The 144,179-nt window shown below is 41.9% G+C and overlaps 3 protein-coding genes across 25 annotated transcripts; 2 read left to right on the top strand and 1 right to left on the bottom strand.

Moving 5' to 3' along the window:
- The first annotated feature begins 2,845 nt into the window (after positions 1-2,845).
- Positions 2,846-26,197, top strand: MOSPD1 (motile sperm domain containing 1). The gene is made up of 6 exons (XM_002720314.5): positions 2,846-3,003; positions 16,510-16,764; positions 16,877-16,952; positions 18,351-18,568; positions 23,238-23,399; positions 24,575-26,197. Exons 2-6 carry the CDS (start codon positions 16,611-16,613, stop codon positions 24,604-24,606), a joined length of 642 nt encoding a protein of 213 aa, XP_002720360.1. The 5' UTR covers positions 2,846-3,003; positions 16,510-16,610; the 3' UTR covers positions 24,607-26,197.
- An 8,205-nt stretch (positions 26,198-34,402) lies between these two features.
- On the bottom strand, positions 34,403-108,263 carry PABIR3 (PABIR family member 3). 2 transcript variants are annotated; one of them, XM_008273232.4, is made up of 11 exons: positions 108,087-108,263; positions 105,277-105,466; positions 93,605-93,683; positions 82,595-82,651; positions 73,245-73,288; positions 73,087-73,141; positions 70,713-70,805; positions 70,270-70,358; positions 69,617-69,678; positions 58,201-58,294; positions 34,403-34,519 (listed from the first exon to the last, which is right to left on the bottom strand). In XM_008273232.4, exons 1-11 carry the CDS (start codon positions 108,133-108,135, stop codon positions 34,507-34,509), a joined length of 825 nt encoding a protein of 274 aa, XP_008271454.1. In that variant the 5' UTR covers positions 108,136-108,263; the 3' UTR covers positions 34,403-34,506. The 2 variants fall into 2 exon arrangements, with proteins under 2 accessions (XP_008271454.1, XP_051683527.1); XM_051827567.2 differs by having other exon boundaries at positions 69,617-69,675.
- Positions 108,264-109,612: 1,349 nt separating this feature from the next.
- Positions 109,613-133,971, top strand: PABIR2 (PABIR family member 2). Of its 22 annotated transcripts, none has more exons than XM_070066738.1 (10): positions 109,613-110,668; positions 113,448-113,526; positions 117,456-117,512; positions 117,803-117,846; positions 117,930-117,984; positions 118,228-118,329; positions 118,641-118,726; positions 120,617-120,681; positions 124,082-124,178; positions 132,233-133,971. In XM_070066738.1, the coding sequence occupies exons 1-10, from the start codon at positions 110,571-110,573 to the stop codon at positions 132,300-132,302; spliced, it is 753 nt and encodes a 250-aa protein (XP_069922839.1). In that variant the 5' UTR covers positions 109,613-110,570; the 3' UTR covers positions 132,303-133,971. The 22 variants fall into 22 exon arrangements, with proteins under 22 accessions (XP_069922839.1, XP_051683514.1, XP_069922841.1 ...); XM_051827554.2 differs by having other exon boundaries at positions 131,317-133,971; XM_070066737.1 differs by having other exon boundaries at positions 109,629-110,668; positions 120,620-120,681; positions 131,317-133,971.
- Positions 133,972-144,179: the final 10,208 nt, after the last annotated feature.

Below are 144,179 nucleotides of genomic sequence, written 5' to 3'. Positions count from 1 at the left end.
AAGAAGTCTGCCCAGGAAGCTGGGAGAACTCTGCAAAGAGAGATCTAATGCGAGCGTTGGTTGATCAAAGTCATTGTGGCACTGAGAAAGTTCTGGAACATCACCAAATAGACTGAGACAGTAAAGGTCCTGTTTTACACTTTGGCTTCAGTTGGTAAGCCAGATTAGCTGCAAATCACATAACCTGTCAAGCCAGGTGCTAAGAGTTTGGGGAAGGGACATGGGAATTTGAGGGGAAAGTTTTGGCTGTACTAACCACAGGAGCAGTTTTACCAGACTTTGTCGGCTATGCTGGAGCCTCTGCCCAAGATTCCCACAGGTTTTATCTCTGTTTATCAGAAAGGCCTTTCCCAGAAAGGACCCTAAACTAATTCAGCCTGATGTTGCACCAACTGGTAATAGCAGGGTTTTGTAGAGCTGACTGAGGCTAAGAATCACCTAGTGTCATTCCTAATTGTATGAGAGTACCTTTAAAAGCTCATGGGAAAATGAAATTGAACGATGCCTCCTTTTGTAAAAGGCAATAGTCCATGCAGTTTGTGTGTTAATATTTTTTCATGATCTTTTTAAAGACTCCTGTATGCATGAATTCCAAAATTTTTCACAACAAAATAAACATATATTTTTATTCTGTTTTCATGATTGTTTGAAGTTCCCTCATACTACCAGTCTTGTATTTCTCCTGGAAATTTGTGGTCAATAGATTCGGGATATGGCCTGGGAATCTGTTTTTAACAAGGGCTCTAGGTGATTTTTATCCCAAGGAAAAACTGGAAGAACAAGGTATAAAGCATGATCCCTAGGATTTTTTCAATAAAGCCTTCTATTTCTAAACTGGAAACTCAAACATGTATGTCTAGGCAGTACTGTGTCAAGGTTTTTAAAAAAAATGTAATAATAAAATAGATATTATGTTTGAAGAGCATCCTATAACTTCCATTATATATACCACATACCTTACCTCCGTTAGAACCTCATAAGAGCCTGGTAAACTGGCTAAATGGGTAGGGCAACAATCCTTGTGCCCACTTTAGCGACGAGGAAAATCAACAACAGTGTGCTTGTAATGTAATTGAAGAGAAAGCTAATGTACCTTAAATGATGCTGGATCCACATAAAGATGCCCACTTTCACAGAAGAATACTTTACAACACAGACAATGGACAAAGTATGAAGAGATGCAGAGCCCAAGGGTACCTTGAAGTAAACTGGAGTCAAACACCTCTCAAAGCTAGGAGCTATGTCTGTGTCTGAAAACTCAGTTAATTCCTATGGCATCATGCAATTTTTCTGCACTGAATTCTCATGAGATCAGTACCAGTTACATTTTTCACAAGTGCATATTTTACCTCAAACCAGTCTGACCAGCATGGGAAGTACCAGCTTTGGTCCTTTTGCAATACCCTGCTACCTAACCAGTTTCTGTTTGCCAAAGTGACACATTGGGCCAGGTGAAGATGGAGATGTTGTTCTCTGAGGCCTTGCCTAAGATCCTCTCCAAGCCTACGGAAGGTCTCAGATGAAGCAGACGTGAAAGATTTCATTTCTTTGAATTGCATTCATTTCTTTTGGGGATCAGACATTACAGTGGCAGGTGTGAGCTGGCTAAAAGGAATTCATGGTATAGGTAGGAAAGAACAGAAGACATAACCATGACTAGTGAGTACCTAGGCCAGAAGAATGACAAAGCAAAAGAAGCAACATTCTATGGTGATAAAGCAGCCAGAGAAGGGTATTATGAACTGAGACAATCAGCGAGTAACAATATCAGCGGCCAGAGCCTAAGGCAGGTCTACTGGTAGCCCATTGCTGGGGTAGCAAATCAGAGACTTTTTTGAGATTTACACTTGTGGAGAGGGGAGCTGTGGATGCTGCCCGTTACTCTGCCTTTCTGAAGGTCATTAAGACTTAATTTTGAAAATTCCATCTTTAATAATACTCCAAGGTGGACCAGCGCCATGGCTAACTTGGTTAATCCTCTGCCTGCGGCGCCGGCATCCCATATGGACGCCGGTTCTAGTCCTGGTTGCTCCTCTTCCAGTCCAGCTCTCTGCTGTGCCCTGGGAAAGCAGTAGAAGATGGCCCAGGTGCTTGGGCCCTGCACCCACATGGGAGCACCTGGCTCCTGGCTTCAGATCACTGTAGCTCCAGCTGTAGTGGCCATTGGGGGAGTGAACCAACGGAAGAAAGATCTTTCTCTCTGTCTCTCTCACTGTCTATAACTCTACCTGTCAAATAAATTTAAAAAAATAGTAATAATAATACTCCAAGGTGCCTATGGAAGTTACTGACTGTGGGACCTCCTTTCAAGGGGGTGCATTTGAGGCAACTGGTGCTGGCTGAGTTGTCTCAGGATCTGCTGCTGTCTTGCAGGAATTACCAAGTGTATTGAGCACATCGGAGGAGGATTGCAGAGGCACTTGTATAGGGTGATGAGGTTTGAAGCAGAAGAGTAACAGTCAGAGCCACACTTCAGACAGAGCTTCTGGCTACTACCTGGAAAACGGTTTAGACAGCAAAGAGTGGCAGGCAGAGTTCAAACGGGAAGCTAAAAAGTCCTGGAGCCCACGGCCACTGAGACAAGTCACAGAGATACAATCCACAAACCTCGAGCACTCATGGTGGCATGAGGGAGCGGTTTGGGGATGTGAGGGAAGAAATCAACTGCAAAATAAGAGCTCTGTGTGACACTCCAGTTTCCCCCAGGGGGCTGCAGGAGGGAAAGGGCAAATCAGAGGACGGAGAAGGAAGAGATTTGGAGCCCAGAGAAGAAAGAAACCAGGCAGCAACACCGAGGCCCCGCCCCCAGACCTGGCCCCGCCCTGGCTCCGCCTCTTCTTCCTTCCTCTTCCCACCCACCTTTCAGCCACAGCTCATCCTCGAGGGCGGGGAGAGGTGGCATTTGAGTCCTCCGGTATCCCAGCAGGCAGTGCAGCCTGGAGACGCTGACAAAGGAGCGGAGGAGCAGTCGCAGCTGCTTTCCGAGGAGCTAGTGTTGCCGAGGTGAGAGTCCCCCACCGTCCCGTCACCCACTTCCTCCGTCTTCGGGAAGACGTGGAAGTTACGTGGCCGAGAACCCCCGCGGCAAGAATGACCCATACCCAAGCGGGAGCTTGGCTGTGTGACTGACAGCTGGGCTGCGAGGCGCCGGACTGCGGTGGGCGGTGGGGAGGAGGCGCTGGGTTGCTTTTCTGCCCCATCTCCGACTGTCAGCGGCCCTGCCGCCAGTGGCTGCCCGCCGCAGGCTCTGATCAGCTAGTGTGTGGCTCGTTCTTGCCCGAACGAAGGCAGGCTCGGGAGCTTCCCGGTGCCTGCCCCGCGGAGCTCGGTTGCCCCGGGGATGCGGCTCCTGGGACAACTCTTCCGCGGACTTGAGAGGAGGGCTTGGGGCGGGAGATTGATTCCCAGTCCAGGGTGACACCGTCCTCGCCCTTCCTCCAGCCTAACAGCCCGCCACAGACATACACTCACACACATCCCCCCCTCCCGCGAGCAACTGGAAGGAAATCGCCGGGGCTGGGAGCGAGGCGTCCCGGGATGGCTTCAGCTCTGCTCTCCGCCTGGAGGGAGATTAGAGTAGGTTGGACAGGCGGGAGGCGGGAGGGGGGAGGGGGGAAGCGAATGCCTTCTCGGAATAATGAGGGGGAGGTGTGGGGGGTACGTGGCCTGTTCTTCCCCTCCCTGGACCTCCGCACGGATCCTGATGGTTGCACCAGCTGCTCGGCTGTAAACAGGCTCACATGACCGGTTTCACATGGAGTGAGCCGCCGGAGTGGGGACGAGGGCTGAACGGCTGGGCCCCAGTCAGATGGAGCAGAAGTCCTGGGACGGACCGTTTTAGACTTCCTCCCCGATCCTCCAGGCCCTGATCAGTGTTCTGCGATTTCTCCTTCGGGGAAAGTTACTGTTATCTCTGTCCTGCCCGGACTGCAGGAGCCTTTCCACCCTCGTGGAATCGAAGGAGGCTAACGTCGAGGGGAGAGCAAATAGTGAATGAAAATGGTCCTGGCTTTTTGACCTTTGGGGGAGATCAGAAAAGAACAGAAACCTGCAAAATTGGGCCCTTTGGGTCTTGCCTAAAGAGCAGTCCTGTCGGAATTCACTGCACTCCAAATGAGAATTCCAGACAAAAGGGGAAAAGTGTGCTTTTTTCAGGCAAGGCACACATGGGGCTTAAAATATTCTCGCTGATGAAGATCTTGTCCACACTTCCTCTAAGTACTGGGAAATCTTTTTGCCTATAAAGTATTATATTCAGGTTGTTGAATAGGCGGTGAACACCAGCTTTTAGATGATATGTATATTTGAGTGTACAGCAGTGGAAAGTTTGGAAAACAGGAAACAGGGCCAAATGTGACTTTCAACTTGTTCATATCTACATATCCAAACAGGATGCAAGATTAAACTAGTTTCTGAAACATTTCTGGAACCGTTAAAACAACAGTGGTTTACTCCAATGCCAGGATATGTGAAATTTGGGGTTTTTTTAAATCCATGAGGAGTAGTTGTGATAGATTCCCTTCACATTATAAGCAAATGTTAACAGGCAGTATAAAGCTATCCCTTTGCAGACAAGGATAGGATATGGAACACATAGCTTACAAAATAATGTGTTTTTTCCTTGAATTGTCTATGCACATTTTCTCAGAATTGTTATTAAATATTTTTTTTCTCACAGGGCTTTTACATTTAAGTTCATTTTCTGAAAACATAAAACAAGTAACTGCAAGAAAAAAGTTACCCCATTCCTTAACAGCCAATTAAGTAATGTGCTACTATTCTTTTTCTGTTTTTTTTTTTTTTTTAAGTTTAAGGTGAAGAATAGAGATACTTTAAATCTGGCCTAAAACTTAACAGAGGGCAGATTAGTAGTATGGCTGTAAATTTTGTTTTGCCACCTTGAGACATTCTGGAGAATCTTGCCCTACAATAAATATACTAAAAACTTATTCTTGGAGACCCCCAATTTCTTCCTACTGTGAAGATTTTGTTTTAAATCTCCAAGGTCCCCTATTGCTCTAAAATTGCATAAGAGTACCATTTTTGATTAAGAATTGTTCTTGGACAAAATAAGTTGGTAAATAAGCCAAGATACGGATATCAGTCAAAAGAAGATGCAGTCACAAGAGGCATGCAGAGTTGTAAAGAAATAGGACTCTCACCCTACAAAATTCTCATGAGGTAAATTAGCCATTCAGAAATTGAAGATGGCCTCAGCTAAATTCCTGCCTCCAAAATTAGAAATAACAGCTCCACTCGACTCTCTTGACCTTCAGGGCATAGTACAAATCTGATTCTTTCACTCAATTCCAGCTTCCTGAATTAAGCAGGCTCTGCGATGAGTGATAAAGGTAGACTAAAAAGAAGGGCTTAGTAGGGTCTCACTTTGGCAGGACCCTGGTTGGATCACCAGAACCAATGTCTGGGTTTTAGCTTTGAGGGGTTCAGATTTTAATTTTGTCAGCACTTCCAGAAATGATCAGTCCCGGGGATTGGTTGATACCAAACTCAGAAAAGATTTCTGTTAATATGCCAGTCTACTAAGTTAGAGAGAAGTACAGTTGCCAAGCAGACAGGAGACTTGTACACACCACAGCACCCTTTGATCTTCACTCTATGGAAACCCATAGAGATTGTTCTTCACCTCCCCTTTGAATTAGGGCCTACGCAGACTACTTCATTCAAACTTAGCAATTGACGTATTCAGCAAGATTGCAGCTGTCCTTTCTACAAAAACCATTTCAGTCACACCGTTGTAGCAATATATCCTAGGCGCCGGATTGAACCTGGGTCACCTCTGAAACATCTCTAAAGTCTGTGTCCTCTGCATTCCTGCTGCTTTAACCTAGGCCCTCATGGTCTCTTCATGCCACTTTGATTTAACAGTTACTTATTTTTTAATTACACCTGCTCTGGAGTTAGGGGCTGTGCTTGGTTGGTCAATGACAAGCATTCTCCCCCAGTGTTATCAGGTCACTCCTGTTTAAAATCCTCTCAGAGCTTTCACATCGCCTGCAGGGGTGGCTCTCAGCACTGAGCAGTACACTAGAGAGGGGTGTATTAAGACACTGATGGCTAGGCCTCAATCCCGCAATTTCTGATTCAGTAGGTCTAGGGTAGGAACCAAGAATTTGCAAGGTGAAGCAACAACTTTGCTGGGCACCACGGTTTGAGACCCACTGGCCCAGAAGATCAAGTCTAAACTCCCAAACTTGGCTGACAAGATCTTTCACAACCTGGCCTTCAGTTTATTTTCCCAGCCTTATCTCTTGTCACCCTACTCCCACCCCACCCCTCACCCAGGCATGCTATTTTTTTTAACAAATGCAATGCCAAAGCCCATTTTAAGTGTCCCTTTCCTGCCTCTATACATATGAAGGAACTTACAAAAGTTCGTGGAAAATGGGATTAAAAGAGAAATTTGAGAACGGGTGTTCAGTTTAGCAGTAAAAATGCCTGTGTCCCACATTGGAGTGCCTGGGTTTAGTTCTAGGCGGTGGCTCCTGACTCCAGCTTCCTGCTAGTGTAGACCCTGGTACATAGCAGTGTTGGCTCAAGTAATTGAGCCGGCCACCCATGTCGGAGACCTGATCTGGTCTGAGCTCTTGGTTTCAGCTCAGCCCTGGTATTTGTGGGCATTTGGGGAACTGCATTAATAGAGGAGAATCTTGTCTGTCAGTTTCTCAAATGAATCTTTTTTTAATATTAAAAAAATTATTTTAGTGCAGAAATGTTGAAGTCCATACATAGTTTTCTCATAATATCCATTTCTTTTAAAAAAAAAAGATTTATTTATTTATTTGAAAGGCAGAGTTACACAGAGAGAAAGGAGAGGCAGAGAGAGAGAGAGGTCTTTCATCCACTGGTTCACTCTCCAATTGGCTGCGACAGCCGGAGCTGTGCTGATCCGAAGCCAGGAGCCAGGAGCTTCCTCCAGGTCTTCCCATACAGGTGCAGGGGACCAAGGCCTTGGGCCATCTTCTACTGCCCTCCCAGGCCATAGCAGGGAGCTAGATGGGAAGTGGAGCAGCCGGATCTCAAACCGGCACCCATATGGGATGCCGGTGCTTCAGGCCAGGGCGTTAACCTGCTGCGCCACAGCGCCGGCCCCCATAATATCCACTTCTGTGAACATTTTGAAGTACCCGTGTATTCTTCTTGGAATATACTCTCCCCACACTCCTACTGCAAACTGCTAAAGACGGTTGTCACTTTCTTTATGTTCCCAAAGCACGTGGTATCTACCAGCATTTTAACTTGTCACATCATCTCCTAATTACTGCTGTGTATTTATTTCTTCTGCTAGACTGAGTATCGGAGAACTGAAACAGGGTTTCCATTTTTCCCCTTCATATTTCTTAGCGCTGTGCCTAAATACACTTGTTACAGGTGCTCAGTAAATGTTTGTTGAACAAATTTGCAATTCTAAAACGTCTGAGAGTGCTATATATGCTTTATATAATGGGTTAATGTACGTTTGGCTTTGACAATTGCACATCTTTTTTTTTTTTCTAAAGATTTATTTATTTGAAAGGCAGAGTTACAGAAAGAAAGGTCTTCCATCCACTGGTTTGCTCCCCAAAGGGCCACAATGAGCGGAGCTGGGCCAATCCGAAGCTGAGAGCAAGGAGCTTCTTCCAAGTCTCCCACGTGGGTCCTGGGGCCCAAGAACTTGGGCCATCTTCTACTGCTTCCCCAGGCCATAAGAGGGAGCTGGGTTGGAAGTGGAGCAGCCGGGACTCCAACAGGCGCCCATATGGTGGCCAGTACCGCTGGCAGCACCTTTACCCCCTATGCCACAGCATGGGCTCCAACATACATCCTGAAATAACTGAACACATACTGGGATGTTGTAAATAACATTTATTTTAATAGGATCAGAGTTGGAAATTAACACATTTGGAAAAAAAATAATTTTTAGAAGATGTTACTGTAGTATATTCATTTTTTAAATCCTCAGATATACACTGCGGAATTTTTACATCTTGAATATGGAAAAAAATAAGGGCCGGGACTGTGGTATAGAAGGTTAAGCCACTGTCTGCAGTGCCAGCCTCCATATGGGCACCTGTTCGAGTCCTGGCTGCTCCACTTCCAATCCAGCTCTTTGTTAACGTACCTGGGAAAGCAGTAGAAGATGCCCAAGTCCCTAGGCCCCTGCACTCATGTGGGAGACCTGGAAGAAGCTCCTGGCTCCAGGCTTCTGCCTGGCCCAGCCCTGGCTGTTGCAGCCATTTGGGGGATGAACCAGAGGATGGAAGCTCTTTCTATCTCCTTTCTCGCTCTCTATTTATAACTCTGACTTTCAAATAAATAAATATCTTTTTTAAAAAAAGAAAGTATGTAAAAATAAAATTGCCTAATACTGAACAATGATCATTAAGATGTAAAACGAACATCATAGAGTGAAAGAGTTGACTTTAAGTATGTATGTACCAGCTGTTGGAAATCCTAGTACACAATACTGGGAGTACACAAAGAGGAAGAGAGCTGAGTTTATGAAGTGGGAGGGAGAGTTGTTTTTTTTTTTTAGATTTATTTATTTATTTGAAAGTCAGAGTTAGAGAGAGAAGGAGAGGCGGAGAGAGAGGTCTTCCATCTGCTGGTTCATTCCCCATCTGGCTGCAACGGCTGGAGCTGCGCTGATCTGAATCCAGGAGCCAGGAGCTTCTTCCTGGTCTCCCACATGGGTGCAGGGGCCCAAGGACTTGGACCATCTTCCACTGCTTTCCCAGGCCATAGCAGAGAGCTGGATCGGAAGAGGAGCAGCTGGGACTCGAACCGGCACTCATATGGGATACTGGCGCCTCAGGCATCAGCTTTAACAGCTAAGCCACAGGGCCAGCCCCAGAGAAAGAGGTTTTAATACTAGTGATACTAAAGCAACAAAAATTGCTGCTCTTAACTGTTTAGTATTACGTTGGCTATTGGCAAGGACTGCAGCAAGTGTGGAGGAAGGTGATAGCTCCCGGGCCCAGATAAAAAGGAGCCAACCTGAAGGTGGAGCTGGGACCCCTAATCAGAATAAACAGCAAGAACCAGGGACGGTAGTTTCAGTGGCTGGGACGCCGGCCAAGCAGAGGGTCACTAGTCTCTGGGAAAGGTTGTATTTCTAAAAAAAAAAAAAAAAAAAAAAAGATTTATTTATTTATTTATTGGAAAGTCAGAGTTACAGAGAGAGAGGAGAGGCAGAGAGAGAGAGGTCTCCCATCCGCTGGTTCACTACCCAATTGGCAGCAACAGCCAGGAGCCAGGAGCTTCTTCCAGGTCTCTCACGCGGGTGCAGGGGCCCAAGGATTCGGGCCGTCTTCTACTGCTTTCCCAGGCCACGGCAGAGAGCTGGATCAGAAGTGGAGCAGCTGGGACTCAAACCGGCAATCATATGGGTTGCCGGCACTGCAGGTGGCGGCTTTACCCACTACACCACAGCGCCGGCCCCGAAAGGGTGTATTTTTCATCATCCTTAACTGTTTCCAAACTTTGAACCGTTTCAGTACAAGAATCCCCTAGGATCACTTATTTCATTTGACTCTTCTTGTAGCCCTCTCTTGCCAAAGAAAGGGGGAGAGAGGGAAAATATGAGAATAAGTTTTTAAAGTGGTCTCTGTGTTCTTTAGCAAGCTCCAAGTTTTGAATTTATGGTGGTAAAATATATTGAAACTCCTTGTCTATCTCTAAGTCCTCTCTTTTCCCTACTCTGGTCAATGCATTGAGGAAAGCCATATTCACGCTTTAGGGTACTGGTCTCTCTGAATGGATAGTGGAAAGTATATAAAACTCTGAGAGTGTTTACATTGCTTTCTGTGGGAGAGTAGTTTGCAAACTGGTCACAAGGTGGTGTTCACACATAAGGTTTTCTTTCAGATTTCACCCAGGATTGCTTTTCTGTGCCATTAGTACAGAGGACAAGGACAGAGCCCTCTGCTATATCACTAGTTCCCGGTTGCACTGTCTACCTGTAATGTTGGGGGTATATTGGAACTCAGATTTCTTTTTAAGATTTATTTGAAAGGCAGAGCTGGTGCTGTGGCCTAGTGGGCTAAAGCCTCTTCCTGTGGTGCCAGCACCCCAGTGGGCACCAGTTTGAGTTCTGGCTGCTCCACTCCGATCCAGCTCTCTGCTATGGCCTGGGAAAGCAGTAGAAGATGGCCCGAGCACTTGAGCCCCTGCACCCACATGGGAGACCCACATGGGAGACCTGGAAGAGGCTTCTGGCTCCTGGCTTCAGATCCGTGCAGCTCCAGCCGTTGCAGCCATCTGGGGAGTGAACCACCAGATGGAAGACCTCTCTCTCTCTCTCTCTCTCTGCCTCTCTGTACCTCTGCTTTTCAAATAAATAAAATAAAAGGCAGAGAGAGAGAGAGATCTTCCATCCACTGTTTCATTCCCCCAAATGGCTGCAACCTCCAGGACTGAGCCAGGCCGGAGTCAGGAGTTTCATCTGGGTCTCCCACATGGGTGTAGGGGACCAAGCACCTGGACTATCCTCTGCCGCTTTCCCAGGAGCATTAGCAGGGAGCTGGATCTGAAGTGGAATAGCCAGGACTCGGCTATATGGAATGCTGGTGCTGCAGGCCAGGGCTTTAACCCACTGGGCCACAGCACCAGCCCCTGAGCCTCACATTTCTCATCACTGCCGGCTCAGTTAGGCCCAAAGGAGCCAGGGGAGCCGAGAGGGAAACAAGAGGAAGAGCGTGGAGGCAGCTGGAAAGGCTGATTCTCTCTGCTCTCCTTTTACTCCAGCCCAAACTTGAGCTGCCTCTTAGAGTTTACTCTTCCTCTAATTAGGATCTCTTGCCTGACTTTTATGGACAAAGAGTGCTCAGCTATGGGGAGGGGAGAGTTATTTGTAGACACCTGTAGCATCATGGATAACCTCAGTCGGCTAAGTGCCCAACACTGATCTTGGGTCTATGAGAGTTACAGAACACCCCCACGCACACAAAATCCAGTATGGTATAATGCCTAAAATCTGATTGAGATGTCAAAGTCAATTCACACAAAACCAATGTCAAAATGTTCAGTCTATATAATAAGCACGTTAAAATATGTAATTAATAAGAACTGTGTAGATGAGTAGTAGAGGGACTCCACAAGGAGAGGGGATTTGAACAAGGCTTTGAAGAATGAGCAAAAGTTGGCTGTCTGCAGAAGAATAGGGAAAACCGTGGTTATTAGTACCCTAATAAATAGAGCGTGACAAACACAGCTACTGTTCCATAACCAGGAAAAGAACGTGTGTGGAGGCTAGTGCTGTGGCCTAGTGGGCTAAAGCCTCTGCCTGTGGTGCCAGCACCCCGTATGGGCGCTGGTTCGAGTCCCGACTGCTTCACTTCCCATCCAGCTCTCTGCTATGGCCTGGAAAAGCAGAAGATGGCCCAAGTCCTTGGGCCCCAGCACCCACATGGGAGACCTGGAAGAAGTTCCTGGCTCCTGGCTTCGGATCCTGGCTCCAACCACTGTGGCCATTTGGGGAGTGAATCAGCGGATGGAAGACCTCTGTCTGTCTCTCCCTCTCCCTGTCTATAACTCTACCTGTCAAAATAATTTTTTAAAATATTTTTAAAAGTCCATTAGTATCCTCATTTTTAAAAAAGAAGAATGTTTGTGCAACTCAGTAGTTGTCTCTTGATTTAAGGCAACATGAACAGAGACAATGCAGACTTGGTTGTGACTTGAATTTTGGATTATTCTCTGAGAAGTCTGCTGTTGAAGAGCAGGGAGATTTGCTAGAGATGAGGGCACGCGTGGAAGTCTGCGTCAGGGAGGCAGAACAGTCGAATTGAGACACAGAGATGATGACCATAGAAGAAGGTACGAGTCAGACCAGAGCTCTGCCTATGCGGTCCTGGATTAAGTCTCTTAACCATCCTGGGCCTCCTGGCCTCATCTGTCGAGTGAGAAAGATTCTTTGACTTAGTGTGCACTTGAACTTCTGGAAAGCAACCTCCTAAACCGATTTGCAGGAAGGTCTTACCAGCTTCGTATATAAGCTCTCCCCAGGATTTTTGCACTTTCTCAGTTTGGAATATGGAGTGCAGTGAAGGGAAAGTGTTAGGCTCCAGAAAACCCATCAGGCAGGTGTTGGGCTTCATTATGCTTGTTGGCAGGGTTGCTGATATGGCTCTGGTGACCTGGTGCTAATGCTTTCCTAATTTCCACAGGTTGGGATGTCGCAGACAATTTATATCTTAGCCAAGATAAGTGAGAACTGGAAGCAGGGGTAGGAAAAGACATACAGTAAATTGCTCAGACGTCATTCAGCATTTCTTTACCACTGACGGGGAGCTAAACAGCCTAGTCACGATTCTTGGGAAAATATGTACATTTTCAACTCACCAAGAGAAAGCTTGAAACTTGAAAGAACTTCTACTAAGCCACTATTCAAAGCTAGTAAAATTTCTCCTCTGAGCTGTGTCAACTAGCTTCTCCTGCTCCTTAAAGTTAGAACCACGAATTTAGTATGTGTCTGTGTGGTTAATTTTTTTAAAAAGATTTATTTATTTATTTGAAAGGCAGAGTTACACAGAGAGAGAAGGAGAGGCAGACAGAGAGAGAGGTCTTCCATCCACTGGTTCACTCCCCAATTGGCCACAATGGCCAGAGCTGCACTGATCCGAAGCCAGGAGCCAGGAGCTTCCTCCAGGTCTTCCCATACAGGTACAGGGGACCAAGGCCTTGGGCCATCTTCCACTGCTTTCCCAGGCCATAGCAGAGAGCTGGATCGGAAGTGGAGCAGCCAGGACTTGAATCGACACCCATGTGGGATGCCGGCTTTACCTGCCACACCACAGCACTGCCCCATGTTTTGATTAATTTTGACTTCCCAGATGAAGCATCTCCCTCTCATTTATAACAAAAAGGTTTACATTAGAGTTACCCATTTTCTCAAGTTTGCAACTCATCTCTACTAAACCTTTGTTTTCCTCATTCTGATGAGTTTCTGTCGCATGTCAAGTTATTTAAAATAATTGAAATCATTATTATTAGCACGTAGTTAAGGTTTCCAATATCCTAAATTGAAAAATGCAGTTAACAGTTTTTACACCTTGTTTCTAAATTCCCTCTTGTGGTTCAAAACTGACATTTTTTTTAAGATTTTAATTATTTATTTGAAAGGCAGAATTATATATATGTAGAGAGAGATCTTCCATTTGGTGGTTTACCTAAAATGGCCAGAGCAGCCAGGGCTGGGCCAGGCTGAAGCCAGGAGCCAGGAGCTTCATCTTGGTCTCCTTGTGTGGGTGACGAGGGCTCAAATATTTGGGCCATCTTCTGCTGCTTTTCCAAGTGCATTAGCAGGGAGCCACATCCTAAGTGGAGCAGCCAGGACTCAAACTGGTGTTGCAGGTGGGGCTTTATTTGCTATGTCACAACCCCAGCCCCATCGCTTATTAATTTGCAGATCTTCTATATAATAGGGAAATTAGACATTGCCTATGATATTGATTGCAAAGTTCTTTTAACTTTGCTTTTAAATTTTTTGCCACATGGAAGTTATGTAGTTTAATTTATTTTAATTTTTTGTTTCTTGTTTTATGTCATCATTAGAGAGCCTAAGATTATATTTTAGAAATCTCATGGGTTCTGCTAGTGCTTTTATAACTATTTATTTTGTTACATTCACAGCTTTGATTCGTTTGGAATTTACCCTGGTAGATAGAGTGAAGAATAGCCGGCACCGCGGCTCACTAGGCTAATCCTCCACCTTGCGGCGCTGGCACCCCGGGTTCTAGTCCCAGTCGGGGCACCGGATTCTGTCCTGGTTGCCCCTCTTCCAGGCCAGCTCTCTGCTGTGGCCAGGGAAGTGCAGTGGAGGATGGCCCAAGTGCTTGAGCCCTGCACCCCATGGGAGACCAGGAGAAGCACCTGGCTCCTGCCATCGGATCAGCGCGGTGCGCCAGCTGCAGCACGCCAGCCACGGCGGCCATTGGAGGGTGAACCAACAGTAAAGGAAGACCTTTCTCTGTCTCTCTCACACTGTCCACTCTGCCTGTAAAAAAATAAAAAAAAAGATAGAGTGAAGAATAAATTCAACTTTGTTTTCTAGTTGGGAAGAAGAATGGTGAATATTATCTAATGGTTTCAAATTCGAATGTCTCTTCCTAATAGACAAGCTTCCTTAGAATGTATAGAGGTTATTATTTTCTTTCTTTCTTTTTAAAATTTTTTTAATTGGGGCCAGTGCTGTGGTGTAGTGGGTAAAGTCATTGCCTGCAGTGCCAGCATCCCATAATGGGTGCTGGTTGGAGTCCTGGCTGCTCCTCTTCTGATCCAGCTCTCTGCTATGACCTGGGTAAGCAGTAGAAGCAGCCCAAGTCCTTGGGCCCCTGCACTCCCATGGGAGACCCAGAAGAAGCTCCTGGCTCCTGATTTCAGATAGGCACAGCTCTGGCCATTGCAGCCATTTGGGGAGTGAACCAGCGGATGGAAGACCTCTTTCTCTCTGCCTCTCCTCTCTCTGTGTAACTCTGAATTTCAAATAAATAAATCTTTTTTTTTTTTAAGTAGAGTGTCAGAGAGATGAGAGAATGAGCTGTTTTACTCCCCAAGTGGTCACAACAGCTAGGGCTGGGTAAGGCAGAATCCAGAAGCCTGGAAACCTTGGGTATCCCATGTAGGTGTCAGGGGCACCAGCTGCTTTGGCCATGTTCTGCTGCCTTCCCAGGTGCATTAGCAGGAAGTTGGATCAGAAGTGGAGCAGCCGGGAAGGACTCAAGCCAGTGCCCGTATGGGATGCCGGCTTCATAGGTGGTGGCTTAACCTGCTGCACCACAACACTGACCCCATATAGCCTATTTTTGAAAGATGTAGTCTACAGGGTGAAAACCAAACATTTTCTGTAAGTGTATGTTTTAGCTTTTGTATTTTACTAATATTGACTTTTCAAAAGATTTATTTTGTTTATTTGAAAGGCAGAATGACAGAGAGAGAGAGAGAGAGAGAGAGAGAGAGAGAGGAGTATTTTACTTTTAAGGGCCACATTTAACCGTGCTTGCTAAACAAGAATATTGATAGAAATGAGATTAGGAAATAAATACAGAAATATCACGCTTATCCGACAGTCAGACTTTTGCCAGCTACAACTATCTGGAACATATTCAAGAACCCCAGAAGGAATCCAAAAAGGCCTCTGCCGTTGGGAGAAAATAGCTCTCACAAAGGCTGTGTACTTGATGTGGGAGGGGAGGCACAGTGCCACTTGCATGCCAAAGCCCACTTACTGACTTTGAATTTCTAGAGAAAACTCCAAGGATTGTTTAGCAAGTGTGAGTATTCAGTTTCCTTTCAAGACATTTTAGCTTGTCTTGGGTTTTGATAGAAAAAAGATGAAAATGAACTGTCCCACCCATGCTGCCAAAAAGACAGTAAATAAAGCACTCCTGACATGTTTTCTCCCACACATCATGGAAACTTACTTTAATTTAATTCTGATTGGTTCACATACAATCAGCTATGATAAAACTTACTCTCCTTTTTAAAAATGTGAGGTTTAAAACAAGTAATATACCTGTTATCTCTCTTCTTTGAAAGGGGATGAAGAATTTGAGACATCTTTATTCAAGTATTTGTTTTTGTTGTTGTTTAAATATTTATTTTATTTATTTGAAAGACAGGGTTGCAGAGAGAGGTAAAGACAGAGAGGGAGGTCTTCCATCCGCCAGTTCACTCCCCAAATGGCTGCAATGGCCAGAGCTGCACCGATCCGAAACCAAGAGCCAGGAGCTTCCTCCGCGTCTCCCATGTGGGTGCAGAGGCCCAGGGACTTGGGCCATCTTCTACTGCTTTCCCAGGCCATAGCAGAGAGCTGGATTGGTAAAAGCTGTATAAGTGAGATGAAAAGTTAAAAGGCATGTTTAAAAGGTTTAAAGACCAGGGGGCTGGTGTTGTGGCAGAGCTGTTAAAGCCACGGCCTGCAGTGCCAGCATCCCATATGGGTGTGGGTTCAAGTCCCAGCTGCTCCATTTCCAATCCAACTACCTACTAATGTACCTGGGAGAGCTGCAGAGGATGGCCCAAGTCTCTCTGTAACGCTACCTTTCAAATAAAGAAAAGGGTTGAAGACATATTTTTTAAAAAAGATTTATTTATTTGAAAAGCAGTGTTATAGAGAGGCAGAGAGAGAGAGAGAGAGGGAGAGAGAGAGGTCTTCCATCAGATGGTTAACTCCCCAGATGGCCGCAGTGGCTGGAGCTGTGTCAATCCGAAGCCAGGAGCCAGGAGCTTCCTCCAGGTCTCCCACGTGGGTGCAGGGGCCCAAGGATTTGAGCCATCTTCTGCTACTTTCCCAGGCCATAGCAGAGAGCTGGTTTGGAATTGGAGCAGCCGGGACTCGAACCGGTGCCCACATGGGATGCCGGCACTGCAGGCGGTGGCTTTACCCACTATGCCACAGTGCCAGCCCCGAAGACCTATTTTGATGTATGACAAGCATGCTGTTTGTGGAGGGACTGTGGGTTAATGAAAATCAGTTCAGTTTTATTTTTTTTTCTCTCCTTCTATTTCTAGATTGCCAAAATGCTTTGGAGTTTTTAACTGAATCTCAGAGAAGTCCAAAATAAACTTGAGACTGTAAAAACAGAAGCTGCAGCAAGGGGGATTCAGTGCCAATGCATCAACAAAAAAGACAACCAGAGTTAGTGGAAGGGAATCTTCCTGTTTTTGTGTTTCCCACGGAGCTCATATTTTATGCTGATGATCAGTCAACACATAAGCAAGTGTTGACTCTATACAATCCCTATGAGTTTGCCTTAAAGTTCAAAGGTGAGTCTCGTAGGGTTAGTTTATGAATTTGTAACTAAGTCCCTACTAATTTTTTACTTGTAGAAACTAATTTTAAAAAAATACTAATGGCCATTGTGACTTTTTCTTGCAGTTTTGTGTACTACTCCAAATAAGTATGTTGTCGTTGATGCTGCAGGTGCAGTAAAGCCTCAGTGTTGTGTGGATATGTAAGTCAAAATCGCTTCTTGGTAACACATTTTAAGTGTATTAATCTGTATGTTTTTAACTTGAAAGAGGTCTTTTCTTGAAGTTGTTCCCACAAGGGCATTTATTGTATTTGGAATTTTCGCTGAAAGTTTGAGTCTATTAAAATTCTTTTTAAGAAGTCTAAGTCAACACAAGTTGACCCAATATTTAATATTTCATTGTGGTTGGAGCTAATGGTGTGTTAATGTTTCCACGAACATTTCCCCATTGTGGTTTTAGTCACAGCAGGGATGCTCTAATAGGGAATTAAGCTTTCTTTGGGACATCCTGCCATTATAGTGACATTTGGGAAATTAATAATACTAAAGGCTAAGAACAATGGTAATATAGGTTCATCTGAAATGATTCAGCTCAAAACCGTGGAAGTTAATCTATATAAACAGGAAGCAAGTGTGTAACTACTCATCTGTAAAAGGTTATCCGAGCCCTTCCAGGTAATTTCGTCTTAGAGTGTCAGATAAATGATTGTTTGTTCAAGCTGTTCATATTTAATTTTCACTTTAGAACTAGTGGTGACCAGATGGATCCACTGACCGCCCTTCAGCTACTGAGTAAACTGTATTTGTTTAAATCTTCTGCAAGAAAGAGAAACAGAATTCTTTCCTTGTGAATATATTTTCATCATTCCAAAGCAATAAGATGATGTATCTTTGAGAATGTGTTTTTGCACATTTCTTTTGATTTTCATTCAGTACATAATAAGCAAGGACCATTCCAAAGAAATATAGACTCTTACCAAATAAATGTGTTACCTCTGGCCTAATTGTTTTGTGCTCCCTAGTAAGAATGAACTACGATAAATGGATTTGCGGAAAACTCATAAAATTTCCAGTGCTTTATACTCTCTTCTCTTTAGAGAAACAGAGGTGTATTGTTAACCTTCTTGTGAATTGGTCATACCGGATTGCTTACTTATTTAATTGCTTACTTTTATTTGTGTGCATGGAGTTGTAATTTAAGTTTAGAGTGAGCTTTGTTACTTCAACAATAAGTAAGTGTCAGTAAAATTTTATGAAATGCTTGTGGGGGATAAATGGTCTCATATTAGTAAATATTGCTACACACAGATATCCAGAAAAAAGGTCATTGCTAAAGGGAATCTACTTTATCTATTTTTTTTTCTTTTTTACATAAGATTTATTCTACATTTGAGAGCGTGCTTTCATCAACTATTTCAGAATTACCCATTTCTTTTGGGGTTATGCTACGATTGTTTTAGCATCTTAGCAAATGTTTGTTGTTGAGTGTGTGGTTACAGTTAGCGAATATTGTTCTGCTGTATTGAAATCTCTTGCTGCATTCTGTTGGAAAGGCCCGCAGAAACCTAAACAGCACTTGTTTTTCTTTGCTGCTTTCAGTGTGATCCGTCACAGAGATGTTCGATCCTGTCACTATGGTGTGATAGACAAGTTCCGCCTCCAAGTTTCTGAGCAAAGCCAGAGGAAGGCTTTAGGAAGGAAAGAGGTTGTTGCTACTCTCCTGCCATCCGCAAAAGAACAACAAAAGGAAGAAGAGGAAAAAAGAATAAAGGAGCATTTAACTGAAAGTTTATTTTTTGAGCAGTCATTTCAACCAGGTAGTTTTGGCTTGGTTTTGAAGCCTTTTCGATGTCTTATACATTTTTAGCTTTAAGTAAACAGGGAGCTGTGGCTAATTTCTAGGCAAATGATTTGACGATGGAAAAACCTAGTCAACTACTTCAAAACTGGACCCACAGAATCAGGGACCTGCAGCAGAACAAGACTCTCAGAGGACAGAATACCCCTCACTGGACTAGACTATGAGGAGAGGGAGAATGTTGCCATAGCCTTTCAAATTCAAATATATATAAAATCTGAGACTGCAGGTCCCACACTTAATGATGCTAGGACAATTTGGCAATTGTATACTTTTGTTTCTATGACTTTCCTATATCCTTTCTCATTTAATTAGTTCAAAGGAGAAGAGAGATTGTGTTTGGCAACAGGCCAAGCTTAGTGCACTGTTCATATTATTTTGAAGAAAAAATCTCATTAAAGTTGAAGTTAATTAAACTAAGTAGATTATAATATCCCCTGTGGGCTATTAATTGAATCCCTCTCTATTCCTCATTTCCTTCCAGCTTAGATATTCAGAAGTGTTATGATATATTCTTTCAACATTGACACTATCCTCATATTCACCTCTTTGGACGTCATTCTGCCTCCCTCTTAACTTCTCATTATCGCCTACCAAACCTATTATAAAAGGAGGATGATAAAATTTTCCATAGAAAAACAGGAAACTTTTTGATGGTGATATATAAATGTGATAACAGCTGGCCTTAACTGCAACAGTAAACTTGTATAGTCGTATAAGGGATTTTTTTTTTATAAATCTATTTGTCATTACATGAACTCATAGATCCATATCCGTTTGTTCATCCTAGGATGTTTAGTTCAATAAGACAGAGAGTAGTGCCTCTTTGACTAACTGAAGCCAAGTGTCTTCTTACTTCATGTAGGAAGTGTCCAGATTTCCTACTGGTACTCAGGGTTAAGGTTTAGGGGTGTGGGTGTGTACCTATGTGTATATGGAGAATTTTATTCCTTTAGGTTTTGAATTTATTAGAGTTCAAGTGAAAGTCATCGCAATCCTAAACAATTACATGTACTGTTTTAGTCTTATTTTTATGAAGAACCTTGGAATCAAAAGTGCATTAGAGAATTCTGACTGTGAAATTAGAGTAGGTCGATGAATGAGGATCGGTGGCACTGGCATAACATGCAGTGGTCTCTGTTTTTGTGGGAAAATGTCTCTTAAGCCTTTCACATCAGAAAGTTCAGTTAAGGCAGGCAAGCAGGCACCTTGTTGGTCTTGTTCACCATTATGTCCTCAGCACCACCTGGCACAGCAGCTGGCACGGTTGTAGTCACACAGGAAATGTGTAAATGAGCTAAGTTCAGAAGGCTGTACTTCACATCTGGCAAAGGCCCATGGGGTTGGTCTTTTTTGGCTCTCAAGGCTTCCCTGGCGATTGCCACAGTAGAGGAAGGATGGTGACTTCAGAGTGGAGTCCTGTTCACTGTCCTGGTCTACGTCTCCCATTGATAGGTAGTTACCTTAGTGTGTCTGATAATCTGGCAGTAAGTTGAGTCAGGTTTCCCTCTTTAATAGGCTATAAACTGATTTGGTCTAGGTTGACAAAGTGATATTTTTAACTTCTCCCATCTGTTAAATTGACAGTAATTTGTATGTGGCTTTCTGGTATGCAGAATTCCCAGGTTTTTCGTTATGTGTCTCTGAACTAAAATGTTGAAATCAGTTGAGAATGCGTTCTGGAAAGATTTTTAATGTTCTTTTTGCAGGTCTTTAGCTTAGAAAACATTTCAACAAAAGCATATTATTAGAAGTATTAGAAATACAGCAGTGTTGTGAGATTTCATTATTAGCTAGAAAATGGTTGAAGACTACATCATGGAAAATTTGCATTTGAAAATGTATTGAAATCGGTAAAAATGAGAAATTCTTTCTTAACTTTATTGTATAAAACACACAGCAGTAACAAGTTTTAAAAAGAAAAAGCCTTTATAATGCCACACATTTAACAAATTTGCTTATACTCATGTAAGTGGTCCCCGTTACTTTCCAGATCTTGCCTGTGTGCATAAATACAATTTATATCTTGTGAATGTTTTCATTTAGCAGAAATGCTAACTGTTGAATTAGGAGAAACTCACAAAGTATACTTTCACAAAATGGCAAGCCCAGGTTATTAAAAAGGTTTTAAAAGATACTGCTGGCCGGCGCCACAGCTCAATAGGCTAATCCTCCGCCTACGGCGCCGGCACACTGGGTTCTAGTCCCGGTCGGGGCACCAGATTCTGTCCCGGTTGCCCCTCTTCCAGGCCAGCTCTCTGCTGTGGCCCTGGAGTGCAGTGGAGGATGGTCCAAGTCCTTGGGCCCTGCACCCCATGGGAGACCAGGAGAAGCACCTGGCTCCTGCCATCGGATCAGCGCGGTGCGCTGGTGCAGTGCGCCGGCCGTGGCGGCCATTGGAGGGTGAATCAACGGCAAAAAGGAAGACCTTTCTCTCTGTTTCTCTCTCTCACTGTCCACTCTGCCTGTCAAAAAAAAAAAAAAAAGATACTGCTGAATCTGTTGGGTTTGTCTTAATTACGTTATTAATGAACTGCTGTGTCTATGCTATGTTTGCCTCTGTACCCTCTGGCTTAAGAAAATTACATTCTTTATTATTGTTTATAATAAAAAATTGAAAATGACCTATCAGCACATCAATTGGGAATTTATTAAATTATGAATATTCATAAGATGGGATGCCAGGCAAGCATTTACAGGAATCTGATAGAATAATAGATGTTTATATATTGACATAGGAAGAGTTTCAAATAGATTTCTAAGTGAGGGAAAAAAACAGTTATATAACAGTATGTATAATGTAGTTTCATTTATGTAGAAATTATTCTTTTACATGTTTATTAAGTCTGAAAGGCTGTATATCAAGTTGTTAACAGTGTTAGCTGTAAGAAGATGAGATTATAGGGGAAGCTTTTTTTTATATCTTTATAACATTTTTGACAATCAGGTGGCAGGAACAAAAGATATTTCCATTTTGAAAAAATTCAAGTACTTTTGCAAATGTTTTTAGAATTTCTCTAAATATTAAAAATTCTGGCCAGCACCGCGGCTCACTTGGCTAATCCTTCACCTGTGGCGCTAGCACCCGGGGTTCTAGTCCCAGTCGGGACACCAAATTCTGTCCCGGTTGCTCCTCTTCCAGTCCAGCTCTCTGCTGTGGCCCGGGAAGGCAATGGAGGATGGCCCAAGTGCTTGGGCCCTGCACCCCATGGGAGACCAGGAGGAAGCACCTGGCTCCTGGCTTCAATTGTCGCAGCGCTAGCCGTAGCGGCCATTTGGGGAGTGAACCAACAGAAGGAAGACCTTTCTCTCTCTCTCTCTCTCTCTCTCTCTCTCTCTCACTGTCTAACTCTGCCTGTCAAAAATAAATAAACAAATAAAAATTCTTTGAAATTTATTGAGGGCTTACCCTGAGCAGTGTAGTTGTCATAAAGAAATGTTTTCCCTGAAAATTTATCCGTGTAACACATATAGTTATATTACTTATTAACTAAAATAAGACCTTTTTTTTTGTATTTATGCTATGGTTTCATCCCAAGCAAGAATCACTATTAAATTTGAATTTGTTTTCTAGCTTTGGTGAGGTTCAATCAAACGTCACACAACAGCTAGAGTATTAATAATTTAGGAAAACTCATTTAATAATAAAATGAACAGTTATTTCATTAATAAAACACAAAGATCGTGTTGCTCTTGGCTATTCCTTTTAATGAAAGGAAAGACAGTGGGGAAAGCCACATAACACAATGCTGTTGGGTTTCTTAGGAATACGAGTATGTGTGAAAGTCATCAAAAAGTTCATGGAGCATGCATATTATGAAAAAACTATTCATGAACTTCAACATTTTTGCACTAACATAAGCTTGCCTTTTAATTTAATTGTCCCCAAAGCTTTTAAAGTCCTCTCACATATAGCCAAAACTGTAGAACATCAGATCCAATAGGAAATTTTTTTAAATTGTGTTTTATCTTAAGAAAACTTAACGTGAGATCTACCATCTTAACTATTTTTAGTGTACCATACAGTATTGTTAACTATGGGGACAGTGTTGCTGAGCAGATGTCTGAAACTTATTCATCTTGCGTAATGGAGACTTATGCTTATTGATTAGCAATTTGCATTATCCTCTTCCCCCAGTCTCTGGCAAACCACCATTCTGCTCTCTGATTCTATGAGTTTGACTACTTGAAATTTCTCATCTAATTGGAATAATTTAGTATTTGGCCTTCTGTGACTGGCTTATTTCACTTAGCATAATATTTGCCAGATACTATTTCTGCAGCTTTCTCCTTTGCTGTTAATGGGGTAGAGCAGAGGGCAAGAACTTTCACAGGCAGATTGATAATATTCAGGGAGTGTCTTTGTGGTACCTTAGCATTATCAAAGGGTTCAGATGGAGTGCAGGTGCTGCTCGACTTAGCACAAGAGGTGCCTCCTGCTAAACCCATTGTGGAAAGAAAATATTAAGTCAAGAAGGGAGTACATGCACCTGTCCGACCAAACATCATAGGAAGGAGTAGGAGAAGTTAGCCCAAACCAGAGTCTTGGCGAATGGCAGCTGATATATGTGACGAAAGTTTTGTCTTGTTTTTAGAAGCAAGCTCAGAGATGTTTTGTCTTTTTACAGAAAACAAAAGTGTCTCCTCAGGACCTAGTTTACTAACTGTTTTCCTGGGAGTGGTGTGCATTGCAGCTCTGATGCTACCTACGCTGGGGGATGTGGAATCGCTGGTGCCTCTCTACCTCCACTTAAGTGTGAATCAAAAATTAGTGGCTGCTTATATCTTAGGTAAGGCTTTTAAAGATGCCTTTGGACTGTAATATCAATTAAAAATATGTTATCTCAAAAACGAAAGCGAGGGAGCGGGAGGGAAGAAGGGAATAGTGTTGTATCTGTGAATTAAATTGAGTCTGTTAAAAACTAAAACTAAATAAAAAATACAGATGCACTTGGCATACATGTAGCGTTTCATATGTATACAGCTGGTGGTGTTTCGATTTTTTTTCTTTTAAAAAGTGATGAGGATTATTTTAAAAGCATTCCTGAGGTTAGGTACATTTGAAAATGTAACTTTTGACTCACCTTGAATTCTTTTCAGCTTGTTTATCTAGTACCTAAAATTGCATTGATCCACTTAGTTTCCTTTTGGCTGACTTAACAATGGCCTAAAACATGTATAAAATGTAAAATGAGCACATCCCATGACACTAGGGAAACACTCTGACAAAATGCATACAGTGATACGGATGATAAATTTAATATTACGATCCTTCCTCTTTAAACCAGTTCCCTCATTTGCTGTGCTGCTCACTCACTCTTTCAGTCATCTGGCTTGAAAAACGCAACAGCTAAATTATCTCGGTTGAACATTTATTCAATTCAAGCTCCCATGTGCCAAGAACAGAGTTCTGGTGACGAACAACTCTTTGCTCATATTCTCTTCGCACGCCTACCCAGATGCCACCTCTTTTTCAGTATTCTCAGCATTCCCTCTCTCGTTTGTAGTTGAACGTTGTCTTCTTCTTTCTGGGGGGGAGGGGCGGTTATTTATGGAGTCTCTTCCAGAGACTAGCAAACCAGCAGCACTATGCTTCTGCCTGGGATACAAAAAGGCTCTCATTGTTTCTGTTGATGAAGTCTGCTGGATTTACTGACACTTTAAAATGGCATGCCTGCTATTATTATAGCTGATGTGACTGAATAAAGTCGGAGGTATGTTTGATGGTTAAACTAGCTATGGCCAGACATTAGTGATTTTATTAAATCTATCCAGCGACTGCCCATTGCTGTCAATTGGACTCCTTCTGTATAATATCAACTAAATTCAAATTGACTTTGAGTTCTTGGTAGAATGCCTGCCTATCTGTTCTATTTTATGTGCTCATTGAGGTCCACAATCTCTTACTGAATGAAAGATTCAGTAAAACGCATGTCTTTAACCATTCTCCATTTTTTTCTTTCAGGTCTTATTACAATGGCTATACTTAGAACATGAGCAAGGATTTCAATTGACTTCCGAAGTAAATTTATCTTGAAAATATGAATGTGGACTGCCTTTTATCTCTGTTTCACTCCATTAACATGCTATAAACTATTGAATTATTTCAAATAATAGCAAATGTATAATATATATTTTAAACTGCTCTATAATTTTATTTGAAGGACTCCAGCACATTATGTTACAGACAGCAATGATGCTTCTGAGTGATATCTAGAAAATTATTGGGAGAAATTCTGTTTATATCTATACTTATTGTGCAAAAGACTTTAACACATTTGTTATTTTCCCTTTTCCCGATTCACTTTCATTGTAAAGGGTCATGTGTCCTTCAAAGTTAAAAGCCTAGAAAAGCAAATTGACCAGCCTAAAAATAGAATCCACATGTATTTCCTAGCTTCAAAGACCGCCATTACTATGTAAATTATGCCATGCCCTCTTATCATTGTGTACAGTTGTCATGGTGTTTCTAAAATACAAGTTTTACAGTTACTGTGTGGGGGGTAAAAGTAAGAAGTGTAAGGTACCAGGGGAGCATGCTGATCCTGGGGTCTCACAGAAGACAGGGCATATTCCATTCATCTTGTGAACTACAGAATGGCTTGTGGTCCAGATACCAAGCATATGGCTTGTTTTATGTCTTTTGTTTTTGTTTGTTTGTTGTTGTTGTTGTTAAACCTAATAGCAGTAGAGTGACCTCTCTATTTGTCTGAGTTTTAGAGCAAGACAGGCATTTGTTTACTTATTTGGCCCACCCTTGGCTTTTCCTGTAGTTAACGCTTTGTGGCGTTTCTCCCCCAGCCCCTTGCCTGCCTGATGTAAGTGACATGCCCAGACTGGGATTATCAACTAGCAGGTGGTTTATGTGGAGATGACTCTTCATCCTTAAACTCTAAGCCAAGTATAGGAAATCTTTGGTACCTGTGTCTATTTAATAGCAGTCACTGAGACATTTTTTAAGTTTTTATTTATTTTTTAAAAAACTTTACCAAAAAAAAATCCCCTAAGCACAACTATTTCCATTTCTTTATAACCTCTTCTGATCTCTGACATATATATATAAATATATATATGCAGTTTTAACTGTTATTATCATAGTAAATGATGTTGTTTCTTAGGATTTTTATCTGAAAGCACAATGCATTAAAGAGTCTCTTGACAATTCTCTTTCAGATCTTTTTACAGAATGAATTTATGCACTGCTACTGTAGCATTCTCAAGGAATGTACATGAACACAAGTGTATGCTGGAGGGTGATTTTAGCAGGAAACAGTACTCTGCTTCTAAAAGCTTTGATGTCTAGTCTTTCATAGAAAATTCTCATTGTTTAACCATTTGGGGAGCCTGAATTGTTAAATGCATTATGTCTGTACATTGTGTAATGACTGAAAAGCACATAAATGTTAATCTACTTTGAACTTTGTAAAAAAAAAAAACCTTATGTTTGGAGGCTGTCCTTGTTTATCCATCTCAAATCCTCTGTGTGTGCGTGCCCACACAGGTGCACGCATGTGTATGTACGTGTGTGATAACACATTGTAAAGAACAGAGATTACTTTAAAAAAAATAAAAGAAAATGGAGACCTAAGTTTTGCATTGATGTAAGTATTTCTTGGGAGGGGGGTTACCAAAGTTGCTTCATACTTTTGTGAGTTAAATTAAAAAAATAGGAATGGTAAAATATGTGAGCATTTAGAAATGTCTCCAGTTCAACTTAGCCAAGGGAGTTAATTCATGTTTAATTTAACTTTTTGAACAGTTAATAGGCACATGCTTCTAAGAAGATACACAGTGACAAGGCAGCCCTCCCCAGTCCCTTAAAAAGTGATCGCTTTTATTAGCTGATGTGTATTTCTAGTGTTATGCATAAACATCATGTTGTCTTTCAAAATGTCTTCTGAGTAGTCCAAGACCTGGGATGGGACCGAGCTGGCCCTGGGAGGGTCACTTTGATTCACGTTGAGAGGAGTGGGTTCACAAGGAAAGGTAAGGATGAGTGTGCCACGCGATGAGGAGGGTTCTTTTAGAAGAGTATACAGGGAGATATTTGACACTGTGATGTGTGCGCTATTAATTTCTTGCCAACCCCGAAGAAGACTTTATTGCCATGATTCAAGGGGATGAACGTAGGCTAATGAGGAAAGAAGGAAGCTAGTCCAGGGGCTGTGGGTATTATAGTTTAATCAGGGAAGAGGTAAAGAAGTGGTTGTCACTGTGAAAACAAGTGTGATTCATGCTGAAAGCAGCCAGCAAACAGGAAGCGCACAGCAAGAGACACGGCAATCATTGTAATTATCTGTCACCGCAGGTGTTTCTGCCACCTCCAAATCGTTAGGCCAGCACAATTCTGCCACCTGAGTTCACTTCCAAAGAAGTCGTATAAAGTCATCATGTTAAGTTTTAGGTTTCTAGAAGGGATTCGGGCAACAAATGAAACGACTCCTAGATATTTTCATTTGCCAAGCCATTAAGTAGAGAGACTATATAGCAGCTGCCTGTGGAGATGCCTACAGGGTTTCCACATGCACACGGAAGTAGATGTTAAGGTTTCAAAACTTTGCTATTATGAAAGAGTTTGACGATTTCAAGTGGCATCTAAAGCCTTGACATTTACAGGGTACATGCCCGCAAGGAACAATTTAGACCTAAAGGAAGTTGGGGGCGAAACTGGGACCCTGTGACTTCATTAGATGATTCAAATAGAGGAGCCCAGCAGAGCTTCCCTGTAGTATCTCAGCAGCAGAATGTCAAGTTAGTGATTATTTCATTAGGAAAATATTTGCTACACCTATAATCTGGAAGTGATAAACAACATACCAGAGCAGAACATTAGGCTCCAGGATTAAATACCGAACAGAATAACAAAGAGTTGACCCAGCTACCAGGCATCAGCATGAGGCCTTGTTCAGTGACCACATCAAAGACCCTTTAAGTAAGCCACAGGCAGGAAAAGGAGGAATAAATTAGGATACAGGTTTAGAGAGGCTTCATACAACGAAGAGAACAAAAGTGCAAGTGGACTAAACCCGAGCTGGCTGTTTCGTTTGGGTACATTTTGCTGTTTTCCGATTTGCCTGAAACACGGGTAATCAGAAAATGTTCATGCAATTAAACTGACACCTGCTCTAGGCTATGACATCTTCAGTGCCTAATAAGAAATGGGCCCAGGGGTAGGCACTGTGGTGCAATGGGTTAAGCCATAGCTTGTGACATCCACATCCCAAATCAGAGTGCCAGTTCAAATCCCAATACTCTTCTGATCCAGCTCCCTGCTAATGCATCTGGAAAAGCAGCTGAAGATGGCAAGTACTTGGGCTCCTGCCACTCATATGGGAGACCAGAATGGAGTTACTGGCTCCTGGCTTGATCCTGGCCCAGCCCCAGCTGTTGTGGGCATTTGGGGAGTTACAGAGTTACAGAAAGAGAGGGAGAGACAAAGAGAGAGATCTTCCATCAGCTGGTTCACTCCCCCAAATGACTGCAATGGCTGGAGCTGGGCCAGGCTGAAGCCAGGAGCCAGGAGATTTTCCAGAACTCTCATAAGGGTAGCAGGGGCCCAAGCACTTGGATCATCTTCTGCTGCTTTCCCCAGGCCATTAGCAGAGAGCTGGATTGGAAGTGGAGCAGCTGGGACTCCAACCAGCACCGATACGAGATGCTGGTGCTGCAGGCAGTGGCTTTACCCACTATGTCAGAATGCCAGACCCTGGTTTGATTTCTTAACTCAAAAATTTATGGGGCCGGCACTGTGGCGTAGCAGGTAAAGCCACCACCTGCAGTGCCAGCATCCCATATGGGCGCCAGTTCAAGTCCTGACTGCCCCACTTCCAATCTAGCTCTCTGCTATGGCCTGGGAAAGCAGTAGAAGATGGCCCAAGTCCTTGGGCCCCGGAACCCACATGAGAGACCTGGAAGAAGCTCCTGGCTCCTAGCTAGCTTTGGATCAGCCCAGCTCTGGCCATTGCAGCCATTTGGGGAGTTAACCAGCAGATGGAAGACTTCTGTCTCTCTGCCTCTGCCTCTCTGTAACTCTGCCTTTCAAATAAATAAATAAATCTTTAAAAAAATTATTACAGAAAATTTTAAACATTTATAAAAGTGGAGGAAATAGTATAATAAATTGGCCAATCTTTTTTTTTTTTTTTTTGACAGGCAGAGTGGACAGTGAGAGAGAGAGAGACAGATCTTCCTTTTGCCGTTGGTTCACCCTCCAATGGCCGGCGCACCGCACTGATCCGAAGGCAGGAGCGAGGTGCTTCTCCTGGTCTCCCATGGGGTGCAGGGCCCAAGGACTTGGGCCATCCTCCACTGCACTCCCGGGCCGCAGCAGAGAGCTGGCCTGGAAGAGGGGCAACCGGGACAGAATCCGGTGCCCCAACCGGGACTAGAACCCCGGGGTGCCAGCGCTGCAAGGCGGAGGATTAGCCTATTGAGCCACGGCGCTGGCCTAATTGGCCAATCTTGAGAGATTTTGTCAAAGCTAAGGAAATACAACTATTGGCAGACTGGTATTACTTTTGTGGGAAAAGGTTTCTTCTCATTTTTACCTTTTTAAAAAAGATTTATTTATGTGAAAACAAAGGGACAGAGAGAAACAGAGACCTTCCATCTGCTGGTTCACTCCCCAAATGCCTGCAACAGCTAGGGCTGAGCCACACTGAAGCCAGCAGCCAGAAACCCCATCCAAGTCTCCCATATGGGTGACAGGGGTCCAACTACTTGAGCCACCTTCTGCTGCTTTTCCGGGTGCATCAATAGGGAGCTAGATCAGAAGCAGAGCAGCCAGGATTCAGACATCACAGGCGGCTGCTTCTCATTTTTCAATGAGTGATTAAACTATTCCAAGGTGATCATGCATGAGGGGACTTCAAAAAGCTCATGGAAAATGGAATTAAATACATAGATAATTGTGCTGGTTGCTTAGCAAATGCTATCTAAACCCTTGCTGCCCCAAGTATGGGCCTTTGGCCCAGAAAGCAGCCTGGGAATCCCCTGCAAGCTTACCAACAAAGGACAGCAATGAGACTCCACCCCCGCCCGACTGAATCAGGGTAGGCTGGTAACAAGATCCCCAGGTGATCTGTGCGTGCATGCAAGGTTAAAGAAGCACTGACCGCTTGGCACAGGGTAGACACACAATAACCTCCTATCCATCTTGCAACAATACTGCAAGGTAGATATTATCATGCCCAGTTTACAGATGAGATAACTGCAGCCGAGAGAGATTATTTGACTTTTCAAAGATCCCACAGCTAATGAACATAGGTCTAGCTGGCTTCAGAGTCTATGACTTATAGCATGCTTCTTCCCATACAGAGGGTTCAATTTGGGGGCAACTCGGTGAAAGAAGAAAGTGAGACAGTATGTGTAGACACAACACAAAACCAACCAGTCTTCTGAGCAACAACCACCGCCGAAGGCAGAAAACCAAAGGGTTTGCTATCAGGCTCACAATTGCTGGCTCCAGCGAAAGGCCTTTTCACTTTCAACCAGCTATTACAGCATTGTGCACCCAGCTCAGTACTTACAGTGGTCAGAAAACAAGAACTGGAGCAACCATCAAAGTTACTCCCTCTTGACAGTGACTGTTGACCCAAATATGAAGCAAGTTGCAGGCCACAAGCTCTCCCGGAGCACAGAGAAGATTTGCTATAGACTCAAATAATCAGTAAAAATCTGTTTGTCGTCATCACACAGGCAGGAAGGGACAGTGGTTAACTGACACCTATTAACCACCTATTTCACTGTGTGACCCGTTGGGTGGCCTTAGCCTGTGGCTCTGCTGGAGTACTGAGTTGCCTACACCAAAAGGTAGCTTTATATGCTTAAGCATTGCTGGGCAATACAATAGGCCCTTTTGTTTGTGGCTAACTCTTTGAAAGGGATATTACTGGAAGAGGGAGCAAAAGCATATGCCTAGAGCATACCCCCAGGTTAGCTGGAACTCATCGGATCTGGGGAACTTCTCTCCTCTAATCCTGTGAGGACATCAGGCCACTTCCTTCTCTTTTGCTGCCCTAATGACTCCTGGGACTTGCATTAATGGATCAGCATGGCTACTTGGTTTTGCAACCAAGTAGCTGATGTGATGATTAATTAGTCTCTAGCAGGAACCTGATGAAGTTCTCAGCTCAAAACCCCAGGGATCCAGTACAGGGCAATCTGCCCTCACATAAAAAGACCAGGTGCGGAGGGTAGGCACACTGGCCTGGTGCTAGGCCTCCACAGGGTTATGATTGACTTTCTACTACAGAACCAAATGAGCTGGACACAACTTGCTATTGTGAGACAGTATACCTGCTGAAAAACTGGTAAGCCTACTGGCTTAACAAAACTACTTGTCTTAGCCGGCGCCGCGGCTCACTAGGCTAATCCTCCACCTTGTGGCGCCGGCACACTGGGTTCTAGTCCCTGTCGGGGCGCCGGATTCTGTCCCGGTTGCCCCTCTTCCAGGCCAGCTCTCTGCTGTGGCCAGGGAGTGCAGTGGAGGATGGCCCAAGTCCTTGGGCCCTGCACCACATGGGAGACCAGGATAAGTACCTGGCTCCTGGCTTAGGATCAGCTCAGTGCGCCGGACACAGCGCGCCAGCTGGGGCGGCCATTGGAGGGTGAACCAACGGCAAAGGAAGACCTTTCTCTCTGTCTCTTTCTCTCACTGTCCACTCTGCCTGGCAAAAAAAAAAAAAAAAAAAAAAAAAAAAAACAAAAAAAAAAACTACTTGTCTTTATGCATGAAATCGAATTCTAAGTGCATGTCCTCTGCCATGTAAATAACTATTTGGATCACCTTGTCTCTCTCAAGTTCAGGTGGATGAAATGATATCGTATGGTCAAGTTTGTCCATGTACTAAATATATATATATATATGCATATACATATAGAGAGACAAACGTGTGTGTGTATATATATAAAATGAACAATGCTGAGAATTGAAGCAAAATAAACAAAAGTGAAAAAAATCAATAAAAACACCTAAGGTAAAATAGATAAGACTTTAAGAGTTATTTTAAAAGCGTTTTTCTTTTTTTTTTTTTAACATTTATTTATTTGAAAGGCAAAGTGATGGAGAGCGAGCGAGAGTGAGAGAGAAATATCTTCCATCTGCTAGTTCACTCCCCAAATGCCTGCAATTGCTGGAGCTGTGCCAATCCAAAGCCACGAGCCAGGAGCTTCTTCCAGGTCTCCCACGTGGGTGCAGGGGCCCAAGGACTTGGCCATCTTCTGCTACTTTCCCAGGCCATAGCAGAGAGCTGGATTGGAAGTGGAACTAGAACTGGTGCTCTGATACAAGATGCTGGTGTCTCAAGCAGTGGCTTAACCGGCTGCACCACAATGCTGGCCCCTTAAGTGTGTTTTTCTAAACATGAAAGCACACGTTGAGAACAGTGCATTTTGAATATTGTATTTTAATTATGCATGAATAACTGTGTGTTCCTTCCAAAACCTCCACAAGGACTTCCCTAAGGTCTCTTTTTATTTCAACTCCCATTTCTGTAAGGTTAGTAACAAGGGTAGTTGTTAGCCCACTTTTTCAGATGAGAAAACTGAGGCTCTGAGAGTTGAACTTCCTTGTCTTCCACAAGAAGGCCTCCCAGTAAGTGCCAGGCAGAGCCAAGACCTGCTCCCAGGCCACCTGCTAGCTCTGTGTTCTTTCCACTTCCCAGAGGCTGGAAAAAAAAAAAAAACCACAAGAATAGCCACAAAGATTATATATATAAAAAAAAAAGAAAGCTGAGAACATGTCAGGATTATTTAATTAGTTGTAAATATCTTTTCACTTTGGAAATTACAAATAATAGCAATGGGTTCTCTGGTGAGGGGTCAGGGTAGGGGTGGAGGGGACCTTGTGATGTAAGTGGCTGCACTCATCATCTTATCACGCATACTCAGAGTCTGGTTGTGGGCTGTGATGTGGACCCAGAGCTGCGTTCTCTCCTTCTGTCCTTCGCTGCTCCTATTCACCTCACCTAAGGGGAAGTGAAGAGTGTTCTCGAAGGCAAAAGTCTCAGAAAGTAAGGAACTGGGGGGTCTGTTTCCTGGACCACAGTGTCTCCTGGCTCAAAGGCAGGTGCTCACCCCCACCTCTACCTCTGGGGCTGGCTGTGAAGGGAGCCATTAGTCTAAAGTCATTTCTTTTAAAGGGAACCACATCCTAATGGGTCTGACCTTGGCTTTTCATATGTGCTGCTGTTCAGTTGAAGAGAGCACAGTGTTCTTTGTGAAGTGAAGAACAAGTCAAATTTGTGCTAAATGGGAAGATGTCAAAATAGTCCAGGGCAGAGGAGGTGAGGGATCCAAAGTGATTGGAGCCATAAAATTCCTGCGGCTTCACTTCTGCTAACTCCTTCTCATCTTAGCATGACTTTGGCTGATTATTCTGTGGTGTTCTTATCACAGACTACACAGTGGCTTGCATTGCTCTTGTACCCATAAAAGAGTCCCAGGGACTTCGACTCTAGCTTGTATGATCTTGCGGAATGATCATTGTAGAGATCATGTACATAACACATCAGCTGAGGGACCCAGTTCCACACATGAACCACTTTCCTTTGAAAGGTCCAAATTGCTGGAGGCCAGAGTTTTAATCTGTAGTTAATGGATTTCTGGAATTTTCTATGGGCCTTCCAGGATCCCCATACCTCATCCCTCTCACTAGGTAAAAGGAACAGAAAAAGGAGCTGCTGGTTTGGGACAGCACAGTGTGTGACAGCTAAATCAGCACAAGAGGGCATTATTGTAATAGTTAATCTAAAGCCAAGAGTTTCACGGTGTGAAGGCATTTATGGAAGGAAACCGTGCCCTAGCTCTAAAGGTTTATATCAAAGTTTTCAACACTCCTAAAAACTCAATAAAGTTCTGGTTTTTGTTTGCCAGGGACTGGACAGACATTTGACAGGTACATTGTAGAGGGAATCTGAGTCTGGGCTTGGAGAAGCCATTTTTTGAGCCTGAAGTTTTATGAAAACTAAAAGTGCCAGAAACTGACATTTTTAAAGTGCAAAATTTTAGAGATGGAGAAAAATATTAATGAATTAGAAATTACCAGAGCTTAGAGATGGTGGGGGTGTGACAAAAAAAGGGTCCACAAGGGAGCTCTTTGTGGAGATGGAATTGTTTTGTATCTTGATTGCAGTGATGGTTCCATGAATCTAACCATGTTGTAAAATGGCTAGAACTGCACACACACATTGTACCTCTGTCAAATTTTCTGGCCTTTATATTATACTATAATCACTTGATGTGCGATTATTTGGGAATACTGGGTGAAAGGCAACTTCTTGTGGATCTATAATTATTTCAAAATTTTAAGAAACTTCCAGCACAATCCTGTATTTTTTTAATTTGATTTTTGAATTATTTTTTTAAATTAATGTTTAGTTTTTTAGTTTTTAACAGATGTGAAAGCAGGGGAGAGAGAGAGTGAGAAAAAGAGGGGGGGGGGAGAACTCCAATCTGGTGGTGTACTTCATAAATGCCTGTGAGAGTGACAACTGGGCCAGGTTGAATCTGGGAGCAAGGAGCCCAATTCAGGCTTCCCACATGGGTGGCAGGGGCCCAATCACCTGAGCCATCACCTGCTACCTCCCAGGGTGTGCATTAGCAGGAAGCTGGTGCCAGGAGCTAGAGTTGGGACTCAAACCCAGGTACTCCAATGTGGGATGTGGGCATCCTGCAAAACCTTTCATTTATCCCATTTTTCTTGGGAGAGAACCCCATCCCCCAGCCTATTCATTGTAACTCCTTAACTTTTCCTCCCATCTTAGTTTCTTGGCTAGGGAAAAACATCAGAGAATGCATGTGCCCTTCTTTTATTCTAATTGACAGAAATGATGTTTCAGCTGGAGTTGTCCATTGGTTGTGCCTTGAACAAATGGGAAGATTGTGCAGCCAACTGAATCATCTCTTCTCCCTGACATGGAAAAAAAGCAGAAACCTGTTAAATTCTTCTCATCGCTTCTATGTGAATAGAAGCATAAGGGTAGGAAAGAGAGAGAGGTCAGGCCAGGGTGTGTGTCTGGAGTCTTGGAGTTCTGGGATGAGAGGCACCAGGCACCACACACAGCCAAGAGGCCCGTCTCCGCTCAGAGGAGAAATTGCCCCAGGCGATCAGGCACTTGGAAGAACAAGAGTTCAACTAGCCTCAGAGAAGGGCAGCTTGAGCTGAATGTAGAAATCCAAACCAGTTTCCCTCTACTTCCCTGAGCAAACCTGGAGATGCACAAAGCCTGAGCTCTTGGGTGGGAACAGGCAGTTGTAACCAACAGGTTATAGGAGGATTTGGGATGGGAGCACTTGCCACAGGCTGTCAGATTCCTGGCACACCCTGTCTCCTAGAGGTTCCATCTTGTCTTTCACATACTCCGTGCATCTCCCTGAAACTTCAGTACATCTGGCCCATGCTTCCTACCACAACCATAAGCTGGTTTACGTTATTCTCCTAGTTTGAGTCAGAGAGGTCTGGGTTCAAATCCCAGTTGCACCACCTAAAAGCTATGTGACCTTGGGCAAGTTGTCTAAGTCTCTCTACCACTCAGTTTGCTCATCTGTTAAACGGGGGTAATAACTTGCCTTTCAGGGTTTGTGAAGCATCTGTCACCTACCAGGTATTTAGCAATTGCCATATTCATTGCTTCCCACGTGGCTGCCATAGCACTCTTTCTCCCACAGTATCTAGTCCAGGGTCGCAGGGCACACAAGAGCTTATTAATGAGTCCTTATTGGCTGGCTAAATGGAGGCTCCTGGATGTCTCCCCCATGCCAATGGAGACTCAAAGTGGGAATAAAGGGAAGCCAACCACCCATTTCCAAGATACTAAGCTAACATGCTGAATTCTTTACTTCCTTGATACATTGTTATAGCAAAACCCTTGATGTGATAAAGCCTGCCTTCCATGCACACATATTTTTAGACAAACGGTAGGATCAGCTAAAATTGGAAGCCAGTAGTTTAAGTATGTTGACAAATGACTTCTTCATCAGTTTATCAGGTGTGGAGCCGGAGTAAGAATGCTTGTTGCCACAGAATTTGGAAGGTTATCAAATACAGCAGGAGAATCTGAAGTTGACCCACTTCTATCTATACCCCCAATCTCTGTCTTGTGACCACACTACAGGCTGCAGTCTGTAAGTTATTCATGGAGTACAATGAAAAGAGTAATCGATCAGCAAATGAAGACCAGAGATGTAGTCTCAGATTTCATAATCCATTCACTGATTCAGCCAACAAATATTCACTGCCTGCCTACCATGGGAGTGGGCTCTGTGCTTCACAGACGTGATCCTGCCTTACATGGAATTTACTGGGCTGTGTGACCTGCAGGGAGTTACTTCATCTCTCTGGGTCTCGTGCTCCCAATCTGTTAAATGGTGACAAATGTATTTATATCACAAAGCAATTGTGAGAATGATACGAGGGAATGTAAGGGCAAGAGCTATGCAGATTGTAATTGCTCTCTATTATTGTCCGCTATGTAATGGTTACATGAATAGCTTGTGATCACTTGCAAATTGTGTTGTAAGTCTATTTCGAGGGTCAGAGCATGTTCTGCTCATCTCATTTTTCTTCTTTACATGTTGGCAAGCCAGTAAAACCAGAGCAAGTAGGAGAGACAGAGAGTTCTGCTTATACTGGGCTAAGCAGTAGAGAGAATAGCACTCCACTTCGTGTTCTCAGATGGGTTACACTTCAGACAGGGTCCATGGACAGACTGAGTTATGTCCCCCCAAAAGATATCCTCAGTACCTGTGAATGTGACCTTATTTGGAAGTAGGGCCTTTGCCAATGTAATAACATTAAGATGAAGTCACATTATCACGAGGGCCCTAATCCGATGTGACTGATGTTTTTGTAACAAGAGGTAAACGGACAAAGATACAGAGAGGGAACACCATGTGAAGCTACAAAGAGAGAAGAACACCATATGAAGACAGAGGCAGAGACTACAGTTGTGCAGCCACGAGTCAAGGAAGCTACCAGAAGCTGGAAGAGAATCATTCCTGTTGCTTTAAGCCACTCCGTTTGTGATACTACATCACAGATGCCCCAGGAAAGTAACGGATTCCCCAAACAGATAGCCCTCCCACACACTTCCTTCTGCCCTCCATGGAGTCACGGCCCGCTTTCCTTCTCTGTATATCAATCCACAGAAAATAGTGCCCTGATGCAAGTGGTTCAAAATATGGATCTGCAGAACGGCAGAAGAGCTTGTGTGGAATACTGAATTCCACTTCATATTTTTCAGAGAGGTCGAAATGCAGGCAAGAATTCCCCCCTTGACCCTTTCTGCTCTCACATTTGAGGCCAAGTAGCGAGGGTAGGCAGGCAGTGAATCCAAAGGCATGGGGCCTACTGAGCAGACAGCTGCTATTACCAGCCTTCGCATGGACACTATCTTGGGGAAGTCTAGGAGTCCATTCTGGGGCCCCATTAAGACCAAAGGCTTATAGGAGGTCTTCATCTAAGGCTCCCAAGTGCTATGAAGGATCATGTGGTTTGGAGCCAGCTGCCAGCTTGTGTTTGCCTAGACTCCATCCTTGGAACCAACCAGAGGCTGCTAGCAAGAGAGGCATCCCTTCTTTAGGACACATAGGTGCATATGTATTATTACATACCTACTATTATGAAAAGGTGCATATGTATAGAAAATTACTATTTGACAGCTGCCAAAGGGTCATCAATGGATTCTAAAACTGGTGAGAGAAATCTTCCTGGAAAACATGATACTTGTGTACTTTCAAGGTATCATCCCATACTTTAGTTACTAAGTAAAAAAAGAAAATAGTCTCCTTACAGCGGAAAAATCTGGAAAACATCATCTTGACCAAGAAATCAAAATTAATATTACAAAGAATAGTCATGTGCCTTTTCATGTTTCACTCCTGCCAAAAATGTGTAACCTGACTCTCATCATGAGAACACATCAGACAAACCCATACTGGACAACATTCTACAATGACCCGCACACTTCCAAAACGTCAATGCCATAAAAGAAAAAGAAAGGTTGAGGACGGTTCCAGATTTGAAAACTAAGAGATACGACTGCTAAATACAACATGTGATCCTACATGGGATTATGGTTGAGGGAAAACAATAGCTATATAGGGCAATTTTGGGGTGATTAGAATTTGAATATGAGCTGTAGATTACATGAGGGTACCTCAAAAAGTTCATGGAAGATGAAATTAAAAGCTAAGTTGATTTTGGTATTAATATATTTGCATAGTTTTAGTATGAATATATTGCATAGGTTTTTTCATAATACACATTTTCCATGAATGTTTTGAAGATCCACATGTAACAATATACTGAGTCAGTGTTATACTTCCTGAATTTGAGAACTCCACTGTGTTTATGTAACATAATGTCCTTGTTCTTAGGAAACACGCTGAAGGATTAAGGAGCAAAGGGACATGATGTCTGTAGCTTACTCTCAAGTGTTTCAGGAAAAAAAATCTTGTGTGTGTGTGTGTGTGTGTGTATCTGAGTGTGTATGTGGAGAGATAGAACAAATGTAATAGGATGTTTACAACAGATGAATCTGGAAAAAGTAATGTGAACGTTCTATTCTAGGCGGTTTTCTGTAAGTTTTAAGTATTTAAAATTAACGATTTAAAATATGTATGCTATTTTGAGCATTTAACCATGTACCCAATGCCGAGGTGTGTGAAATTCAAGGGAGAACAAGACCTGGTGTCTATCTTTAGCCTGCAGTTTTTGGCAGGAGGGACAATAAGAGGCAAGCTCCATTCCATGTTATAAAGGATGCCAGGAGAGCACAGAGGAGGTATAATCAACACAGACTTCCTGGGAAAGGGGGCAGAGGAGCTCTGTAGGGAAGGGGTAAAGGAGACATGTAAAGTTGGGAGAATGAAGTTTGGGGTCCCATTGAGACATGCAAGCAGAGGTGACTGACGGACTGTGGGATGTGGGGAAGGAATCTGCGCCTGTGGGCAGCCAGAGGAAGCCACGTGCCTCCTGAGGACAGATGCCAAGGCATAGATTAGCAGGTGTCAGGGGTCAGGCTGAGGGGGCCATAGGCCCTGAGGTAACATAAGCAGCGCAGGGAGAAGCCAAACAATTTGAGGCTGAAAGGTTGGACGCAAGTGTGCCTATTGATGACCTTCCCACTGATGTAGATCGAATGTCCAAGAGATCTCAGCCCCAGATTGATGAATATAAGTAACTTGCATAAGGGCGTGGCCCCAAATTAGTTAGAGTTGCTAATAATACACTGTAAGGCAGGAAGAGAAAGTCAAGTGAGTGTAAGAAACTAAAGAAGTGATTTTTTGAGAACAGGATGAACTTTCCCTGTAATAAGGATAAGGCAGTAGCCAATTAACACACAACAGGATGGGGAAAGATTGTTGTTAATAGGAAAAATCCGGAGAACAGTACCGGGTCCCATAATAAAGGGAAGTCAGTGAGGCAGTACTGCTGTTTCTGAAGCCATTGGGAGAATGGGAATTTCCACTCAATTATGAGATACAAGAGCCAGGATGAGAAAGTACATGAATGTTCTTAGCAAGGGCCTAGTGAGAGGTTTTTTTTTTTTTTTTTCTATTTCAACTTCTGTATTCTGAAAAATTTACCAAAATACTGAGAACAGCATTTGCTTAATTCACTGCCAAACTTTAACTGTTTTTGAGTTATAAAGATGCCACTTTTATGTTTCAAATAAAAATGAACCCCCATATACCCATCACCCATCTGCTACAGCTATCAGCTTGATTACTTGATCAATTTCATTTCCTCCAAGTTCCCACCTATTACACCTAGCAAACTGACTGGTCTCAAGCAAATCTCTGATGGAAGCTGTCCTTGTGCTTTTAATGATTTAATAAAAAGAGATTGGAGTTATTGATTATGCATGTTCAAATTCATAGATTCAAGTTATGTAGAAAATCATATTGTAAATAAATATTTAAATTATATATAATTTTAAGTTAATTATTGTATTTTCTCAGGGAGTAATATATTCACATGTCTCAAATACAAAAGGTACAGAAAAAGAAAGAAGTGAAAAGTCCCCTTTTAACCTTTAACTTCTAGCCAATAGCTTCCAACCCCCGTGCACTTGCCAACAATCCCCCCTCTTTGGAGGCAACAGCTTTTTATGTATCCTTATGGCAATGTTTTATGCATATGTTTGTAAACACATTGCAAAACTGCTCACACTGTTGTAAACCTTGCTTCTTCCAGTTAACGATATAATCTGGAGATCATTCCATATCAATACATAACACATTACAGCCACCTAGCAGTCCATTTTATGAAGCATAATTTACTGAACTAATCAAATCACTATCAAAAGATCTTTAGGCTCTTGCCAATCTGTTGCTGCAGTGACTCATCTTACACAATCATTGTGCACACAGTCAAGTAAGTGTATCTTCGGGAGAAATTCCTCAAAGAGCCCTCGCTGGATGGAAAGAGTGGGCAGCTGTAATTCTGGCCAGTATTGCCAGCTGCCCTCCATCAGGTAAGAGGTGTTCGAGTGCTGCCTGTGCCCTTTCATCCTGTGCTGTTTCCTTGCTGCTCCTTGCCACCAAACCCCAGGATCCCATTCGAGACTCCTTCAACACCTTAAACTCAGAAAGCCCTCTGACCCTAGCCTCCTATCGGTGATCTTGTGTGGCTCTTTGGTCCCCATGGCAACCAGTATGCCCGTCCTTCCCTTTCCTTTCCTAAGGGCCAACAGTAGCCTGCTGGCTTCCTCTCCGCCTTCCAAATCAGCCTGATGACCAGCCACTTTAGCTCTGCTAGTGTGGATCCTCTGAACTCACTCTCCCCGTGACCTTCGGCGGCACCTGCTCTGCCAGTCCCCAGGGCCTGTGAAAACCCCACCCTGCATTCCCTGCACTGCCTGCTCCCAGGCTGATAGCTATTGCTGGAGAAGGTCATGAAGCTGGCTGCACTACAAAGCCAGACCAGCCAGCCTCAGAGGGGCCCCAAGGCAGTCCTTTTATATATCTGTATCGAATTTCTCTCAGTGATTGTTCCAAATCCTCTCCCTCTCTCCTCACATCCTGTACCTCACCCTTGCTCCAGACCCCCCTAGTGCAGAGCCCAGCTGTGGATTTCTATGATAGAGGCCCCCAGATCATCAAGCAGGAGCTCTGAGTATTTCCCATCTCACCTCGCCTCTCCACTTCTCTGCATGGTGGCCCAAACCTGTCCATCCCCTCACTCTCAGCCTCATGGGAAGGAGGCACTTTCTCCTCAAGGTCACCCCTCCCACTAGTACCCTGGGCATTAGGTTCTCTTGCCTTTTCCTGCAAGAAAAGGAGCCCTAGGAGCCATCCTTTTTCCCTTTGGCCAGCTCTCCCTCCCCACTGATTTTTTCCTCTCAGCCTAAAAACACTTCCTTCCTATCTGGGTCATTGTTCCACATTACCAGCAGATTTCTAAAGCTTAGTAACCTTTACAATTACACAGGTAATTGTGCCTTCTGCCTTTACTTCCTCCTTCTGTGTCAGCCCCCAAATTTAACAGAAAAATCAGAAAACGCTAAGTAAAAAGAAGAAAATTAAAAGCATACACAATGCCACTATCCAACTATTAACACTTTGACATATTTCTTTATGATCTTTTTACACGCACACATATAAATTTTTCTCTGTACTTTTTTTTAACAGAATTGAGTCATAGTATATATAGTGTTTTATCATAATATATTTTGGACATCTCAGCTTTGCTCCTTATTAGTTGTCTGACCTTGCTTAAGTAAATGAATTTCTCTGATGAGTCCATTTGCTCCTGTGTAAAATAAGGACTATTATAGTAACTACCTCACATAGTTGTTATGAGGGCTAAATGAGATAAAAATACATAAACACTTATCACTGCCTGACATATAGCAAGTTGAATTAATGTTAGTTATTATGATCCTCCCACACCAATAAATATAGCTCTACATAATAATTTAATGAATTCTGTCACTGCTGTGTCTAATAGGAGTGACGAAAGCACCACAGTGACTCACCAACACATATTCATTGGGCACACGAGTAAGTATATCTGCGGAATAAAGTCCAAAAAGCAGAGTTTTTGACTCAAAAGCCATGTGCATTTGTCATTTTGAGGCATATCACCAAATTTGCCTCCATGAAGTTTAGGTTGCATGAGTTATTTAACTTATGAATGATTGATGGACATTAAAGCTCTTTTTTACATTTTTCACAGATACAAATCCTGATAGAACAAAGGCATAAGCCTCAGCTATTCTCACTCATAATATGGGAATTTATTTCTTGCCCTTGAATCTCAATTCTGTCTCACACACTATTGTCTTTATACTCCACCCCATTCTTCCCCAGGTTCAGAGGCCCAGTGGCCACGTGGAAGACCAGTTTCCAGGAATTCACCTCCCCCTGCTGCCCCTTACCCCCACCGCCACTCCTAGCCCCACCTAAGATGTAAAAAGGCCTGGCCCCTAGGGTCAGGGCCTCCTGTGTGTGTTCCATCAGTGTGCAGGCCTACAGTTGGTCACCCACCTCTGCGGATCTATTTTCTCTGAACAAATTCAGCCTGACTGTAAATTTGTATTCTTGCTCCTCTCTGTTCTGCACCTCTTTTCCTAACAGTTTGGTGCCCCGTGTGAGGAGGCACCAATCTGAACCTCCATTCCTAACAAACCCACACTGAAGAATGTTCTTCTAATTAAATCTTAGCTTAGACTCGGGATTATTTATCCAGAGCAGGGGAAAGACTGCGAGTAAATGCAGTGATGGGGATGCCAGGGGTGTGCATGGCAAAACTGCTAATAGTGGTGACACGCAGAGAAGAGCAGCGGCAAAGGTGACCCTGTAAGATAGAGTGGACCCCATTACAAAGGACTGTGAATGTCAAGGTGATTCAGCCAGTCACTAAGTATCGGTTGACCACCTCCCCGCCGTTGTTTTAGATACTTTGCTCACTTAACAAAACCAGAAAAAGATTCCCGCCCGAATGAGCTTATATTTTAGCAAAGAGAGGCAAACAATAAAAATAAGTGGCTGCCCATTAGAGACTCTGAGTTGGTGGTACCAGGAGGAATCCCATCCACATACCAATCTGATACCAAATGATTTTCTTCAAATCAACTTACTTCTGAACTTAAATTTAATTTAAAGAGAGTCTAACTCTGGCATCAGTGGAAACTCAGCAGCACATGCCATAAGGCCTAGAAAGGGAGAGTAGAGGATACATATGAATGACATCTTCCCTTCCTTGTGGAGAGCAATTCATGGATGAGAACAACAAGAACTTTCTAAATTGTGCACTTTTTTTCCAGGCAGCTTGATGTTGTACATACAGCAGATAGTTCATCTTCACAACAACGCTATGAGGTATTGTTTCCATGTGTTCAGGTGGAAATTTGGGTACAGCGACTAACCTTCCCAAGCTTCAGTTTCCTCCTGAATAAACGCAGCACAGGAGCATAGGAGCCAAAGGTGCATTGATTTCTGCCCGCTTCATGGCGTGCTCTGGAGAAAACTTCGAGAGGGGGAAGGCCCAGGGCAGACGCTCCCAGTCCTTATCATTCCCTGATCACCCCCCGAATGCCAAAGATTCAAATTAAAACTAAATTACTGATTTAAAACACAAGTGCCTCTCCAGCGCCTCCCTCCAGGAGTTCAATTTATTGGTCACTTTAACTTGCCTATGAAGAACTTCAATCAGATTGTTCAACTTCATTTCACACTTGCTAGGATGGAGGGTGGTTAGAAGAGAAGAAAATGGTATGCCTCTGGGGCACTGGCTCCTTTTTGAAGAGGGCAAACCAAGGTAGACACCAGTGGGGTAGGAGGTGGACAGCTGACAGGAGAGAAGGAGCAGAAAGCAAGGTGACAGAAAACTTAACTATCAACTTTAGTTGTCTCTAATTCAAGTCCTTTGGGGAAAAGCAGCATAATATAACTAAGAATAAATAATACATCAGTAGACAGACAGTACTTAGGTCCCGGTAAGCTATTTAGTCTCTCAAAGCATACTACTGCTATTCAACCTTGTAAGAAGTCAGCTTTATTCCTTAAAAAAATAATACTAAAAGTCATTTAAAGGAAATAATATTGGGCTTCAACTTACTCAAATAATTTGAACCACAGATATATCTTTCCCTGGTTTCAGGTAGCATTGAAAAATAAGAACTCCACAGAGTCACACAAATTGAACCCAGGTTCCCCGAAAGGCCTGCCCCCAAGAAAAGCTCAATAAGGTTCGAATGTGAGCATACATACAATCCTTCAATATTCAGTTTATTAATGGGTAATGAACTCTTGCATAGAGAAATATTTTTCAATGGCTTAGAGACTAAAGGAAAGTTTCTCTTAGAAACAAAAAGCTAAGAGCAGAAGGGTACAAAGCAGACATTACCCAATAACCTCAAACCATCTACAGATGTCAAGTGTTGAACAGGTCCTATGTCACAGAGGAAAATAATGTCGCATCTGTTTGGGGCAGAAAAGGCAAGCACACCACCTCTGCTTTCACAATGCAGGAACGGAGACATCACATTTCTTTAGTCAACAGCCTGGTGAATGTGGGGCTACATTATCTAGTATACAAATGGATTCCCTCTACTGCCTAACATTTGGGGACTCTCAGATAAAACTAGCACTTTATCCTGGAATAATACCATGCTTCTTATCTTTTTACATACTCATAGTCCCAACCCTACATGATACTAGCAAGTATCTGTGAAATCATTATTTCCCTGTCAGTACACAGAGGAGTTCAAGGGACCACACACACACACACACACACACACACAAATAGTATGGCACTGGGATTTTAATAAGTCATCGTCTCTCTTTAACTGAGTATAACTTACATTGCGTTTCTAAGTTGGATACAACAAGTGGGAAGTAATATGAAGCAACTCAAGAATTTTAGGAGAGGCTGGTGCTATGGCGTAGTGGGTTAAGCTACCGCCTGTAATGCCAAAATTCCATATGGGTGTCAAGACTTGGCTGTTCGAGATCTGGCTGCTTCCACTTCCAATCCACCTCCCTGCTAATGCACCTGGGAAAGCAGCAGAGGACGGCCCAAGTGCTTGCATCCTTGCACCCAGATGAAGCTCCTGGCTTCAGCCTGGCCCAGCCCAGCTATTGCTACCATTTGGAGAGTGAACCAGCAGATAGAAGATCTCTCTCTCTCTCTGTCTCTCCCTCTCTCTTTCTCTAACTCTGCCTCTCAAATAATTTTTTTAAAAAATTTTTATTTTATTTTATTTATTTGAGAGGCAGAGTTACAGACAGTGAGAGGGAGAGACAGAAAGGTCGTCTATCTGTTGGTTCACTCCCCAAATGGCCACAACGGCTGGAGCTGTGCCGATCTGAAGCCAGGAGCCAGGTGCCTCTTCCCAGTCTCCCAAGGACTTGGGCCATCTTCTACTGCTTTTCCAGGCCATAGCAGAGAGCTGGATTGGAAGAGGGGCAGCTGAGACTAGAACCGGCACCCATATGGGATGCCAGCACCGCAGGTGGAGGATTAACCTACTATACCATGGTGCCAGCCCCAATAAATCTTTTTAAAAAATAAATGAATATGCCTTGCCAATGGGAACGTGAAGTGGTAAAATCACTTGGAAAATAGGCTGACAATTTCTTACAAAGTTAAACACGAATTCACCACACTATATTGCAGTTCTACAAAGTATTTACCCTAAAGAAAGTAAAACATACATCTGCACAAAGGCTTAAACACAAATATTCATTACAGTTTTATTAGTAACAGCCATCGATTGGAAACAATCCAAATATTCATCAACATGCTGAAATTCATATGGAGACACAGGAGACCTCAAATAGCTAAAACAATCTTGTACAACAAAAACAAAGCCAGAGGCATCACAATACCAGATTTCAGGACATACTACAGGACAGTTGTAATCAAAACAGCATGGTACTGGTACAGAAACAGATGGATAGACCAATGGAACAGAACAGAAACACCAGAAATCAATCCAAACATCTACAGCCAACTTATATTTGATCAAGGATCTAAAACTAATTCCTGGAGCAAGGACAGTCTATTCGATAAATGGTGCTGGGAAAACTGGATTTCCACGTGCAGAAGCATGAAGCAAGACCCCTACCTTACACCTTACACAAAAATCCACTCAACATGGATTAAAGATCTAAATCTACGACCTGACACCATCAAGTTATTAGAGAACATTGGAGAAACCCTTCAAGATATTGGCACAGGCAAAGAGTTTCTGGAAAAGACCCGGGAGGCACAGGCAGTCAAAGCCAAAATCAACTATTGGGATTGCATCAAATTGAGAAGTTTCTGTATTGCAAAAGAAACAGTCAGGAGAGTGAAGAGACAACCGAGAGAATGGGAAAAAATATTTGCAAACTATGCAACAGATAAAGGGTTAATAACCAGAATCTACAAAGAAGTCAAGAAACTCCACAAAAGCAAAACCAACAACCCACTTAAGAGATGGGCCAAGGACCTCAATAGACATTTTTCAAGAGAGGAAATCCAAATGGCCAACAGACACATGAAAAAATGTTCAGGATCAAAACCACAATGAGGTTTCACCTCACCCCAGTTAGAATGGCGCACATACAGAAATCTACCAACAACAGATGCTGGTGAGGATGTGGGGAAAAAGGGACACTAACCCACTGTTGGTGGGAATGCAAACTGGTAAAGCCACTATGGAAGTCAGTTTGGAGATTCCTCAGAAACCTGAATATAACCCTACCACACAACCCAGCCATCCCACTCCTTGGAATTTACCCAAAGGAAATTAAATTGGCAAATAAAAGAGCTGCCTGCACCTTAATGTTTATTGCAGCTCAATTCACAATAGCTAAGACATGGAATCAACCTAAATGCTCATCAACAGAAGACTGGATAAAGAATTATGGGGTATGTACTCTATAGAATACTATACAGCAGTAAAAAAAATGAAATCCGGTCATCTGCAACAAAATGCAGGAATCTGGAGCACATCATGCTGAGTGAAATAAGCCAGTCCCAAAGGGACAAATATCATATATTCTCCCTGATCGGGGACAACTAACAGCACCTTAAAGGAAACCTGTTGAAGTGAAATGGACACCATGAGAAACAATGACTTGATCAGCCCTTGTCCTGACTGTCGAGGAACAACTTACTACTTTATTCCTTTTAGTATGTTTTTGTTCTACTTAATACCATTGGTTGAACCCTTTAATTAACACACAATTATTCTTAGGTATTTAAAATTAAACTGAAAAGTGATCGCTGTTAAATATAAGAGTGGGAATAAGAGAGGAAAGAGATATACAATTTGGGACATGCTCAGTCGGACTTGCCCCTAATGGTAGAGTTAGAAACATGCCAGGGGATTCCAATTCAATCCCATCAAGGTGGCATGTACCAATGCCATCTCACTAGTCAAAGCTATGAGTTTCAGTTCATAATTGATCATAATGATAGGATTAAGAGTCAAAGAGATCACATAAACAAGACTAGTGTCTACTAATACTAACTGATAGAATTAAAAAGGAGAGAACAATCCAACATGGGAAGCAGGATATACAGCAGACTCATAGAATGGCAGATGTCCTAAACAGCACTCTGGCCTCAGAATCAGCCCTTAAGGCATTTGCATCTGGCTAAGAAGCCCATGAGAGTATTTCAGGCATGGAAAACCAAGACACTGTGGCAAAAAAAAAAAACAAAAAAAAAAAACAAAAAAAAAACAAACCCAAACACCTAAATGAAAGATCTCTGTGAGTGAGATCCCAGCGGAAAGTATGGGCCATCAAAGAAGGAGGTACCTTTCTCTGAAGGGAGGAGAGAACTTCCACTTTGACTATGGCCTTGTCTAAATAAGATCAGAGTTGGCAAACTCAAGAAGCTTCCATAGCCTTGGAAGCTCATGACAAGAGCCTCGGGTGATTACTGACATCATAAATAAGAGTGTCAATTGTTAAATCAACAAGAGAAGTCACTGTGCACTTACTCCCCATGTAGGATCTCCCCATGTACTGTGTGAATTAATGCCATAACTAGTACTCAAGCAGTACTTTATACTTTGTGTTTCTGTGTGGGTGTAAACTGTTGAAATCTTTACATAGTATATACTAAATTGATCTTCTGTATATAAAGATAATTGAAAATGAATCTTGATGTGAATGAGGTAGGAGAGGGAGCGGGAGATGGGAAGGTTGCAGGTGGGAGGGAGGTTATGGGGGGAAAAAGCCACTATAATCCAAAAGCTGTACTTTGGAAATGTATATTTATTAAATAAAAGTTAAAAAAAGCAAATATTCATCAACAGGTGAATGCATAAATAAGTCACACCATACACAGACAGTACAATGATGATTCTGCAATAAATAATAATGAACTACTGATACAGGAAGCAATACAGATGGATGTTAAAGACACTATTCCAAGCAAAAATAGTCATACACAAAAAAGAGCATACCATATGACCACATATGCATGAAATTCTAAGCAAGAGCAATCTACTCTACAGTGCTAAAAAGGAGATTCGTGGGCAATCAGTGTAGACAGGAGTAGGAGTGGAGGCAGATTAATTGTAAAGAGGCAGTGGACTTTTTCTATGGTGACTGAAATGATATATACCTTGATGTTAAATTTAAAATGTGTATAATCTGTAAAATGTAAATTATATGTCAATAAAATTGATTTTTAAAACTTCAAAAAATGGAAAACTTTAAAAATTGAAGTTTTATAGTTTTTGCTGCTTAGCAAGTATTGAATAGTAAGCACCCTGTATAAACTGTATACTAAGATGTAGTGCATATAATTATGAAAATACTCTTGAAAAAACTAAGTACACAGGCACATATACATAATGGAAGCCACTAGGCTCAGTGCTATTTGAAGTTGGTGTATATAGCTCATCAGATTCTTTTGAAAAGTGCCTACTATGTAGGAAGAGTGGCAAAATGGATAGGCCAAGATAGGAAAGAAGATCACTGTGTACACTGGATAGGGCAGGAGAGCTGGAGCAGGTAAAGGACAAGAAGTGATATTTTACATCACTATAACTCGGGCCCGTCTCTGTCATCTTGTGTGGTACCTCTCTGTCAAGAGAACACTCAAACCTCATGCAGATTAGCCTTGTCTAACTCAGCTCTAATGTTGACCAAAAGTCAGAAAAATTGGCACCAACAACTAGGACAAAGACTAGAAAATGGTACAGGACAAGAGGTTCTCCAAAGTCCTTGACTAAGCTGTGAGAAATCCCTTGCCCTCTCCATCAGTTTGGAGGCAATCTTATTTTTTGTTCAGTATTTGGTAAAAAGCTTTACTAGCAGGGCAGGGCTGGTGCTGTGGCACAGTAGGTTGAGCTGCTGCCTGCAGCGCTGGCATCCTACATGGGTACTGATTCAAGTCTCAAATGCTCCACTTCTGATCCAGTTCCCTATTAATGGCCTGGGAAAGCAGCAGAAGATGGCCCAAGTGCTTGGATCCCCATGCATGCAGCCCTGGCCATGGCAGCCATTTGGGGAGTGAACCAGCAGATCAAAGATATCTCTCTGCCGGCGCCGCGGCTCAATAGGCTAATCCTTCGCCTCAGGCACCGGCACACCAGGTTCTAGAACCGGTCGGGGCACCGGATTCTGTCCCGGTTGCCCCTTTTCCAGGCCAGCTCTCTGCTGTGGCCTGGGAGTGCAGTGGAGGATGGCCCAGGTGCTTGGGCCCTGCACCCCATGGGAGACCAGGAGAAGCACCTGGCTCCTGCCTTCTGATCAGCACGGTGTGCCTGCTGCAGTGCGTCGGCTGCAGCGGCCATTGTGGGGTGAACCAACGGAAAAGGAAGACCTTTCTCTCTGTCTCTCTCTCTCACTGTCCACTCTGCCTGAAAGGAAGGAAGGAAGGAAGGAAGGAAGGAAGGAAGGAAGGAAGGAAGGAAGGAAGGAAATCTCTCTGTATCTGTCTCTCTCTCTCTGTGTAACTCTTTCAAATGAGTAGATAAATCTTAAAAAAAAAAAGCTCTACTAATGCTTTAATAAACACAGGAGATTGGATGAGGAATTGGCTTGGAATATTTTATTCATCTAGATAGTCCTAGAAATTACAAGGTGGATAGCAATAGATAATTCAATGTCTCTCATATAATATTAGGATGGGATTCAGAGTATAGAATAAACTGAGATATATTCTGAAGTTATTTTAATCAGAGGACTCTCATAATACAATTTTATAAAAACTGAGATTTCTGGGTGCCATACTTTAAGGACATTGGATAAACTGGAAAATGTTGAGGTTAATGGTCAAGGTGATCACTAGAAACTATCTCAAAGGAAAATACAAAGCTTAGAATGGAAAACCTAGAGGAGAAAATATTTGTGGAGATAAGCTACCCATTGCCAAATATCTGAAAGTCTATCTATGGGAGATGGAATAGATTTTGCTTATTTTGTGACATTCCCTATGACAAATTAGGATCAAAGAATGGAAGGTAGATTTAGTTCAATATCAGGAAGAATTTTTGAATGAGTAGAACTCTCCAACTGTTGAAAGACTCTTTGACTCTCCTTCAATGAAAGTTCAAAGGTAAGATAGTCCCCACCCCCTCACCTCCTCCCTCACATGATTAATAACTATGTGTAAGTTCCTAAAATATATTTGACATATATTATTGCTCGATTACACAAGTAGCATATATTCCATCTGGAAAAATTGGAAAATGTTAAGAGCAAAGCAAATAAAAACAAAAGCAATCCATCTCCCCACCTCCCAGAAATGTAAACATTTTGGCATACAGCTTACAGATTTTTTTCCTGTTATATATCGCTATAAAAGATGTACATAAGAACAAAAATGAGATCCCATTAATCACACTGCTTTTTAACTTTACAATACAGTGTAAACATCTTTCGATATCAAGTGATACATGACTGTGCCATCATTCTTAATGGGTGCAAACAGCTCCGTGGAATGAATGTACTATGATTTGTTTAACCCAATGTTTCCCAAAGGTATTCTATGTAACATCAATTCCATATGATATCTCTCAAAAAACAGACCATAGATTAAACAGTTTGAAAATGCTTCATTTCATATCCCAACCCTACCTTTCACAATGCTAAAGGAATGAGTTTAATTGAGTTTCCCCAAAGGTACTTGACCACAGACTCCCTCTAGGCTCCCTCTTCTTTAATTCTTTAGGACACTTACCCCTCCACATTATACAGGACACCCTGGTAAATTCTGGATTACCTCATCTCAGTGTTAGATCAGCATTTTTGTTGTTGCTTCACATAGAATTTATTATTATTTTAACCTTTTTAAAATACACAATTCAATAGCATTAATTACATTCCCAATGCTGTGCAACCATCACTATTATCTATTTCCAACTTTTTTTTTATCACCCAAACAGAAACTCTGTACCCCACCCTTAGGTAACCTCTAATCTACTGTTTGCCTTTATGAATTTATCTATTCTAAATATTTCATGAGAGAATTAATACAATATTTGCTCTTTCTGTGACTTTTTCACTTGCATCATGTTCCCAGATGCATGCATCCATGTTGTAGCACACAGCATGTGTTCATTCTTTTATTTGTGGCCCAGCTTCATCATTGTAGACATGGGTAGTCAGCTATCCCAGCACTATTTGTTGAGGACCATAGGTTTTTCACACATAATGTTTCACATTTACAAATAACATTACAATAAGCATCCTTCACAATCTGCCCCATGTTTTTCCCTAAGAAACTGGAAGTGTTATGTGAAAAGATGCACACCCTTTGCAAGCTCCTGATACACACTGTTAGGAAACTGGCGCAGTTGGCCAGCTACCTGAGCCAGGCTCCACCCCCATCCTAATGGGATTGGCTGCTCCTGTTTCCCTGCCCGCCCTCAGGCAAAGTTTTAAAAGGGCCTGTTCCTGAACACGCGCTCTCTTGGCCCTTCTCTCCTGCTCTCTCTCAGTTCCTCTCTCTAGCCTCCTCCTCTGGGCTCTTGGCTCTGCTCTCCTCTCTCTTCTCTGCTCTCTCTTCTCTCCTTGCTAGCTCCTCTCCTCTCTGTTTCTCTCTTATATTCTCTTTTTCCTTCGCCACCCCTTCACTCCGGTCTGTAGGGTGTTCCCCAATAAACCCTTTCCCTTACTCCGGTGTCCGATGTGTTTTGCGATGGCTAACATTAAGATATAACACACACTACCAAACTTCCTTCAGAAAGGACATTAGAGATCCACCACAGTGAATTCAAATACCGCTTTCCCCATACTCTCAACAGCCTTGTATATTCTACTATTAAAAAAAAACACTCTGTTAACATGGCATGAAAATGTATTCTGAATCAAGTTGGAGGGAGTTTTAGCTGAACTTCCTCCAGCAGCCCTAACATGCTGGCCTCAGTACATTTCTTTTCAAAGACCCCCATTCTGAAAAGATCATTCAAGATTAGGGCATGATGTAAACTCCAGTAGTGTTTAATATGTGTCTAGTTAAGGAAGCAAACTAACTTTCAGAAAAGTGAGACTAGAAATGGAAGGTATAATTAGGTTCCTCTGCTGGATAATGTGATTTTTAAGTATTTCCTTCCTCAGCACAAAGCCACAAGCCAGCTGTTTGTGACTTTCAAGTGTGTCCTTTTTCATTTGTGTTTAATGCAGAGTTACCAAACACAAGAGCCATGCCAAGAAATAAGCTAAATTGACCTTAGAGGGCTTTTCTTATAGCCATATGATAATTAGCAAGGAAAAAGAAAAAGCTCTTCTGCTGGTAGTCTGCTTTTTAGTGCTAATTGAGTACTTTCAAATGCCTATTGGGGTAGTGCTTTTATGGCTGATGTGGCTTTTGACCACATCTCCCTTGCTTCTCTGAAACAAACATATCAAGTATATCTTTATTTTGTTTTTGCTAAAGCTGTAGCTACAGTACAAAGAAAATTTTATGGTGAGTGCTTTGTCAGTGGGAACTTGTTATTAGTATGGAAATCCTGAGAGGATCATTTATTCACACAAAACAAGAAACCAGGGGGAAATTAGTTTTCCACATTTCATCATAAATCATGCATAATTCAGAGAAGAGAGGAAACCATTGATGAGGCTGAGCAAAATGAGTTTCTTGTTGTCAGAAAGAATAAAAATATTAGGTACAAAGCTCTCAAACTTCCTAAATATTTTCTTAAAGCATTCTGAAGTGCATTGCCACCTTGACTTCCACTGTCATGCTAGCAAAGAGGAAGGCAGATGTTTTCACAGAATCAATAGTAAGAGGCAGAGAGACCTTATAAATGTCAAACCCAACTCTCTTTTATAGAGCCCAGAGAGGCGAAATGACCTGCCCCAAATCACACAGAGCAGAGATACAAAGCAGATCTCCTGATTGTTGTACTCATTGAGAATGTAGTCTGATTACTCCCCAAAAGGTGGACATGAACAATTATTACCTATTTACTTCGCTGTCAGTAAAGCCACAGAGATCTCCAACTTCATGCAAGAGTATGATAAAAAGTTTGCAGAAAACGGAATTAAAAGATAAGTTTACTTTACTGCAAAAAAGATTGAAATACATACCCTGGATCTTCAAAAAGTTCATGGAAAATGTGTCTTACCAAAAACCTACACATGGATTCCAAAAAACAAAAATTGTACCAAAATAAACTTATCTTTTAATTCAATTTTTCCACACACTTTTTGAAGCACTCGCCTATATGTTGCTATTGGTCAGTTTATAGTCAGTTAAAAACTGTAATTCATTTAATTCATTTCTTCTGAGAGATCATAGTCATTAAGTCTCTCATTATTAAGAGGATTGAGAAAGTTTCCAAGATTCCTATATGGCATATGTAATATAGACAGTTGTGAAAATCAGTCTTTGCTTACTCTTCGGTTAAGAACTAAGTTGTAAGAAATCGGAGAGACATGATGGAATTTCAGAGGTACAAAGATTACTTTCTGCTGGGCTACTGACAGTTCCCTGGCCTTTTCGAAATTCACGATTTCAACTATCTGACTGTGAAGTATACCTATATAATATATTTTTAAGTTCAACTTTTAAAATCTAAATATTTAAAAAACACTTCAGGCAAATTGGAATTAGTTTTCCTCATAGATAGCCAACGTACTATACATGTACTTTCATCACAGATATTTATATATAATTGTTTCTAGGTGAACTTTAAAAATTGACTTAAGAGGTAAGATTAAATACATGCTGCCCTGGAAGAACTAATAATTTAAGATAATGCAGAATTAGAAGCATAGCTTATATTCTTTTAAGAACTCATTTGGTCTCAGTTCCAAAGAGCCAATGAAACAATCCACCCAGATACAAACTCTAAACCTGAAAGAGGTCTCTAATTGTGACAGTTGTCCAACAATAGAATGAACTGTCTTGTGAGAGAGTCAGTTCATTACTTCGGGATTTCAGACTAAGGTTAACAGATAGTCTAGTTGGAAGTTTTAAAATGATTCCTGTACTGAGAGGTAGATTAAAAGGCTTCTGAAATCCTCTAATTCTAAGGCTCAATGACTCCAATCTTACCTTTCTATCCTACTTTTACAGCATAGGGGTCCTTTTATCTGTGTCTCTTTAATCTTATTATCATAGACTTCTTTTGTATCATTTATTTTTGTACTTATTTTGTACTTACGTTATTTTGCTTTAAGATAGGGAAAGTATTTCATATATTCTACCTCTTTTAGTACAGTTGCCTGTACACAGGAAGTATTCATTAGATTTTATTGAATAAAAATTTTATTGAAATTACAGGTTTGATTGATTGCTTTACTTGATACCATTTTTAAGAACAATTCTTTTTTTTCCTCATTGGAAAACCCAATTCATTATTACAGTGAATTTTCATGTGAATCTCAATGAATCATTAGGGTGAGTTTAGAGTGTTTCTCTTTCATAAAGCAGTAAAAAAATGGAAATGCTTGCTTGAACACATATTTAAAGCTTAAAATGATCCTTTAAAAATATTTGAAAAACATATTTCCTCTTTCACTTATCCTTTTTTAATGTTGTGAAACTAGAAAAAAATAATATATGAAGAAGACATAGTAACACACAAAACATAGTCACCTTTTGTTCGCACATTTTTGAACCTGAGTTATGGTATACGTAATTTTTAAAACTAATTTAAGAATAATGAAAAAAGCAAAAGCAGAATTACAAAATTACATTGTGATGGGTTGAATTATATACCCATAAAAGATATGCTGAAGTCCTAATCCCAGGTAAGATTTTACCTTATCTGGAAATAGGGTCTTTGCAGTTGTAATCAAGTTAAGATGAAGTTATGCTAAATTAAGACAGCCCAAATTCAATGAATGGTATCTGTAACAAGGTTATTTAGGGGGCCAGCACTGTGGCATAGGCAGTAAAACTGCCATCTGTGATGCCAGCAACCCATATGGGTGCTGGTTCGAGACCCAGCTGCTCCACTGCCAATCCAGCTCCCTGCTAAGGCACCTGGAAAAGCAGTGGAGTATGACCCAAGTGCTTGAGTCCCTATACCCAAGTGGAAGACCGGGATGAAGCTCTTGACTCCTCGATTTGGCCCTTGAGGCCATTTGGGGAGTGAACCAGAGGATTGGAGATCTCTTGCTCTCTTTCTCTTCCTCTCTCTGTGTAACTCTGACTTTCAAATAAATAAATCTTAAAAAAAAAAAAAAAGAAACAAAGAAAGCTATGTGGAAACACAAGGACAACAGAAAGCCCTCTGGATGATGGAGGCAGAGGTTGGAGTGATGCTTTTACAAATCAAAGATTGCCAGAAAGGCTACGAGAAAGGCATGGAATAGATTCTCCTTCAGAGCCTCCAGAAAGAACCAACTCTACTGATACCTTGATCTTGAACTTCTAGCCTCCAGAACTTTGAGAAGAATACATTGTCACTGTTTTAAGTCACCAAGTCTGCATTTTTTTGTTGTTGTTGTTATGGCAGCCCTAGGAAACTAATACACGTCCTTCACTATGGAAAACTGATGTGATGTGATGATCCCTTGAGGTGTTCAGGATGACAAAATACAGACTCACTGTAATTTTTAAAACCAGCACAAAACATCATTTAAAAATTACAATCATTTACATCTGAAAAGCAGTACATGAGAACTCCCAAAACACAATCACAAAAGGCAACAGAATGGAGAACCAGCTATGAAATCCTTGATTCTGAGTATATATAGTGAATTGTGGCATCCTAAGTATACACTTGAAAGAATAAAGCCTAACTCAACAGAGAAAAAGAAATTGTCTGAAGTGAGAAAACTGTATTGAGATACTCAAGATTATCCAGATTTACTGATAACAGTTCTTTATATAACTGAATAGCAGTCCCATTCCTATTGTTTACTTTTTCCATCTGTATTCCTTGTACTTGAACTTTGCACCCTTTGTACTACAAAACTTTTTGGCTCACATGTCAACGGTCCATGTGGACCAATTTTTTCTGTCAATGATCTGCAATTTCAGCAGGAAACATTGCAGTGATGTTATGCTCACAATTGGTCCATGAATACTCTGGCAAGTAGAGAAGCTGAGTAACTGCGACAATATTTATAGTTTCTATGTCTTTAGCCAATTTATAAAATCCTGTCCCAGTTTCAGGAAACCATCATTATCCCCATAATCTTATACTCGGTTCATCATTTCGTAGATAAAAGAACCTTCCCCCACTTGTATATCCATTCTGATCAATTCCATTAGGGCCTTGTCAAAAAAAACCTTAGTTCCACAGTCTTTTTTCCCATGTGGGGGCATACATATACCAGATTTCCACCATCCTAATGATTTCTAGTGACTAGAAAAGACCTTTTATAAATATTTTAGATAACTGTTCCTGTTTCATTAGCTGAGAAAACTGAAACCAATTCTCAATTTCGTAAGTATCTGTTTCTATTTTCAAAATGTAAATACTATTCCAATTTCTTAAAGTAGTTACTTTAGAATTAAAATTTCAACATGATTTGTCTTGTTGAAGAAAACTTTTAAGACTCTGCAATAGAAAATTGGGGTTCAGACAAACATCATGGCCCTTAGGGAACAATTGGAAGCACATGATTCTTACAGAAAAGCCCTAACACATTAAGCCTGAATTTAATCAAGTCAGTAGTCAGGATGATGAATAAAAGGTAATTCATAAAAATGTTAAAGACTGCAATTTATTGACATTGCCTTTTTTCCACACTTAATTAGAATACAAAATTGATCAAAGCTAATCAGGTTGAGTACAAATTGAGTGAAGCCCCAATTACATATTGTTTTCTTTCTATTCAATTAGCTTTTATTCATCTTGCTCTTCCCCTATCTTTCATTTCCAACAAATTAAACATCCAAGGATTAATGTGCAAAATAGTCAATCCTCGGGTTAGTATGGTATAACTAGGTATGACTTTTCCTCACCAAGTGGAAACTAACAATGACTTGAAAAAATTACAAATTAAAAACATAATTTTCAAAAATGATATTTTACATTTTGGTTAATTTTTATAACAATTACAGTTTTACTTAGGACTAGAAAAATAGAATGTTTTATAGTATTTTTTAATTTTTAAAAATTTTTTGTGAGTACATGTATTTTTCTAGTGGTAAGAATATCTTGGGATGTGTGAATCTCTTAGTTGAAAGTTTATCTACCAGGATAATGGAGAACCAGTATCAGAAGATGACACAGGAGAGATTGTGACAGTGCTGACTTTACTGATGAATTACAAGAAGACTCATCACTACTATTGTTTCTATTAAGATAGAGTAGGAGAGGAGAAAATGCCACTCATTGATAACAGAATGCAAAAGATTGCTCTGTGCACTCTGCTTTGTCTGTACATGAATGCAAACTATGTGCTGCAAACAACTGGCACTAGTCACAAGAACACTACAATAAAATCAATAGTAACACTGAATAAAAATCCATCCCTGTAGTGCTCATTTTTATTATTAAAACATCCCTTCTTGGCCGGCGCCGTGGCTCAATAGGCTAATCCTCCACCTTGCGGCGCCGGCACACCGGGTTCTAGTCCCGGTTGGGGCGCCGGATTCTGTCCCGGTTGCCCCTCTTCCAGGCCAGCTCTCTGCTATGGCCAGGGAGTGCAGTGGAGGATGGCCCAGGTGCTTGGGCCCTGCACCCCATGGGAGACCAGGAAAAGCACCTGGCTCCTGGCTCCTGCCAGGATCAGCGCGGTGCGCCGGCTGCAGCAGCGGCCATTGGAGGGTGAACCAACTGCAAAGGAAGACCTTTCTCTCTCTGTCTCTCTCTCTCACTGTCCACTCTGCCTGTCAAAAAAAAAAAAAAAAAAAAAAAAAAAAAAAACATCCCTTCTTGAGCATATTTTTTCAATAATATTCTCAATCCAAGAAGGCAGACAAAAATCAAAGAAAAAAAAGATGGGGCAGGAGATGACTTTCCAAGCATGCATTTTATATACACCTTTAACACCTCTTAATCTACTACCAAAACTTCACCTCTAAAAGTGTGTCCACCAAATATTAAAATCATATACGTTATTAAAAAAAGACCTAAATTTGATAGTATCCTTTTGGAAGATTAGTTTTATAACTAATACAAATATTTAGTACTGTGCCATACTTCTCAGTGTACACCACAGTCAAAGCAAACTTAAAAACCAAGTGAAAATGGCCAGTGTTTAAAACCTCATGTTATTACTCACCACAGATCCTCTTCGGACAGCTGGGAAATATCAGAAGGTATGTTGCTAGTAACTATGAAAATTTTCTTTGGTGGCTCTTCAAGTGTCAGTTCACCTGGTACAAAATAGTAGATCAAGATAGATAGGTTTTATTTAATATGATTGCTATGCTTTTAATTGCAAAAGTAATACTTATTCATTGCAGTTTATAAAATGCAGAAAAACACAAAGAACAAATTTTAAGTTACCATTATCCAGAGATAATCACTCTTGAGTGTATACACACAATTGGCTTTTAAGCAACATCATATTTGTACCATGTATAATAATATTTAATCTGCTTTTTGTTGTTATAATTATTGTTTTGTGATATCAACTAAATTGTACAACATGATTTTGTATAGCTAGGTAGTAAAGTTATTTAATGAGTTTAATCTCATTCCTCATTCTAAACTTTTAGGTTGTTGCTATATTTATTTTTCTAAACAGACACAATGAACTCTATAGATAAATTCTTTTATAGTACACATAGAACAAAATAAATCTATTTTTAAAGATAAAGTAGAAACATCTAATCTCAAAAAAACTGAACTGTTAAAATCTTTGCCTTGAAGTAAACGCTAAAATCTGCACAACGCTTCACATTCATCTGATAACTATGTCTGGGCCTAAGAAAAATGACACTCAGGCCCATAACTTCTAGGGTGGAGTATATCTGAATGATAAAACACTAAGGTCATCATTCAAAATTATCCCCAGAGATAGAGATTCCACAGACTTTCCTTAGCAGTATAATCATGGCTCATAAAGCTCCAGAGAAGTCTGGTATGCTGTCCCTTGCCAGACTGCATTTACAGCAGTATGGAAAAACCACTCATCTATCCTCTTCAGTTTAAATTAAAAACATGACAAAGCAAAGCGAATTCCTAGCAAAAGAAGATTCCATTTTTCTTTGCTAAAACCAACATTACTGTAAAAACAATATTTATAGCTGCCCAATTCCTACAGCTCTCTTAGAATTCCTGGTTGAAAAAAAAAAAGAATTCCCACTTGAAAACTTACTTGCTCTTGCTTATTCCTAATGGAAGTAATTGCCACTTAAAACTGTAAAATATGCCTCCATATGTCTATTGGAAGGCCCTAATCTTTTTCTCATACTCTACTCCATTTTCAAGGGTCCTCATTCTTTTTAGCTTCCCTTCCCCCACAGGATCTCTTTTTTATTTTTATACCATGTTTCCTCACATATCATTTGTATTCATGGGCTCCAAATAAGACATGGTCTGTCATTCCCCAAATGAAAATTTATATTCCAAAATATTTAAATAAAATCAGATTTCTGTTGATCTCTTACTGCATCAGGCCAAAAATGGTCAGATTAATTTTTACCAAGTTTGTGTTAGGGTATGCTTGTGAAAATTTGACTTAAATATAGACTATATGAGAACACTGGGCCTGAACCCCCAGGCCTGATGGAACTAGGAGCAGGCAGATAATGTAGAGCCCAGTGGAATGTTTATTGCTACAGAAAGCCCTGCACCTGAGCACATACAATGCACTATAAAAGTTTTTCTGCATGCCCCCCACCCACCTTATCAGGGTCCAGATGGTGCTCTGCACCTCTCCTAACAAGCAGCTTAAGAAGGGACTCTGCCTGCTGCTCAAATGGAATGAAGTCTGGTTTCAAACACCCTGTCCTCTGTCCTGGTAGGCTCAACCCCCACTCTCCACGACACCCCCCCCCCACTCCGCTGCCCCACTCTGTCCTCCTAGAATAAAGTCTTCTCTACTTTAACTAGCTGTCTCCTCTCCTTCTTTGAACCTTAAAATCCTAAAAGCTAACAATGGTGCTGAAACCTGGGATGAAGGCAGACTCAGGTGACCAGTCCACTGCTGACTTCCCTCCTTACTGTCATTTCTAAGTACGTCTCCCCTCCAGTACCCTCCTTAAAGTGACTCAAGGGGCCTGGAAGTATGACACCTCTCCAGAACTCCCCAGATAAGGTAAGAACTGCCTTCACCTCTTACCCTCTCACTCCCTGCTTACGCTTGCTATCTTCTGTTGGATCTCTCCTCTACATCCAACACTGGACCTGATTTTCAGCCCGTTGGACTGGTAAAAGTTGGCCCCTGTTGGCCAGCGCTGCGGCTCAATAGGCTAATCCTCTGCCTTGCGGCACCGGCACACTGGGTTCTAGTCCCGGTCAGGGCACCGCATTCTGTCCTGGTTGCCCCTCTTCCAGGCCAGCTCTCTGCTGGTGGCCCAGGAGTGCAGTGGAGGATGGCCCAAGTGCTTGGGCCCTGCACCCCATGGGAGACCAGGAGAAACACCTGGCTCCTGGCTTCGGATCAGTGCGGTGCGCCAGCCGCTGGCCATGGCGGCCATTGGAGGGTGAGCCAACAGCAAAGGAAGACCTTTCTCTCTGTCTCTCTCTCTCACTGTCCACTCTGCCTGTCAAAAAAAAAAAAAAAAAGTTGGCCCCTGTCTCCCCAAAGCACAGTGGGGCAGACTGGCCATTGTCACCTGCCTCTGGGACTTTGGCCCCATTCCCCCTTCCCTTTTAAAAGTTCCAGGAACAAGAGGAGACCTCTTGGAGGTCTAACGTGGGAGGGACTTGTCCCACTTTTGGGCGGGGACACCTGTCTGGAAAAGTCTGGACCACTCTTACTCTTCTCCAGGAGAAGAGCTTGGTTATGTGGGGCTCCTTAAGAGGATGCTGTGAGTGAGCGACCCTCCAACTTTCCGGCCTCATTCAACCAGATCCAGGGGCTCTGAAATTCCTCACATTCCGTCTGACTCCTCTCTGGCCTATTACGAAACCTGTGCACCACGGGCCTAAGAAGGGAGATAAGGCCAAAATAACGAATTTTCCGCTCTACTAAAGCGTGGCCTAAGTAAGAATTGGACAGTTGTTCTAAATGGCTAAAACAAATGGCTAAAATTCGGCACTTTTGACCTCCATATTCTCCATGATCTTGATAACTTTACACAGAGAAATGACAATTGGCCTGAGGTTCCCTATGTCCAGGCATATCTCTTTCTCCATTACCGTCCTTCATTCTGTCACCTATCAGCTTCTTCTCCTTAGGAATCTCTCTCTTTCTCTTTCTACATCCAGAGGGGGTGCCCATCGGCTCTGATGGATGCCCTCCCCCATTAAACCCTGTCATTTCACACTGCTATTCTATCTCACATCTAAATCCTCAATTGCACAAAGACAAAACCTCTGTTCCAGCCATCTCCAGTAATATATTTGGCAGAGCTAGTCAAGAAAAAACTCAAGAACAGTGGTAAGTTCTGAGCAACTTCCCTCCGAAGAATGCTTTATGCCTAGCTGCCTTCTACCACTTCCCCTACCTTGTCTAGTGGCAGCCAAAATCTCATTGCCGATATTTCATGGAGACAGAGGCTTGCCCACTCTCAGCCTAGCCACCTTGGCATCTCCCTGCCTTGCTCTCTCTTTCCACCAAAGTCTCTTTGCTCCACTCATGCAAGAGGAATATCTTACAGGAGACCTAGGTCAACTTACTCTCTCAAACTCTCTAACTAGGCCCTCTTGACCTTGGCTTGTCTGATCTGCCCAAATCTGTTCATTACCCCATTGCCTTCATCTCAAATGTAAAATGATTAACTTAGGCTGTGCTTATATAAAATTCTGATGCTTTATGTGTTGGGGTTAATCACTGTTGATGGAGCATGGTTTCAGAGCAGACTCATCTCCCATGGCTTTATATAGACAAAGCTTTTCCTGCATGTTGCATGATAGTAAAGGGTAATGGGGGGGGGGGTTAGGCGGTGGCACTGTGGTGCAGCGGGTTAATGCCCTGGCTTGAACTGCTGCCATCCCATATGGGTGCTGGTTCTAGTCCCAGCTGCTCCTCTTATGATCTAGCTCTCTGCTGTGGCCTGGGATAGCAGTAGAAGATGGCCCAATTCCTTGGGCCCCTGCACCTGCATGGGGGACCCAGAAGAAGCTTCTGGCTCCTGGCTTCGGATCAGATCAGCTCCAGCCATTGCGGCCATCTGGGAAGTCAAGACCTCTACCTCTCTCTGTAACTCTGTATTTCAAATAAATAAAATAATCTTTAAAAAAAAAGGTAATGGGGTCACTCTCTCCCACATTCCCAGCTTCTGACTGTAGGACAGGGAGCTGGCTAAGCCTACCCAACAACCATTTCCATCCTTGTTCGCAATCCTGTCCTATCCTCTCTTTGGACAGCCAATGCCAGTTTTGTTTTTTTGTTTTTTGACAGGCAGAGTGGACAGTGAGAGAGAGAGAGAGAGAGAGAGAGAGAGAGAGAAAGGTCTTCTTTTGCCATTGGTTCACCCTCCAATGGCCGCCGCAGCCGGCGCGCTGCGGCCGGCGCACCACGCTGATCCGATGGCAGGAGCCAGGTGCTTCTCCTGGTCTCCCATGGGGTGCAGGGCCCAAGGACTTGGGCCATCCTCCACTGCACTCCCGGGCCACAGCAGAGGGCTGGCCTGGAAGAGGGGCAACCGGGACAGAATACGGCGCCCCGACCGGGAGTAGAACCTGGGGTGCCGGCGCCGCAAGGCGGAGGATTAGCCTAGTGAGCCGTGGTGCCGGCCTCATCCAATGCCAGTTTTTAAAAAAGGGTTACAGATACTTTTAGTCCTGCCTAAAACTGCCAGCCACTTTTCCAGCTTAGAAAATCAACCCTCAGCCCCAAACACAAAAACCATTACCCTAATAAATGGTTCAAAGTGACTGACATGTTTGAGCCTATCTGGAAGGACTAACAGCTATTTTTATGTGGTGATCTGCCATCAAGGAGACCCAGCTAGGCCACTCCACCCCCAAAATAGCCCCTGTTTTTGATACAAAAAGCCAGGGCATCAAATAAACAGCTGCTATGACAGAGGCTGGCTTCCAAGGAAGCCTCCATCCACTGTCAAAATACCTGGTCACTGGAAGTGAGACTGCCCCAAGGGTCCAAGGACCCCCAGGATCAGAATCACAAAGCCTGCTGGCCCCTATTCAGCCTTGCATCGCTGTTGAGGGGATGGCCCAGGGTCCTTATTGGCATTACAGGCAGGACCATACATTTCTTTCTTTTTTTAAATCACATTTATTTATTTATTTTTGACAGGCAGAGTGGACAGTGAGAGAGAGAGACAGAGAGAAAGGTCTTCCTTTTGCCATTGGTTCACCCTCCAATGGCTGCTGCAGCCGGTGCACCGCGCTGATCCAATGGCAGGAGCCAGGTGCTTCTCCTGGTCTCCCATGGGGTGCAGGGCCCAAGCACTTGGGCCATCCTCCACTGCCCTCCCTGGCCACAGCAGAGAGCTGGACTGGAAGAGGGGCAACGGGGACAGAATCCGGTGCCCCAGCCAGGACCAGAACCCAGTGTGCCGGCTCCGCAAGGCAGAGGATTAGCCTAGTAAGCCGCGGCGCCAGCCTAGGACCATACATTTCTGTACCCTCCTATTACTAACTAGGTAGCTATTAGCCTATGTGTGCAAGAGTGGCTGAAGGAAAAAAATGGGAATTCTGTGTGGTTAAATGATAACAGTCTTGCCTTTGTTCATAACCTTGTCAAGGAGAGTTCCAACCCTCTCGCTGGAGGCAGCCTAAGAAAATCTCTCCCACCCTGCACCAACGGGGCAATTAGGAGCAAAAATTACAAATCATGTCCAACAATCTTGTTGATTAAGTCCCAACTTTCTCCCAGGGGCAGTTTAGGGTAGACTTTCCCCACCTTAGATGAATGGGGCTATTGAGTCCATTGTAAAGTCCTGGGAGAAACTTCAGGAATTCTAGCCCCAGGAAGCCCTCCACCCAGCAATGTCCCAGACAGGGAGTGGATAAAGAAAAATGAAGGGCCCATACACCCCGCTAAAAATCTTGCTTAAAGCTCTCTCTCGGGCTGGCGCTGTGACGTAGTGGGCTAAGCTCCCGCCTGCGGTGCTGGAATCCCATATGGACACCGGTTCAGGTCCCGGCTGCTCCTCTTCCTATCCAGCTCTCTGCTATGGCCTGGGGAAGCAGTGGAAGATGGCCCAAGTGCTTGGGCCCTGCACCCGCATGGGAGACCCAGAAGAAGCTCCTGGCTCCTAGCTTTGGATCGGCTCAGCTCCAGCCATTGCAGCCATCTAGGGAGTGAACCAGTGGATGAAAGACCTCTCTCTCTGTCTCTCCCTCTCTCTGTAACTCCAATCTCTCAAATAAATGAAAAAAAAAATCTTTTAAAAAAAAGATTTCTCTCCATTAAACCCACAATTCAAAACCACTGCAACCCAGTTGAGTGCGCCTTATTGGGTCACTTTAAATACCATAGCTGCTAAACTGTCAGGCTCCACTACCCAGATTGATTTCTCCAGGTTAAAACTTGCCCTGGGGCTGTGACATAGTGAGGCAGTGACTGCAGTGCTGGCAACCCATATGGGCACCTGTTCGAATATGCAGGAGATGGCCCAAGTTCTTGGGCCCCCTGCACCCTGGCTTTGGATTGGCCCAGCTCTGGCTATTGCCAGGCATTTGGAGAGTGGTCCAGCAGATGGAAGACCTCTATTTGTCTGTCTCGCCCTCTCTCTTTCTATAACTCTGCCTTTCAAATGAATAAATAAATCAAACACACACACACACACACACACACAACTTACCCTGACCCGGGAAGATAATTGGGGTAATGCCCTGAAGAGGTGGCCCATGATTACAAACCGTGATACCCACATCTCTCCATCTCTTCGCTTCACTGCTATTCCAGAAGGCTCTGAAGGGATGACTGACTGCTCGCGACCACGAGACCCCTTACCCCATATCTAATCTTGGACAGTCCTAGGATCTTGTCCTAACCACTCTCAAAGCTGCCACCCTGATAGCCAATCCAAATAAAACTTTCCACTTTCCTATGGGACTGTTTCCTCCGGGGTGACTTCATTGTGTATATTCCTGAGTGCCTTTGCCCCTGGTTAGGCCAGTCTACTTATTTTGTGCCTTAACACCCAAAGATGATTTTCCTGCTGCTTCTCCTAACCACTGCCCTGCCTCCCGCCTGTTCGATCCCCATGCTGCACATCACTTAGAATGTACACTCAGTCTCCCTTCTCACTTTTAAATAACACAAATACCAATCTCCCAAAGAGTTTGCTGGCTATAGCTTACGCTGCAGTCCCTGCCCTAGTCTGCCTGGGTTAAAACCACAGCATATCGTTTGCTGAGACAGAAAAGGGAGCAGCATTTTCAGACGTACCAAAAATTTTCGTACAACCCAAGTGTTCTGGGTAAAACGGTGGCGAAGAAAGGCGACCCTAGTTCTTTGTCTCGCGTGAAAGAATTTCCACGCAAGCAAAACAAGATTTATTTAAGTCAGAACTTCCTGCTGCAGCAGCCAGGAGGGGGCCTCCAAGAGAAGCAGATCCAAGAAACCAGTGAAGTGAAGTGTTTTAAGCACAATTTGGGGGAAAAAAGGAAAAAACAAAACAGAACAGCAGCTAACAATCAGTCAGAGGGTGGGGACAAAATTCATCAAAAGGCCATATTTGCAATCCTGTCCGTCCTGTCTAGCTCAATCCAGATAAAACAAACAAACAGAAAAACATCAGAAGAGTGGGATCCATAACTTCTTTCTGTTTTCATGATAAACTGAAAACTGAGAAGGGCAGAATCACTACTTCCTTGCTATTCTCATGATAAAACTGGAAACAGAAGGAACGGGTTGGCACTTTTGTCTTGCTAAAGGCAGCTTTTAAGGAGAAGCAGGCATTGGAATTCGGCACTTTCATCTTGCAGACCGCAACTTTCGTAACTTTCGGTGGGGGGAAGCAAGCATATTGCACCATCTTCAGGCAATTTTCCCTTTTGCCCCTTCCGACCAACAGGGACGCTCTAACTGCCTGTTAGTCCGTCTGCCTCCACACACAAGCAGCGGGCCATCGGACTTTTCAAGGACTATATGTGGAGTATCACGAAATTCCCTTGTCTCAAAAACCCTGCCCTTGGCCAGTTTCTACTAACACATCACTCCTAGCCAAGACCCCTTTTTGCTTCGCAAAGGCGACATTACCCTGGGAGATCTCTCTCCTGAAGTATCTAGAATAATGATCAAGATTGCTGGCCTTTCAAACCAGCAGGCTCACTGGGTTAATTACCATGTCTCCCCTCCTCCCCACTCTGCCCCAGGCTAAAGACAAATTCACACAACCTGTCTTTTCTCAAGGTCTCCCACCCGCCCTGTGCCTAACCTCTAGTTCTGTGTAAGCCTTCTTTCTATAAATCATCAGAAGCAACCCAAATTAACCACAAGAATACCTTAACCTCTCACAGGCAGGCACGATCAACATCTGGGAGAATGAACTAAAAGAACGTTGCTTTTATATGAATCAATCTGGTCGTGGTTGGTCGAGGTGCTGCTCATTAGCTGAGCACCCAGAATTCAACAATGGACATCTGACTCTTGAGACATTGGTTCCAAAACTCCCGCTACCCTGGCTTGTGTCCCTTCTCACTCCTTGGAACAATTTTTTCTTCTTGTTTATCTAGGGCAATGCACCTTTCAGCTATTGAAATGGACCCATGTCGACAATATCCTGCTAAAAGGCGCTCAATTCCAGCCCCCACTCCAGTGATGCTGGCACCGGGAGAGAGAGAAACCACTCCCCTAACTATGCCCCCTCTCAGCCGGAAGTAGCCATGGAGACTGTCATTGTCCCCATTCCGTTTCTCCCTCTCCCAGGGCTCTTGTCTATATAATACCAAAAGGCTTTTCTCTCTCTCTCTCTCTCTCTCTCTGGTTCTCTCGTTCTCTCTTTCATTAAAATGCTGGATTTGTGAGAACACTGAGCCTGAACCCCCAGGCCTGATGAAACTGGGAGCAGGTAGATAATGTAAAGGCTAGTGGAATGTTTATTGCGCCAGAAAGCTCTGCACCTGAGGACATTCCAAACTGCTAAGACAATGCATTGTAAGAGCCTTTAGCACTAACTCCACCCCCAATACCCCTTATCAGGGTCCCCGTGGTGCTCTGCACCTCCCCCAACAAGCAAACAATGAAACCAAGTTTCAAAGCCCCTGCCTTCTGTCCAGGCAGACTGAAACCTCACTCTCTTTACCTCTACCCACTCTGTCTCCCTTAAAATAAAGTCTTCTCTACTTTAGCCTCCTCTCCTCCTTTGAGCCCTAAAATCCTAAAACCTAACAGACTATACAGGGGCTGGTGCTGTGGTGTAGTAGGTAAAGCCGCCACCCGCAACACCAGCATCCCTTATGGGCACTGGTTAGATTCCTGGCTGCTCCACTTATCCAGCTCCCTGCTAATGGGCCTGGGAAAGCAGTAGAAGATGGCCCACATACTTGGGCCCCTGCACCCACATGGGAGACCTGGAAGAAGCTCCTGGCTACTGGCTTCCGTCCAGCCCAGCCCTGGCTGTTGTGGCCATTTGGGGATTGAACCAACAGATGGAAGATCTCTCTCCCTCTCTGTATTTCTGCCTTTCAAATAAATAAATCTTTAAAAAAATTTTTTTAAATCATACATTCTAAGAAAAATAAAATAGTTTATATACAAATGTCTTAAAAGGAGAACCATTTTAATTTGGCAAATAACTGTCTTCAGATTGAGTACACTTTTAACACTCAGGAGGCTCCAACTCCCTAACAGCTCTCAAACTGCTGATATATTTGAATATTTTTTCAACACTAGCCCAAATTTCACAGCACAGGCAAAACACCCCAGCTTAGTTATTGATGTCTCTTCATAAAACCATTTACTTAATTTGGAAATAAGTGTTTTTTAGAGTTTATCAACTCTTGGTTTTGGAATATAAAAAGAATATGCTGGGGCCAGCACTGTGGCATAGTGGGTAAAGCCACTGCCTGTAGTGTGGCATCCCATATGGGCGCCGGTTCTAGTCCTGGCTGCTCCACTACTGATCCAGCTCTCTGCTATGGCCTGGGAAAGCAGTGGAAGATGGCCCAAGTGCTTGGGCCCCTGCACCCATGTGGGAGACCTTGAAGAAGCTCCTGGCTGTTGGCTTTGGATCGGCACAGCTCTGGCCGTTGCAGCCAGCTGGGGAGTGAACCAGTGGATGGAAGACCTCTCTCTGCCTCTGCCTCTGCCTTTCAAGCAAATAAATAAATCTTTTTTCAAAAAAATGCTGAGTTTGGTATGTTGTTAGGAAACTTGCCATTAATTAATTCAAAATATATGGACTGGAGGCCAGCAATGTGGCTAAGCTTCCACCCACAGCTCTGGCATCCCATATGGGCACTGGTTCCCGTCCTGGATGCTCTTCTTCCCCTCCAGCTCTCTGCTTATGGCCTGGAAAAGCAGAGGAAAATGGCCCAAGTGCTTGGGCCCCTGCACCCACATAGGAGACACAAATGAAGCTCCTGGCTCCTGGCTTCTGCCTGGCCCAGCCCCGGCCATTGTGGCCAGTTAGGGAGTGAACCAGCAGATGGAAGACCTCTCTCTCTCTCTCTGTAACTTTGCCTCTCAAATTAACATACACACACACATATATACATACACACACGCATGAACCATTTAAGTATATTTCCATTCCTTTTCCTATAATTCTGCACTTCCTCCTCTCCTATCCTAATAGACTTCCACAAATGGATATTTTAAGTTTCATTTCCATTCCTATTACTTATTTCCTCTTGTCCACTGTAGTTAAACCATGTACTAAATATATAACAGTAGTATTTTAAAAGGAAGAAGAGCATAGCTTGGTGAGGTAGCACTGAGAAGTGGGATTCAGGCCTGTGAGAGTTTAACAAAAAATTCTGTTCTCACTGTCTTATTACTGAGTAAGTAGGTCACTTTCTACATATTTAACCAAAAATAACCCCCACAAAGAAGCTGGACATCAAAGATCATACACTTCCGCATGTATTTTTACTGCTCTAAGTAGAGCTAACGTGCAGCAACTTATTCATATATCAACTTGTACATGTGACAATGGGACAGGGGTTGAGATTCAGTAAAACACTTGATGGCTGACTCATTCTAAGTATTTCTTCATTCACTCATTTATTCCCACCTTGTTTCAGGAAGCATTTAAGGCAACTAGCTTGGTAAATTAATTTATAAAAGGAAAATCGTAATAGCTGACTAAATTGGAATCAAATGTCTAAATTCACATTTATGTAAGAGTACTTCATAAAGTCATAGAAATGTGGAATTAAAAGATAAGTTTATTTGGGTGCAAACAAAATTTGAGATCCATGGATAATTTTTCCATAATATATGTTTTTCATGAACTTTTTAAAGATTCTTATACAATACTTCATAATTTTCAAAAATATCTTTATAAACATTTCTATTTGGGTAAAAGGTAAGGACTCTAGTAACTTATCAAATACATTCTAAATAAATAAATTCTATCAAAACAATTTTTGTGTAACACTTGATTTTAAATACTTTACAAAAATAACTTAAAGTTATATTTATTTCTTCTGGTAAATAAAAATACCTTTTCTTTTTATTGGTCCAAGGATACTTGGTCTAACAATGTTGGTGGGGTTGTGACTGCTTCTAAAATAAAATCATTATGATCATTACCAGAAAAATGGTGAAGAAAATCAGCAATTACTATTTCATTATCATAGATCTAAGGGCATATGCTAACAGAAGAATCTGTATAGTACATAATATATTATATCATTTTATTGCTTTTCTCTAAATATGGGTAAAAACAGAATGCCTCAGAAACAAACTGCCTTCTAATTCACAGGGATTTGGAATTTTGAATCCTACATTCTAGAAAGACCTGCAGTCCTGGCTGGGACTTGCTTTGACTCAAGGTGAGAATTAGGGATGCAGTTGTTTAAAGTTCTAGAGTTAGCTCTGATCCTATCAATATGCTTGGTCACAGGGAGATTATGGCCATTCAATTACTTAACTCATTATAGATTCTTAGTTAATTGATTTATTTCAGTACATAAAATGATAAGTCCAAACAACTGAAATTTTAATTTTGCTGAACAGAAATCACTTCTTTGGTTGTCATAGAACCTAGAGCTGTAATTTTTTTAAGTTCCTAAGATTCTTACTTTCTTATTTCCATTCTTACTCTTATTTTCTTATAACAAACTTATTATTCTTATTTTCATATAACAAACTTACATTGCATTTTGTTGCGAAGGGCTGGGACTAGGACTTGGAGGAAAACCGGCGCAACTCACAGAAGTTCGTAACGATGGAGAAAAGCATTGCTGAAACCAAATTGGAACAGAAGCTTTAAAACCACTACTTTTCTCAGAAACCAAATCAGTAGTTTCCTAGGGCACAGGGGCTGATGTGGAGGGATACTGAGTGGAAAAGAATCATGAGGAAATTGTTTATAATATGAGAACTGCTCTATATCTTGAATATGACTACAGTATGGAAGTATGCATAATTACCAAAATTCATCTAATATGTGCTTAAAAGTTGGTGACTTTTACTATACATAAATAAACTGACAGAATCAGACATAATACAGCAAAAATCTAGTCCCCAAAAGCTCTGGTTAAGTATGCTTTGTAAATATTTCATGGGACACAGACTTTTAGGTATTCCTTTCTTACCTTCTCGATTCCCTGGCTGGGAGAAACCACTGGAAGTACCGAGATAAGATCAATGCACTTCAGAGAGAGTGGTTTTTCTAAATCGTTGTCATTCTGTAGAAGCAGAAACCATATATAATTGTAGCATCAATTGCTTACTAAACAAATACTTAGTGAGATATTTGTTGCAGAAGTAAGGGAGTCTGTCCCACTAAGTCACTGGCCATAGGAAACCCAAGGTCCACATCAACAATTTAGGGCATGCTTTGCCTTTGGGGGAAGAGAGCCATATGATAACTGAAGGGCTTCTCTAGCATCCCCAGAAAAACTCAGAATATGAGTTCTCATTTTTCAAACGATATATACTATACATCCGAAGGGTACTTCAAAAAATTCATAAAAATGGAATTAAAAGATAAGTTTATTTTAGAACAAAAATTTTTTAAATCCATTTATATGAAAGATCCTCAAAAAGTTCACTAAAAATTTAAATTATTAAAAAAACTGAGTGCATTTCAAAAGTTTTGCACCAAAAAAACTTATTTTTAATTCTATTTTCCATGAACTTTTTGAAGTATGCTCATATACACAAACCCTAAATTTAAGTTTTTCTTCTGGGATTTGCCTTGTACTTAACCACAACTATGTCCAGGAAAGAACTTTTAAAAGGCTTTGGCTCACTTGGCTAATCCTCCGCCTGCAGCACCGGCACCCTGGGTTCTAGTCCTAGTCGGGGCACCAGATTCTGTCCCGGTTGCTCCTCTTCCAGGCCAGCTCTCTGCTGTGGCTCGGGAGTACAGTGGAGGATGGCCCAAGTGCTTGGGCCCTGCACCCCATGGGAGACCAGGAGAAGCACCTGGCTCCTGGCTTCGGATCAGCGTGATGGGCCGGCTGCAGCAGCCATTGGAGGGTAAACCAACGGTAAAAGAAGACCTTTCTCTCTGTCTCTCTCTCTCACTGTCTATAACTCTCTCTCTCTCTCTCTCTCACTGCCTAACTCTGTCTGGCAAAAAAAAAAGGCTTTGGCTAGAAGTAAAATAGAAATGGGACAAGAGGGAAATTACATCTATGAAAAATGTTTATACATGCTATGTGAACAAATCCAGAAACTCACAATGAATGATTTTAAAATCTGTTCTTTTCCAAAATGCAAGCCAAATTAAACTTGTATATTACTTGTCCCCTTTTTCCTAGCACACTCACAGATTCTCTTAGAAAAACATCTAGGGGGCTGGCGCTATGGCGCAGTGGGTTAAAGCCCTGGCCTGAAGCACCAGCATCCCATGTGGGCGCCGGTTCTAGTCCCGGCTGCTCCTCTTCCCATCCAGCTCTCTGCTATGGCCTGAGAAAGCAGTGGAAGATGGCCCAAGTCTTTGGGCCCCTGCACCCACGTGGGAGACCTGGAGGAAGCTCCTGGCTCCTGGCTTCAGATTGGTGCAGCTCTGGGGAGTGAACCAGCAGATGGAAGACCTCTCTGTCTACCTCTCTCTGTAACTCTGTATTTCAAATAAATAAAATAAATCTTAAAAAAAAAAAGTAAAACACCTAAATAAGTAAAGCTGGGCTAGTTAAGGGACTCCAACAGCGCACCTATGAATTGTATTAGCACCAAAGAAGGAAAAGTGATCGGCTCTTAAAGTTAAACACTCCATTCTTCAGGACCTACTCCAAAATCAATACTCAAAGGAAAAAAAGATGCCATTACTAATGATCTATTTCCTTATCAAATAACTCCCAAATCTGAGACCCGACATCAATCAGATCCTTCCAACTGAAATTCCCGCTCAATTCTTATTCTGCAATGGCCAATGAAAATAATGCTACACACCACTGAACTACCACAATCAAGAAACCATAATGTATCCAGAGACATTAAATATGTTAGTAAGGGATATAACTAAGTTCTAAATATGTTTAAATTAGAGGTCATCTATTAAAATGTTGCTGGGAATGTGTTAAAGGGAATGTATGTGTTAGACATAAAACTGCACTGTTTTTCCAGTAAAGCCATTGTCTTTGGTTTAAAACTCTAACATATAGTTAATAAGTTGTGTAGAGAGGAGTAAAATCATTTACTGTCTTGTCATATAAGTATTTTAAGCACAAATGAATGTTCTTTTAGTTCAAATAGGACAGAGAGGCTGCTTTACAACAACCATAGTTTTCTATCAAGCAACTACTTACTTTTAATCCCACTTTCGAACAATGATAATTATTTTTATGGGTAAATCTTAAGAGCAATAAAAAGCAATCACAAATTATGTAACATGTACAATTTTAGTATTAAAATGGGAACCTATATTTCTAGAAATTACAGTGGAACTAAGTAATCCCAGGTACTATAAATCAGTAAAAATTTGAAATTTTCTACAAAATTGAAGTGTTAATACCATACCAGGTTCAAACATTTTTCCCAAGATTGGCTTATCTGTATTGCAGTTTGTACTTCCCTGTAAAACAAAAGAAATCAGTATTGCAGTTTGTTTATCTGCAAGAAAAGATATAACTGCATATAAAAATTATCAGAATCATAATTCAAAGTATAGTACTCACTGTTCATGCAGTGTCTCTCGATCTATTAAATCCATGCTTTCCTCCTGAAAGATGGGAAAAGTGAGAATAAACTGAATATATCCAGCTGCTATGGTTTTACAATGTGTCATTTGGGTTGAAAGCTTCAAAATTTCATTTGGACACATGTTTATTATTATTCACTGGGCTATAGAAGAGTTAGAGTATATGCAAACCTCTAAACAAGTGTCTACTTCTCTATTCATCATTGTACAAATTCCCACATCAAAGATCTGTATCATTCATCATTAAAGTACCACAGATTTGCAGGAATCAATTAGAGGAAAAACTTTCTTCATTCAAAAGAGAAGCATCGAACATTCAAAATTAGACAATTTTCCCTGATAAACCTTGAAGATAAATAATTTTCCCTGCAATGAACACTGATATTAACAAATGCTACTAATAGTCCAAAACAAACTAAATGTCTATTGATATGAGTCTGCTTAACTAAATGATGAGACAAACATTCTTTTAAAAAATGTGAGAAAAATGCATTCTATTTATGTAAAATTGTAAAAGATGGTTACTCATAAGAATGCTCACCAAAAAGTTAACAGTGGTTATGAACATGTATAGTGAGATTTGAAGTAACTTGTTGTTTCTTTGTAACTCTATTATTTGACTTTTCAATAATATGCAAGTATCATTTTCAGTTATTTTTAAAAATAACTCACATATATAAAGACATCCTGTGTTTATAGATAAAAACATTTAAAATTATTAAGATGACAATTCTACCCCAAGTGAACTATAGATGCAATACAAGTATTATCAAAATCCCAATGGCATTTTTGTGCAAAGATTGAAAAACCTGTACTAAAATTTATATGGAATATCAAGGGATTCTGAGTAGCCAAAGCAATCTTGTAAAGAAGAGTCAAATTGAAAGACCCACACTTGATCTCAAAACTTTTTACAAAGCTTCAGTAATCAAGGTAATATTTGTTGTAAGATGTGTATAACCTATTGTCAACTTTGTAGTCTTAAAGTGTTTAGCTATCAAGCTGGATTCCTTAGTGGACTAAATCTTTTGTCACTGAAGTGTTTTGAGATATACCTTGGTATATAAAAGAAAAATATTTGTTAAAATGACTTGAGTTCCACCTTGTAGGACCCACTTTTAAAACTTTCCCCTGTAGTTACCTATCCTGCATGTACTCCTCTAAGAAATACTGAAACAATTTGATGGGAGGAACTCTCCACAAGGCTCCACGAGGCTTGTTTTTCAAAGAGTATTGTTTAGGGGAACAAAATTATAAACCTACTTCAGTGTGTTGTAAAGCTGTTCAAAGAATAACTCAGCAAGGCTTGTGAAAGGAAATGTGGTCCCCAAGTTATCCTGCTTTAAAAGGTTGTAACAAATACAGATAAGCTGAAAAGAAAAGGAAAAAAAAGTATGTACTGGCACAAGAACAGACATAAAGACCAACGGAAAAGAATAAAGAACCCAAAAATAAATCTTCACGTATATGGTCAAATGATTTTTGACAAGAATGTCAAGGTCATTCAACTGAGAGAGGACAGTCTTTTCAACAAATGATGATGTTAGGAAAACTAACATCATTTCCATATGCAAAGGAATGAAGTGGAACTCTCTCTTACATCATGTGCAAAAAATTAATTCTAAATGGATCAAAGATCTAAACTCAAGTGTTAATACCATGAAAGTCTTTGAAGAAAATATTGTTATGTTTTCATGACACTGGGTTTGACAATGATTTCTTGGATATGGCACCAAAAGCACAGCCAACAGAGAAACAGATAAATCAATCTTCAGCAAAATTTAAAAAAAAATCATACATCAAAAGAGAAAGTCAAGAGAATTAAAAGACAACTAGAGAATTGGAGAAGATATTTGCAAATTATATATCTGATAAAGGATTATTATCTAGCATATAAAAAGAATTCCTACAACTCAACAACAGCAACAAATAATCCAGTTAAATATGAGCAAGGCCTAGAGTGATAAAAATTTAAAAAGTGCAGGGTGGGAAGTGGGGTTGGGGCCACGATATGGCCTCTCCATTACAAAATAAAGCCCTGGATATCCTCAAAAAATGAGCAAAGTCTTTTTTTTATTTCTAAAATTTTTTGATTAGCTTGTAATATTTGTACACCTATATGGGGCACAGGGCAATACTTCAATAGCATAAACTGATCAAAGAAGACAATCAAAATCTCCATCTCCCCTTCTTACCTTTGTGTTTGGAGACTATGAGCTACTCTCATTCAGTTCTTTCTTTAGTATATAATACATTATCGTGACCCACAGTCATCTCATTAGTATGTGGAACTCTAGAAGCTGTTACTTCTCCTAGTTATGTTTTAGTACTCTTTATCCAACCTCCCTCTATTCCTCCTCTCCCATCCTTTCCAGATTCTAGCAATCTCTATTCTAAATTCAGATCAATTTTTTTTGACTTCCACATATGAAAGAGAATATGTGGTATTTGTCTTTCTGTGTCTGGCTAATTTCATTGACTATAACGGTCTCCCCTTCTACTCATTTTGCTGCAAATGCAAAGGTCTTGAATAGACATTTCTCATTTTAAAAATTTTTATTTATTGGGGTTGGTGTTGTGGTGCAGTGGGTTAAGCCTCCGCCTGTGACAACAGCATCCCATATGTAGGCACCAGTTCGAGTCCTGGCTACTCCACTTGCAATCCAGCTCCCTTCTTATGCACCTGGAAAAGCAACAGAAGATGGCGCAAGTGCTTGGGCCCCTGCCACCCACATGGGAGACCCAGAAGAAGTTCCTGGTTCTTGGCTGTGGCCTGGCCCAGCACTGACCATTGCAGCCATTTGGGGAGTGAACCAGCAGATGAAAGATCTCTCCCCACCCCCTCAACCTTGGTAACTCTGCCTTTCAAATAAATAAATAAATCTTAAAAAGTTTTTTATTTATTTGTCTTAATTCATTTGAAAGTCAGAGAGGCAGAAGACAGACTGATAGGTATCTTCCATCTACAAGTTCACTCCCCAAATGCCTGCAATAGCCAGGGCTGGGCCAGGCCAAAAGCAGAAGTCAAGAACTCAATCTGAGTCTTCAGTGGGGAATCCTAGTGTGTGAGCCATCACCTGCTGCCTCCCGGGATGTGCATTAGCAGGAAGCTGGAATCAGAAGTTGAACCCAGGCACCCCAATATGGGTTGCCAAGTACCAACCCCAGATAGACATTTTTCTAAAGAAGATATACAAATGACCAAAAAGCACATCAAAAGATGCTAAAACAAGAAAAAAAAAGGGTCAATATCCACATAATTTTTAGGGGTAAAGAGTAGTAGGCTGAGGAAAGTTGCTGCAGTTGATCATTTAAAGTAAGCATTCAATTTTTTAATATACAAGGTAGAAATGGAATTAGTAAATTACTAATTTCTGTTCTCTTAAGAAGACTATCCTTGAAATATTTTAGCTATTGAATGCCTACACAGTGCTCAGTAAATGCTTGTTGATAGCATGAAACAATTTGTAAACTAAGATCAATTGAAATTTCCTGTAAAGCAAGTTAGGCTATTCCCTTAAAGAGCTGTTCTTCATAAAAGAGACTAGGTACTTACTGGGTTCCACAGAAAACTCAAAAAGATCATAGAAATCTAATTTCAGTACTTTACTACGTTAGAAAATGATGATAAGATCCATAAGATAGACTTACAGTGAAAGCTGGTCAACAGGAAAAAAAAAACTTACACACACAGATGCTATCCAAATTGTGTCTATCATATTCATGATCCGGACTCTAGCTGGTGTACTCCCTTGTAAATAGCTCATTTCATAAGGTTCCTTGCATCTGTGTCTAACCCCAATTTAATCTGTATAGTCCAGGTAAGATAAAGAGATAAAAGTAGTGTATGTTATCAAAGTTCACATTTGTGAAGATATGAGTACAAGAGCTACTTGAAGTAGCACAAAAGAACAGTTTTTATTGATTTAAGAAACCAGAGAGAAAGTTAAGCTCTTACTGAGTAACAATGCGTTTACATCCTATTTAATAAGTCAGGAAATAAATGTCAAGTCATATAAGCGAATGGTGTGAACAAATTGTTATGGGTTAAGAGGGATCCCCAAATTCATATGCTGAAGTCCTAGCTCCCAGCGCCTCAGAATGTGACACGATTGGAGATAGGTCTTTGCAAAGGTAATCAAGTTAGGATGAGGTCATGAGGGTGGGCCCTGATCCAATATGACTGATAACATATAAAAAAGGTAAATTTGGAGTTTGACACATACACAGAGAGAACACCATGCAAACATGAAGACAGCCATTTATAAGCCAACAGGGAAAGGCCGGGAACAGATCCTTCCCTCACCGCTGTCAGAGGGAAGCAACCCTGCCAACGCTTTGATTTCAGATGTCTAGCCCCCAGAACTAAGAGACTAAATAGTTCTCTTGTTTAATCCATCCAGTTTGAGGTACTTTGTTGTGGTGACCTGAACAAACTCATATACAAACTATTTCTGCTGGGCACTCATGTTTAGCGCTTTGGAATATATAGATAATCAGAAACTGAATGCTTGCAAATCTCTTGAAATGCAAGCTCAACTGCTATTAAATAAGGAAAATTACACAAAAAGAATAATTCCTGAATATTTAGGAAGAATTATTGTGTGTTTAGAAAATTAACTTCCAGCTTGAAGCTCTCAATCTCTTTAATACCTAGAAATTTCCTAATGACCACAGTCAAGAACTTGCCCATTAATTGCTGAACAGGAAAGATGCAACTTAAAGTACATGCTTACTTAATTGGTGATCCAGAACCTAACACTGATTTGAGGCCGTGTGCTTATTTCAAGATAAAAGCAAATTTAATCAAATCAGTTTACGGGAGACACAGGGAATAGAAAAAAAAAAAACACATGGAAGCAGAATCCAAAATGGGGGACATTCTATAGGACAAATGGCCTAGTTTCTTTGAATCTGTAAAAAAGGCACTTTTTGAGAATCAGGAATAATTAAATTTGGACTTAGAAAACATTAAGGAATAACTTCATCTGTTATATTAAATGTTGGCATTGTGATTATGGGAAAAAAAAGCCTTCTCAGATTTATAAACTGGGGTATTTACCTGAAAGCACTCTGCCCTCCAAAATAAAAGGAGGAAGATGAAAAATGATGAACAAAATGTAAATTGTTAGAGCTGGATGTTGGTACATGGAGATTCTATTTTCATATATATTTAAATTTCCATTTAAAGAGGGGCTTTTTTAATGCTGATACCAGGCACTACGCATATATTAATTTCTTTCATCTTTACAACAATCCTATGAGTAACTACTCTTATTTCCTCCATTTAACTGAAAAATGAAATATTATTAGTGTTGTTAAAATGAAAGTGTAGAGTGTAATTGAGAGAGAATCAGACATTTCTGTTTTGCGCTTATAGACAATTAAGTTCAGTAGCAAAAAGTAAGTCAGAGTTAAAGAACACATGTAAAGAAATATGCAACTTAAGATATCAGACCATTAAACTGCTAAAAATAAGTCTCAATTTCCCATTCAATTAGTACCCAAATGAAAAGTTAATGTTATTTTTGTTTTACTGTTTCATTCATTTTCTACTTCTGTTTCATCTTAAATGTTTATAATATAATACAATATAATAATATAAATGTTTATATATAATACTCTGTCATTATGAAAATAAGTTGCTTTATAACATATTACTAAGCAGTTAAATTTGTCTTTATTTCAAGCTTCAAGAACAAAAAGCAATACATGAATATTTCAAATATTTGATTTAATTTAGAAAAACCAAAGAAACAAATTGCACAAAGCAGAGGCACAGGAGGTTAAGCCACCACTTGCAATATATGCATCCCATATTGGGGCACTGGTTTAAGTTCCAAATGCTTGGCTTCCAATCCAGCTCCTTATTTTTTTTTTAACTTTTATTTAATGAATATAGATTTCCAAAGTACAGCTTATGGATTACATTGCCCCCCCCCCCAATGACTTCCCTCCCACCTGCAACCCTCCCCTTTCCCACTCTCTCTCCCCTTCCATTCATATCAAGATTCATTTTCAATTTTCTATATATACAGAAGATCAGTTTAGTATACATTAAGTAAAGATTTCAACAGTTTGCACCCATATAGAAACACAAAGTGAAAAATACTGTTTGAGTACTCGTTATAGCATTAAATCTCAATGTACAGCACACTAAGGACAGAGATCCTACATGAGGAGTAAGTGCACAGTGACTCCTGTTGTTGACTTTACCAATTGACACTCCTGTTTATGGCATCAGTAATCTCCCTATGCTCCAGTCATGAGTTTCCAAGGCTATGGAAGCCTTTTGAGTTCACCGACTCTTATCTTATTTAGACAAGGTCATAGTCAAAGTGGAAGTTCTCTCCTCCCTTCAGAGAAAGGTACCTCCTTCTTTGAAGACCTGTTCTTTCCACTGGGATCTCACTCACAGAGATCTTTCATTTAGGTCCTTTTTTGTTTTTGTTTTTGCCAGAGTGTCTTGGCTTTCCATGCCTGAAATACTCTCATGGGCTTTTCGGCCGATCCGAATGCCTTTAGGGCTGATTCTGAGGCCAGAGTGCTGTTTAGGACATCCGCCATTCTATGAGTCTGCTGTGTATCTCGCTTCCCATGTTGGATCGCTCTCCCCTTTATTTATTCTATTAGTTAGTATTAGCAGGTACTAGACTTGTTTATGTGATTCCTTTGACTCCTAGTCCTTTCATTATGATCAATTGTGAACTGAAATTGATCACTTGGACTAGTGAGATGGCATTGGTACATGCCACCTTGATGGGATTGAATTGGAATCCCCTGGTATGTTTCTAACTCTACCATTTGGGGCAAGTCAGCTTGAGCATGTCCCAAATTGTACATCTCTTCCCACTCTTATTCCCACTCTTATATTTAACAGGGATTACATTTCAGTTAAATTTCAACACTTAAGAATAACTGTGTATTAATTACAGAATTAAACCAGTAGTATTAAGTAGAACAGACAAAAAAAAATACTAAGAGGGATAACGTATTCAGTTGTTCATTAACAGTCAGGGCTATGCTGATCAAGTCACCATTTCTCATAGTGTCCATTTCACTTCAACAGGTTTCCTTTTTGGTGTTCAGTCAGTTGTCCCCGATCAGGGAGAACATATGATATTTGTCCCTTTGAGACTGGCTTATTTCACTCAGCATGATGTGTTCCAGATTCCTCCATTTTGTTGCAAATGACTGGATTTCATTGTTTTTTACTGCGATATAGTATTCTAAAGAGTACATATCCCATAATTTCTTTATCCAGTCTACCGTTGATGGGCATTTAGGTTGGTTCCAGGTCTTAGCTATTGTGAATTGAGCTGCAATAAACATTAGGGTGCAGACCGCTTTTTTGTTTGCCAATTTAACTTCCTTTGGGTAAATTCCAAGGCAGCTCCTTATTAATGTGTGTGGACAATGACCCAAGGACTCAGATTCCTGCCACTCATGCGGGAGACAGATGAAGCTCCTGGCTCCTGGCTTTGGCCTGGCCCAACCCAGGCTACAGCAGCCATTTGGGGAGTAAATCAGTAGATGCAAGATCTTTCTTTCTCTCCCTCGAGCCCTTTCAAATAAATAAATAATACTTTTTTGAAAGATTTATTTTATTTATTTGAAAGACAGAGTTACAGAGAGAGGTAGAGACAGAGGGAGAGAGGTCTTCCATCCGCTGGTTCACTCCCCAGATGGCCACAACGGCCGGAGCTGCACCAATCCGAAGCCAGGAGCCAGGAGCCTCTTCCAGGTCTCCCATGTGGGTGCAGGGGCCCAAGGACTTGGGCCATCCTCTGCTGCTTTCCAGGCAGTAGCAGAGAACTGGACTGGAAGAGGAGCAGCCGGGACTAGAACCGGTGCCCATATGGGATGCTGGTGCTTCAGGTCAGGGCTTTTACCCACAGTGCCACAGTGCCGGCCCCATAAATAAATCTTTTTAAAAAGATATTTTTTTTTCATTCTTTAAGAATTTGTAAAATAGCTAGGAGGGTACTTCAAAAAGTTTGTGGAGGGGGCCCAGTGCTGTAGCATAGCAGGTGAAGCTGCTGTCTGCAGTGCCGGCATCCCAGCTCCTCCACTTCCGATCCACCTCTCTCCTTTCTCTGTTTCTTTTTTTTTTTTGACAGGCAGAGTGGACAGTGAGAGAGAGAGAGACAGAGAGAGAAAGGTCTTCCTTTTGCCGTTGGTTCACCCTCCAATGGCCGCCGCTGCAGCCGGCGCACCGCGCTGATCCTGGCAGGAGCCAGGAGCCAGGTGCTTTTCCTGGTCTCCCATGGGGTGCAGGGCCCAAGCACCTGGGCCATCCTCCACTGCACTCCCTGGCCATAGCAGAGAGCTGGCCTGGAAGAGGGGCAACCGGGACAGAATCCGGCGCCCCAACCGGGACTAGAACCCGGTGTGCCGGCGCCGCAAGGTGGAGGATTAGCCTATTGAGCCACGGCGCCGGCCCCTTTCTCTGTTTCTTCCTGTCTCACTGTAACTCTGATTTTCAAATAAAATAAATAAATCTTAAAAAAAAAAAGGAATCTGGTAAGTTGAGGCTAAATTTTGATTCTGACATTCACTAACTCTAGATCATTGGGTAAATTACTCAATTTCTCTCATCTTTGCTTTCTGACATTAAAAGGTAGTTGTGAGATGAAATGAGCCCACTAAGGTAAAGTACCTATTATATTACTAGCGCTAGGTGAATAATAAGTGCTTCATAACAGTTAAGCTCTACCTTGAAAAAACAGTCTGCTTGTAGCTGAGTCAGAAAAATCCTACCACCTGTGGTGAAGTGGTGATTTGATCTTTTGAGTTCTGTGGCTAATCCTTGGATAATTAAAAGGTTTAATTCTGTATTAGACTTGTGCCTTTAAGCACATGTACATGCACATACGAATACATGTGCGCACAAAACATAAACCAGTGAGGTACAATGTGTCCCTGAACCCAGTTCACTCAGAGTCAAACACAAAACGATAAGATAAGGGCCATTGTCTCTGTCAAGAAAGTCTTCAGTGGGTTTAAAAGAAAAACATGACAGCTGCAATTATTACGAACCTGAAAATTTTTATATCTAACATTATTCACTGATGTCCCTGGAAAAAAAACTAGATTCAAGGGATAAGAGTATGTATTATTTCTGGAAACTATCAATTTATTAAAATAGTCAAGACGCTAAATACAAAGAGGGCTCAGGTGTTCTTGTTTTTAAGAAATCATTTCTGGAATTAAAACTTAATTACATGTGACTTCACTTAGAGTTACTTAAACTTAGGTATTTCTTAAAAGAAACTTAAAATTTACTTTTCCTTAATGAGCAGCTGTCAGGTTTGAAAGCCTTCTTACCTGTTTTATTTGATGAACGCGGCTGAGTGAAGTAGAAATGGAAGGAGGTGGAAACAACTGAAATTCAAAATGTAAAAGTCAAGCTTGCTTTAATGTTTGCCTAGTTATTTCTAAACATTAAGTCAATGCTGAACCGCCTGAAACACTTACTGAGGGTCTAATGCATGCCAGTCATGGTATCAATTAAGTTCACAAGTTAAAAAAATCCAACTGGATCTTGGCTAAATATTACACTAATCAGAAGTCGATACCTTTCAAAACAGAACAAAATTGCTGTTAACAGAAATATGGGGCAGGACATCAACAGAATATTTTGTTTATCTCTATCTTCCCTTTCCTAAGGCACTACATCTTAGAATCACCTCGTTTATCTTGCCAACTTTAGCCCATCATTAAAGTGTAGTGAGAGGCATTATCCAGAACAAAAAGCTGAAACAGTCATTAAATCAGCAGCTAACTTGCCAAGTATACAAAAAAAAAATCCCATAAACAGTGCAATCTAGCTGGGGAAACCAAACTTTTATAATATAGAATGACTTGAGGCAATAAATTTCAAGTAGTTTGCAACATTTTACTCTTGGTTGCTAAGATACTCATTGTCTAGTTCCTTTCTCTTTTTCAGAACTCTACCTTCTCCTTTTCAGTCTTTTCTCAAAGCTCGTGAGGACTCAAACAAGAAGGGAATGAAAAGAGAGGAGAGATTTAAAGCTAAGTGTGAAAATAAAGTTAGAAATTACCTTCCGAAGTCATTTGTCCGTTCTATCTCTACTCTGGTTATTTCTCAAAATGCCAGACATTGAATTTACCATATGTTACTTTCACATTGTGTCTTTTTTTTAAGACTTATTTATTTATTTGCAAGTCAGAGTTACACAGAGAGAGGAGAAGCAGAGAGAGAGAGAGAGAGAGAATCTTCCACCTAATGGTTCACTCCCCAATTGGCCGCAATGGCCAGGAGCTTCTTCTGGGTTTCCCACGCGGGTGCTTGGGCCCAAAGACTTGGGCCATCTTCCACTGCTTTTCCAGGCCAGAGCAGAGAGCTGGATCAGAAGTGGAGCAGCCGGGACTAGAACTGGCGCCCATATGGGATGCCAGCACTGCAGGTGGCAGCTTTTACCTACTATGCCACAGTGTTGGCCCCTCACATTGTGTCTTAAGAGCACATATAGTTGTGTAATCAAAGATATTTAATGAGCACCTACTATGTGCTATATAACTTTATGCTTTATGCTAGGGCCTTGAAGGTCTAAAAATAAAAAGGACATTTTTCTGAGAGCAAGTCACAGTGTATTTAGGGAAAACTAGGCTACAGGTAAGTGCCAGAACAAAGTGATGATTTGTGTGAATTCAAAGGACAGAGACCTCTGCCTTGGGTCTTGGAGAAGGCTCCATCGAGGAGGCATGAATTCACTAAACAGAGGAGAAGCAGGAAGACGTTTCAAAGAATGGGAATACATGCTCAGGCAGAGACATGTTTGTGGAACAGAGAGGTTCAGAATGGTTATAACTTGGTACATGAGAGGGAGTGGCAGGAACAAAGATGGGGAAATTTGGCAGAAACTAGATTGTAGTTTTTGGACTATAGCCTTTGAGCCCAATGGGAAACTCAAAGCATAGTTTCCTTGGAGTTCTTAAACCTTAACGTTCTAAGGGCCGCATCCACCTGTGGCACCGGCATCTCATATGGGCGCTGGTTCTAGTCCCGGCTGCTCCACTTCCAATTCCAGTTCTCTGCTATGGCCTGGGAAAGCAGAAGATGGCCCAAGTGCTTGGGCCCCTACACCTGCATGGGAGACCCAGAAAAAGCTCCTGGCTCCTGGCTTTGATCTGGCCCAGCCTTGGTTGTTTGTGGCCATTTAGGGAGTGAACCAGTGGACTGAAGACCTCTCTTTCTCTGTGTGTGTCTCTCCCTCTCTGTGTCTGTAACTCTGCCTCAAGTAAATAAATAAATCTTTTTTCCCAACTGTTTTAAAAGATTATTTATTTATTTATTTGATAGAGTTACAAAGAGAGGCAGAGAGAGAGAGAGAGAGAGGTCTTCTATCCACTGGTTCACTCCCCAATTGGCAGCAACGGCGGGAGCTGCTACTATCTGAAGCCAGGAGCCAGGAGTTTCTTCCAGGTCTGCCACAAGGGTGCAGGGGTGCAGGGGCCCAAGGACTTGGGCCATCTTCTACTGCTTTCCCAGGCCATAGCAGAGAGCTGGATCGGAAGAGGAGCAACAGGGACTCGAACTGGTGCCCATAAGGGATGCCAGCACTGCAGGCAGCAGCTTTTACCTGCTATGCCACAGTGCTGGGCTCCCAATAAATAAATCTTCAAAGGTCTTTTAAATAAGAAGATCACATCTGCTTAAGAAAAGGAACATTATGTTCAGCCTTATGCAGAATAAATTGAGAGTGGAATGACAAGGGGCTAGAAACAGGATCACAGGCCAGTTCAAAGGCAGAGTTGAAACAAAGGAGGCAAGCTAGAGAAATGATCAGAAAGAGGAAAAGAGATCAGTTTGAGGTTCCTAGTTGAAACCAGTAGGTGACCAAGAAACCAATAGGTGGCTAAGAAAGGCAGTACAAGGAGTAAGCTGGTGAGTGGGGAGATGAGTGCTCAAACAGTATGTGCTGGATAAATAAATGTCTTTATGTTGCAGATAAATCTGAATTTCAATTTGGCTTTAAAGTATATCACATGGCTTTTTAAAGGATCTTATTACTTCACTAATTGTACAAGCGTACTTCAAAAAGTTCGTGGAGAGTGGAATTAAATGATCAGTTTATTTTGTTGCCATAGATTTTTGAAATCCATGCATTGAGAGGTCTTTGAAAAGTTCCTAAAAATGTATGTTATGAAAAAAACTATGCATGGACTTCAAAATTTTTTGTCCCCAAATAAACTGACCTTTTAATTCTATTTTTCCAGGAAAATTTTCAGGTGCCATTGCTTTTTGCTTGAAGTGCTAAAATCAGTTTGTTTTTTCCAATCATTTCTTAGAAAGTAGAAGAAACAAGCAAGATTGTAAAAATAACAATAAAAACTTCTATGCTAGCAACTGAAAATTCAGTAAAGAAATTATATGATGGCAACAATTACTTCACTGTAATAATTCATTATAGTAGAAATATGGCTACCTTTAATATTTTAATATTTTTGAGTATTTATCATGTTTAAGGAGCTGTTTTTCTGCTTAAAGGGGAAGAATAGATCAAAATAAAAACCTAATGGGCCATAGCCTCAGAGATCTTAGAATCTACTTGGAAAACCAATAATAGAAGTAAATATTATATAAGCAACAAAGGAATGAATGTTAAATGGAGGCCAAATGGGGTGGGAATAAAAAGCAAAGATTAAGTGGATGTGTATACAGGCTGGGATGTGGGAGACGAATCAGAAAGGCATAAGGAAAGAAGAAAAAAAAAAGAATAAAAAAAGAAAAAAAAAACGGAAAAAAAAAACCAGAAAGACATAAGGTGGCATTTGACTTGGACCTTGTAGGATGAGGAGTTTGACAGCATGTGCTACAGAAAAGTGAAAGTGCGGGCCTTATTTTACACAATGTTATTGGCTGTGTGTGAATTGGCGCACCAGGAGTCCCTGAAGGGAGATAGGGCTGTGACGCTGGGCGGTTGAAGATGCTGGAAAACTTTAAATGCCATGCTCAAAAAGTTGGAACAGTGGAAAAACTATCTACTCTGGTGTAGATAAGAGCTGCTTAGACTTAGCAGCATCTGTTTAATCTGGAGTGACATACTTGGGTAATTGTCAGCCCTGAGCATGGTTTAGTTCTATCTAGAAAATGTGTATATAAAAAAGGGATCTGTTGGGCCAGCATTGTGGCGCGGCAGGTGAAGACGCTTCCTGCAGGGGCCAGCGCTGTGGCATAGGGGGGTAAACCTGCCGCCAGCAGTACTGGCATCCCATATGGGCGCAGGTTCCAGTCCCGGCTGCTCTTCTTCCGATCCAGCTCTCTGCTATGGCCTGGGAAAGCAGAAGATAGCTCAAGTGCTTGGGCCCCTGCACCCACATGGGAGACCCAGAAGAAGCTCCTGGTTCCTGACTTCAGCTCCGACCATTGTGCCAACTGGGGAGTGAACCAGCAGATGGCAACACATCTCTATCTCTGCATCTCCTTCTCTGTGTAACTCTGACTTTCAAATAAAATAAATAAATCTTTTTTTTAAAGGCACTTCCTGAAACCCCAGCATCCCATAGGGGTACCAGTTCATGTCCCAACTGCTCCACTTCCAATCCAGCTCCCTGCTAAGGCACCTGGGAAAAGTAGTAGAAGATGATCCAAGTATGGGTGGAGACCCGGGTTTAGTTCCTGGCTCCTGGCTTCAGCCTGGCCCAGCCCTGGCTGTTGTGGCTATCTGGGGAGTGGAAATGGAAGATCTCTATCTGTCTCTCCCTCTCTCTGTGTAACTCTTTCAAAAAAATAAATAAACAAGTAATTTTTTTTAAAAAGGAGACTATGTGACAGCTATGGGTTATTGACTTGCCAGTAACTCAGACTGGCCTATTCTACTCATGTCCTAGGATTGATATTTCAAATAATTTTCTAATACAAGTCAATAATTCTACCAGCTGACCCTACTCATGAAAGTCAGGAAGCTCTTCTGAATAAAACTTACATAAGATATATTGGATATATGGTTTGTTCCTATACAGAATAGTGTTATGAACAAAATGCTAGAATTTTTCTTTCAAGCATCTACTTATATTAAATATGATCATGGTGGTAACGCATGTAATATACTTAGCAGAACACCTGGCATGTATCTTCATTATTCAAATGCCCAAAGAGTTCACAATATATAATCTGAAACACTAAGGTTTATAAGGTTCATAATCTAATTGAAAAGATGTGTTAATCTGAACTGAAATATATCCATATATTCTGCACAGAAATTACAGTACTTGAGCTGTAGTACAATGGCATGTTATTTAAAAAGAAAATAGAACTACATAGTGTGGCAAACTGTTCTAAATTAGTTATCAAAGACTTCTTGGAAGAGATTATTTTTAATTGATACATAAGGGATGGGAAAGAACCAGTTTAGTTTCAAGCAAAGGCTTAGAATTTCTTATTGGAAAACTTCATCCAGGAAATCATGAGAAGATTGCCTGACGGAAATTGATAACATCAGCAGGGATGTAGTGAGAAAGGTCTGGGGTAAGCAGGATTTAAACTTGAACTACAAAATCATAAGCCACAGTAAGTTTTTTTAATTGGACAAAATGTAGATCAAACATCTGTACTAGAATGGCTGATTCTTTAGTAATGTGGGCAATCAATTGAAAAAACAAGGCTTCTAGAAGAGAATTCTACCCAAAGTTAAATATTAAGGTGGTGTTTGCAAATGGGATTATCTTAGATAATTTTTCAGGAAACACAGTATTGAAATAGAAACAGAGTTTCCTGAGATGTCCATAAACCTCACGGGTATCTTTTGTGTAAATTTCCCATTGTGTCTTTGTCTTCCACTCTAGGGGAAAACATCCTCAGAAGGAAGCAACTGTACCAGCATCAAGGAAAGATGTCACCATGTGAATGCTCTTGTGTTTGGGGGGGCAGGGCTGGGGGTGGGGTGGGGGCCCTGGGGTAGATGAAGAAATTAAGAGGAAAGACCAACCTTAGTTTCACTTAAAAGAAAAATCACAGAAAACTAATATTGTAAAGAAAAGACATCATATTAAAAAAAATTAACTTTCTTAGGTTTGCTATTTTTAACCTGTTTCCTACTATAGTTGCTAGAAACAAAATGTTTAGAAAATCCTGAATGAAAAACTGGACGCTATGTTTAGAAATGTCTCTGCCTGGTTTCAGAAATGATTTAAAGGAGCTTACAATGGTACTTAACACAAATTGAGTGCAGGCTAGACAGGCATAGAGTAGAGCCAGGAATGGATTATACACTTGCTACTGGGTGGGCCATAAATTGGATTTAGGGTTTGTAGCTGCCAATGTGCAAAATTAAAAACCTTATCAGATAAATATCAGCAGCCATAAAATTAAAACAGCTGAATCGCTCAAGAAAAACCCAGCCTTCCCTGCTAGGGGGATGACATGTTCCTCCTGCTTCCTGTGGGACAGGAGAGGGCAGGGACAGAGACATGGTGCAGCTGCACGCAGACGCAGAAGTGCCAGGAGAATTCCTGGCAGAAGGGTAGGGACCCTGCATGTCTGAGGAGATAAAGCAAATGGCTGGTTTGGAGGGAAGGTAGAGCCCCAACAGTCAGAAGATGCCCTAGGGTTTCAGTTCATTGGAAAGCTTGCAATGATTTCTCTAGAGTGCTGCAGAAAATATTTGCACCAATTAAACAAAAATAATTTTGCGATAAGTCTTATATAATGCTTGGGAAATATGCATCTTTATTTTTGTGTAAGATGAAACCCATGGTCCTTCAATGTCCTCTGCCACAGTGATGTTTTCTAAAACATCATTTTGCCTGTATTGAAATACATGGAAAGCAAAACCAAATTTTTAATTGTGGTAAAATATGCACAATATAAACTTTATAACTTTTAAGGGTAGAGTCCAGTAGTGTCATGCTACCAATCTCCACAAGTTTTCTCCATACCAGTTCCTCCCTCCCAGCCTGTGTCAGCCTCCATTCTGTTTTCTATCTCTGTGAATTTAACTAGTCTGGGTACCTGTAGCACCACTTTTAAGGAAGTCAACAATGGAATTGACCTCGTAAACATATGGTGAAAAACATTCAAATACTATGGAGAGGAGCCAGTGCTGTGGTGCAGAGGGTTAAAGCCTCAGCCTGCAGCACCAGCATCCGATATGGGCATCGGTTTGAGTCCTGGCTGCTCCACTTCTGATCCAGCTCTCTGTTATGGCCTGGGAAAGCAGTAGAAGATGCCCCAAGTCCTTGGGCCCCTGCACCCACGTGGGAGACCTGGAAGAAGATCCTGGCTCCTGGCTTTGGATCAGCCTAGCTCCAGCCAATGCGGCCATTGGGGAGTGAACCAGTGGATGGAATACCTCTCTCTCTCTTTCAAATAAAATAAAATAAAATAAAAAATTTAAAAAAAAACAAATAGCATGGAGATATACAAAATATAAGTAGAGCTCTTCCTATAATTCCTTGCTCCATACACATCCATCTCCACATCTGTAAATACATGTGAGATCATGCTACTCATAGATTCTGAACCCTGGCTCTACATACTAGGTACATAGGCTAGTGAAGCAGTCAAGGAAGGAAGAGTGGAGAAATGGAAGGCACCTGCATCTCTGATAGCATCACTGAACTGCTAAATGAACCAGCCCTGAAACTTCCTTTCCTTGGAATGTATTATTTGTGATAACAAATGTTCTTTATGTTTAAATCTTTTCTAATTGAATGTTGTTGTTTCTACCAAAAGCATTCTTATTCTGACTTTCAAATAAAAAATAAAAACAAAAACAAAAAACTTCCAACAAGGAAATGTCTAGTAACAGATAACTTCACTAGTGACCTCTAATCAAACTTGAAGAATCAACACCAATCCTGCTAAAGCTCTTCCAAAAATAGAAGAGGATGGAAATCTTTCTAATGATGCTTTAAAAATATTTATTTTATCTAATACAGAGTTTTGAAGGGTGGGGGAGAGAGAGAGACAGAGAGAGAGAGATTTTCCACTCACTGGTTCACTCCTCAAACGGCCTCAATGGCCAGGGCTGTGTCAGACCAAAACCAGGAATCAGGAGCTTCACCCAGGTCTCCCATGTGGGTGCAGGGGCCAGAGAGAGAAAGGCAGGGGGCGGGGGGAGAAAGAGAGAGAGAGAGAGAGAGAGAGAGAGAGAGAGAGAAGTCTTCCACCTTTTGGTTCACTCCCCAAATGGCCATAATAGCCAGGGCTGGACCAGGCTGAAACCAGGAGCCAGGAGCTTCTTCTGGGTCTCCCATGTGGGTACAGGGGCCCAAACCGGCACCCATATGGGATGCCAACATTGCAGACAGTGGCTTAACCTGCAACATGGCAGCGCTGGCCCTGGAAAGCTTTTGATTACAGATTCTATCTTTCGTCATAGGTCTGTTGAAATTTTCTATTTCTTCTTGGATCAGTTTGTAATTTGGGTATTTCTAGGAATTTGTCCATTTTATCTAGAAAATCTAATTTTTTGGCATACATTTGTCACAGATATCTTTCATATGATTTTTTAAAAGAATTATTTATCTTACTGTAAAAACAGAGTTCTTTTGTGGCCAGTTCACTCCCTAAAGGGCTGCAACCCAGGAGCCAGGGATTCCATGCAGGCCTCCCACATGGGTGGCAAGGACCAAAGTACCTGGGCCATCTTTTGCTGCTTTCCCAGGCACAGAAGCAGAAAACTGGATCTGAAGCAGAGTAGCCAGTACTAGAACCAATGCTCTGATATAGGATGCTGGCATTGCAGGCAGCAACTCAACCTGCTGTACCACAATGCTGTCCCCAATGGCCAGGGCTGGGTCAGACCAAAACCAGGAATCAGGAGCTTCACCCAGGTCTCCCACGTGGGTGCAGGGGCCCAAGTAGTTGGACCCTCTTCTTCCACTTTCTCAGGTGCATCAGCAGGGAGCTGGATTGGAAGTAAAGCAGCCAGGACTCAAACTAGTGCCTACATGAGATGCTGGTGTCACAGAGAGTGGCTTTACCTACTATGCCACAATGCTGGCCTCTCTAATATATTTTATAAGGTCAGCATTACTCTTCAATGAAAGCCAACAAAGTTAGCATAAGAAAACCCACAGACTAACATCTCTTATGAACACAGATGAAGAAAGATTTACCCTAGTAATGCAATGGGGATTCAACATGAGAAAACCAATGCGATGCATCATATGAATAGAACAAAGGGTATAAAGCATGTGATCATCTCAAGAGATACAGAAACAGCACTTGAAATAATTTAGTGTCTTCCATGCTGAAAACAGCGCCATATAGAAAGACAAATAGGGGCTGGCGCTGTGGCACAGCAGGTTAACACCCTGGTCTGAAGCACTGGCATCCCATATGGGCGCTGGTTCGAGACCCGGCTGCTCCACTTCCGATCCAGCTCTCTGTTATGGCCTGGGAAAGCAGTAGAGGATGGCGCAAGTCCTTGGACCCCTGCACCCACATGGGAGACCCAGAAGATGCTCCTGGCTCCTGGCTTTGGATTGGCGCACTGCCGGCCGTTGCGGCCAGTTGGGGAGTGAACCATCGGATGGAGGGCCTCTCTCTCTCTCTCTCTCTCTCTCTCTCTCTGCCTCTCCTCTCTTTGTAACTCTGACTTTCAAATAAAAATAAATAAATCTTAAAAAAAAAAAAAAGACAAATACCTCATTCTCTTCCTTGTATATGGAAGCTAAAAAAAATCTGAAAAAAGGATGGGAATAACTAGAGCTGAGAGGGGTATGGAGTTTAGATAATAGGTAACAAATAAGTTCCTAGTGTTGGAGTCAGTGCCTGTGGTGTAGTGGGCTAAGCCTTCACCTACAGTGTCAGCATCCCATAATGGTGCTGGTTCGAGTTCCAGCTGCTCCACTTCCAACCCAGCTCCCTTCTAATGTGCCTGGGAAAGCAGTGGAAGATGGCCTGAGTACTTGGGCCCCTGCACCCACGTGAGAGACCCAGAAGAAGTTCCTGGTTCCTGGTTTCAGCCTGGCCTAACCTGGACTGTTGTGGCCATTTGGTGAGTGAACCAATGGATAAAAGATCTCTCTCTCTGTCTCTTTCTCTCTCTCCTTCTCTGTCTATATCTCTGCCTTTCAAATAAATAAATAAATCTGAAAAAAAAAAAAAGAACCAGAGCAGCCAGGACTTGATGGTCTAATATGGGATGCCAGTGTCACAAATGGCTGCTTAAATCGCTGTACCACAACACTGTCCCTTAGTTAAAAATAAATAAGTAAATAAATAAATGCTCAGCAAGTAGGAGAAAGGAAATTCCTTAAAATGATAAAGGACATTTACCAAAATCCCACAGATAATATCACATTCAATGGTAAAAGACTGAAAACTAAGATCAGTAACAAGACAAGGATATGTGTTTTTTGAAACTAGAGAGAGGTGGTGGTTGGGCAACATTGTGAATGCATTAAATGTCACTGATTGGTACACTTAAAATAGTTAATTGAATGTTATGTGAAATTCACTTCAATAAAAAAATCATAATGAATCATTTATTCATTTTGGCTTGCTGATCTACAAGTATATTTCCTGTGTTTACAGGATAATTAGCAGAAAAGAATTGTTACTTAGAGATTTCATTATAATACCATGAAGAACAAATTTTATTTACAGTTCAAGATAAATGTGAGATAAAAGTCAAACTAAAAGCCTGAAAACAACTCTTGGGAGAGCCTGCAAATTTTCCTCTCAAAGTTAGAATGTTCTTTCAAAGAGTGGAAGCCAGATGGTCTTATACATAAAAGCAAATCTCAATGTTAAATCCATATGGGATTTAAAAACTAATTCTGCTACAGCTGCATTAAAGCCATCCTAACTGTAGTTGTTGTGTTTATTTTGCCTTCAATAATGTTTACAGCAGAGTTTCTCAAAGTGAGAACTTGTTAGAAATCTAAATTCTCGGGGCTGGCACTGTGGCACAGCGGGTTAAAGCCCAGGCCTGCAGTGCCGGCATCCCATATGGGTGCCAGTTCAAGTCCCAGCTGCTCCCTTCTGATCCAGCTCTCTGCTATGGCCTGGGAAAGCAGCAGAAGATGGCCCAAGTCCTTGTGCACCTGCGTGGGAGACCCGGAAGAAGCTCCTGGCCATTGCGGCCATCTGGGGAGTGAACAAGTGCATGGAAGACCTCTCTCTCTCTCTCTCTCTGCCTTTCTGTAATTCTGCCTTTCAAGTAAATAAATAAATCTTATATAAAAACAAAAAAGGAATGCAAATTCCCAGGCTCCACTACTGAATCAAAATCTCTGGGGGCAGGATCTGGCTGTCTGTAGTTTAGTAAGCCCTCCATGTGCAGGTGCAAGTTTGAGAACCAATGGTTAAGACCAATAAGCAAGTCTTGGGCAAGCAGGCTACTATAAGCATTTCCTTACCAGACATTGTTGGCTCATAAATGTTGAACTATTTCTTCTAATTCTTATCGCTTCATCTTGGAACACCTGTGAATTGTCCCTAAGAAGATAAAATAAAAAAACCTTTGTCATATAAAGTCTACTACAAAATATTTTTCAAGAAATAAGATTTCAAATACTTAAAACAGCAATGTCATTAATGTAAATGGCTTCTTGGTGGAGACAGATGTATAAATGCAGAAATTAAAACACACACACACACACACACACACACACAGGCTTAGTTACCTGAGCCTAAACAAGTCTCCATGTAAGATAAAGAATTCTCAAGCATGTCACTTTACCTCTAATCAACCATGCTACCAAGAATAATTTATTGTGACCTTGGAAATACATCATTTTGGTATAAATTTGTATATTATTTAAATTTATGATCAGAGCTACAATGTTCAAGTAGCAAATCCCTTTAAATGTCCAAACTTTCCCATGAAGAAAAGGGATAACAATAGCCAGGGTTGATAGAACAGATTATTCAGGTATGTTTTACTTGGCCTACATGGTAGCAAAAATGTTTTTTTTTTTTATTTTTAATTTAACTTCCTTGAAAGATAGAAACTGACAGATAAGAGATCTCCCATCTGCTGTTTCATTCCCTAAATGGTCACAATAGCTGGGGTTGGGTTAGGCCAAAGCCAGGAGCCAGAAACTCAATCTAGGTCTCCCACGTGGGTGGCAGGGTCTCAAGTGCTTGATCCATCATTTGCTGCCTCCCAGCGTGTGCATTATCAGGAAGCTGGAATCTGGAGCAGAGCCAGAACTTGAACCCAAGCACTCTAATATGAGATGCAGGCATCCCAACTGCATGTTAACCTCTGCGTCAAACACCTGTCCCTTAAGATATTTTTTTTAACTCATTGTGCACCCTGAGAAATCTCACATGAAAAATCCAGATTCCAGATTTCTGGCTTTTATCGAAAAAAATGTGTAATATTTTGCAACATTGGGCCACATTCCCACACGGCAACAACAGACTGAGGGTGAGCAGCTGCTTCCTACTGAAGACGGGGTGTGTGTCCTCCACCCTCCACTTTGACAGTTGTTCACCCAGATCATCTCAGTCCTATTTGAGCTGGTAACCCTGCAGGAGTCATCTTTTCTTTTTTGTGTGTTTTCTGCTCATTCTTTTTTATTTTGAAAGAGTCTCACACTCATACGAAGTTACAAAAAAGAATATGGACGGTTCCCATGTGAAATTCATCCACATTTCTCCCATGATAGGAAGAAGTAATTTTGAACACTTTCATTCTGCTATCTATATCCAATCACGGGCCAGTCTCTTAGGTTTCACTTCTATACCCTCTCTTAGATTCATCTGATTCTTTTCAGGCTCCTTGCCATTTTCCTTTTTCACAGACCTCACAATAGTTTAGCTGGTCTCCTCTCACCCCTGTTCTTTGTCTAACCTAACAGACGACTAGAACCACAGTCTGAAAGAAAACTTGCTATCCTGCTCACAACGTTCAGCTGTGTGCTGTTCACTGTCTTCTGAATTCACTTATGTGCTTGACTATGACACGCAAAGCTCCCCACAGGTTGGCTCTAGACCTCTGTAAAATTTCAAAACAAAATCTAAGGACCAACATACAAGGGTCTTCAAAACCTCACTGAAGATGCGCATTATGAAAAAACTATGGGCGGATTTAAAAAACTTTTTGCACTAAAATAAACTCCATTCCACTTTCCACAAACTTTTTGAAGTCCCCTCAAACAGTTGCTACTTCTTTCTTTTGCTAAGGTCATTTAAAAAATCTAGCCATCAGGTCCTGCGTTGTAGCATAGCGGGTAAAGCTGCCACCTGCAATGCCAACATCCCACATGGGCTCTGGTTCGAGTTCCAGCTGCTCCACTTCTGATTCAGCTCCCTGATAATGGCCTGGGAAAAGCAGCAGAAGATGGCCCAAGAGATTGAGCCCCTGCACCCACGTGGGAGACCCGGATGAAGCTCCTGGCTCCTGGCTCAGCCCTGGCTGTTGGGGCCATCTGGAGAGTGAACCAGCGGACAGAACTCTCTCCCCTGCTCCCCTCCTCCACACTTTGTCCCTTTCTCTGTAACTCTGCCCTTCAAATAAATAAACCAAATCTTTTTTAAAAATTTGACCATCTATCAACATTGTTTCACTTATAAAAGGACATTTTGGTATTAAAAAGAAAAGTAGAGGACTAACAATCTCAGTATACAATACAGTCCTGGCCAGGAAAAGATAATTAATAATTATGTAACAACATAGTTACATATTCTGCATTTGACTTTGTTAAAACCATGGACTGGTGCAAACTTTACCTGGGTTCAGCACTGATCAGCAAATAAAAATTTGGAGGCCAGTGGTCCAGGCAAAGATGACCACTGGGCTCTCTGGGATACACCTATGCTTTTCTGTTACCAAATCTGTTAAAAACATACTTGAAATTCTGTCGCAGCCAGTGGGTCCCCTTTCTTCCACTGTGCATCCTATTGGTCCCTTAAAGCCCATCTCAAATGCCTCCTTCTCCATGAATATTTTCTTTATTCCTCACCAATCTCACTGAGCTGTCTCACGCTCTTTGCATTCTGCTAACACTCTCTACCTCTCTAAACACTTATCTTACTCTACTATACATTTATATCCATTGAGTATTTATTTTTCTTGTTAAATTAAAAAGTATACTGAGCCTCGATATACATCTTTGGAGCATGGTAATTTGCATATATCACACGATAACTCAACATTTTATGAAAGGATATATGGGTGGGTCTAATTTTGATTTCCTTTCTGAGTCATTTTCCTTATAAGAACAGCAATTTGTTCTAACAGTCACTTATAAGGAAATTTGAGGAGCCTAATGGGTGACATAGTTCCACTATCTTCTGTGTATATGTGTAGGGGGTGGCTGGCAATGATGTTCTCCCCTAAATTTCTGTCTGTTGGTTTCATTTAATAAGATGGTTATTGAAATAAATAACAGAGGCAGCATGTACCTCAAATGATATGGATCATTCAATATGAATTTACAGAAATCTAGGTGGGGGGCCAATGTTGTGGCACAGTGGATTAAGCTGCCACCTGCAGTGCCAGTATCCTATATGGGTACTAGTTTGGGTCCCGGCTGCTCCACTTCTGATCCAGCTTCTCACTAATGTGCCTGGGAAAGCAGTGGAAGAGGGTCCAAGTGCTTGGGCCCCTGAACCCACATGGGAGACCTGGAAGAAACTCCTGGCACCTGGCTTAAGCCTGGCCCAGCCCTAGCCATTGTGGCCATTTGGGGAGTGAACCAGCAGATAGATAGATAGATTCCCCCCCCCCCGTAATTATTTTAAATAAAATAAATAAATCTTTAAAAAAAAAAAAAAAGAGGGGCCAGCGCTGTGGCGCAGTGGGCTAATGCCCTAGCCTGAAGCGCCAGCATCCCATATGGGAACCAGTTCGAGACCCAGCTGCTCCACTTCCGATCCAGCTCTCTACTTTGGCCTGGGAAAGCAGTAGAGGATGGTCCAAGTCCTTGGGCCCCTGCACTCGCATGGGAGACCCGGAAGAAGCTCCTGGCTCCTGGCTTCGGATAGGTGCAACTCCGGCCGTTGCGGCCAACTGGGAAGTGAAACATTGGATGGAAGACTTCTCTCTCTCTCTCTCTCTCTCTCTCTCTCCTCTCTCTGTGTAACTCTGATTTGCAAATAAATAGATAAATCTTTAAAAAAAAAAAAAAGAAATCTATGTGATATCCAGAACTGAGATAAGTGCTTCTTCTGACTTGGAAAAAGTGAAGGTATTATAACCAGGTTGATGTTCAATGCCCTACATTGAATGATTATCAAGCAGCTCTGTCCAAACCACAACAGATTTGTCAGTTACATTCCCAAAGCAATCCTTTTTTCATGACTACTCTTTTCTCCCAGATTTGTTAAGAGTCCAGTAAGCCAAATTATAGGAGGGAGGGGCAAATTTATCTTCAAAGGGCCAGATACTAAATATTTTAAGCTTTGTGGGACGTACAATCTCTGTTACAGTTACTCATCTCTCCTTTTTTTCCTAAAATAAAGATCATTTATTTATTTACTTGAATGCCGGCATTACAGAGCGAGAGAGACAGACAGAGCTCTTCCATCCTCTGGTTCACTCCCCAGATGGTCACATGGCCAGGGCTGGACAACGCTAAAGCCAGGAGCGAAGAGCTTCTTTTGGGTCTTCCATGTGGGTGGCAGGAGCCCAAATACTTGGGGCACTTTTCATTACTTTTCCCAGGCCATTAGCAGGGAGCTGGATTGGAAGTGGAGCAGCTGGGACACAAACTGGTGCCCACACGGGATGCTGGTGTTCCAAGCGGCAGCTTTATCCACTATGCCACAACATCAGCCCCTCAAGTCTGTTCTTATAATAGGAAAGTAGCCATGGACAATAAGTAAACAAATGAGCCTGGCTATATTCCACTAGAACTCTATTTAAAAAATCAAATGGCAGGCTGGATTTGGCCCTTGGGTTGTAGTTTGTCTTAGCATTGAGGCAGTAACAATTTAAATACAGGGTCAGGCAAGAGGTTATTAAAATCAGGAGGCATTGGCAGGAATTCAAGGATCTAATCCTTAGAAAAAGATCACTATATTTAAATATAGTTATTGACACCAGTAATTAAATCAGCCAAAAACTTGGGGCAAGCAATGTAGCATAGTAGGGTAAGCTACTGCTTGTGTCCCCAGCATCCTATATCAGGGTGATGGTTCAAGTCTTGGTTGCTCCGTTTCCAATCTAGCTCCCTGCAAATGTGCCTGGGATAGAAGTGGATGATGGCCCAAGTGTTGGGTCCTTGTCAACCATGTGGGAGACCTGGATGGAGTTCCAGGTTCCTGTCTTTGGCCTGGCACAGCTCTGGCCATTGCAGCCATTTGGGGAGTGAACCAGCAGATGGAAGATTTCTCTCTTTCTCTCTCTGGGTCCCTCTCTTTGTCACTCAGCCTTTCAAATAAACAAATCTTTTTTCTAAAAATTCAGCTGACTATAGGGGAAAAAAGTATAAAGAACCAAGAGGTTCAAAGCTTTAAAATGTATTTATATATTTGAAAGGCAGCGAGAAAGAGAGAGAGACAGAGATATCCCATCTATTAGTTTACTCCCCAAATGCCCACAACAGCCAAGGCTGGGCCAGGCTAAAGCCAGGAGGTGGAAACTCAATACAGATCTCCCACATGGATGGCAGGGACTCAAGTATTTGAACCACCACCTGCTGCCTCCCAGGGAACACTGTAGCAGGAAGCTGGAACTGGGAGCACAGTAGGGATCTAAACCCAGAGATTCTGATATGGGATGTGGGCATTTCCAGCAGCATTTTAACTGCCAAGCCAAATGCCCATCACTCGAAACTTTTGACATTGATATTTTTAATGTAAGATATATACAACACAGTGCAAGAACTTCTCAAGGCCGGCGCCACAGCTCATTTGGCTAATCCTCTGGCTGCAACGCCGGCACCCCGGGTTCTAGTCCCAGTTGGGGCGCCGGATTCTGTCCTGGTTGCTCCTCTTCCAGTCCAGCTCTCTGCTGTGGCCCAGGAGTACAGTGGAGGATGGCCCAGGTCCTTGGGTCCTGCACCTGCATGGGAGACCAGGAGGAAGCACCTGGCTCCTGGCTTCAGATCAGCACGGTGCGCTGGCTGTACTGGTCATTTTGGGGGTGAACCAATGGAAAAGGAAGACCTTTCTCTCTGTCTCTCTCTCTCTCTCACTGTCTAACTCTGCCTGTCAAAAAAAAAAAAAAAAGAACTTCTCAAAAGCAGTAATACTGTACTAATGAGTTTACATGTAAAGAATCTAATTGTATTGAAGAACAAACACTTAAGGAAAGAGTTTAAGGAATGTAATTCAGTAAATGCTACTGCAAGAAATATATAGGACCTTTACATGCAGGACACATTAAGAAAAGTTACGTTTTTTCAATTGGGCCTATCTGAAGCTGGAGCTTTTTAAAAAATATTATTTACTTGAAAGGCAGTTACAGAGACTTAGAAGCAGAGAGACAGAGATTGAGAGAGAGAGAATGGATCTTCTATCTGCTGGTTTACTTCCTAACTGGCCACAACAGCCCAGGGCTAGGCCAGTAGCCTAGAACTCCATCCAGGTCTCTAACATGGATGCAGGAATTCAAGGACTTGGGATATCTTCTGCTGCTTTCCTAGGCACATTGGCAGAGCCGGATTGGAAGTGGAGCAGCCAGGACTCAAACAGATACCCATATGGGATACTAGCTTTGCAGACAGCAGCTTAACCCACTGTGCCACAATGTTGGCCCCATCAACAAGCAAAATTAGAAAAAATTTTGAAAGGGCCTGGTGCTATGGTGCAGAGGGTTAAAGTCCCAGCCTGCAGCGCTGGCATCCCATAGGGGTGCCGGTTCTAGTCCCAGCTGCTCCACTTCTAATCCAGCTCCCTGTTAATGCACCTGGGAAAGCATTAGAGGATGGCTCAAGTGCTTGGGCCCCTGTACCTATGTGGGAAACCCAGGAGAAGCTCCAGGCTCCTTGCTTTATCTCAGCTCTGGTCATTGCAGCCATTTGGGGAGTGAACCAACAGATGGAAGACCCCCCCACCGCCATCTGTCTCTACCTCTATCTGTAACTCTTTCAAATAAATAAAAAAAAAAGAATATTGCTTGAAAGAGGTGTAAAAGTAGTTAGTAGGCTGCAAGTAGAATCTTTACTTCCAGGTATAGTTTAACAGGACACAGGACAAAAGGAATTAGAGGCCCAAGTAAGGAAGTGAGAAAAGTGAGCAGTATACAGACAGCTGAAAGAAACTGATGTAAATATGAATTCAACTACAGCTCAGTGGAATCTTACTTCAGAATAACTTCTCTGGGGTTAGGCATTTGACATAGGGATTAACACATTGCATCCCATACCAGAGTGCCTGGATTCAGTTTCCGGCTCGGCTCCTGATTGCAGCTTCCTGCCAAGGCAGACCCTGGAAGCAGTGGTGGTGGCTCAACTGGGCTCCTTCCACTTGCGTGGGAAATCTGGGTTGACTTCTGCCTCCCTGTCTTGTCCTCTGTCCCCTACCTCAACTGTTGTCGGCCTTTGAGGAGTGAATCAGAAGATGGGCGCTTGCTCTGTCTCTCTCGCTGCTTTTCTCTGTGCCTCTCATATTTAAAAACTTTTTTAGAAAAGGATTAACTTTTCTGGTCGCAGCCTAAGCTCGTTACAGCAGCACCAAATGTGCCCTCAGGTCATTTGGGCAAGTTCTCCCACTTCAGGCATGTCATACTCATTCCTGTCACTTCTTCTGGTGGGCCAGGGATACTGGACTTGTCCACTTTCCAATTTGTACGTCTTTAACTCCTACTAGATAAACATGTTATTAACCACCACTTTTACTTCGTTAGTCTAGATATTATGCTATGGAATTTAAGACTATAATTATACTCTAGCATAATTGAGGCCATCCAGTGGGGCTGGAGTCTGTGGCCCCTTCAGACAGAGGTAGAATGTCCCTCACAAGCAAGCTGTCAGTTGTGGCTGGAAAGCCTGTCTCCAGACCAACTGGCATCTCCCCCACTAATAGCTTCTTGTGCTGCATGGTGACCTTGCAGCCTTAAATCACATCTTCAGGGTGGGTGCAATCTTTCACTCAGAACTGGCAGGGGAAGGGGCTGAGCCCTTGGTGGTGGTGGGGGGAGGGGCCAGACTGGTTCCAGGAGATCCAGGCTATCTTGTGTGACCTTATGGCTTTAAATCACACCTCCAGGGTGGCTGCCATCTTCCACCCAGAGCTACCAGAGAAGAGGGCTGGGCCCCTAAGGAGATGGACAGTCTCCAGGAGACCCCCCACCCCCCTCCCCCGCTGTCTCCCTGAGTCTCAAGCCAATCAACATCCATATGTGAAACTCCCTGTTCAGTGGGCACCCCCCAGTAGGATAACCCAATGAACAGCTAGTAATGCCTTAAAAACCCGGGACACTTCCTCAAAGCCAGTGTCCTGCTCTCCTCCCAGAGCAGATGCTTTCTCTGTTGCTTGCCAATCAAATAAAAGTTTCTGCCTCTTTGCAAATTGTTTCCCGGCTTTTTATCTCTATACTAAGCTGAGGAAAAGAACCCATGGGACTCGTCGCTCCGGCAACCGCCCTCCCCTCTGTGACCGGTAACAATAATTTTTTAAAAAACCCTTCAATTCCTTCATATAACAAAGCAAGGCAGAAGGGATAAGACAAGATATGCTGCCTCCCTAGTATGTTTCATACATTAAATGGATCCACATGATCCTTCAAGTACAAGTATATACTCTCCATCATCTATTTGCAACCTGTTTCTTTTCATGAAGACTGACAACAAAACCAACATTCTTCCCACTGCTCTCTTCTACTAGCAGAGTGGGTCCAATAACAATTGCTTTATTCCCACAGTGGCATTAGAGCAAAATGCTGACCTTATAAAATGTTTTTTTGCCTCACAATATAAAGACAGCACTCCATCTTTATTTTTCTATCTGCCTATTTCGAAAAGGCAATGTATTATTTTTTGGTCAATTTTAGTTTGCTTTTCATTTTGTAACAATTATCCCCTACCTCAAATGACCTGAAAACTGCATGTCTAGTGTTAATCCGTATACAGGTTGATTAGTAGTGACCAGAACACTATGAGTCTGGAGACAGGCCCCTAGTACTGGCTCTGTTGCTAACTTTGTCATTTTAGAGATGTATAAGCCTACGTTTCCTCACACGTTCAGGAAGGAAGATAGATCTGGCCTCTGAGTCCCTCTTGAATGACCTATGATCTAGCAATACAACTATCAATTAGTATGATGTCCCAAAAAGTGCAAAGAGAAGACTGTGTAATAAATGCATTTTTCAGGCATTTTCAAAATATCTAGAAAACCATACTATACTGTGACACAGGATCCAAGATCACATTTTTTTTTCTAAGATCACATTTTAAAAATGTTTTACAAAATAGGGAGAGATTCAAGATGGCTGAATAGGGAGAAGCTGCACTGACTTTAGCCACAGATACCCGAAAAACAAAGGAAAGACCAGATTTCCAGGGGACTGAGAGCAATTTTCAGTGGCAAATGGACAGAACAGAATAGAGACTCCATGGGGCAGTGAGGACAAGGACAGACATACAGCCTCTGCTGCATGCAACAATTCCTGCATATTCACAGCTGGTGCCTAGCTGGGAGGTGCCTGCTTCCCAGGCAAGGTGAGGAGAGGCTGCCACCGCCTAAAGCCAAGGGCAGCTTTGACAGAGAGAGAATTCCACAGTCCTCACTGGCTTTGAGTCTATCCTGGGGAACAGGCAGGGGGCTGAGAAACTACTTGACTCCATGAAAGAAAACCATCTTGGTTCTCTCCTCTCCTCTCCTCCACCAAAGGGCCAGCCTAAACTTGCTGAGGGGGAGCTGTAACTCACCTCTGCCCCGACCTGCAGTACGGCAGGCAGCTCATGCCGGGAACAGGGCAGCATGCAGGATGGAGAGCAGACCTCCTGCACCCTGTGACTGTGAGAGTTCAGGGCATAGGCCACAGAGCTGAGAGCGACATGCATGGCCACTGGGTTCCTTCCTGTGTACCCACACGATCAGACTGCAATAACTTGGATTCCCTGTGCACTGGGGACAGATCTCCCAGAGTGCTCAGGGGATACACCATAAAGTGTGTCAATGTTCTATAGGGACCACGTGCCTGCGCGGGCGCACTACACAGGCACCATGAGTTCACACTAGGCCGTGAATCAGATGGTTCACTTTGGCACAGAGAAGGGCTGGACTGTGAATCTACTAGCCAGCTCCAACATCCCCTCCCCCCTTGTTGACTGAAGCCAGGGGTGTTACACCAAGCCCATCATGGGTGTCACTGTGGACTGTTACCCCACCCACAACAGCAGCCAGAGCTCCCTGGAACTCTAAGGCAAATCTCAGGTACTCCACTGACCCAGAGAAGCACTTTTCAAGAATAAAGCTTTTGGGCCGGCGCCATGGCTCTCTTGGTTAATCCTCCGCCTGCGGTGCTGGCACCCTGGGTACTAGTCCCGGTTGCTCCTCTTCCAGTCCAGCTCTCTGCTGTGGTCCGGGAGGGCAGTGGAGGATGGCCCAGGTGCTTGGGCCCTGCACCCGCATGGAAGACCAGAAGGAAGCATCTGGCTCCTGGCTTCGGTAGTTAATATATATACTATAATTTTAATTTTAATTTTAATGATGTAATTATTTTAAAAGTTAATTTATGTGAGTAAAATGGACTTTTCATTGTTTATAGCCCTTGCCTATATCCCTACTGTACTGCAGTCTTATTAATTTTTACCTGTTGAACTCTTTATTTAGTGGAACATTAAGCTTTTGACTATAATATAAATTTAAAATATTATCTAAAAAATTTAAAAAAGAAACAGAAAAAAAGAAAGAAGGAAGAACTGTATCTATGAACTACATTGAATCTCTTCTCTTTGTATTAGTATCATGTTCACATGAGAATTTATGAGAACTAAAATATATGAATAACAATCTTTTATAATGCCAAACCTTTGGATAAGTACAGGAAAATACAGCTAACCATCATTTGGTACAGTGTTTTTAAATCTTTGTCTCATCAGGACTCTAAGGAGTGTTTTTAGCCATTTTCCCCTAATCACTCCCTTCCATGAAATTTTAATACCACAGATATATTGTATATATGTTTATATGCAATGTATACATGTGTGTTTTATGCATAAAAATTAAAATTTTTATCACACTCCCCAAGAATCAATTTCTTCCTCTCTTGGGGGGAATATTACCCACTGATAATATGTAATTTAAGAACTAAAGCTTCTGTGGGGGCTGGCATTGTGACATTGCAGGTTAAGCCACCACTTGCAACACTAGCATCCCATATCTGAGTGCTGGTTTGAGTCTCCAATACTCTGCTTCTGACCTATCTTCCTGCTAATGCACCTCAGAAGGCAGCAGAAGATGGCCCAAGTACTTGGGCCCCTGCCACTCATGAGGGAGGCCAGGATGGAGTTCCTGGATCCTGACTGTAGTCTGGCCCAGACCTGTTGGTTGTGGCCATTTGAGGAGTGAACCAGAAGATGGAAGATCCATCTCTGCCTCTCCCTCCCTCTCCGTTGCTCTGCATCTCAAATAAATCAACAAATCTTTTTCAAAAAAGAAATCAAGTTTCTGTGATAGCTAAACTTTTTGTTTCAAGAAAAGCTAGGTGTAAAAAGGCTCAAGTTGATCTGCTTGGCAACTATTTCCATCTTGAATTTGCTGGCAGTGAAGGTCCAAGGTGGCAAAGCTGCTGAGAGAATGACAAGAATTACAGTCATGGTAGAACGCTCAGTTTCTTCAAAGGAGTGAGGAAGAGATGGGGTGAAGTTAGGAACAAAAAGTCGTTCTCCACACCAATTGTTTGCTGCTTGGGGGTCCAGATGGACTCTGAGGAGAAGATGTTCAGGAGAAGCAACGTCAACCTGGGGGGCAGGGGCGCGGTGGGGCAGGGTGGGGGTACAGGGAGTTGTTGAGGTCTTTTTCTTCAGGTCTGCCCACCCCACTTCCGCTCAGGCTAAGGGCACCAACAGCAAGGGAGACAGATACCTACGGAACTTCCATTAATAAAAGGATAGGAATACTATGGGAAGTCACTTTCTTGAACACCTGCCCCCAACCCACTTGACGCCTCCATTTTCTCAACCCTGCTCACCCAAGTCCATTGATCATAGGGGCACTGCTGGATCTTCTCAGGATGCTGCTGTCTGTGTTCTCGGTATTCGGTTGCAGTTCCAAGTCTACTTCCATTTTATCCTGGACTCTCTCAGAGTCCAGGATGAAACCACTTCTTAGCTGGAAAATCTCAAGACTCTCTGACTCTCCTTCACACGAGGACCCGTAGACTTGATGGGAGATGATATAAGAGACAAAGGAGAAAAGGAGAAAAAGAAAGCTGTTAGATGAATGGGAGTGCTCATGCTCACATCCTTAGCACCCCTGGCAGCCCCACCACCACTGGCACAAAGTTGTGAAGGACTGGCTCCAAATACAATGACACTGAAAAGTTTCCCACCTTTAAGCCTTTAATGGGAATAAAAACTTCATCTCAGTCACCACCAAGAAGCTTTCTTTATCTCTCTCAGTCAAAGCAAATCCATATAAGCCTTGACTGAAAAAAACGAGAAATACAATTTCCCCAGCCTCTGAGATTCAGGCGGGTCACCCCCCTTTGCGCATGCCCCCTTGATGAGACAACACTTACTGTGCAAGGAAGTAGCGTCACGTTAGACGCTTTTTGACAGCCTTGACGGGGCACTTGCACAGTTAAGGAGCCGCCCCCCGACCCCGCCCCGCGCACGCCCAATGTTCTGCCTTCCTCTCTCAAACTCTGGCTGTGTGTGTTTGTTACTGTACTAACCCTGGCATAATTTCCTTTACTTTTATTTAGAAAGAAAGGTTTGGGACGAGTGAAGTGTATAGGATTGCTGGCTTTTCTGCTCTATGTCTAATACTCAGTTTTCTCTTTTGGCTGTCCCCTATGTCTGCCGCCAAGAAGCTTGTTAGCTTGCTTGATGTATTTTTCCAGGCTGTAACAGCAGACACACTATATCTTTGTAATTGAAAAAAAAAAAAAAAAAAAAAAAAGCTACAGCCTGAAAAGAAGAAATTACAAATTACACTCATGAGCACGTAGGGTCTTGGTAAGGTGCCAACCTATTGAACCAATTTTGCATACATAATGTGGTTTCATTTAGCTTAAAGATACAGTATGTACTTTTACATTGTATGAAATCTGGCTCCTGGCAGCTATTCATCTAAGAAATAAAGTCTTCAGAAAATTCACAAAGAGTTAAAGCAGTGAAGCTTATTTTAAATATTTCTGAATTCAGGATCCATCCAAGTCAGAGTTTCCATTTCAGATGGGATGGAAGGCTATATACGCCCAATACTGCTGTGGCTCATAACGCCCAAAGAACAGCCCTCTAGAATTTTCACCACTAATTAATGAGACATATGGAGTACTGAAATCTCACCTCTATGCTAATGTAAATCACACATCTTAGGAAACCAGCAGAAAAGGTAAATGAACCTACTGAAATGGTAGTTATTAATAAAAATAGTCCATAACAGTAGTATAGCAATTTTCAGCTTGCAAAATGTTTCACATACTTATCTCAATTGGTTCAATCACCAACCCTGCTCAGCTAATCAGTGGTGAATTTAAAATAATGGATTGTCTTGAGGCAGTTCGTGACAAGTTATGACATGTAAGATCATTATCATTTATTCTTTGCCCATGCTGGGACTAGAATAGGAAAAGCTTGATTATATTAGGCAGAATTAGATTAACTGAATCATAGCCATGAGGATGATTTGGAGTCTCCATTCCTGATGTAAGACAGGTTAATAATAGTTATCATTTACTGGACACTTATCATGTGGCTGGTACTGTCCTAATCAATTTAAAAATGTGATTGCATTTAATGCTTACAACAATTCTGTGAGGTCGGCACCACCACAATGCCCATTTTTCAAAGTAGGAAACCAAAGCCCGGAGGGATTACTCAAATTCCAACTACTAAGTGGCAATGCCAAGAATCCCCTGTCTTTCTATTCAAATAAAAGCACAGATAAGGTACCTTTGAGTATCTCCCTGGACTCTATTTTCTGTCTTCACAAGCATGTAATAAATACTTATTGAATTATTTTATGGATAATTTTTAAATAACCTGTCCTTCATGGTTGCTTTGTAAGGTAGATAAATCATTTCCGTTTTATAGTTGATAAAATTCCAAAGAAATTAATGGCACATAATTAGAGAGCAGAACTCATGCTGATACCAATAGCTCCTGAAAGCCGCTGTTAAAATCCTCAGGGTACTTGGAAAGTTTACAAAAATTATAATTAAAGCTGGGTGAAGTCAGGATGGGTACAAGAGACAGTGGTTTTAGGGTGAACAGAGGCTTAAGATCAACCTGTCTGAACAGCAGAAAGATATGGGGTACCGCAGTGAGCAAATAGACCTTACCTCCATTCTACTGCTCATTTTACTTTTAAAAGAGTTTGTTAATATTTTTGGGAAGCAATAAGGTTGAATGAATATATTTTAAATGGATAGACAAAAATCTCATGATGCCTAAGTGTTACAGATACTTAATTTTTAAAAATGTAATTACAATAACACTAAGAAAATAGATCAAATAAAACGATAAGGAAAGAGCAAACCAGAGACCACATTTCTAGAAAAAGAGTAGTAACATGAAATGACTAAATATATGAGATGGCAACAAGTCCCCAGCTATTACCAAATAGGAGGAACTCTCTTTTGACTAGAGAACAGCTACATGGCAGGAACCCAAAACCTGTAGATACAGACAGGATTCGTAGTACATAAAGAGATTCAAATACCTAAAGGAACAAGTCCTACAAAGCCAGAGAGAATTCTGTATGCTGCAAGGCAAACATAACATTTAAATAAATCACTTTTACTTCTCATTTCTGCCTACACATTATTACACCAACCTGGCTGCATTTCATGATCAGCTGGTCCTGTTCCGTTGCAATGGGCCATGATCTTGGACCTCCGGTTTACTCAGATCTATATGTTGGCACTTCCACCACTCTCTCTGTATGTCCCAGTCTGCTGCCATCTGCCCCAGGCCTCTTACCTATAAGAGGTGTCTCACAAATATGTCATAATCAGCTCTTTATTTTACCAGTGGTCATGGAAACCTTAAAGGTACATTTCAACTTGTAGTTACTACAAGAACAAGTCAAACACAAGTTGAATCCAAGACCACAAACCACAAACACCCCAAACTTCCCAAAAGAGTTACATGAAAGGTAAAGGAAACTAGGTAGGCAAGAACAGGATGAATCAAATCTCAAAATCATAGTCAAGGGAACACCCTTCTCACATATCCTTGAGCTTCTCCTAAACAGTTAAGCTCCTGAAAGTTAGGGAATCTAAATTGTTTGACTCCTCAGAGTTAGGGATTGTGCATGCGTTCAACAAATTACTGCTTAATAACTACGTGTGCACAAAAGAAATGTATTCTAATTTTCTGAGCTGGTGGGGGATGGATAATGCTGAGGCCTTGAGATTCAAAGAGATACACGAATTGCCTAAAAACAGTTTCCCTTTTCTAATCTTCCTGACAAAAACACAAGCAATTTAAAGGGATCTACGCAAGCAGAAAGCATAAGCATTGAGGAATAAAATGATGATTGGGTGGGGTGAATTTAATATGGGAAAATTCAATTGTAGAGGCAGGCAAAACCATTTTTGCTATATTTTGAAACCAATTTCCTAACTATTACATTTCCTATACTTTGTAAGTATGTGTGATTAAAGCAATACAAAGGCCTTCTTTACCCCAGGGCCATTCAAGTGGTAAGGATTAAATGGGCTAATGTTTGTACAGCTGTTTAGAACGGTACCCAGCACATAGTGCTATGTAGGTGTTTGTTGAATAAATAATTCCAAGCTTCACACACTATTGTTAGGATCTCCCTCTGAAAATCCTAGAAAAGAAAAACCTGGCTCCACTATCTGTTCTTCAGGATCTCTCCTGATGTCATGGAATCTTAACAATGCTTGCAAAACGGAGAGAAGGTCTTCTCACTAGCTAAATGAGCTCTCATGAATTTGATTCATTTCTTACCCCCGTTTTTATTTTTTTCACTTCCTTTTTGCCTAGTACATCCAAACAGATGATCTTTAAAAGACATCAGCCCCTCTAAACAAAGATCAGTGGAGTTCACAGAGGTTTGAACCATACAAATTTGGAATGAAATAACGTGGAAATCCCATGTCTATTTCCTGTGAATATTGGCCCAAATTTTTCCTGAAAGCTGATGCTGCCGGGTCTCCAAACCATTGGTGCTTTTTGAAATAGGGCGGCAGAGTCTCCGAGCCAATGCCAACGAGGAAGGCACCGGGCACCCCAGAAACGCTCCTCCCTTCGGGGGGCAGGGTTGCGGAGCGGGGCTCTCACGCATGCTCCGTGCCTGCGGGCCCATTGGAGGGGCCGCCCGGCGCGTGCGCAGGACTCAATGGGTGCCCGGACGCGGAAGCACTGGCCCTGCTGAGGCTCCCGCTTCGGAAGCGTGGGAGGCGGAAGAGATAGCAGGTTGTAGATTTTGATCTTGGCACCAACGGGTTCCTCTGGGCCATTAGAACCCAGAAGACGAAGAGGAGACACCGCGGCGGCGGCCGAGGGGCCGGAACCCTCCCCCGAACCCCAAGTTGTCCTAGAGGCGGAAGGGGGGCAGGGAGGGAAGAAGCACAGATTCCAGGGCTGAGAAGTCACCGGGACCGGGTCCCTGAGCATGGGGGACGGGACTAGGTCCCTGAGCATGGGGATCTGCTGCTACCGAGGCGTCCTGGCCGGGCCCTGCCCGACTGTTAGGTCCTTGGTGCTAGCGCTGCCCGGGCTGCCGCGGCGTGTGTGAGCCGGATCCCGCTTGAGGTCCTCGGCCAGCGGGAAAAATAGCAGCATGAGTTCCGCCGCTGCTTAGTTTCCTCCCCCTCCTTTTCTCCCCCTCTCCCCTTCCCTACTCTTCGTCCTTCTTTCCCGCCCTCTGGACTCCTCTAGCCTCTGGCCACCCTTCCCTCTTTTTCCCCTTCCTTTCCCCACTCTGCCCTCCGCCTCTCATACTCCCTGCCTTCCTGCTTGTCCATCTCGCCTTTCACCTCCCTTGCCTTTTCCCTCCCATTCCTCCTCTTTTCTCCACCGTCTTCTTCATTACGGCACCTTCCACCACAACCTCTCCACCTTTCTCCCCTCCGGCAGCACCGTCCTGTCTTCCTCATCAGCATCCTCCTTCCCTCCTCCTCTTCTACTTTCTCCGCCCCTATCCCCCGCCCCCGAGCCTCCGCCCCTTAGCCCCCGCCCCCAGCTGCCAGTCCCTAGCAGCTCAGTCCTGCAGTGAGAGTCTTGGGAGTCCATAGCTAAGCACCAGGAGCTGAGCTGTACCCGCTGTGCCTGCCTACACATCTCCGACATGGCTCAGGAGAAAATGGAGCTGGACTTTGAGCCTGACACATCTGATGGGGGCACCCTGAGGAGATCCAACAGTGCTCCCCTGATCCATGGGCTCAGGTGAGCAGGATTGGGGAAGATGGAGTACAGGCTTCAGGGGCTCCTTGACCCCGTGCAGGCAGTCGTCCTTCCCTAAACTGCGAGTTCCAATTCATTGGCGCTCTCCAAACCGAGGCGGTGGGGACTTGTTTGCTTGTCCGGGACTTGGGTCCCAAGATGGAATGAAAGTTGGGCCCCAAACTCTGGGCAGTGTGAGGGAAACGGGGCCCCTTCTTCCTGGGGCCATGTTGTCCCACTCTAAAAGGAGCTGCAGAATGCGTCTGGCTCTTCGCACAGGTTGCTTGCCTTGCCTAATTTACACCAGGGAATGTCAATCTGAAGCCCCTGGAACTAGACTTGCAACTTGACACCTGTCTCTAAGAGCTGCTATTTCTAAGCTTAGTTTCGGAACCCTGGCATTAGCAGAGGTTTACTTTAATAAATCACAGTTTATTTAATAACTTGTAATTAAATGGTGTGTTCACATCAAATTAAGTGATTGGGATTTGTCATAATGTGTTCAGGTTCTAAAAGTGCCTGAAATGCATTTCAGTGAATAGAGAAAAGGAGGGTGGCCTATAGCTTAGGTCAGTGAAAAGACACATTTTGGAAGACAATGGAAAGGATCGATCCTTCAATTTTAGTGCCAGGGGTTTGTGTTTTCATGTGAACAAGTCTCCAGAGGATTTATTTTTAAGGTAGAATCATGCAATAGAGAGGTTAGGTTGGCTTACCTCCTGAGCCTGTTGCATTTTGCTTTTATAGGTAGTTCATTTTAGGTAGGGAGCCAATTTGTGAGACTCTGTAGAAATGGCATGAGTCTGAAAAGAGGGATGGGAGTAGAATTAGCCAAAAACAGTAATCAAGCAAGCAAAAGCAAAGAAAGAGGTAATCACTGCCTATTGAACTGATTATAGTTTCTGGATTTTGGAGATAAAAACAGGTTTACTTTTTTTCTTTTATTAAATACAATTTTAAGCTGAGGCAATGATAGGATGAATTTTTACTTTTCTGTTGCTGCTCTTGGCCCAACATGTAAAAAATATACTTTAGGAATGAACCTGGCTCTTTTTGGTTGCATTTTGAAATCTGGTAAGCAAGCAATTGCTAGGGACTTGGGTGATCCTGTTGACCTGCATTTAGACGATTGTAGAAAAAAAAAGTCTGTTTTGTGAATCACAATTTAAGTAATTACTTGAAAGGTAGCATGATGTGACAAGGAAGGGTGAGGAGACCAGGTCTGATCCCAATTTTCACTAACTAGCTGTGATCATGAATGAGTCATTTAACCTTTCTGAATCTCTGTTTTCTCATTTAAAAATTAGTAGAACCGAATGCAGTGATCTCAGTGGTTCCTTGAAGACCAGTTCAGTTCAGCCTTATATATTTTTTAAAGATCTATTTATTTGAAAGGCAGAGTTACAGAGAGAGGAAAGGGAGAGGTAAGAGACAGAGAGAGATCTTCCATCTGCTGGCTCACTCCCGAAATGGTCGCAAAATGGCCGGAGCTGGGCGGATCTGAGCCAGGAGCTTCTTCCAGGTCTCCCTTGTGAGTGCAGGAGCCCATGTTCTGCTGCTTTTGCAGTTCAGCCTTGAAAATCCTTCTTGAATTCTTATCATGAATTAACTCTCTGCTAGGCACTGTGGGGACATTACACAAAGATGAATAAAACACCTCCGAACTGAGAGCTTTAAGACCTATGCACACTTTTGTTTAATACAAGATAAAGTAGGGGCTGGCGCTGTGGCATAGAAGGTTAAGCCAGCACTACAGGTGGCGGCTTAATATGGGCCCTGGTTTGAGTCCTCGCTGTTCCACTTCCAATCCAGCTCCTTGCTAATGTGCCTGGGAAAGCAGTGGGAGATGACCCAAGTTCTTGGGCCTCTGCACCCAACGGGAGACCCAGAGGAAGCTCTTGGCTCCTGGCTTTGGCTTGGGGAGTGAACCAGCAGATGGAAGATTCATATTCTTGCTCGCTCTCTCCCCCTGCATCCCCCTCTCCCCCTCTCCCTCCCTCCCTCCCCCTCTACATCTCACTTTCCCCCTCCCCTTCTTTTTCTGTATCTCTGCCTTTCAAATTAAAAAAAAAGGTGAAGTAAGTAGGTATCACAAGAAGCCGCTCATCTGCCAGTCTCCCAGTGTGTTCTTTGGGTTCGGTGGAGGAAAGGCATTCAATTTGTGCAATGAAGGAAGGTTGTGCCGTCCCTTCACAGAGGGCACGACATTTGAGATGGGGTGGAAGGAGAGGACGGATTTTGACAGATGGTGGTAGGAGGGAGAGTGTTTGAAGCAGAGGGGACAACGTGAGCAAAGCCTCAGGTTTTGTTTATTCATTCGAGGCGCAGGGAGTCAAAGGTAGAACACGTGCTTAGGCGATGTGCTGATTAAGTCTCTTGTTAGAGAACAGGGCTCCCCAGCCCTTTCCAGGTCACGGCAAATACAGAAACGGGAATATTCATAGGTCCTCTGAGGTAAACAGATGAGGCTGCTCATATCTGGTGGTAACTGGTTTGGGGGCGTAGCTCTGACCAGAGGCTGCTGGAAGCAACCAGCCTGGAGCTCCGCCCCACACATCCCGGGAGCTGCTCCCCAACTACTGAGGAGCTCAGTATCCCGGCGGGCGGCAGACCTGTAATCCACAGCACACCGGGCGGGAAGCTCTGCGGAGACGGGACGCTGAGGCATTTCCTCTGTGTGGGAACTGAGGAGCCACTGAAGACTTCCTAGAGAATTGATGCGAGTGTAGTTAAATGAGCCCTTCGACTAGGAGACATTAACTATTGTATCTTTAATTTTCAGTGACCTTTCACAGGTCTTTGAGCCTTATACTTTTAGAGCTCGGAGGAATAGTGCTTCAATTATGAGCCATCACAGCTCGGTAAGTATCAGAGTAAGTATCTGAAGCGATGTAGGTGGAGGAGAACACTTGCAGAGGCAGTTCTTTTGGAAGATTATGTGCTACATGCAATGGTGTAAAAGACACTGATTTTTACCCATCTTGTTTACTGCTTATGCTGTGGCCATTCCGCTTTTGGTACACAGAGAGGAGACTCGATTAAAAGTTTTTTTTTTTTTCTTTGCTGTGGGATTTGGTATTTTTTTTTAAAGAACTGTTCATTGTTATTTGTCACTGTTTGCATCATGGTTTTGAGGTAAGTCAGGATTCACTTTGAATTATAGCTGGGAACAGTGGTCTTTATTTGTCCCCGGATATAAAATCACTTGAACAGTCGCACGTGTATGTTTGTGACATTGATCAGTTGGACAGTGCTGGTTTTCCAAAGTCAAGACTCCTTCAAAGTGTTTGTATTTATATGTTCAAAAGAGTTGCTGACTGTGACGGCTGTCTGCAGCCAGAACTGTTGGGGATTGCCTCATTGATTGGGTGTATCAGGAGAAATTATGTTGGGGTTTTTATGTAGTGGCAATTCACTTAGGGAGATCACTTTTCCAACAGCTTCAGATCTTTGGAAGACATCTGTAATGGAAGCAAACAACCCCTCAAAGGCCTGAACTACACTTTCATAGTCTGTGCACAAAGGTTCATCTGTTTATTTATAGGAGAATCTCTCTGACCTCTATATCATCTAAAATTTATGCACAATCGCAATAAGCCTCCAACCCAACAGTGTGTGCAAAGTAGCAAATCAGAAGTGGTATATTTGGGTTAAAGGTGTCCTAATAGCTGCTTGCAAAGGAGGAGAACAAAACACTGGGAGACAGATGGGTTTTTTAAAAATTTAATTTGTGACTTAGTATAAGGGTAAAGAGCCTGAGGGTGCTGCTGCTATGGAACCCTATAGTGATGTATTTAAGGATCCACGGGTCCTTAACCTCTTAAATGCCAGGAATACCTGCACTTGTATGGCATTTGACATATTCCCAAGTGCTTTCAAACATTTAATTCTCATAGTAACTCCTACAACATAGACAGGGCAAAAGTTTTTTTTTGTTTTTTTTTTTTTTTTTCCAATTTAAAAGCAGCAGCAGCCAAGACTCAGACGTTTTCAGTGACTTGCTCTGAATCCTGCAATAAGTAAGTGGCAGAACTGGGATTAGAATAGCGCACTTCCGGTGTCATTCTGTTTGCTATAATCTGTTTAAGAAGGGGGAAAAAAGTAACATGTTGGAGAAAGATTTCCAGCTGAGGTGGCTAAAAATACCTAAAGGGGGAAATGTTAGCTATCTGGAGGTTGGATTTGCTTCACCTCCTTCCCTGAGGATACCGGAAAATATCACTACTTATTTTTGTTGGATATATGAAAAACGTGTATAAGTGTTACACAACTGTGCTCTTGATAACAGCATAACGAAGAAGGGAAACCTGAATTTGCTTCTCTACACTTCACTTACCTTTTTTGGCAAGTTGGGAAGATTCCTATCAATGTCGGTCTAGGCTCATCTCTCCCTACTCCCTGACAAATGCTCTTTGCTCTGGCTGCACTAAAATACTGACTTTTCTGAAGTTTTTCATGTTTCTTTGTTGATCCTTAAGCATAAGGATCCATTCTCCTGCTCCTTTCTAGTCCTCCCAAACCCAGTTGAATCCTTGTATCACCTTCAGATAGGCCACCACAATTGTCTTCATAATAATGACACTGTATACATTATATCATGGTACACTCTGTTAATGTGCTTATCGATGTTCCATGGTAACCTAGAAGGAGTGAGTTGTTGGCAAATGGATGGGTATAAGTAGGAGCTTCATAGTGTGCCTACTGATTAGATAGAAGGGCAGGGAGAACAATTTCGACTGAAATTGTGTTTCTTGGTAACCAGGGGGTGGTGGTAGCCTTGACGAGTAGAGAAATCGAGAGGATAAGTAGTTCAGAAGGGAAGAAGATGAATTCCTAGGGGTCATGGTGGGTTCACTTTGCCACTGGCCCCATCCTGTTCTCCAGACATCTTTTGTTGTTACACTCAGACAGCTTCCACTTGGAGCAGATGCCCCTTCTCACTGCACAGAGAAGACAGAGCCCTGTCTTGCATGCACATTAGCTTTCCCCTAAAAATGTCTTCACCTTCACATCCACGGTGTTTCTCCCTAATGGTCCGTGCCTGTTCCGATGCCTGTCATGGTGCTCAGCTGGCGTCTTCCCTCCCTGCCCCAGTGGCTCTTTTCCTCACACATGCTCCCAACTCACACATCCAGTGTGGGGAGGACATACTGTTCTCTTTTTCCTAGACATCCCCTTTCCTTTCCCTTTCCCCCTGGAAACTTGCAAAACTGCCTTTAATTCCTTGTCTCCTGATTTCTTGTCAGTCTGTAATCTTGCAACTTCTACCTCGACTTTAGTAAAACACTATTCTTGCAGAAGACACCAGTGCCCACTTACTTAATTGTCAATGGTGGGGTCTCATTCCTTAGCCCACTTGGAGTCTTTGCTTTATTTGACCTTTTACCAGCACCTCCTGTGTGTTCTTTTTTTTCTCCCCAACCAATACATTACCTCTCTCTGGTCTACTTCCCAATTTTGTCTAAACTTGATCTTTTGTGTGTTATGTAGATGAAGCATCTGAATCTCTGACCTTGTCCACAGTCACTCTTTGGCCATCAGTACCTTGGTTCTCCTGGTGATTTCACTACTGATGGTTTCTTCTGTTCTCTGACTGACACTTCCTCGCTCTCTTCCACATAATTCTGGAAGAGAGCCTTCCTGGCTGGCCTGGGAGCTAAGCGTTGTTCAAATGGCCTTTCTAAGATCGCACCAACAAATGTGTCACTTTCAAAATGGAAAAACAAAAAAACAAACTACTTAAAAAAAGGATTTGCTGGTAATAAAGTTTTTCCCTTTTCAAAACCTAGAAGAAAATCAACAGTAAGGGGTAGGTAATAAAAGGAGATCTTTTGAGGTAAAATCATATTTTAGTGGATAACATTTTAAAATTTTCTCCTGAATTAGCTTTTGCTTAAAAACTTCAAGTCATTTATCACCATGTGATCCTGCTTACTACATTAGCATTCAAAAAAATGTTAATAGCTTAGGGACTTTTAACAGGGTAATTCTTTTGGCTAATTTGATTATATAGTGTTACAAGTTCAATTGTAATATTTTGGGAACACATAATAGTTCTTAACATTATGGCTATTAGAACCCTGTAAGATGTATTGATGTAAATTGTATCTACATTTTGTGATCTAATTGTGATAATTTTGAGGGCGCATAATTGGCCCCTAAAACATTTCTGCTTTGTATTGTTAAAAAATGATCTAAATGAAAATGGTAATTTTAAAGATAAATCTTGCCTTTCCACATTGATTTATTAAGATTTGTGGTAATAACATTAGTGATCAAATTTCGGAGTTGATTTAGATCATGTAAACAAAATCTTACTGCAGTTTTGAAGTGTTTTCAGCCAACATTAATCATACAAAAAATATAGTGGGCTTATTAGCCTATCTTCTTTGTTGGTGCACTGGTAATCAAAAATTAATAATGTTGATTTTTTTGTTGTTCCCTTCCTTATAGTTTCTAATTTTAGATAAGTGGGGTAGTGGGTATGTCTAAGACCCAGAGTCTTTTTTTTCCCCTAAATTTACCCAGCTCTGCATTCATTTGGGGAAGGTGCTAGAGTCAGAGTTTGCCTGATGACAGATGGTGCTTTGAGGTTGGACACCTGGTATACTTTCTAAAGACTGAATGTACTGCCATACTGCCGTAAGTGCATTAACGTTTGGGGACTTAAAGAGCTCGATTTTGAAGAAGACTATGAAAAATTATCTAGGAAGAGGTTGTGCACCAGTACTGACAGCAGACTGATGCTTTGTGATTCAGAAAATAGTAAATGTTTACTTTTTCTTTCCAGTTGCTGTCATCCTCACCTAATCGTATTCCTAATAGCAGACTGCATCAAATCAAAAGGGTAAATTTTACTTACTAGCTCAGATCTGAAATTTTTTTAAATTTAAAATTTTTATTTTGAAGAGTTAGATAGTAAAAATGCGTCAGGTTGCAGCTCTAGTTAGAGACAGATTAAAAGTCTTGTGTGTGTACAGATAAAATGTAGATATGGCATGGGTGACCATCTTAGACTGTTAGTTCTGCTTTACTGTGGTTATATCAGATGAGGTAGAAAAGTTTTTAAATTTCATTTGAACCAGAGAACTGTGTGGATGAAAAATATGTTTTTAGCACATACATTTGTCTTTTCAGGAGGAAGGCCTGGGTATTATGAACAGAGAAACTGCACACGAAAGGTTAGTGCTTCGAAGGAGCAAGGCCTAGCCTAATGTATGTCTTATTTGTAAACACTGATGGCCATTCATTTTGTTTGTTTCAGGGAAGTACAAGCGGCAATGCAGATAAGCCAGTCGTGGGATGAGAGCCTGAGCCTGGTAAAGTTTTCCCATGTCTGCTTGTTTCGTATTTTCTAGAAACCTTAATGTTGTTGACCAGCTTTCTTAATTGCTGTCTACAATTCTGTCCCTTCTGCTTCCGAAGTGACACTGAGTTCCAATCTCTGATTTTCCAGCAGAATATTAAAATCTGTATATAACTATTCTAAAAATGTGTAGCTCTAAAAATAAGAGCTGCAATGTGCTGAATTGTTATGAGGCGATAACACTTTATGTTTGCAGAGTGATAGTGATTTTGACAAGCAAGAGAAATTGTATTCTCCGAAGAGAATTGACTTCACTCCAGTCTCTCCAGCACCTTCACCTACCCGAGGATTTGGAAAGGTAGGGTCGTAGACAGGATACTGACTCTCTTCGTACTGAGCGATTTACTCTCTAGAACACAAACTAGACATATATACCTTCACTTTTAAGATATCAGTGACTTGATGGGGAAAAAATCAATGAAAATCTGTGACAGTAATTTGAAAATAAAGACACCCAAGCCATTCTAATGATGTTGTTTCTGTCATTTTGAAAAGAACCTTTTGAAAACTGGGACCCATAAATATGTAGGATTAAAATAATAATAGGAATTTTAAACGCCAAAGAAAGAAAACTAGGAGCATTCGAACTATTTTAATTTTTTTTTCTAGCAATGCTTTTCACCATCCTTACAGATGTTTGTGAGTAGCAGCGGGTTGCCACCAAGTCCTGTTCCTAGTCCAAGACGATTCTCATGGTAAGTGAACTGGAATTTTAAATGTGGTTGAAGGACCACTTATTACATTTGTCTCTCAGACTGATTTTTTCCCCAGTATTTCATTATGGAAAATTTTCAGACATACAGCAAAATTGAAAGAATTTCAAATGTGAACACTCATGCTCAATGCCTATGTTCAACTGCTAACATTTTTGCCAGATTCTTATTTTATGAGACTTAATACATTTATATTCAGAAGGGATATACACTCATGCTGGATAGCACACTCTTTTTTTTTTTTTTAAGATTTATTTATTTATTTGAAAGGCAGTTAGAGAGAGGCAGACCTTCCATCTACTTCCCAAATGGCCACAGCAACCAGGACTGGGCAGGGCTGAAGCTAGGAGCCAGGAGTTTCATCTGGGTCTCCCATGCAGGTGTGGGGGACCAAGCACTTGAGCCATCCTCAGCTGCTTTCCCAGCCACATTAGCAGGGAGCTGGATTGGAAGTGGAACAGCCGGGACTCAAACTTGCGCCCATGTGGGATGCCGGCGTGGCAAGTAGCCGCGTAAGCTGCTGCACCACAGTGCTGGCTCTTTAAGGTTAAAGAAGATAACTTTTTTATTTTTTTAAAAAAAGATTTATTTATTTGAAAGGCAGACTTACAGAGAGGCAGAGGCAGAAAGAAAGAGGTCTTCCGTCTGCTGGTTCACTCCCCAGATGGCCGCAATGGCCAGAGCTGCGCTGTGCCTATCCAACAGTAGGAGCCAGGAGCTGCTTCTGGGTCTCCCACATAGGCAGGAGGGGCCCAAGGACTTGGGCCATTTTCTGGTTTCCCAGGCCATAGCAGAGAGCTGGATCAGAAGTAGAGCAACTGGAACTCGAACCAGCGCCCATATTGGATGCCGGCCCTGCAGGCGGCAGCTTTACCCACTATGCCACAGCTCTAGCCCCAATGAAGGAAAGTTTTAAGAGTATAGACCACAATAGGTTAATCCTCCGCCTGTGACACTGGCATCCCATGTGGGTGCCGGTTCAAGTCCCTGCTGCTCCACTTCCAACCCAGCTCTCTGCTGTGGCCTGGGAAAGCAGTAGAGGATGGCCCAAGTCCTTGGGCCCCTGCACCCACGTGGGAGACCAGGGAGAAACACCTGGCTCCTGGCTTTGAATTGCCGCAGCTCCAGCCATAGCAGCCATTTGGGGAGTGAACCAATGGAAGGTAGACCTTTCTCTCTGTCTCTCCCTCTCACTATCTGTAACTCTGTCTCTCAAATAAAATAAATAAAAATCTTTTTTTTTTTAAAAAAAAAAGTGTAGACCGGGGTCTGTCATGTGGTGCCGCAGTTAAGTCACCTCTTGTTATGCCTACATCCCATATCAGACTGCCCAGGTTCAAGTCCCAGCTCCACTTCCATTCCAGCTTCCTGCTAATGAGCACCCTAGGAGGTAGCTCAAGTACTTGGTTCCCTGACACCCATGTTAGAGACCCAGACTGAGTTCTGGGCTCCTGCTTTGGCACTGCCCAGCCCTAGCTATTGTAGGCATTTGGGGAGGGAACCAGCAGGTGGAAGATCATTCTCCATCTGTCTCTGTTTCTCTGTTTTTCCAATAAAATGAAAATAAATAAAACTTTTACAAAAGAAGAGTGTGTATACCAGTCAAAATTCAAACAACTTTTTGATAAAGTATCTTTTTTCTTTAAAATACTGTGTTTTGTCTCAGTGATTTCTAAGAATTGCTTTAAATGCCATCTTCTTCCAGATTGCCATATGCTGGATCCAGTTCTGTATTGCCATTTTATTTGCCTTCAACACCAGTGTTTTTCCCTTTCTCCCTATGAGACTTGCTTTTATTTATTTGGTGGGTTGTTCTGTTTCTCCTGCATCGTGGAAGTAGTTCACATTATCCTGTTTGTTTGTTCATCAAAGCAGGAGGAGCCAGAGCCCAGTTAAGTGCATCAGGCCCAGTGTTCTTGGTCCTCTGAAGAGAAAAGGTATGCAGCAATATGCTGGCAATCATTGATGATAGCATTTTATACCCTTGAAATTTGCTCAGAGTAGAACTTCATTGTACTCATCACACAGAAGATATTGTGGTAATCATTTCACAGCATGTCCATATATCAAATCATCACATTGTACACCTTATGCTTGACAGTATACCTCAATAAATCTGGGAAAGAAAGAGAAAATGTGGGCATCACCCTCATGTATTAAACCAAGCCAAGTTTGTATTAAAAAGGAGAATTCCTGGGGCCGACACATACGGGCTGCATCATGTCCTGACTGCTGCTTCCAATCCAGCTCCCTGCTAATGGCCTGGGGAAGAGCAGAGGAAAACATGCCCTGGTGTTTGGGCCCCAACTATCTATGTGGGAGACCCAGATGAAGCTTCTGGTTCCTCACTTTGGTTTGGCCCAGCCCCAGCTGGTGGCTATCTGGGGAGTGAACCAGAGGATAGAAGATCTCTCTGTCTCCCTCTCCCTCCCTCCCTCCTTCCCTCCCTCCCTCCCTCCCTCTCTGTCTCTGTGTAACTCTTTCAAAGTAAATAAATAAATCTTTAAAAAAAGTAGAATTCCTATCTGAAATTAGTTCATGACATCGCTTTCCTTTTTTTTCTAAAGAAATATGAAGTATTCTTCCCAATGTATGCTTTACTGATTATAAGTTATATATTTGTTATTTGCTCTTGTCTATATTTTCTTATACTTTGTGACTGAATATTCATATATTCGTATTATCCATATATTCCAAACATATTGCCTCTCAGTGATCCAAATGTAAAAAAACACACATTTGATATGTTGCAGAAATATATGCTAATATATTTCGATATGTATCTATAAACATGCTGTATGCTTAACTGTAATGTGAGATTTACTCCATCACAAATTATACCTTAGCAAAGTAAGAATTGCCTTATATTCAAGTCTTTAGAGTTTTTGATATAATGGGGTGCTCCTTTAATTACCTTATTTTGAACCACAAAGCACTAAAGTTTAGATCTCAGCCAGTGCTGGGTTTAGATGCTTATAGAGGTCACCTGATGGCATCTGTTTTTATTTTTTTTCCCAAAAGCAAAGAAACTTAACAGGTTAAGTAATTTCTATGGCTATGACCACATTATTTTAAGTGTTGGATATAGTATAAAACAAGAGGGTATTTTTTTGCTTTTTTTTTTTTTTTAAGATTTATTTATTCATTTGAAAGGCAGAGTTACAGAGAGGCAGAGGTAGAAAGAGAGAGAAAGAGAGAGATTTCCATCCTCTGGTTCACTCCCCAGATGGCCACAAGGACTGGAGCTGTGTCTATCTGAAGGCAGGAGCCAGTAGCTTCCTCCGGGTCTCCCATGCAGGTGTAGAGGCCCAAGGACTTGGGCCATCCTCCACTGCTTTCTCAGGCCACAGCAGAGAGCTGGATCGGAAGTGGAGCAGCCGGGAAATGAACCGGTGCCCATATGGGATGCCAGCATCACAGGCGGCAGCTTCACCTGCTATGCCACAGCTCTGCTTCCCCCTCTTCTTCCCCCTCCCCCCCCCCTTTTTTCTTTGAGATAGAGTTACAGACAGGGAGAGACAGAGTTCTTCCATCTGCTGGTTCACTCCCCAAATGGCCACAACAGGCAGAGCTGGGCTGATCAGGAGCCAGGAGCGTCTGGGTCTCTCACACAGGTGCAGGGGCCCAAGCACCCTGGCCATCTTCCACTGCTTTCCCAGGCCACATCAGGGAGCTGGCTCAGAAGTGGAGAGGCCGGGATACAAACTGCGGCCCTTATGGAATGCCAGTGCTGCAGGCAAAGGCTTAGCCCACTATGCCACAGTGCTGTTTTAACAATAACTTTAAAATAAATTAAGTAAGTGGTTTCTTTGTGCAAATCACCTTCTGGGCCAATAGACAACTCTCCTTATGTCAAATACTTACGCATTTGGTCAATACTTTCTAGTCACAGATCACAACCAGATTAAAACAGTGGTGTATTTCAGACAACCTAAAATTAAAAGTAGTATGCTCTATAAAAACAGATCCTGACATAGTGACTGTATTTGTATTTTCTGAATGAGTTTTATTTCATAAACAGTTTTTTTCTTCAATCTTGCAAAGAGTTATAATCCTAGGAATGTTCTCAGAAGCTATTAAGTAAAAATAACTTTCAGAAATAAAGCTATTATTATGTTGTTAACTTAAAATTTGTTGTGGAAGTTGATGGAATCAGTATGGTTGCTTAGTTTCATAGCTATTCCGAAATATACCAGCAGATGGAGGAATTCCTTACTAAAAAGGGCTAAATTATGTGTCTTGTGAAGTGGAGTTAAAAGGCTGGTCACAGCTTTTAAAAGCTGTGTATTAAAGAATGGAATAAGCCAATAAAAATATAACTTTTCTTGACTTGCAATAATTTTCAGAATAGCTACAAAGGAAACATAATCTGAATTAATTGATGATATGGAAAATTAATGTTAAATTTATTCTTGCTTGATCTTTTTCCATGGTAACAGTCTTTTACAGATTTCAGTTCAGAGTCACTGATTTCTTCCTGGAGTACCGTATAGATAGACTTATGAATTAAATTGTCTTTAACACTCCGTTTTCAAGCTTAGATAGTGAACTTTAGTCTAACACGCTCCCAGCTGAGTTACTTCAGCAACTGCTAGTGAACTTCAAAAGCAAGAGATATGCATATCCTAAATAAAATCATAGCTTAGTACAAAAAAGAATTACAACTTTAAGTAGTTGATAGGAAAATATTAATCATTATTCCTGTTGGTGCAGAGTTTTTCTATTACCATTTCTGAGAAAATCTATAGGTTTGGGGTTGCCAGTCTAATGCCAGTTTTTTTAATTGAATAATTATTTTCAATTACAAAGTTGCTTTCAAGCTTATATTTTTAATCTTCATTTTCACTAAATAGTAAAAGCAACACCTTACATTTATACTGTTTATCATTTTATATCATTTATACTGTTTATGCATTTTCAAATTTATTTGATATCATCTCAGGAAATGTTCACGTATTAAAATATATGAAATCAGTAGTAGTGGTCACCGTGAGCTTCAGCCGCTTGGGAATTCTTTAGTTCTGCTTTTAGTTTTGATTTACTCTGCCTAATGCATTCAACTTCCTTTTCTTTTAAAGAATCTATATACCTACCTATCTAATCTCCATGCCTAGATGCCTAGTGTGCTCCATTAAATGAATGGTGTTTTTTTTTACGGCTATAGACTTTTCTGTTGAGTTTATGTGAAAGTATAGTTCTTCCACATGGGAGGATAGCTTTTAAGTAGGGGCTTGAAGGAGTGTTCTGAGCTTTGGCTAAACAAAGAGCACCCCATTTTAGCACCAAGCCTGTATTTGTAAAATTGCTTCACGGTAGCATCATCATCTTCTCTTTTAGGTGAAATGGAGACGGAGAGCCAGCCCAAGAGACTCTTCCAAGGCACTACCAATATGCTGTCTCCAGATGCTGCAAAATTGTCTGATCTCAGTTCATGGTAAAAAAAATGAATTAAAATCAAAAGGCCATTAGGGTATGATCCATTTTTAAAAAGCCATATCAGAACTGTATTGGAATAATTTAAAACATTGTCATCTTTTTATCCATGTCCCACAGAGGGGAAATCTCAGTGGAAGTATATAGATAATTTTTTTAAAATATAGGTTATTTTAAAGTCATGCATACTTTCTGTGGAAATATGTGTATCTTTTTGGCACTTTTACTTCCATTCCTAGCTCCTGTTATTTCAGTCTGTCAACAAATGGAGTGGTATGGTAGTGTCAGTAACCGGATGCTGTGAGAACAAGTCTCTGGTTGATGTGGGTAATGTACATTGATTGTAGCTGCTCTGCCTGCATTTTCTCTAGCCTTTGGACTTGGCAGAAAAGGCAAGCATTCTTTTAATTAAGCATGTCATTGTTTAGTGCATTATATGTTGATGTAAAATCTTTATCAGAATTTAGATGTATTCCATCACAGTACAAACTAAGGTTTCATTTTTATAGTAACACTTCCTAATTCTTAAGGTCCCAGTCACACAATTGTTTTGTTTTTTCAGTCTTACTCGTGCTAGTTTAGATCTGTAACTTGAGGGCCCTCAGTGCTTTCGTGAGAAAGTTCATTTCTTTTCCTATACCTGAAGTTGAGCACTTTGTATGTATGCTGACATACATATTGAAAGGAAGAGGAAAGGATAGTGGCAGCAAGTAGGTAGAATTTTTAAATGTTCTAGAAACAATTGTGGAGTGCCTTTCAGAACTTTTTTTTGTTCCTTGAGTTTTGTGAGTGAAGGTTTTTTTTTCTAAAAGCCCACACAGGCACTCACTTCAAAAACAGAAGGCTGGTACTCTCTAAGTGGAAGTAGTGTGTAAGCCGCTTACGAAAGTGTAAGGGTTGATGATTCCTTCAGCCAAATTCACTTATTTGTTGTTTTATGTAAAGTAACCTGTGCTTCTAGTTGACCAAGAAGTCACAGATTTTCGTTTATTAGACTTGTTGGTCAGTACTGTTCTAAAAGGCACATGTTCCAAGTTTAGATTGTTCTAGATCTGTTCAGTCCCACAGTCACTCTTCCCTCGCATCTTTGTCTTTGCTTGGTAGCATGGTGTGCTAATTTTCTAGGGTGTCTTTCGAGGTATGTAGATGCTTACAAAGAGAAAACTTCTGAAGCTTGTCAAGAGGACTAGTGGGTAAAACTCTATACTTAGTGGAAACTGCCTATCACTTTTATGGTAAAGTGTGTTTGAATATAGGCACACGACTAGAAATAGCCTTGCTTACCCAGTTACTAACCAAGTGACCAAGTGAAGTAGAAGGTAGAACGGCATGTTGCCAAGGTAAACATGTCCAGGGTGAGATGCCTTATTTTATGTTGACTATGCAGACTGCCATAAAACAGGTTCATACAAATAAGTAGGGAAGGGAAGGGAAGGGAAAGTATTTACCTGGATTCCTCCCTCCTTGCCCAGATGCTGACTTCTCTGAGCAGCAAAACCAAAACTGGACGGTGGTGGCGATCATGAGACCTGTTTCTGTTGCCACTAGTCCCATACCGCAAGGGGAATCAGCAACTGGCTGTGAGAGCCCTGGGAACATCGACATTGGCAGCGAAAGAAACTTTTAATCTGTAAACAAAAAGGGCTGTTGCTGCACGCAGTAGAGATTTGCTTTATTCCCAAGCCTCTCGTAGAGTACTACCAAGGCAGCGTGTGGTCCAAGTAGTCTTGAGAAAAGGAGTGTTACTCAAAATTTACAAGACTCTCAAAGACAGTCCAGTAATTCATTAAAGTTTCAAATAATGTTTTCAGTCAGTTTGTAGCATCTGTTCTTCTGAGGCTATTAGAGTTTAAAATTGCAGTAAGATTTTTGGGACACCTTATATACTAACGATACTGACATTTATGTCTACAAGTAAGATATTATAAATACAACTTACTCCTTTTTTGTAAAAACTGGATCTTGCTCTTGCAGAAATTTTCCTTTTGTCTCTTAAATGCAGTTTCATTGATCAGAATCAGACACCCGTGTTCTTAGAAATGAGGACAGAGACAGGAACCAGCTGCATTCTGATTTCTGTTGCCAAGGATAACAATCTACTTGATAATGCAACTAAGGAAACAGCTTTTATACTACCTTTTAGAGAAGAGAAAAGGGATCACATATTTAGTAGATGCTGTCTCATCATTTCAATTTTTATTTGTTCCTCTCCCATCCCACCAAGAAAAGATGAGACTTACAAACCTATAAATTAAACTTTATAAATTAGATAATCTCTGATGTTTGACATTGTTAAAGTATAAATTAAATTAGAATACAGACCCATTTGGAGTTTTTGTCCAGCTAGGCATAGTTTTTATTTCATCTTTTTTTTTTTTTTTTTTTTTTTTTTTTTTTTTTTTTTACTAACTGGAAATTCTGAAAGCTTTGCCAACCAAATCTGGGGAACATTGTGAACCACAAGGCAGGAATTAGAGCATTCTGCTTTTAGTCTTTATGAGCATTAAGAGTGTGAGCCTAACTCAGAAGTACACCTTTGCATGATGCTTTGATTCTGTTTGCATGTTGTGTACTGTGACTCGACTACCCATTCTCTTAGGAATCAGACTTCTGTATCTCCAGCATGCTGTGTAACAGAACTTTCGGGGATACTGACTATGCAGTGAAGCTGATTTGCTAATTTCTTTCTCTTAAAAGGAAAAAGTAGCCCATGAATTCTCTTGCCCAATGCATCAGTGACTTTTTTTTAAGAAAAAATTATTTATATTAATTTTGTTCAAAAGGTAGAGAGAGAGAGAGAGAGAGAGAAAGACGGAGTTCTCCCAACCATGGTTCACTCTACAAGTGCCTATAACAGCTGGAGCTGGGCCAAGGGGAAGCCAGGGCCCGGGAACTCAGTCCATGTCTCTCATGTGGGGGGCAGAGACCCAAGTAGTTGACCCATCACCTGCTGCCTCCCAAGATGCTCATTAGCAGAAAGCTGGAGTCAAGGGCCAGAGCTGGAACTGAACGCCATGAACTCCAATAGGGGATTCAGGCATCCCAAAGGAGCTTAATGCTGCTCTAAACACCCACTTCAGTGATAGTTTTATTTTAACTTTTTTGTAGCATTTATCTTAGTGGTTGTAACGTTATTTTTAATGTTAAATGTGCCACGCCAAAACCAAAAACACCTCATCATGAATATGTGATTGGTATAACATATAAGCTTGAATCATGATTTATTTAATAAATTATTAGGGGCATATTGATTTACTTCAGAAATGTTTAAGTAATTTAGACATCTGTGCTCATACTTTTACATTCCTGTCCTCAATGTGACTGTGAAAATGATCCTGAAAATGATCCTATTTAAATATGTGATCTGAAAAACTTAATGGTTATTTGGAAAGGTAATACTGGGCCCTCCTAAGGCGAGATAATGGAGGTCAGAGGTCATAGCATATATCTCACTTTAACCCATAGCAGGGGTTTGAAGACTACACCAAAATCTGCGCTGGGCTTAACAGCACTGTGACTGATTTCTAGTACATTTATCTGCCTGCCATTAAGCTAATAGAATTCAGCTTTTATTGACTGGACAAGGAACCAAGAGAATCAGGCAGATGGGATGATAACATAAGTCAAAATGAACATGCTAGTTTTGTTACCTTGTCGTTGGGATATATTTTTTTCTTAGATTGAAAGCTCTGCTTTAGCAGTCATAAGTAGTTTCATTTATGTACTTCAAATATAGCCTCAAGATGAATGAGTTCACTTTTGATTCAGGTACTCTTATGTCCAATGTGAGTTGTCTTGATCCTTTGCTCTTCTACTATTGTCTGACTTTTGACCATCAGTCTAAGGAGGGCTTTTTAGCACCTCCATCAGCGTTTGTGCTAGGAAAGAAAAAAGGCAGAAACTCAAATTGGACCAGACTACTGCTTTTCAAAGCTCTGGTAGAAGGTTTAATAGTGGAGTCTGTGAAAATTACTTTTATGCAGTGATCTATCTATGGATTAAAAAATCCTGTAAGTCTTGCTTTCAGTGAATATGACAACAGAGGGTGAATTATGACCTGTAGTCTGCTTCCATGCCCCTGTGCAGTCGTGCCAGATTAATTAGAACAGAAACTAAATTTTAGTTTAGTGCAAATATCTGGTTAAAGGTTTACCAAATTCTGAATCTTAATTCCCATGGAGACTAAATGCAAATATGCTATTTTTGTTAGTGACAAAATTATATACATTTATATTTAATGATAGAGAAGAAACTCTGAAATGAAGTGTTCAGGTTTATTTACTTTTTTCTAGTTTTCTCAGTAACTTCTCCATTAGCTTTTTTTCTCTTAAGGTAATCAACAGTTTTAGAAGAAATTTCACTGCATGAGTCATGTGTTGTGTTTTTGAATAAATACAAGATTCACCCAAGCAAGCAGGTCTTACTACAAATAGAATCTTTTAACCCAGGGCTCACTGTAAGTCTGTTGATTGGAATAAGGAATTCTTTATTTATATTCAGATTATCTGCTTGGTGGCCAAATTTTAATCTAAGCCTGTTTCTTCCTGCCAAGTAGCATAGAGCGTGTCCTTCGGCTGCCTGGCCAATATGTGCTTTAGGAAAGTAAATTCATTTTAATATTAGTCTAGGCAAAAAGCTGCAGGAGGAAAATTCACATATGTTCCAAAGGCAAATAGAAAGGTCTTTTGATTTTCCAATGTCTTGAATTATCTGTGCAACTTTCTTTCAGTAGTTTGAATAATTCATATTTTAGACCCATTTGCCATTGGGTTGAAAAAATATCAGAGCCAGCTAAATTTTCCAAGCTTTTTACTTAAAAGTGGTATTATTAATGATGCATTTGACAGCAGTGAGCGTAGAGTAGGAGCAGTGTGGAATATACTGTTTCCATTTTTATTTTTACTTTTCCGAAGCCTATTTGTAGTCTGTCTCCACCTAAAAACGGTCTACAGGCAATAGAAAGAAATGACATTTCAAGAAAAGTAGAAGGGTAGAGAAGCATAGGATGGGGGAAACTCACATTTCATTGAGGGTGGTATAGGGCCTTAAAACAACCAAATCTATCGTAGGTTACCTAACGCTGGATGTGTATTAACTTGGAAATTCAGAAAAATGATACGAAAGTGTCATAGCATTTGAACTCAGAGCATGTTAGATCAGGATGGCATTTCTTTCTTTTTTTTTTTTTTTTGACAGGCAGAGTGGACAGTGAGAGAGAGAGACAGAGAGAAAGGTCTTCCTTTGCCGTTGGTTCACCCTCCAATGGCCGCCGCGGCTGGCGCGCTGCGGCCGGCGCACCGCGCTGATCCGAAGCCAGGAGCCAGGAGCCAGGTGCTTTTACTGGTCTCCCATGGGGTGCAGGGCCCAAGCACCTGGGCCATCCTCCACTGCACTCCCTGGCCACAGCAGAGAGCTGGCCTGGAAGAGGGGCAACCGGGACAGAATCCGGCGCCCCAACCGGGACTAGAACCCAGTGTGCCAGCGCCACTAGGCGGAGGATTAGCCTAGTGAGCCGCAGCGCCGGCCAGGATGGCATTTCTTCAAAGAAGCTGGTGACCAAGCTTAAACTCAAACTCATATTTCCTGGTTCATAATTCCTTCTCCAATTCTGTGCTTTCTTTTAGAAAATAAAAAGTATATATGAATTCTGAAACTGCCTGGCTACATCTCCAGCTTTGTCTTTCACTGTTTCCCCTTTGCTGACTGTACTACAGTCTTAAGAGCCTACCTTTGGTTGCTAGAACCATCCTTGCTCCCTCTCAAACCTTACTTAATTAATGCCTGCCCATCATTTAGATTCCAGAGTAAATATCACCTCTGGGGAGCCTTGTCTTGTTCCTCCAGTGAGATCAGATTAGCCATATTGTAGACTCTCTTAGCCTCCTTGTATCTCTCCTTTGTTATTTGTATCACAAATTGTAATTATATATTTATTAGCATGATTACTTAAATGCCTGTCTCCTGCATTATGATATAAATTCAATGAGGGAAGGATTATATCTATATTATACACCATTGTATTTCCAGTATCTTGGTTACTTCTTGGACTTGGCAGGCTCTCAGTAAATATTAGAATAAGTGAATGAGTGGATTCAGGGCAAATACAGAGCCATAGAGCTTATGTATTGGATTGATGGGAATCAAAGCCAGAAGGACAGTTTAATGCCAAGTTGTGAAGGCTCTCAACTCCCTGCTGAAGTACTGAGCCAGATTTATGAGGCAGATCAGATTGGTTGCTGGGAGCATTGAGCACTTGGATTGGATGAGAAAGGTATCCCTAGGCTGGATTATAGAGGTTCTTGATGCCTAGACCAGGAACTTTAGTGGATAGATAGGAGCGCATAGAAGCCAGTTCTATGAATATATATATATATATATATATATATATATATATATATATATATTCTATGAATATAGAAAATGATACAGAATATAAAAGAAGTATGGAACATTTGTTTTAGAAGCTTGACTGCAGAGTAACTAAAGGAATCGAAGAAAAGGATAGTAGGAAGACGAAGACCTTTGTATATTGAAAGCAAGAGGAAGGGAAATAGTTTAAGGAACTCATAAAATGATAAGAATATAAAATGCATCATTAGAGGGGACAATCAGAACAAAATGTGTGTGAATTAAAGGCCCCTTGGGAGTGGGGAAGTGGTTGGCTCTAGGGCAGTGGAAAGACTGCTTTGGGGTACAGGGTCTGTGCAGCAGTGTGCTTGATGGAATACTTCAGGTGGCCCAAGAATGGCTACCTCAGTAAATGACCCTTCCTCCTACTCCAAGCCTGATGGGAAGGTAAGAAGAGAAATACAGGATAGAAATCTCTTGAGCTGAAGGTAAGGGAGCACACTCACGCAAGTCATGGTGTGTCAAGTGGACCACTTACTGTGCACTGGGCAGTCTGGTGCCTCCGGGGATGAGGGGGTGGCACTCAAATGATACAGCACCTTGGGAGTCTTACTTTGGATCTCTGTGACTTGATGATTGCACGAGAATCTAAACATAGTACGTGATGTAGTTCATTGTTGTTGCTTTGATGCTTTTTATTATTTGAAATGTGAGCTCTGGAAACTGTTGTCGCATGTTGTGTTGACCCTGATAGATGCATTTGCTTATAATTCTTTTTGCTTTGTCCTCAGTTCTGATGTGTTGGATGGCAGTAGTAGCAGCAGTGGCTTGTCCTCAGACTCACTGGCTACAGGCAGCGCTTCCGCAGAGTCTTCAGTAGCATGCACCAATTCATGTTCTTCGTTCATCTTGATGGATGATCTCTCACCCAAGTGACTTAACCATTTCTGATTCCGTATTTGAAACTGCTGTTTCCTACACAGAACACTGAGTGAGGAACGCAGGGAACTTTGGTCCATACTGTGGATCAAAGTTTCAGATTTCCACCATTGTGGTGGTGGTATGTTTGGGCATCTCTAAAGTTCCACCTTGCAAATGTGGTGATCTTACTAACACCTGATTTTGCTGATCTGATTTTGGATCTGGTAACTGAACCTCAAAAACTCATGTTTGATTGCTTAGAGAATATATTTTTCTTAGTGCCTCAAAGAGCACCTGTTTTCAAGTCTAGACATTTGAAGAAGGCACTGATGTGTATTTTCTGTAATGGTTCTCTTCCCCAGCAGTGATATGACAGAGTTGATCAGAAATTCTCTTGCTTGAGAGATTTTTTTTTGTTCTCTGTTGACTACATAGTTTTCAGTCACATTGTTTCACAGTAATACACAAATTGCTTTGATGATATAATTTTTTTTCCTACATCAGCTTCAAGTACATTATTTTGTTTCCCTTTCCTGTTTGAGCTGCTTCCTTGCCATTTCTCACAGAGGTAAAGAAACACATAGTTGCTTTTCATTCCTACCTTGATTGCTTCCTTGTGTTGGAGTGTATGAAGTGAAGACTGGCTTTAGTGTTGAAAATGTTCGTAACTTACAGGACGCCTGTCTTAGTCATCCCAGGTTCTTATGACTTTGCTGCCCCCGTTGCTATTTCTCCCTGCAAATCTGTTGCACTAAGGAATATATAAAATATTGTTGATATTTCTAGGTGGTGTTATCAAGGAGAAGAAATTCCTGCCTTGACCAGATGTGTGGAGCATCTACAAATGAATGAATAATGTTATTTACACACAAACCACTGTGTACAAAAGCATCCACGGAGCTGTCAGTGTCTCGGGTGGTATTTTGAGGCCTCAGGTTCCTTGGGGTACATGGTTGTGCTGTCAGGGATGTATATCCTGAGGTAGGGTGCAAAGGGGGCTTTATGTGTGTGATTGCCACATACTGTTTCAGTCGCTGCTTTTTTCTGATTCCTTTTTGTCATTGGATGTTTGTTTTGTCGTGTGGTGATTGGTGTTTTGGTTATTGTGTTGCCACCAGATGGAAAGCCAGTTCTTGCTGTTACTGCATTTTTAGTAAAGGCAGTTTAATATCTACAAATATGCTTTTATGAGCTGAAAAAGTCAATGTTGTTTTGTATTCTGCTTTTAAGAAGCTGTTTGAACTGTAAACAGTATACATGCTAGTAGTATGAGGTATACCATAAGTTACTAATTTTTAAAAGAAGAAATTTCTGATTGAACTGTTTAAGAAAGCTGAGTGTAGTCTATTGTCATTTGTTATTTATTAAACTGCATAAAGTGTGTGTTGTAATAGGATTCTTAATGTTCAGCCATCGTAGTTGGATTGTCTGTATCTAACATGTGCATTTACCTGCTAGGATCATTAATATTCCATTTTTAAATGAATGTAAGGAAATGAATACTACTGCATTTGTGTCTTTGAAGGGAAAGGCCCTTGGATTTTAAAGGAAGATGATGTGCTTTGAAGGCACTAGACTAGTAAGAGTACCTGGCTGGAAGAGAAAACCATTCTCTTTTGATTATTACAGAGCATCGCTTAACTTGCAGTAGTTCTGTTACAGCATCAGACATGGTCTTTATTTTCACTTGTAATCACAGCCTTGGCAGCCGTTAATGGCTTTAAAATCCTCAAGTTGCTTTCACCTGTGCAATACCTAGAAGCCCTCAAACCTAACAGAAACACATCTATTATGAATATTGTCCCTTAGTATGCCATTTTAAAGAAAAATTTCCTCCACGATATTCAGTGTATCTATTCTGTTTGTCAGAGAACCATGTTAAGATGTGTCTGCCTCTAATGATGATAGATGGTTTTGTCTTTCAGGAGATTATCCACCTTCACTCTGCTCTCTTCTTTGCCTTAAAGGGACACTTTGGGGCTCTAATGTGGGGCTATTAAGAAATCACCTTTGTGATGTGATGAATTTATACTTTTTAAATTCAGTGGTGGGAGAGAACTGTGGAAGGGATTGAAATTGTTCCAATGATATGAGAACTAGGTGGCAAGATGATTCACTTTATTGTTTGAACCAAGGTCTATTTTGAGTTTTTATTATTTAAATAGACTAGAAACTAAGTTTGTGCAGGGATTGCTTTGAAATAAGAGAAATGCTAACCCACAGATGAGCTTTATTGATAGTACCCCTTTATTTTTATATAAAGTCTAATATTTGGAAATTGATCATTGTTATACTGTCATATTCTCTCTTCTATTCTAATATAAATTTCAGGCTTCTATTTGAAAACAAGTATAAGAGATAATACTATTAAGAGAATCCTATCAATACTGTTTTTGCTTGACCAACTTATATAATAACTGTATTTCATAATAACTGCTTTTGGAATAATACAAAGTTTTGTGAAATGCTGGCCTTGTGTATATCTTAGAATGCAAATTTAATAAAGTGTGTAAACATGCATTAAATTTAGTAATGTCTTTTTTTAAATATTTACTTATTTATTTGAAAGGCAGAGTTACACAGAAAAACAGAGTTACGCAGACAGAGAGAGAGATTATCCATCCACTGGTTCACTCCCCAAATGGCCACAAAGGCCAGAGCTGGGCCAGTCCGAAGCCAGGAGCCAGGAGCTTCTTCTAGGTCTCCCATGTGAGTACAGGGGCCCAAGCACTTGGACCATCTTCCACTGCTTTCCCAGGCCATTAGCAAAGAGCTAAATTGGAAGTGGAGCAGCTGGGACTCAAACTGGAGCCCATAAGGATGACAGCACCACAGGTGGCAGCTTTACGTGCTATGCCATAACACTGGCCCTTTTAGTAATGTCTTGAGTCTATGCTTTTTTTTTTAAGATTAATTCATTTTAAAGTCAGAGTTAGAATGAGAGATCTTCCATCTGCAGTTTCACTCTCCATATGGCTGCAACAGTTGGGACTGGGCCAGGCTGAAGCGAGGAGCCAGGAGCTTCTTCCGGATCTCCAACGTGGGTGGCAGGTCCCCAAGGACTTGGGCCATCTTTGGCAGCTTTCCCAAGTGCATTAGCAGGGAACTAGATAGGAAGTACAGCAGCCAGGATACAAACCAGAGGCCATGTGAGATTACCAGCATTGCAAGTGGCAGCCACAATGCTAAGCCACAATGCTGTCCCATCTTTTGTTCTTAATAGTTTGTTTTGTTTTTCATAGCCCAATAGTTAGTTCTCCGTGTCTAATGGTAGGTGAAGTTCTGAGTCAAAGGATATCGGGACCCCAAAAAAACCAATAGCTATATTGACATTTAGGCTGCTTCCCTCACCCAAAACAAACCTCTCTACATAGTCTGATTTCAAGAGTGTTTCACAGAATCTGACCATTTAGAAAGTCCTTGGCAGGCTCATATATGTTCTTCTGGTTTCACTTCATTTTATTTTATTGTTTATAAGCCTCTACAAATTATTTTTAGAACAAAATTAGGGAATGGTAAACAAGCGAAAATAAAGCCTTTTGCCTATCATCCAAGATACAAACATTAAATTTGATTTTCAGGTTTTTGGAAGTTTGTTTATTTGAAAGAATGACAGAGAAAGATGATCTGCTGGTTCACTCCCTGAATGGCCACAAATTCTGGACCAGGCTGAAGCCAGGAGTCCAGAACTCTAATCTGGATCTTTCACATGATGGGCACGGACCCAAGAACATGAGCCGTCACTTGCGGCCTCCCAGGGTGCACATTGACAGGAAGCAGAAGCAGAGCGGAACTCTGGCCCAGGCTCTGATACAGGGTGCAGGCATTCTTAAGCAGTGGCTTCATCCGCTGTGCCGCAACACCCACTCCTATTTTTCATTACAAATATATGACCTACTTTATTTTAGAAGGCTTTACATTTTGGAATAATTTTAGATTTACAACAGAGTTGCAAGAACGGCATATCCTTCACCCAGCTTCCGCAGTTAACATTTAACAACATTCTTTATCATTCTGTGTGTGTATGTGTATGTGTATGTGTTGTTTCTGAACCATCTGAGAATACTTTGCAGACATGATACCACATTACTGTCCCATGCTTCCGTGTAAGGCAAAGACATTTTACTTAACCACAATACAACCGATCAAAATCAGGAAACTGCCTTTGGAACAAAACAGCCATCCCATCTACAAACCCCATTCAAATTTTGACTGTGGTTCCAATGATGCTCTTTTAAGCAAAAGGAAAAGAAAGAAAAACATTCTTTGGTCCAGGAGTCAATTCAAGCTTATGTGTCACACTTAGTCATTTTGTGTCTTGACTCTCCCTCAGTCTGGCAGTTCTTCAGTTTTGTCTTTTGTGATCTTCATATTTTTGAAAAATACTGGCCAGTTATTTTGAAAAAAAAATTATTAAAGCCAGGCTTTTGAAATTTTGAGCAGAAATAACACAGAAGTGATGCTGTGTTCCCAATATGTCATTTCACAAGGTACATGTTGTCACTGTGTCTTCTTATTAGCGATGGTTGTCTTGATCCTGTGGTTAGGGTGGGGTCTGCCATGTTTTGCCGCTGTACAATTAGTCTTTTTGCCACTGAAATTCATCATTTGTGTGGAAACAACTTGGGACATAAATAACGTTTCCTCATCAAACTTTTCACCCTAGTTATAAAATCCATAGATGTTTCTTGCTTGATGGTATTATGCTGGCTGCCTAATTGTGACTTGCTAATTCCTTGTACATTTATTATTAGCTGGCATTCTGCTGTAAAGAAGAATTTTCCCTTCTCCATTGTTTGCATCAGTGTCTAGTTCTATTTTGGTTAGTGTGTTTTAATCTATTGCCATGATTATTATTATAGGTTGTCTCACATTTGGACAGTGAGCCCCTCCAGGCTCATTCCTGTGTCCTTTCAACAAATCCCTATATATATATATATATATATATATATATATATTTTTTTTTTTTTTTTTTACCAGCTTTGTACTTTCTGGAGCAAGATGTCCCAGATTCATTCTTTCCTTGCCCTAGCCCCTGGGATCAGTCATCTCTCTAAGGATCCCTAATACTTTTTTTTTAAGATTTATTTATTTATTTGAAAGAGTTAGAGATTTTCCATCTACTGGTTCACTCCCCAGATGACTTCAAGGGCCAGGGCTGGACCAAGCTGAAGCCAGGAGCTTCTTTCGGGTCTCCCACGTGGGTGGCAAGGTCCAAATGCTTGGGCAATCTTCCGCTGCTTTTCCCAGGCCATTAGCAGGGAGCTGGATCAGAAGTGGAACAGACAGGACTCCAGTGCCCATTTGGGATGGTGGTGTTGTAGGCAGTGGCTTTACCAGCTATACCACAATTCCATCCCTCCTAATTCCTTTAAATAGAGAATAGCATTTAAAAACCAAGGTGTGGGCATGGGGTATGATCATTGCTACTGGGGCATCATTATTTCAACTGTTTAGAGGCCCTCTCAGAGCACAGAGAAAACACATGTATTGGAGTACCTGTCCCCTGTAAATTTATACACACACACCTATATCTGTTTATTACACATCATGAGTCCCCTTCCAAATGAGTAAATAAAATGGGGGTGAGTGTTTGGCCTAGTGATTATGTTGTTGCTTGGGATGCCTACTCCATATAGAGTGCCTGGGTTCAAGTCCCAGCTGTACTCCTGTTTCCATTTTCCTACTAGAGCAGACCCTGGGAGGCAGCAAGTCATGTTTGCTACCCATGTGGGAGACCAAGATTGAGTTTCCAGCTCCTGGCTTTGGCCTAGGAAGTGAATCGGCAGATTGCTCTTGCTCTCTCTCAAATAAATAAATAGAGGCCGGCGTTGTGGTGTAGCAGGTAAAGCTGCTTCCTGCAATGCTAGCATCCAGTGTGGGTGCCAGTTTGTGCTCCAGCTGCTCCACTTCCAACCCAGCTCCCTAATAATGGCCTGGGAAAGCAATGAAGATGGCCCAAGTACCTGGGCCCCTGTCACCCACATGGCAGACCCAGAAGAAGCTCCTGGCTCCAGAGTTTGAGCAGGCTCAACCCAGGCCCTTGAAGCAATTTGGGGAGTGAACCCGTGGATGGAAGATATCTCTCTCCGGCTCTCTCTCTTTAACTCTGCCTTTCAAATAAATAAATCAATCTTTAAATAAATAAATAAATAAGTTCAGGCTAGCACCGCACCTCGGATTCCAGTTCAGCACAGGGTTCATTCCAACTTCCACCCTTACCCATATTTGTAACTTCTGGTAATGAAGAGCCTGGTTCCCTTTATCCTCTACATAATTAATTATTCCTTTTTTCCTGATATAACCAATTTCCTACCCTGCCATCTGCCACCACGGTTGCTTCCTTAAGCTCAACCATCTTTTTGGCTCTGACCAACCCTGCTGTCCCACCAGCCCCAGCTGCCCCTACAGGAAGAAGGGAAGAGGATCTAAATACTTCTGTTAAATATCTATGGTTCACACCCACGCAATCATCGCTCCCAAGCTCCTTTAGCTATATGTTGGACTGTTTACAGCTCAGGAATTTCTATTTTTTTAAATAATTTTTTAAATTTATTTGAAAGGCAGAATTACAGAGAGAGGGAGAGAAAGAGTAAGAGAGAGAGAGAGGTCTTCCATCCACTGGTTCACTCCCCAGTTGGCCGCAATGGCCGGAGCTGTGCCAATATGAAGCCAGGAGCCAGGAGCTGCTTCCGGGTCTCCCATGTGGGTACAGGGACCCAAGGACTTGGGCCATCTGCTACTGTTTTCCCAGGCCATAGCAGAGAGCTGGATCATAAGTGGAACAGCCAGGTCTCGAACCAGCGCCCATATGGGATGCCAGCGCTACAGGCTGAGGCTTTAACCCGGTACACCACAGTGCCAGCCGGCATTTCTTATATTCATTAATTGAACAAGTTTTTGTGGAGCCCTGTTTTAGGCCCAGAGGCCTTCAGTGAGACCAGCATGGTGGAACGGAGAAGTAGTCTGCATTAGAAGCCCAGATTAGAGTGTGGTGTGAGGACGAAGAAAGCAATGACATGGCCTGGGCTGTAATTCTAAAGTGCTTCTCAAGAGAGGTCACACAAGCTGGGTTTTGAAGAACAGCTTGAGGTGGAGATAGGAGTCAGGGAGAGGGAGCTCGGATGCACTCAAGAAGACACCAAGGCACTGCTATACAGACATACAAGTCATCTGCTGATGTTAGAAATGGGGCTGCGGCTGGCGCCGTGGCTCACTAGGCTAATCCTCCGCCTGCGGCGCCGGCACCCCGGGTTCTAGTCCCGGTCAGGGCGCTGGATTCTGTCCCAGTTGCCCCTCTTCCAGGCCAGCTCTCTGCTGTGGCCAGGGAGTGCAGCGGAGGATGGCCCAAGTGCTTGGGCCCTGCACCCCATGGGAGACCAGGAGAAGCACCTGGCTCCTGGCTTCGGATCAGCGCAGCACACCGGCTGTGGCGGCCATTTCGGGGGTGAACCCACGGAAGGAAGACCTTTCTCTCTGTCTCTCTCACTTTCTAACTCTGCCTGTCAAAAAAATAAATAAATAAATAAATAAAAAGAAATGGGGCTGCAGAGGGAAAGATAGGCCTCATCTAGTTTGGGATTTGGAAGTCTTTAGCTTATTTAGTTGGCAGCTGTGAGTGTACATAAAAGCTGGGAGAGAGTAAGGATTAGCTCAGGGGCAAAATTCTGGCAAACATGAACCTTTAGGAGGCAGGGTAAAGAAGAAATAGAGTGGAAAGAGAGGCAGAAGAAAATCCTAGAGGAAGCAGCTGCCATACCTGTGAAGCTAAGGAAGAAGCTATCTACCGGGTGTACTGAGAGTTTCCCACCGGATCTGATAACTGGAGGGTCCTCTAGAAACTTAGTGTACTTTCAGTGAGACGCAAGGGGCAAATTGAACTGCAGTGGCTTGAGCAAACAGGGGCATAGGAAACGGAGACACGCAGTATATAGACTAGATGTGCATAATTTGACTTCTTCCTTCCCCTTTTCCAACCATTGCACAATTACAATCCAAACGTTCCCATTTTCTTCCTGCTGTATCCTCAGGGGCTACCACTGTATCTGAAACAGCATAGTGATCACTCAGTAAAAGTTTGTGGAACAACAACTCCACATTTCAAGCTGTAGAGAGTGCTGGAAGAAATTCACAGGGGAGTGTTAGCTTACAGGAGGAGCCAAAAGAATGTCTCCAGGGATGCGTTAACCACACACTCTAGCCTCTAGGAGACGCATCAGCTCTCCCGTCTTCCAGACAATCCTGAGGAAAGCTTGCATGAAGAGTGCCTGGCAAGCAGTACTGCCTCTAGGTAATATGTGATGCCGATTTTCTAGTTAGGATAATGATAGAAAGTTCTCGATGAAATTGAGCTTATGCTCTGGATCACTAAAGCCTGCCTACTGTGGGCAAAAGGACTTTTTAGTTTAACTCCTCTGGTGACTACACTGAAGGCTATTCCATTCCCATGCCAGTTTCCTGCTAATGCGCCCGAGAGAGCAGCAGAAGATGGTGCAAGTCCTTGGGTCCCTGCCACCCACGTGGGAGACCTAGATGGAGTGCCTGGCTTCTGCCTTCTGCCTTCTGCCTTCTGCCTTCTGCCTTCTGCCTGGCCCAGCCCCAGCTGTGTCTGTTTATGTCTGTCTGCCTTTCAAATAAAATATATTTTAAAAAAGAACCTCTCTTGGAGGAATACTTAGAGCAGATGACAAAGAGAAATATGTTAAGAACATTTACTTATGTACATTAATAAATTAAAAATATGGGGCCGGTGCTGTGGCACAATGGGTTAACACCCTGGCATGTAGCGCCAGCATCCCATATGGGTGCCGGTTCAAGACCCAGCTGCTCCATTTCCGATCCAGTTCTCTGCTATGGCCTGGGAAAGCAGAAGAAGATGGCCCAAGTCCTTGGGCCCCTGAACCCATGTAGGAGATCTGGAAGAAGCTCCTGGCTCCTGGCTTTGGATCAGCCCAGCTCCAGCAATTGGGGCCATTTTGGGAGTGAACCAGCAGATGGAAACTCTCTCTCTCTCCCTCTCTCTCTCTCTCTCTCTCCCTCTTCTCTCTCTGTGTAACTCTTTCAAATAAATAAATAAATCTTTAAAAAAAATTTAAAAAGACACTAAATAACCATTGATTGAAGAACAGATAGATCATGAAATGTTTAAATAAGGGAATATTATACAGTTGACAAAAGTGAACCCATAAGCCACCACCTAGCTCAACATAGAACATTCCAGAACTCTTAAAGTGTCCACTTAAAGTATTCTGATTTTAAAGTGTCCTTAATGTCCACTCCCACTCATTCACTATGTGGTTTGGATTTTTTTTTTATTATGAGCTTTATCTCTTCACAATTTCACATGCTTTTCCATAGCCTTCTCATCCAAAATGTTTGATTTGTGTTCCTAACTAATTTTTTCTACACATTCACAAACATATTTGTAGTAGATGTACATGCAAGGGGTAGGGATTTAGGGCGGGAAGAATTGGGGCTATTTATTCCATCAAACACAATATCATGGGTATTACTCTGTACCTTACATTTTCTACCTAACACTATTCATAAATCTTGGAAATGATTTTGTATTATTCCACAAACACCTTTTAAAATTCCATTTCATTTCACTTGTTCCATATTGGAGTAAATTTATATTGCTCCCCATCTTTTGTTGTCATTTAACAGTGCTGCAATGAATAACACTGAGGATATGCACATCAGTTCCTAAAAGTGGAATTGCTACATTAAAGGATATGTATATTCATAATTTTGATAGTCCCAAATTTACAAGACATTTTAACTTTTTATTTAGAAAAACACCCACCAAGCAAGCCTACAGAAAAGTTGAAAGAATAGTATCAGAAACACTCATCTACACTTCACAAAGATAAAACACCTGTTAGCATTTGGTCACCTTTGTTCCTTCAGTGTGTGTACCTATGTGTCAATCATTTGAAATTAAGTTGCAAATATCAAAGCAATGTCTCATCTTGTATTGCCTACTTCTTTAGCGCACCCAAGACACCTAAGATTAACAAAACAATATTTTAAAATTCACAGTACATATGCAAATTGTCCCAATAATTTCCTTTAGAGCTGCTGTTTTGCAGATGATCCAAAATTCAGGGTCAAAGGTCATACAAATTCATACTTATCATGTCTCTAGAGTCCTTTCACCGGATCTTTTCATCTTTCATGAAATATTTATTTTGAAGAGTCTGGGCAAGTTGTCATGTATAATGTCCTGTAATTTGGATTTGTCATGTTTTTTCCTTATAAGTTTCAGGTTAAACATTTTTGGTAGGAATGTTACATAGGTGATTCCCATTCTCCATCACATCAGGAGACACATGATAGTACTTTGTCTCATCGGTGATGCCAAATGTAATCACTTGGTCAAGGCAGTATTCTCCAGATTTCTTCACTGTAAAGGTATCTTTCCCGGGCCGGCGCTTTGGCGAAACAAATAAAGTCGCCACCTGCTAGTGCCAGCATCCCATATGGGCGCCAGTTCAAGTCTTGGCTGCTCCACTTCCGATCTAGCTCTCTGCTATGGCCTGGGAAAGCAGTAGAAGATGGCCCAAGTCCTTGGGCCCCTGCACCCACATGGAAGACCCAGAAAAAGCCCCTGGCTCCTGGCTTTGGATTGGCTCAGCTCCGGCCATTGCAGTCATTTGGGGAGTGATCAGTGGATGGAAGACTTCTCTCTCTGCCTTCTTTGCCTCTCTCTAACTCTGCCTTTCAAATAAATAAATGAATCTTTTTCAAAAAAGTGTCTTTCTCCTCTTTGTAATTAATATTAACTAATTATTTTAAAAGTGCTACTATGTGAATGTCCTGTCCCCCAGGTACTTTCACCTTGCCTGAGTCAGTTTCCTAATTCTGTCATTCCTTCCACATTTATTGGCTAGTGTACTTCTATAAAGAAAGAAGAAAGCTAACCCCTTTCTTTATACATGTCATTTCACATTCTTTTTAAATCAATTATTTACTGGTCTAAGAATAGGCTGATCAACGGGACAAATGTGTACAGACCAAATGGAATGGACCAAAGTGTATGTGAAAATTTAATATATAATGAACATGGTATATCCAAATCACTGGGGGAAAAGATGGATTTTTAAATAAATACTGTTGGGATAACTGGATAACTATTTGAATAAAAAGAAAATTTGATTCCATACTTCACATTGTACCCTCGGATAACCTTCAAATGGACCCAAATGTGAAAAATAAGATCATACAAACATTAGAAGAAAACGAGGATTAATTCCTTTATAATCTGGGTGTGGGGAAAGCCTTTCCAAGTATGACTGCAAATTGAGATGCAATAAAAGATATAGATAATTTCAACTACATAAAAAAATTAAAGTAAAAATCTTTTACGTGGCAAAAAAATAAAAGGATGACAATACTGACAGAAGAAACTTATACTATGTGAGTATATCCTAAATGAAGTGTTAGTATACCAAATATACAAAAAACTCTCAATAGCTAGAGGGGAGAAAAGGCTAAAAATAATCTCAAGAGGATAATGGGAAGAAAAAAAAATCCATGAATACACAATCACAGAAGAAAGTGACCCTTAGCATATGAAAAGATAATTAACTTTACAGGTAGGAACAGAGATGCAAATGTGTTTATGCAATCAACTGGACCATTTGGTTCACTATAGGGGAGGATGGGCAAGCTAGATTGTTAGGTTCTCCCTGAAGCACTCCTGGGCTTTCCCTTTTCTAGTACTTGTCTCACCTGCAATTATAGTATTTATTTAATGTCTGTCTTCCCTACTGGATTACCAGATATAGAGAATACTGACCAAGATAGTCTTGTTGACAGTGGCATCCCTAACTCTACGCACAAAGTAAACCTCCATTAACGTTTGTCATCAATGTGGTCTGAGTGAATGAATGCAGAGGTAGCGTCTAAATACATGTTTTCTTTGGTTCACTCTCCTCCCTGCTCTTTTTTTTTTTTACTTGACAGATAGAGTTAGACAGTGAGAGAGAGACAGAGAGAAAGGTCTTCCTTCCATTGGTTCACCCCCCAAATGGCCACCACAGCTGGAGCCACGCCGATCCGAAGCCAGGAGCCAGGTGCCTCCTCCTGGTCTCCCATGCGGGTGCAGGGGCCCAAGCACTTGGGCCATCTTCCACTGCCCTCCCGGGCCACAGCAGAGAGCTGGACTGGAAGAGGAGCAACTGGGACTAGTACCTGGCGCCCCAACCGGGACTAGAATCCGGGGTGCTGGCACCGCAGGCGGAGGATTAGCCAAGTGAGCCACAGCGCTGGCCCCTTCTCCCTCCTCTTTCAATTCTTGCCCACTTGCTATAGCAAAGTTTCTCTCCTATTTTCCTAACTTCCACCTTGCTTCCTTTTGTTAACTAAAGTAAAACCTTTAGCATATCCCATGCACATAAAACTCATGCCTAGGTTGCAAAATTTCAAGAGAATTAGATGTTAGCATCTAAAGTTTTTGAAAACTCATGCTTTCTTGTCTTTCTATTTCTATTTTCTCATGCACCTGAACAAGAAGGCTGAGAAATCACTTATCTTTAAAGGCATTTCAACATTTGTTTCAGCTAAACTGCTAAAATAGCTCCCGACAATTCTGTTGCATATCCATAATGTTTTACCTTCACTTTTGGGAGTCAATTTAGAATTCTAGCCACTGTAATTTTATTTTTTCAAGAAAATGCATTCTAGATACCAATAAGTAAATAAACAGATTGATAAATGTTAGAAATGTAAC

The sequence above is a fragment of the Oryctolagus cuniculus genome, chromosome X, assembly GCF_964237555.1.
Source record: "Oryctolagus cuniculus chromosome X, mOryCun1.1, whole genome shotgun sequence".
Lineage (NCBI taxonomy): Eukaryota > Metazoa > Chordata > Mammalia > Lagomorpha > Leporidae > Oryctolagus > Oryctolagus cuniculus.
This window is presented reverse-complemented; position numbering and strand designations above follow the sequence as displayed.

Excerpts from the sequence above, each read along its gene's own strand:
- PABIR2 (XM_051827552.2), top strand. The coding sequence starts at position 110,571 with ATGGCTCAGGAGAAAATGGAGCTGGACTTTGAGCCTGACACATCTGAT. Across the intron at positions 117,513-117,802 it reads GACTGCATCAAATCAAAAGG|GAGGAAGGCCTGGGTATTAT; the intron begins GTAAATTTTACT and ends TTGTCTTTTCAG. Across the intron at positions 120,682-124,081 it reads TGGTCCTCTGAAGAGAAAAG|GTGAAATGGAGACGGAGAGC; the intron begins GTATGCAGCAAT and ends CTTCTCTTTTAG.
- MOSPD1 (XM_002720314.5), top strand. The coding sequence starts at position 16,611 with ATGCATCAACAAAAAAGACAACCAGAGTTAGTGGAAGGGAATCTTCCT. Across the intron at positions 16,953-18,350 it reads CCTCAGTGTTGTGTGGATAT|TGTGATCCGTCACAGAGATG; the intron begins GTAAGTCAAAAT and ends TGCTGCTTTCAG. Across the intron at positions 18,569-23,237 it reads TGAGCAGTCATTTCAACCAG|AAAACAAAAGTGTCTCCTCA; the intron begins GTAGTTTTGGCT and ends GTCTTTTTACAG.
- PABIR3 (XM_008273232.4), bottom strand. The coding sequence starts at position 108,135 with ATGGCCCATTGCAACGGAACAGGACCAGCTGATCATGAAATGCAGCCA. Across the intron at positions 93,684-105,276 it reads CCTATGATCAATGGACTTGG|GGACAATTCACAGGTGTTCC; the intron begins GTGAGCAGGGTT and ends TTATCTTCTTAG. Across the intron at positions 82,652-93,604 it reads TTATGAGCCAACAATGTCTG|TTGTTTCCACCTCCTTCCAT; the intron begins GTAAGGAAATGC and ends TTTGAATTTCAG.